We start from the raw sequence: 141,342 nt of genomic DNA on the forward strand, positions 1-141,342 counted from the left end.
GCACCACTTAAAAGTACCCTGAGAACCGGGCGGCTGCGATACATGGGACAGAGCTGGCCTCACCAACCCTCTCCACTGTTCTGTTTCAAACCAATGCTCTGGAAAGGGGTCTGGTAAAGTCTCTGTGGCTTATCAGGGTGGTTGGGCTTGTTTCTGATACAGGATTCTCCCTCCTCATTCCCTGCCAACAGCTCAGGGTCTGTGCCTTCACTTTCCTTCCTTCAGCCTCAGCAGCATCTTCAGATAATTGTCATGTCTACGAACTGGACCGCAGCTGCCACACTCCGAACAGACCCGCGTGTGCCTCGGCTTTGCTCATCCCTCCCCCTGTAGCCACAGCAACGACCAGTGACAGCCCAGCTGGACCAGCAGACCGTGCCCATAGCCCTGTGTGCAACTCTGTGATACACACCTTGTACCAGGAAATCTGCCAAAACCTTCTATTATTCTGGATCAGCTGGGAAAAAACCCTCAAACCAAGCTGTGAAATTTTTCAAAAAATACATTGTTCTTAACCTCAGTGCAGGTGTGTTTAAGGCCCGAGGCCCCTGCTCCAAGAGAAAGCTGCTCTTTGTGTAAAACATGCCCAGGAGATCTTGGCTGATGGAGCCGTGCAGCAGGGCACAGTGAGGCAGGAGACAGGTCTGTGCTAATTCAACAGGGGTGAAATTCCTTCTCAGCGGCAAATCTGAACACCAGTTCAAGCCTGGATACGTGCAGAAGAATCTTACAGCTCCTGTGCATTTTGACTTACAGAAGTAACTGTGTTATTTGTAAAAGTTAGTCTAACAACCTGACAACTTTGGATATTTTAAGGTTTACATACCCTCCACTCTAGCATACTACTTATTAATGGTTATGCTCTACAGAATTCAATGAAATGCTATGGAGACTTGGGTGCCTCATCTTTTCCTTTCTCATTCTCACACGGAAACAGCATGAGCCCAGAACAATTGCGGAGTGACCATTTATTCCCATCGATTCTGGATAATGCTTTTTCAGGAATATTTTGCGTTTATCTGCCTGGGTCCTTGTGGCCAATCTATGGTGTGTTGTAGTTTTATCACTGAATTCATCAAAGAGCTGTGTGAACGTTTGGGTCCTTGGTCTCCTCATATTTGCAAGGAAACTGTAATACGAACCAACCTAAGGAAGCCAGTACTGAGGAGCAAGGAGCAGCTCAGGCAGAATGGGAAAGATGAGACCGTCCTTGTTACATTTTGCGGAATGCCCCTAGTGCGCTAGCTGACCCTTGCATGGGGCTTTATTACATGAAACACCGGATTACACGTGTGAGAAGCCCAGGAAAGTAGAGGCACCCATGTTCAAAAAGACCCTTCCTCTCTGATTAAATGTGTAACTGCTGCAGGGACTTTGACAGAACAGTCAACCTGAATCACGCACCACCACGTCTTTCCCCACCAGACAGTACCCCAGCAAACACTAATGGTGTAAAACTTCTTACACTCTCAGCCAGCAGCACACTTGATTTTGCCTGTCTTTACCTCTGTTCCTGTTTTCTTCTAACTCTCATTTCCTTTCTGGTATTTCAGGTTAATGCCCTTTTCATCTGCTTCTCACTTCTGCCATGCTTCACGTCTGTTTTCTGCTGTCCTTTAGAAGACCTAAACCCTTTTGCTTTGCCACTCACTTTCCCTCCCTCCTGTTTCAGATCCCTTTCCAATCTTACTGATTTAACTCCTTTCTTTTTAATTTTATCAAACATCCCCTCTACCCTTTCACTCCAGGGTATTGCCCCACAATCTGTGGGACATAAATAGGTGTGACCCTGAACAGTTCTGTAAATTTACCCTGGATAACAAGTGTTATTTAACTCAAGAGTCAAAGCCTTACCTTGACAAAGCAAAGACGTGACTTTGGTCTTGTGTATGCATATGTGGTGAAAATTTATGAAATTGATTACTGCTTATGGAAAAGTCTTTGTCTTTAATTAGGGATTGCATAACTTGGACAGGGAGCTCAAGAACAACTTTAATAAGCAGGTGGTGTTTGTCCTGAGCCCCCTGAACAAGCAACGTATGAGCAGGACCATCCAGACAATAAATATTGTGCCGGTAACCCCACACTTGGGCATCTGGCCAACGTCCCTGGCGTGTGTGAACCTTACCAATCATGAGATAGCGCACGTCTGCACTTCGCCTAAACTTAAAAGTTTACTTACACTAGGTGTGTAAACTAGTTTTGTTTGTCATCGAGTATAAAGGCAGGCAAGCACTGGGACTGGGCCAGAAGCCTCACCTACAGGTGGGTGCACCGTGTAGGAATTTTCCCAGTTACTGAGAGACTCCTGGTACCAGCTGCAACGGGTCTTCCCAGCCGAAGCGTGGGCCTGGATGATATTTAAGTGGTGATTGGTGATGTATCTTTTTCTTAGTTTCTGTAATGTTTGCAGTAATAATTTGATGCTTCACTCCTATTGCTCTTTTATCATATTGTGCATAATAACAAGCACTGTTTCCTTTTATGATATTGCATGCTATTTTCCTTTATTATATTGTAATATAATAAACAGCATTTTTTATTATATTTGATTTGGAATTCATTTTTACTTAGCATCCAGTCACTCAGCAAAACAGCATATCCAGATGGGGCTGGGTACCACTAACAGCATAGCTGCAACAACATGAAATCCAGCGCGAACCAATTGCTTGAATGTCCATCAGTTGCTGGAATAACTTTTGAAGCCCAGTCTAAACTCCTCGCTACTGACACCACACTGTTATCGGCACCTGACCCACATTAAAATGAGCTCTGCTTTGCTGACTTGCACAACGGTGACAGTACGCAATTACCTCCAGAGCATATTTCCATAGATGTTATTGTGTGCCGCAGAATGTTTACTTAGTGTGTACTAGGACTGGGCTCCTCGTTTTGAAAGAGGGTGTAGCTGAGTAAGGCAGTAAAAACAGGAGCACAGAACTCTGGATTTAACACAGCTGTATTAACACTTGCAGAAAATACTAGTGTCATGGGGATCGTGAGTCACTGATGTCTAAACACCTGAGGCGGACCTCCATGTGGCCACACAGGCAGCAGTTGGATTTTGTGTGCAAAACACCACCTGGGAAGTCAAATCTCCCTTCTGACGGTTCCTCTGTATCACAGCTGCATGCAGGAAAGGGTCACTGCTGTTGCTCACCTCCTGAGGCCACACTGCATCAGGCAAACAGCTTTCATCCAAAAGATTTCTCAGGTAAAAGGGCTGTGGTTAAACTGTGAGACTGAAGAACAGAGATGAAGAGAAAGGCTGCTTTCACACTTGCTGCAGGGGAAGGCGTTCAATGTGGACTTTGTATCCACGTCCAAGAAAGCAGTGCTTCCAAACAGCTTCTGCAAGTCATGTTATGGAACAATTTTAGTTCAGATCACCAAAGTCCATGTGAATAGGAAACTAACCCACAGGGCTTTAAAACCTACTCCTGCTCAGCAAATAGTAACACTAACAGAAACAGACCTAAATGACCCATGTTCTGATTGCTCAGAAATTTTGCTATTTCTGTGGTGCTGCATTGAGGCAAAACTACATGCAGGATCACTTCATTGGTAATTTTTTAGTAGCACTAAGAACCTGCTGGTATGGATTTGATTTCTGAGGGAAACCGTTTATGCTGTGCTAAGGACACTGATGAAGCATCAGGTTTTCTGTCTGCAATCACACCCTCTTCCCAGACAGGGAAAAAAAAAAGTCTGTTCCTCACCTCAGCGTGCCATCTGTGCGTCCTCCAAACTCGAGATGTAGAATTCCACTGAAATACCTGCTACCAAGTTTACAGGTAATTATTTATTGGATGGCATTACTTCCATTCAAAGATTTCAAAAATACCATTTTACACTTTGAAAACCTTGAGTCACCGGGACAGTTGGGAAAACCTAGCTTCTACTACATTTGCATGTGGCGTGTGGCCCGATGATGCATGGCTCATATTCTGGGTAGCTTACGTTCAGTCCTTGCCATGTTCTACAGGTGAGATCAAAATCAACAGTGAAAGACCAGGATAACCTGAATTACTGAGGTAGGGGGAAATGTAAGGTTTTGTGTAATAAAAGATTAAAGACAGATCACTGAAGGAGACCTCAAACTCAGGACCCTTCTCAATACCAATACCGACTCCGTTCCCATGGGAGAGGGTTTTAGTTTTTGGAACAAACATAACATCTAGTCCAGAGGGAAGAAGCCTGTTTAAAGTAAGTTTGACAAATGTTAAACTTGCCAGATAAGAACACTTGTGGAAGAAAACACAGAGAAGAACTTGTATAAAAGCGTAGCCATAGAAGTGCTTATATCAGATTACCACAGCATTCCATGGGCTATAAATTGAATTAATTGCTGTTCTCAGCGTATTTATTTCCCACATCTCTCATGATGCCTTCACTGCAATAGCCCGTTTCCCACGCATCCTTTATACCTCTTTATGCAACACAGTATCCCTGACACCTCCAAGTCCACACAGCACTTGCAGATGCTCTGCACACCCCAATTTGCTTCTAGCATCTTCACACATACCTTTGGCCATCTCCTCTCCCCTTCCCTATCCTGCGAGACCCTCACCATAGTAGTTTTAGGTCTCATCGTTTGCTTACCTATCTTTGTTGGTCTGCAGACGAGTGAAAATGTGATTTGCTGTGTGTGATGGGATTTCAGATACACGCTGCTTAAATCGGTCATATGCATGTGGACTGACAAGCTGGATAATGCCAATACACTCTCCCTGGGTTGAATAATGACTAATGCTCTCTGTCACTCAGCAGAGTGTCTTCTTTATCTGTAACTGACTCTGACAGCATTATCAGAAAGTTACTATCATTGAGACCGATGCTGCTTTGGCAGATTTGGTTACAATCAGCAAGCAGCATCTGGATTTTACAATTACATAAGATTATAAAACCCAACTAAAACCATTAATAGGTGTGACTTATACCATTAGAAGAGGCACTACTCATACAGCTTTTACTGGACAACTGCTCATGTATCTTTTAATTTTGGATTATCAACATCCTTTACTATTTACAAACAGAAGGAATTTAACACTAGCCTTTCTCTCTCAGATCTGACAGTTTCAGTGGAGTTTATTTTGACTTGTAAAAGCATTTGCAACATTTTGCTTCATGCAATTTCCTACAATTTAAACATAAGTTTTCTCCTCTCTGGTTCTTTTAACGGAAGTAATTTCTCACCACAAAGGAAGATGAATTTTGTCTTTTTCTTAAAGGGCTTTCTTAGCGTTGACAGCCGATTTCTCTTGGGTGCAACTTCAAGGTCTGGGTGGTATATTCCAGCTCCTGGCAGGCACGTATGAAGGCTTACCCTAGAGCCAAGCGGACTCAGCAGGGCAGCACCGTGGTCACCCCTACTGCTCCCCTTTTCCTTTTCTTGATGTTGCCAGTGAAATAGGTTTGATATTTTGACGAAATAATTTAAAATAAATTGTTCCTTTTTGGCAGGTGGGGCCAGTTAGGCTGGAAAATTGTGCACAGAGGAACAAATGTTTTCATTATAACAACACAAACTTTGGTTAATCCATATGGTGATCTAATTTGTACCGCAGGTGAAAATACCTTTGATGTTGAGGCTTTTTCAAGTATGAAGATAAACAGATAAAACCTCTCAGCCACCTGCATGCGGGCACGTACGCTAGAAGGGGTTTTGCTTGCACCGTTCGGGGCCGACCCAGAAAGCCCTCTGATGATGAAGGAAGGGGAACACCTTCCTGAGCAAGGAGGTTCTGGAAGCAGGCATCTTACCTCCCGTTTTTTGAGATTCGAAGAACTCCTGCCCAGCCCCATCTGATGTAGCTGTAAAGAAGCGCTACACGCGGTGCGTTCTGAGGCGCGGCAGCAGCGCGCAGGCCGGCACGGCCCCCGGCCTCCAGCACGGCCGGGCCCGGCACAGCTCGGGCCCCCAGCCCAGCGCCCCCGGCCGTGCTGGCACAGCCACGCCACCCGAGCGGGCTCCGAAATCCTACAGCAAACGCGCGGGCAGGGCCCGCTGCCTCAGCCCCGCCGCCGAGCTGCCACGGCGGGCGGGGGGGACCGGCCGCCACCGCGGGGTCGCTCTATCCCCCCGCCGGGAGGGGATCTCTGTGGCGGGCGGCGGCCGCTCTGTCCCCGCCGCTCTATGGTTGGCGGTGGGCTGGCATCGGCGGCGGTGCGGAGCGCTACCGGCAGGTCAGCGCCGGCCGCGGCCCATCACCGCCGTTCCCTTCGGAAAGCGAAGACCCCCCGCCCCGCCCCCACCCCGCCCCGCGCCGTGTCCCCCGCCCTGGGCCTCCGGCAGCGGCGGGGCGGGGCGGGGCGGGGGCGCGCGGCAGGGCGCCTGCGCGCGTGGCGGCGTGGCCCTGGGGCGCCGGGAGGGCTGTGGCGGCCGCGCGGGGGGCGCGGGCTGGGGGCTCGTAAGTACGAGCGGCGGTGAAATAAGCGCCGTGAGGGGGTGCCCGGGGGTGCCCCGGCCCGTGAGGGGGTGCCCGGCCCGTGAGGGGGAGCCCCGGCCCGTGAGGGGGAGCCCGGCCGGCCTGCTCCCCCCTTCACCGCGGTCGGTCGGTGGGTGGGTGGGTGGGTGGGCGGGCTGCTGAGGAAGCGGGGCGTTGGGACTGGATAAAATTGTGAAGGGACGGGTTAAAAAAAAAAAAAAAGGTGGAAAATGAGTGGGGGGCATAACTGATATCCGGACGGTGTTTGGGTTTGAGATCCCTTAGCGAAGGGGGTTTGGCCGCCCTTATCCTGTGCGCGGGTGGTGCGGGGGGCACTGGCTCCCTCGCCCTGCTGCAGGGACCCCGCTGCGGCCGCCCCTGTCAGCATCAAAGGCAGGTCTCGGGGATGCGATCCTGCCGAAAAGTCTGCCCGTACGTAATTTCATCGTACAGTCGGAAGCAGTTACCTGTCTAAAAATTAAATACGAGGTGGAAGCACTTACTGTATTGGGATTGGAGATCATAAGTCCGGAGGATGGATGTAGTGTACCGGTGTTTTCATTTCAACTCAGGCTTTTGAATGGCTTTGTAGTAAAGTAAATTCAGTACTTGGTATTGTTTTCTCCATTTCGCTCATGGAGAAGCTGGAGCACAGGCACGTGTGCAACTGGGCTAGCTGTTTTTTGCTTCAGAGGCAGAGGTTTTTGTAGTGTGTTAAATGGGACATTGAAATATTGTAAAACAGTGAGAGAGAGCTTCCATTGTTTTCTCTCTTCATAGTTTTTAACATATTTAGGGGGTTTATAAGTATTGTGTTTCTGTGTTGGTTTTTTTTCTTCCTCTGTTGGAGTTGCTTTGGCATACCTCCAGCTAATATGCCTTGCAGCTATCAGTGTGTTATCTCGATGTATTTATTTTTATAGCATACATGCAGTGCTGCTGCTGCAAGCAGCAGCTGGGTAACATTTGTCAGGCAGCGAACTGTGAGATAAAGTTATCATGTGCTGTAACTCAGATAATCCTTTTAAACTGTTAGGATAATGCTACTAAATGTATGCAGTTCTAAGTAATAGCAAAATTTTTGGATCTCTTGCTGGTGGGGCATCTGCAGCACTAATCTTGTGTGCCCCTCAGTCTTCAGTCTTGTAGTTGACTTCTGAACTCTTGCAGCTAATTTTATTTATCAGTGAGTTGGGGAGTGGCAATACCTGCACAGTAAAGAGAAGTGAAGGGTTGGAAAGGAGCCTGTTTCCCCTACTCTGCTTCTGACTTAAGTATCATACCCCTCCACCTTCTCTCTTGCTCCCCAAAAGAGCTAAAGCCCTGCTGCTGCTTGAGGGAGGAGGGTTGTAGAGGGACAGGAGCTCTTTAACCCTGAGGGAGTAGGAGAGGAGGAGTCCACATCACATCTCACTTCTAGTTAGTTCTTCAGACTCCCCAGCAAGTTCTGGTGAGATGGGAAGGAAAGAGATTAGTAACTCAGTGTGAGAGTGAGTGGTACACTATCTCCCATTGCTTAAAATTTTACTGAGCTGCTTGTCCAAAAGGTTTTAATAGTATCCCAATTCTCAGGGATATGTTTTTAGAATTACTTCCACAAGTATTTGATTAAAATTGTTTGCTGCTATCTTGAACTAGAATTGTTGGAACAGTTTTGAATTCTGTCAGATCCTGTTCTAGGCCGTAACACTTTCAAAGGATGTGAGATAGAGCTCTTAAATTGTGTACTTGAAACTTTTCTCCTGAATAAAAATCTATCTGCAGATTGGTGGAAATTCAGCATAGATGTAAATTGTGTTCTAACACGGAAAAGGTCCTGTGCATTTAATAGCTTAACAAAAGTTGTGCTGTCTACATGGTTTCTTGATAGACATCTGCATTAGGCACTGGCAATTTGTAATCCTTATTGAGATAAGACTGCAAAAATAATAATAAAAAACCCCAACAGTAAAATCTGTTCATGCCTAAGGAAGCTTCACCTGGAACGTCTTTGGTACGCTTCCTATGTTGAAGTACTACTGCATGAGTGAAAATGAGAAACAATTAACGGGATTCTGTTCTTAGTTATGCTTTCATAATACATCTACAATTAGTTTGGTTTTTTTACAACTTTGTTCATAGATACTTGTAAACTGAAAAGTAGAAATGTGTTAAGTAGCCACAGGTCTATACTTACTACTTCAACTTCTGTCCTGTATGGCTTTAGCTATGTGGCTGACACTTTGGTTTAAAAAATGTACTGTGAAGTACTTAAAGCTGAAATAAGAATGTGCATTGCTTTAATATAGTGTTTTTCTCAGATGTTATTTTTTGTGCAGGAGAGAGGCGAGTGAGGAATTTTGGCTAGAAATGGCGTTTTATTTTTTTTTGTTGTTTTGTAAAGTGGCAAGGTGTCTGACATCTGACATCCATACTGACTGATGCCACTGCAGCAAGGCGGCAGCTGCCAGGAAAAGATAGGGCATTGCTGAGCTGAATCATGACCTTGGCTTCCCATTGTACATGAGATTCCTGTGTTCACAGAAATCTGGTTCACCATGTGCTTTTTCAGGATATTCCACTGACCTTGGAGGGGAAGGTATTTTTAAAATGTGCTGTATTTCTTTAAAAGATATTTCTGTGGTTAGCAGTTAGGTGCTTACAGGCTCTGCCAATACTCTTTGCTGTATGCCTTGCTCCATCTCTTTGTGCTCAGTCTTAACAGTGCTGTGTCAGTGAGGTCAGTGGCTCAGCTGTAGCAATGTAACAGGAAAGGCTGTTCATAAACGTGTTTCTTGGCCTGGAGACATTAGATTGCATTTCCTAGTGTAAAATCAGTTCGTTACATCTTGGGGAAGTGCAAACTGTACCTGGAGTATTGGAGTAGCACCTGCTCAATTGGCCTGTGCTTGTTAATGATGAAGTTGGATCATTTGAAGCAAAGTCTCTGTGCTTGCTTAGTAAAGAAGGCATAGGCTTTTCCTTTGGTAATCTCAGAAATCTTAATGTGATGTTTTAGGTGCTGAGTATTTGCCAAGAGCTGGGCCTCTGTTTTATAAGTGACTACATAAAAATGTCTGCAACTTGCTCACCAAGTTGCCTGGGAATGTTAAAAGTAGCTGTACATCCACTATATAATATTTGAGATCAGTGTAAAGCACTGAAACAGAATAATGCTAAAGCCAAGATTTCTCTAGAGCCCTGTATTAAGTGAAAATGTCAACTGAAATTTCTTCTGCATTGCTGAAACTGTGAGTTGGTCTACCAACTCAAGGTAGATTTGCTTAGCTGTGGTGGAATAGTTATGCCACACATGCCAGTGATGGTCTAGATGAACAGTCAAAAAGTGTCAGTTGGTTAATCTGAGGTGGTAGAAGTGTGTAGTAACTATTCTGGGAATCAGTAGAGGACATTGAAGCTCACAGGTGTAGCTCACAGGTGTGTGCTGTGGCTTGAGGTACAAGGTGCAGAGGGCTCTGTACTCACAGTCAGAAAATGGCATACATTCTGAGTAAATAGGTATGAGTGATCATTAAGAAGCCATGCATCTCAAGCAACGTGCTGGGTCTTTTAATCACTTTTAAGTCAGTATTTCGCTTCAGCTAATGAAAAGCTGTATTGGGTGTAGGTGGCAAGGTGTTGGCAGCAGGGGTAGTGGTGCAGGGGTGACCTCTCTTGGAGGAGGCCAGGGGCTGTACCTGTGCTAATACACAGTTCCAGCCAGCCCCAAAACAGACCCACCACAGGCCAAGGCTGAGCCCACCAGCAAAGCTGGGGAAAATGCATTTAATAAAGTGTGAAATGCTGTGCAGCAGCTGTGAGATGTGAGGAGAGGGAGAAAAGAAAGAACCACAAAAGTGAGGAACAGCTCTGTGAACACCAAGGTTGGAGAAGGAGGAGGCACTCTGGGGGCTGGGTAGGTACCCACCCTGCAGCCTGTGGAGGGGACTGTGCTGAAGTAGATGCCCACCCTGCAGTCCGTGGGACACTGTGCTGCAGCCGGTGCATGTGCCCTGAAGAAGGCTGCGGCCCGTGGAGAGCTTGTGCTGGAGCAGGCTCCTGGTGGGGACTGCAGCCTGTGGAGAGGAGCCCACGCAGGAGCAGATTTTCTGGCATGAACTCTGACCCGTGGAAGGCGCCCATGCTGGAGCAGCTGATGAAGGACTGTACTGCCTGGGAAGGACCCATGCCGAAGCAGGGGATCAGTGTGAGGAGGAAGGAGTGTCAGAGAGGAGCTGTTAGGGACTGACCCTATTCCCCATCTTCCTGCACTGTTGTGGGATGGGGAGTAGAGAAGGTGGGAATGAAGGAGTGAATTTGAGCCTGGGAAGAAGGGAGCAGAGCGAAAGTGTTGTCATTTTTGTCTCACAATCCTACTGTATTTTTAATTGGCGATAAATTAATTTTCCCCAAGTTGAGTCTGTCTTGCATAGGCATTTGCATTGTAATTGGTAACTGATCTCCCTGTCTTTATCTCAGCCCTCGAGCTTTTTCATCTTACTGTCTCCCTCTATCCTGTTGGGGAAGGGGGAAGTGAGAGAATGGCTGGGTGAGTGTCCAGCAGCCAGAAAATCAGTGGCACACGTTCAAAGGGTAATGGAGTTCGCTCATACCAACACTCGGGGGCTGTTTTTTGTCCAGCGTGTTCCCTGTGGAGCGAGCTGTTCAGCTCTTTTGTCATAAACCGAAGCAAATTGGAACTGAGGTGCTCATATTTTCTTCTCCATCCTGCATGCTGGAGCTACGGATGTATGGAGAGTTCTCTTTCAGTGCTTTTCTGCTATGATACTCCTTTTGTATGAAATGGATCTATTGTATTTGCCTGCCAGGCCTTTCCTCGCTTACGTTTGTTGCAATTGCTTCTTCCGTGATGCCCACGCACATGGAGATAATAAGTTATGTAAGCTAAATATCTAGGTTATTGTCCTGGTTTCAGCTGGGATAGAGTTAATTTTCTTCCTAGTAGCTGGTATAGTGTTGTGTTTTGTATTTAGTGTGAGAATAATCCAGATAGCAACAACTAAAAACCATCAGTGTGTTAAGTATGTTTATGCTAAGGTAAGGACTTTCAGCGTCTCGTGAGCTGCCAGTGAGAAGGCTGGAGGGGCACAAGGAGTTGGGAGGGGGTACAGCCAGGACAGCTGACCCAAAGGGGTATTCCATACCGTGGGACATCATGCTAGGTATGCAAACCTGGAGGATAGCTGGCTGGGCACTGCTGCTGGGGAGGTGGCTGGGCATCAGTCGGTGAGTGGTGAGAAATCACTTGTTTAGTATGTTCTAATTCTTTTATTATTGTTAGCAGTAGTATTTTCTTCCTTTTTCTGGCCCATTAAGCTGTCTTAATCTTAAGCTGTGATTTTTTTTTCACTTTTACACTTCCATTTCTTTCTTCTGTTGCACTGCGGGGGCGGAGTGAGCAAGTGGTTGTCTGGTGCTTAGTTGCTGGCTGGGGTTAAACCACAACAGTTATTTCCTGATATGTTATGTATTCTTTATCTTTTTTTAGTTTGTAATTCAGAGAGTTGGAGCTGTTAGTACTTTTCTTTTACATTGAGTATCAAACGGTTATCAAGTAATAAATAGCAAGAAAAGAGCGTGGAGCCAGCCATCTGTTAGTATTCTCCACACAACTGGAATGCTTTAGCTGGCAGTGGCTGTTATTCTAATCGGGCTCCACAAATGTACCTTGGTCTTTTTCTTTTTAACTCATATGTTTCACTTTAAAATTGTCTGGTTTGAGCAGTTTGTAGAGTGTTACCAGTTATTGCCTGGAAATGTGTATCATCATCCTCCTAAAATAACCGTTTCTATTTCACTGAAAGCTTCTCTGCATGTAGCTGTATCAGGTGTTCTGACCTTCGTCAGTGGGAAGGGTAGACCGAGGATCACAGAAGGCTGCTAGAAATGCTGCTTGCCTCCTGATCCAGCTAACCCTGTGTTTGCATGAGAGCTGATGCTGCAGAGAAAGTGTAGTTTGGGGACTGGAGTGGAAAGTGACACAGTGACAACTGAGATCCAGGCTGGTCTGGCTGATGTGGCTGAGCAGTTGAAACATGCAGTAGTCCCAAACTTTTTTCCTTTGAAGTATCTGCTTGCTTGGAATTTAATACCGCACAAAGTTCAAAGAGGTGTGAGTTACAGGAGATGAACACGTGTCATGAGGCTGTACCAATCCTTTCCCCACCTCTAACACAGTCAGTCTTAGCCGTGTATCCTGTGTGTACTCGGGTCTCCTCCTGTCTGTATGTTGACTGGAAGCATGAGAAAATCCCACCTCACCCCTGACACGGGTGTGCTTAAAAATACCTCAAATGTAGGTGGGACTCCACTGAAGGAAGTGTGTTTGTCAGCTTAATATATAGCAGCTAGGGAGGAGGCTCAGGTGGGTTGGCAAGAAAACTCTTCCTGGGAGCAGTGTGCCAGACCAGAGCTCAGCCAGCACGGCTAACGTGGTGGTGCTGCTGCCCTGGTAGCCTGGGAGGACCCCAGATGGGCAAGATGGCAGAGAGACACCTTCGTTGTTTCAATCCTGCTGATTCTGTGAGATTGCTAGAAGAGCATTGTGGGGCAGAGTGGTAGAAGAAGCACCACTGAGGGACAACCTTGTAGTACTAAGTTACCTTTGGTGAAAAGACTGGTCGGTAAGCCAGGCTGGTTGAAACACCCTTGCATAAAGTCCACGCTTCTGTCTGTGGTGGCACTGTCAGCAGCAGGTATGCCGGCTGATAACGGAGAGGAGCGCAGTGGTAGCACCTCGACTTCTCCACAGGTATGGACAAGAGGGTGAACAGCTTGATCTACGCAGAAGAACGGTGTCTCTAACATTAAAAATCTCCAACTGGAGCAGATGCCAAAAGGGCTCTCTAATAGAAGTTGTGGTTTGCTTTTAGCAGCAAAGGCTTGTGCCTTTTGTTTCTAATCGGATGGTTTATTCCAGTAATCATGTATGCAGGATTTCAGCTGGCACAGTGCTCTGTCAAAATGTGCCTGAGTGCCCCTGTGTTGGTTTCGCTGTGCGGGGAGGAAAGGAGAGAGGCTGTCTGCCGGCCTGGCTGCGAGGTGAGCCCAGGGAGGGATGTGTGGGATAGCACTAAGGGAGCCCCTCAGTGCTGGGGAAAAGCGGGACATGGTGGTTTTTTTCTTTCGTTCTTTTATTTATTTATTTATTTATTTATTTATTTTACATATCATCCTGCAAGTTTTCAGCGCTTTCCTGTAGCACGTGAGAGGTAACAGAGATCTCTTTATGGTGTGGGGTTTCCTGGATGAAAAGTGTCTGCCGCTTGCGTGGCGCTCTGCATACTTGGAGTGACTGCTCTGCAGGAAGGAGGGATGTGGCAGCAGCAGTGAGTGGTTTAATGTGCTTGCTTCATTTGGCTTGAAATCCGGAGAAGTGGAAAGCGTGTTTGTCTGAGGATTGGGTTTCTTTTGTTTTGTTTGTTGGGTTTTTTTAATAGCCGGTGACTTCACTATTTCTCAGCGCAGTTGGTGGTTTGTTTTTTTTTTAATAGGAAGAGGTGATAGGATTATAGAAGTGTTGTGTAAAAGAGGTGTTTAAAAACTGTTAGCTTAATGCCCCGCTAAAAAACTAATCTGTTTAAAAGAAGGAAATGCCTGTGAAAAAAGCAGGTTTAGCTTGTAAAATTTGAGGACTTGAACTGTCTTGCGTAGAGAAGCTGATGCTGTACAGTGATCTTTCTATCTTGTATGTTGTCAAGAATTTAATTCTTTCATGGATGATTTAATGAGGAAGACTGCTATACTTCTTGATACTCCCAGAGCTAGCCCATTGCTGCTTTTGATTTTGGCCTAGATAAAATACTCAATAATAGTCTGCATAGTACAGAGCTGATAAAAGCAGTCCCAAGGAACATTTTCATGCTTCATTTCCTGCTTGAATTTAGGAGGATTTTCAAAGTTAGGTGGAAGTGAATCCTTTTTGCTGCTAAACCTGTTCTGCTGTCTGTGGAATTTGTGTGTGAGCTTGAGGAAGTTGCAGGGGCTTCTGGAAAATTCTGCATGATAGGAGACCTGTCTTTACTGTGCAGTGCGAAACAGGTAGAGTCAGATAATTAGTTTGTGTAAATTAAAAATTAATTTTCCATGCATCAGATGGAAGTATCTCTCTGGAGCTGTCCTGCAGATGTTCCATTCAGTGTGAATTGTTAATAGATACAAACACATGAAAATAAAATTTGGGCAACGTGTTCTTACTGATCATTTATACTGTTGAATGCAACTTTTTTTGATAAGTAGTCATGTGAGTCTAGGCTTCAGCGTAGTTGTCATTACAACTTTTATCTAAAAATGTATCGGGGGAAAAGTAAATCTTTGGAAAATAATGAGTTTTTATCAACTCCAATTACATACCAAATCTTGTTTATAAGGTTACTTTCCTTCACTAATATCTAGATCAGGGCTACCAGCAACCAGTCTTCCTGCTGGTACTGTTTTCATCTATCTAGGAATTTTGCTTAGATGAAAAAGAACAGCCTTTAGTCTAGAATTTCTGGGTATCTCTAAGCTTTATAATGCTAGTGGCTTCGATCGGGGTGCTAGGCAAGTGGGTAGATTGACCCCTGCAGCCCTTACGTGGGGAGCCAGCTTGTATGTATGTTGCTCGCTTGCTCTGCTTGCACAGCATGTCAGACTCCAGCGCGTGTGTATTTCTCTGTTGGCAAGACCCTGAATGAAAATCGCTGGGGGTTCTGGTCTTCCTAGTTTCCTTTGGAAGAAGTCCTGTCCATGCAGGAACCTTGCTTACTGTTTTGGGCTTCCTGGATGGAGAGGGGCAAGTCAGGGCTTTGTGTTCATGCCAACAGGTTCAAAAACCAGAACTGACCCCCCCGTTCATGGAGGGGTCATACAGCACTGCGATTCTGATCGGTTCTACAGGTGGCCTGTTCTAAACAGTGCTAAGGAACCTTGGAGCAAGCAAGTAGGATTTGGCATATGCTTCAAAAAAACATAGCAGGCTACAGAACTGGAGTTGGCAGACAAGCTGCAGAGGACAGGGACAGTTACTGGTATGGATACAATGCTGGGGAACACAGATCATGCAGTATTTATGTGCCTCAGTGTGATCACGGATCTATTTAAAATAAGTTTGCAGTGTCTGTCTAGATATGAGTATGTCTACCTATAAATGGAGACCTTTCTCATTTTTCATAGATTTCGGAGTTCTGATTGATGTCATATTTGGATAACTAATGCTTTTTTTTCTGTTTTTTTTTTTCCCCATGGATTTTGAAATGGGTACTGAGGTGTTTTTAACCTTGTGGCCTGAAGTGCTATGCCCTTTTAGTCAGCTGTAAATTTCTAAACTAGGTTTGGTTATGCTTCATTGATAATTTATTTCACAAAAAGAGTTGCACTTTATGTTCCTGGGAAAGTTTCTTTGTACCTTTTGGAGGCCAGATCTAGCTAGAGTCAGGTTTGAGAGCTATGAGAAGAGTTTAGTTGCACCACAGACATTTTCTCACCCATGTTGAAAGGTTAGTTGCCCTGAAGTATAGACAAAGGACAAACCACATTTCCAGTATTGTTTGTAACAACATTTTTTTAGTGTCAAATTTCTGATTGAATTATTGTTTGCACATGTTTTAATGTCTAACTGGGTGATCATTTTTCATCCCCCGACCAGTATATCAGCCATGATTTAGGGATATCCGAGATGACAAGAACAGCCTGTATAAGTACATAGGTAACAAAAGGAAGACAAGTGAAAATGTGGGGCTGTTGCCCAATGAGACGGGGAACTTGGTTACGCAGGACATGGAAAAGGCTGAGCTATTGAATGGCTGCTTTGCCTCAGTCTTTATTAAAGGGATTCAGGATTCCCAGGTCCCAGAAACTAGGGCAAAAGGCTGGAGTAAGAAAGATGTATCCTCGGTGGAAGAGGATTACTTAAGAGGTCAGGGAACCTGGACATACGTAGGTCCATGGGCCACGATGGGATGCACCCATGAGTACCGAGGGAGCTGGCTGATGTCACTGCGGGGCTGGTCTTGGTAATGTTTGATCAATCATGGCAACTGGGAGAAGCACCTGAAGACTTGGGGAAAGCAAATGTCACCAATATCCTCAGGAAGGGCAAGAAGTACAACCCAGGGAACTATAGGCCACCTTGATTCCTTGGAGGGTGGTGAACCTTCTAGTCCTGGAAGCCATTTCCAGGCACTTAAAGGACAAAAAAGTCATTGGGAGTAATCAGCATGGATTTGCCGGGGGGGAAGTCATGCTTGACCAACTTGATAAACTTCTCTTGCCTACCAGGCCAGTCATTCCATTGCAGGAGAACAGTGGATATTGTGTACCTGGACTTCAGGAAGGCCTTTGATGCTCTCTCCTGTAAGGTTCTCATAGACAAGATGTTGGTGTATGAGCTGGATAAGCAGATAGTGTGGTGGACTGAAAACTGACTGAAAGGCTGGGCCCAGAAGGTGGTCACCAGCAGCATGAAGTCTAGTTGGAGGCCAGTAACTAGTGGTGTACCCCAGGGGTCAGTGCAGGGCCCAGTCCTGTTTAACATCATCATTAATGATCTGGGTGATGGGGCAGAGTGTGCCCTCAGCAAGTCTGCAGACTGCACCGAATTGTGAGGAGTGGCAGGTATGCCAGAGGGTCGTGCTGCTTTCCAGAGGGAGGAACAACCCCAAGTACCATTACGTGCTGGGAACTTTTTTGCTGGGAACCAAATTTGCCAGAAAAGGACTTTGCGGTGGTGGCACCAAGCTGAATGTGAGTGAGCAGTGTGCCCTTGTGACAAAGAAGGCACATGGTAACCACCTGGGCTACGTTAGGCAAAGTATTGCCAGCAGGTCAAGGGAGGTGATCCTTCCCTTCTACTCAGCATTGGTGAGGCCACACCTGGAGTCCTGTGTCCATTTCTGGGCTTCTTAGTACAAGAGGGGTGGACATGCTGAAGAGAGCCCAAGAACGGGCCATGAAGATGATGAAGGGACTAGAGCATCTCTCCTGTGAGGAAGGGCTGAGAGACTGGGACTGTTCAGCCTGGAGCAGAGAAGGCTCAGGGAGGAACTTCCCAATGTGTATAAATACCTGAAGGGACAGTGCAAAGAGGAGGGAGCCAGGCTCTTCTCAGCAGCACCCGGTGACAGGACCAGAAGCAATGGGCACAAGCTGAAACGCAGGAGGTTCTGTCTGAATATCAGGAAACACTTTACTGTGAGGATCACTGAGCCCTGGCACAGGTTGCCCAGGGAGGCTGTAGAGTCTTCATCTTTGGAGATAACCGTGCCCAGATGGCTTTTGGATATGGGCAGCTGGCTTTAGGTGACCCTGCTTGAGCAGGAGGGTTGGACCAGGTGACCTAGAGGTCCCTTCTAACCTCAGCCATTCTGTGACTGTGATTTGTGTATCCTCAACCTGTACTTAACTGGTAAGGGTTTAATTTTCTCTAATTGGAATTATGAAGTGCAGAGCACCTGCTCCGCTGTTTCATGTGAATTGTAGAATGACTGTTGGGCTTTATTAAGCTCGGGGTAGATTCTGCATGACTGCTCTAGTCTGTATTTTATTAAGGATGTTCCATTAATAATGATTTCATGGATGCATGTACTCTGGCTTTTGTACTGCTTGTCCAAGTGTGGCTTTTTAACAGCAGTCCCTAGGCCTAACTTTTTTTATTTTTTCTTCTTTAACAAGGCCCAGATCCTGGCATTTTTGACGCTGGGTTAGCTGCCTGACGTAGCAGCCTAGATATTTCAAGCTTGCTGGTGAAAGATAAGTTTTCCAAATTAAGAGCCCTTAGCATGAAATAGTAAAGCAACACCCTCCAGAGGAATGACGATGATCAGGTTTTCCTTCTGTTTCTCTGACAGGCAAGTTTTTACTGAGGCTTAACCTTTTGCTTGTCTTTTTATTTCCAGTTACTGTCATAAGTTCATTCACAAGTTCTCCATCTGTGGTGGTAGTCATAATAGTGCCAGCTCTTCACTGGGTTTTAGTTTCCTTCAGGAGGGTACAGTATTTCATCATTTGTTAGTAGAATCAGATGTGCCTTTCTGTGCACACGCCATTCTGGTGTCTCAGACCACCCACCACCACCACCCCCCGCCCCCCCCCCCCCCATCACTTTTTAACCTTTGAAGTAATAATGTAAGGTCAACTTATGGGTAAATTGAGTAATGTATATTTTTCAATTTAAAATACCCAAAATATCTTCATGCTTTCCACATTTTGAAATACGTACTGTAGTCTCCAAAACATCAAAATACCGAACTGCAAGTTTTTGAAACATGAATTAGGCCCTTCTGCGTGTGTGTTGTGATGAGTTGAAAGTGACTAATTATTGTGATCATGCATGCATATTTATGCTGCTCTGAAGTGCTCAAGTGTATTTTAAGTAAGAGCAACATTCTGTTGCTGCCATGGGACTCAGTGGAGAGGTGGTTTTAGTTAACATGGGAAATAATTCATGCTGACAGTAGTATGGTCTGAGTATTTGTCAGAGGCAAGTACTGTGAGCTTTCAGTAACATCTGCTTATAAAGAAATCCTGCAAAGCTGACAAAAGAAACTGGCATGTGTGATATTTTACCTAATTGAATAGGAGGGGAAGAGGGTAGAAATAAGGTTGGTGCCGGAAGTTCAGGGTTTATGTTCATAATTTGACATCCTTGTACCCTGGCAATTTCTTATGAATTCCTTATGGGGGACAGCCCGTTTGCACTAGCCTGTGCATCAGAGGTAAGCAGCTGTCTTAACTTTTTTAAGAATGCAGTCCACTTCTGATAAAATGGGAGGCTATGAATTTAATAAATTGGTTTTTAGCAACTGTCTGTTGATAATCATTCTTTGCACATTAAGGTAAGATACTGAACTTTGCCCATTTCAGCCCAGGTTAATCTGGAACACATTTGGATTGGGTGGTGAAGGAAGTTCCCTCCTCATGCACCCACCTGGTGCAGTGGATACTGTTGGTTTATTGTGAAGAGGTTACCCCCCTCGGGGGAAGTGCTTCACCTGCTGAATGCTGTGTGGTAACTGAGAGGTTATGAAAGGCAGCAATTTAAATTATTCTTTAGAAACCTGCAAGTAGAGTTTAGATAAGGAAATTATAAGGTCTTTGATTTAGTAATTACAGGCTAATATTACCCATGGGGTGCACAGTGTTTACTGTTCTCAGATTGTTCATACAGTTTATTACTGATTTCCTGTATGCAACCGTTGCAAAGGCGGGGGATGGTGGATATTTTCTCTTGTATTTGAATCCTTATTGTTTTGGTGATGATATCCAGTGAGATAATAGGGTGAAGAATTTTGGACCATTACTTCCTCGGTTTCTGCAGTTGTGAATCAGTCCTAATCACGTGAGCTGAAGTTTGGACAAAGCTGCGGTTCAGAATCACTTCTGTCCTACAGGTGTCTTTCCTTGGTATGACCGCTAACTGGGAAGTCATGCTGGGCTGAAAGGCATGCACTGATGTTTCAGCTAGCAATAGTTAAAATCAAATGTTACCTTGTTTACTGCTCGTTAATTGAGCTAAAACCTGCAACTATTTAACTCAAAGCATATCAATGAGATAGTTCTGCTGTCACCTCGTAGGGCACCATGGCTGATTTTATATTGTTATGGCATGTCTGCCAGCAAGAGTCAGCAGAACATAAGAAGTAAAATTCACTGCTGAAACAAATCATATTCATTGAGAATTTCAGCATTTTTGTCTTCTCTTTTCATGTAGTTTTCCCATTTAGTTTCCTTCTACTTACTTTTATTTTCCTGTTGAGGTCTTTTCTTCCACACCTGTTGCAGAGGCTGATTGAATTGAGATTCTTAGAAACACGGGGAGATTTTAAACTGGATTTAATCCTTTTTCTGCTTGAGTCCACTTAAAATTTCTTCATTAATTTTTCTTAACTGTAAAACGGTGATTGCTCTCATCTGTTTCCCTGGGTGAACTGGAATGTCCTGTTTGCTAAAAAGTGAATCCACCTGTCTTTGTGCTTTTATTCTCTGTCCTTAATTTAGTTTTTTTTTCTTCCCTGTTTTCCTGGTGCTTTTTCATATCTCAGTCCCCTTGCCCCCATCTGCCCACATTCTCAGTAGTGTGTTTTGTATATTGTTTCAGTACTTCAAGCTATAACCTGCAGCTGTTATGAAGAAAAGCAGAATAAAGACTGTCAGAATAAATAGCATTGGTTACTGACAGCAACTGCAGGAGTACTTCAGTTTCTTTTAACCACTTTCTTTTTTCAGTATTTGGGGCTTATGAAGATTCTGATCTTGCAGGACTCCAGAGATGATGATTGACTGTAGTCAGTCTTAGTACAGAGGAGAGTAGAGTGAAGGTTCCATTTCAACCTCTGGTTTTAAAATCCACGGGATCATCACAGGTTTTGAAAGGTAATGAAGCTTTTGTAGAACTGAGCTGTCAGATCTCCCCCTTGAGGAGAAGCTGGAGATTCCCCCTCCATTGCTGCCATCTCCCTCGTCTCTCTGGGTTGATGAATTCTGTTCTGAATGCCACCAAGGCTGTGTGGGGATGGTTGCTTACAAAACCCAGAACCTGTAGGAAGGTTGCTAGGTCAAAAGAAGGTTTGTGTGCCCTTATTAAGGGGGGGCAAATCCTTGCTGTTCTTGCATTGATCTCCAGGCTTTGGGATATCTATGTGACTATATTAATCACTGTTAATGTCTCCATCTGGTTGCATTCCAGTCCAGATTAATTTGTAATACTCAAGATAAAGTTGTTGAGCACTGCAGAAAGATCAGATGCTTGAGAATTGTTTTCACAGTGACATTGGTACCCTCTCCAGCACTCGGTCAGCATGTGTCGTACCCTGTGCTGTAAGTAACAGGTTGTGTGACAGGTACCAGAAAGAGAATTGGGCTGCCAGGTGGGCTGGTGCAGACGGGCTCACAGGCACGCTGCCCAGGAGTAGCAGCATCTGGCATCTGTAGCAGATTGTCAGAAAGCATGGCCTAAAATACATGGGGTGGGCTTCCTCTGGGGTGTGTGTGGTGGTTCTATGACCTTACTATTTCATATGTCTGTTTTTAATAGGAGGTTGTATTGTGCCCGCCCAAGTGGCGGTGGTACATAGCATGGTGTTGAATGTTGCTTGTGCCAGGGTTGTGGTGAGAGGAGTATTGAGTGTTTGCAGAAACATGGCTTGTTGGGGTAGCTGTCAGCAGCGAGGGCAGTGCCCTGGGTGTGTGAGAAGGCAGTATGTGGGACCTGCCAGCTAATCCTGGGGTAAAAATTCATTGAACAGCTCTGAACAGCGAAAGTTTCTAGTTTGCTCTTCTGTTGTCACTGTTGGTTTTATAGGAGAGAGAAATGATGGAGGTATGGTTTTACCCTGGTATGTAAGTAAATACACCAAGGAGGTATGCTAAGTGAGTGTGAAGATTTTTGTAACTGAGTCCTGACATTTGCTTGCATTTGGGTCTGAAGTCTACATTTGTTCTGTCGGGTAATGCAGATGCTGGATACTGTTTTACTCCTCTTAGCATTATAAAATAATTACCTTCGGAAACAAGTTGTTGAGCTTACTATATCTGTGAAATATGTTACTGACTACTCTTCAAAGTTGCTCTCCAGTTCGTTAGCACACACTACTTTCTACTCTCAGTTTGTAATATCAGCATGCAGCTTAGATTTGCAGATCCTCTTGGTTTTTATTTTTTTTAATTAGATGTATATAGCTGTCCTGAACTGTGTAGACTTCCTTGTTTTGTAGGTTTGTTGGATAAGCGTTGCTCTGTTGTGGATGTTTTCTTTCTTGTTCTGACAACAGAGCTAATCATACAACTGTTTTATTTGGAAAAGACTATAGAGCCCAACCAAAAACCTAGCACTGCCAAGCCCGCCATTAAGCCACGTCCCTAAGTGCCACATCTACATGTCTTTTGCATATTTCCAGGGATGGTAATTCAACCATATCCCTGGGCAGCCTGTTCCAATGCTTGACAACCCTTTTGGCGAAAAAAATTTTTCCTAATACTCAATCTAAACCTCCCTTGGTGTAATTTGAGACTGTTTCCTCTCATCCTATTGCTTGTTACTTGGGAATAAAGATTGATTCCCACCTTGCTACAGCCTCCTTTCAGGTGGTTGTAGAGAATGATCAGGTCTCCCCTGAGCCTCCTTTTGTCCAGGCTAAACACCCCCAGTTCCCTCAGCTGCTCCTCATAGGGCTTGTTCTCTGGACCCTTCACCAGCTTTGTTGCTCTTCTTTGGACGCGCTCCAGCACCTCAGTGGCTTAACGTTTAACCTCAAATAGGTATCAACAGAAGAAAAACTAGTTCTGTTCGTTCTTATGTTTCCTTTGGAGAGCAGCAGACCCATACTATCAATACCTTACAGGCTATTCTGATGGTTTCCTTTGTGGAGAATCAAGGGAAAGGGTGTAAATGAGGCACGAAGCTAATTTTGCTGTGCATTTTAAAGCAATGAGGCAGATATCCATGTGGTCTCCAGTGTAATTCATCTAAGAGCTGAAAGAATTCACTGGAAAATGCCTCCAGGGCCGGGAGCCATGGAGAGGACTGATAGGAGCTCAGGCTTCCTTTTGTGTTTGTTTTGGTGATTCTATCCTTGTGTTCTTGGAAGACAAGATGGGGTGAAAAAAAGCCCTAGCCAAACGCCTCAAAAACTGTGGTTATTAATATGACTGCATGGCTTTCCCCGCAAGAACCTCTTCCTCTCTTCCCCTGCCCTCCCCCCCATTTTCCCCCCTCCTTTCCATGTAATATTCTCTTCTCTGGTGTAGCCCCTCTTTTTTTTTTAATTCTTTTTTTTTTTTTCCTATTATCTGTCTCTGTGGTTGAAGTGGATGTGGAGATCCTTCCCTGTTAGTGGTAAGGTCACTGAAAACTGTGGCTTCCGTAGAGCAGCACTGTGCATTGCATGTGGATGGAGAGAGCAGGTCAGCCACTCCACATAGTGCTGCCGGCAGGGATAGCAGCTCTCATTCCCAACCAACCCTCAGGATCTCAGGCTGTATATTGACTAGTTCATTTTGTCAGTCCTAGGTCTGGTCCCGCATACATTGGCAAACTTTCCAGAAGGCACTTGGGCTGAACTAGTGGGAGTGTGGAGTTAAAGTATTCCTTCTGCCTGCAGTATCTCCCCAGGGTCTCATGTATGTTTTGAAAGCTGGTATAAAATAACCTTCTGTGTGTATGTTCTTTGATCCAGCCAGTTTCATGTGCATTGTCTTTATTCGCCTTCGCTTAGCCTCAGTCCTTGTTCTTCTCACAGACGGCAATTTTCTTGTGTGTTTTCCATATCAAAACTGTTATTAAAATTTCATTCTTTCTCTGCTATGAGATAATAATAACAGACAAAAGTATTCGCATGGCAACTATAGTATGATGGCAGTGAAAGGCTGTGTGAAAACGGAGCTCTTGAAAGAGGGCAGGAAAACAAAGTAGTGGATCCTCACAGACCTAACACTGAAAAACTGAACCTTTCCCTTGAAAAGCAGGAAGATTTGCCTCCTGCAGCAGCATTGAGAGGGGGATACTGGGCAAAGATCCGTAAGGTGGGACAGGCAGGCAGCAGGTACAGAGGAACAACTTCTGTTGCCAGTCAAGTATTGTGGGGTTCACACTGCGTTGTGCAGAGCAACGTAGCATCAGTAATACTCTTTCAGAAGAAAACAGATTAATTCTGTAGAGATTCATACGGTTTTCATTTTGGTGGGGGGAGCTAACTTTACTCATAGCCAGCAGAATCTCTTGCCTTGCAGCTGCTGTTAATTTTGGTATGAATAGCAGTAGTAAAGCCTGTGTATTGCCAGGCACTGTACACAGACATGACGTGGGGTAGTGGCTGTGCTTTCTGATCTGGGGGTGGGGGGTGGGGAAGTGGGAGCGGAGTACGAAGCAGGAAAGTGATTTGCCTAAAATCATGCAGCTGGTTTGTGGTTGAGCTAGGACCAAAGCTCAGTGTTGTACTTTGCAAGCAATAGTTCATACTTGCTGTTCCTTTCATGTTTTGTCATAGTCTGTTTTCACAATATCTCTGAAGGTACAGCAGCGGAGAGCAGTAGGAACTAACTTTTTTTTTTTTTTCAGGTTAAGTCACATTTTCTGACATTTGAAGAGCAAACAGCACCATGGCTCCATGAATTGTAAAGCTGCAGGAAGTGTGGCAGCCCTCCCTACCTCCAGCTTTCATTCCTTACTGTCACGTTCTTGGGACTTCTGGTTTCATCCCTGCTGGGTGTGCAGTGCTGTGCCTCTGCATCAGAGCCAAGGAAGCAGCTTACGGATCAGGGAGAGCCATGGCCTCAAGCTTGTATATCTTCCACCTCTTCTATAAGTTCAAAGTGTTGGTGCTTGTCACTTTGTGTTTGATGGTGCTATGGGCCACATTCAGTTACTTTGTGGACTCCAGACAGGAAATTTCTAAAGCTAAGAGCATGGTGGAGGATTTCAGAAAGGTAACTAGCCTGGAGGACGGTCAAAAGGAAGAGAAGATTGAATCAATTGTGGAAGTTTCCACGGTGAAGTCGTCTCAGGGTCACTGCCCAGCTGTGTCTCCGTATCTGCGTAAGTGATGGTGCTTTCCACTCCTTTCTAACAAGTTACATCTGCTTTGGTACTGCTGACTTGGTTTTCTTACTAGCCTTTTTACAGCTGGACACTTTTCCTGTGAAATAAATACTATGCAACCAGTTGCAGTAAGCACTTCTGGGTGAGGAAGCAACTTGCAGCACAGAGTGCCTGTGCTGGGTCAGACTGGGGTAGTCTGTATGGTGCTGTGCTTCTCATCTGTGGCTAAAACAGCGCTGGGAACACACCAGGGACTTGGCTACTGCTGAACGGTGTTTGTACACTGTTGAGGCTTTGTTTCTCTCTTTCCTGGCCCCCTAAAATCTGGTGGGCTGGGTGGTGTGGGTAAGAGGTTGGGAGTGGATGTAGGTGGGACAGCTGACCCCAACTAACTGAAGGGATATTCCATACCATATGACCATACCATTTGTCGTGCTCAGCAATAAAAGCTCAGGGAAAGGAGGAAGGGAGGGGTGTTCATGGTTACAGTGTTTGTCTTCCCAACAACTGCCATATGTGCTGAAACCCTGCTTCCCAGGATATGGCTAGGCATCTGCCTGTCAATGGGAAGTAAGGAATGAAATTCTCTTTTTGACTTGCTTGTGTGTGCAACTTTTTGCTTTTTTTTATTAAACTATCTTTATATCTACTCTTTTCATCCTTCCTCGGTTTTTTGCCTTTTCACTGTTAGATGTACTTTTGTCTCTCTGTCTTGACAACTGAAGGACTTCACAGCTGCATTGGGGTTAGCACTACTTATGATGGACATTCAAACAGGTGACTCTTTCCTTGGTTTGGCCATTTTTATTAGCCCACTGTTTGCATGTGGGGGTTTTGGCATGTTTTTTTAATTTTTTTTTTCTTGGTACTGCTAGCAGTACCAGACTTCTGCTTTGCATTATCATGTCATTGTTGTCTTCCTCTTCCTTTTTGTGAACCTGGTTAGGGATTTGGTTGGGAAGCTGGATTCTTCCCCGGTGTAATCCAAAAGGCTGCTGTCTAGGTGCGCATGCCAACCCCTGCCCCCAAGACTGACTTGCTTCATGCACTGTGGCTGTAGCCGTCACAGTTGCCAGCTTTGTTCTTTCATGGAATCTGGAGGGGCTGGAATGGTAGCTCAGTGCGGAAGTGATGAAAATTTCATTTAGCTACAGAAAGCCTTGGTACATTTTATCTTACAAATTTATAGCCTTAAGCCTGTGATGCTCTTGTTCATGCTTTGTAAAGATGACTTCTCATGACCACAGTCCTGTGTCTCTTTCTACTTCCCTCTCTTCTGCTTTGCCCTGGTAGCTGTTTCTAGCCAATCCTCCTGCAGGAGGGTGGAACTTCTGATTATTATTTTTTAATGTATTTTATCATCACTACTCTATAAGCAGTTTAAGCAACTGAATGCTCAATGCTCTCTTGTTCCACTACCTGCGTAATATCCTTGTAGCACTACTGGTTTTTTTCTTGGAAAGGCAAGGAAAGTGACTGGGGCTTGCACCTGGGTTTCTTACACTGGTTGCAGAGCACCTCGTTAGGTGACTGGAGTAGCCACAATCAGAAATGACTCGGGAAAGCTTCTTGTGCTTCTTCTACAGGAGGTGCCAGCAAACTCACCTTCAAAGCATCTCTCACGCTAGAAGAAGTGCAAAAGGAGAACCCTCAGGTAGCTGAGGGCCGGTATCACCCTACGGAGTGCTCAGCATTACAGCATGTGGCCATTCTCATCCCACACCGCAATCGAGAGAAGCATCTGCTGTACCTCCTGGAGCACCTCCACCCCTTCCTGCAACGGCAGCAGCTGGACTATGGCATCTACGTTATTCACCAGGTGAGGCAACTGTGCAGAGACGTGTTTAGGTGGGGATGCTGTCAGTGCTCTGCAGTCCAAGGAGAGGCATGATGCTCCCTCTGCTGTCTAACGTTGGCCCTCCAAGCCTGCTTTGAACACTTGTCGAGGTTTGCAGGGGTGCGTGCAGCCTTTGTTGGTAGCACTACAGGGTCTCAGCTGCTGTTAGCAGAGCTGGGAAGTGTTAACTGGTGTCTAAATAACTTACTGTTTCTGAGTTAGCATTCAAGGTAAGCGTCTTTTGCATTACTGATTCAACTCACTTCTCTTGTAGTATACACATGCTAACTAGGCTGACATGGTTTTGGTCTTTGAATTTGGAGTTGTTTGGATCAAAGGCCTCAGTTCCTATTTAGCTCTTCTCTCCCATCTGCTTGCTGCCTGTTGTGCTTAGTAAGCTGCGTGTATCATGCGGTTGTACTTCTGCTGTCTCAAACTAAACCTGGCAGCTATTGCTTATAGGTGCTTTACTTGCCAAGTAAGGGCTGTGGGAAGAAGTAGTCATGGCAGAGCACTTGGTTCCTGAAAGATTTATTTCTCTATTTGCATTCTTCCTAGCTCTGCTGAATAAGGGGGTAAAATTTGAGCGTACAGACTTGTGCCGTGTTGTCTTTCATCTATAGTGGTGCTTATGTTCTAGTCATAGTATCACAGAATGGGTTGGTTGGAAGGGACCTTAAAGATCCTCTAGCTGCAATACCCTTCCCATGTGCAGGGACACCTTCCACTAAACCAGGTTGCACAAAGTCTCGTCCAACCTGACCTGGAACACTTCCAGGACGGGGCATCCACAGCTGCTCTGGGCAACCTGTGCCAGTGCCTCACCACCCTCACAGTAAAGAATGTCTTCCTAACACCTGCTCTAAATCTACCCTCTTTCAGCTTAAAGCTGTTCCCCTTGTCCGATCACTACATGCCCCTGCAAGAAGCCCCTCTCCAGCTTTCTCGTTGGCTCCCGTTAGGCACTGGCAGGCTGCTGTGAGGTCTGCCCAGGACCTTCCCTTCTCCAGGCTGGACAACCCCAACTCTCTCAGCCTGTCTTCACAGGTGCTCCAGCCCTCTGATCACCTTTGTGGTCTCCTCTGGGCTCGCTCCAACAGGTCCATGTCCTTCTTATGTTGGGGGCCCCAGAGCCGAGCGCAGCACTGCAGGTGGGGTCTCACAAGAGTGGAATAGAGGGGGAGAATCACCTCCCTTGACCTGCTGGCCATGCTGCTTTTGATGCAGCCTGGGGTGCAGTTGGCCTTCTGGGCTCTGAGCGCACATTCTGGGCCATGTTGAGCTTTGCGTCCATGAACACCCCCAGGTCTTCCTCAGGGCTGCTTTCAGTCCGTTCTCCACACAGCCTGGATTTGCACCTGGGATTGACCTGACCCCGGTGCAGGACCTTGCACTTGGCCTTGCTGAACTTCACACAAGCTCACCTCTCAAGCCTATCAAGGTCCCTCTGTACATCATCCCTTCCCTCCAGCGTGTGACCGCGCTGCACAGCTTGGTATCATCAGCAGACTTGCTCAGAGTGCACTCAGTCCCACGGTCCGTGTCGTGACAAAGATGTTAAACAGCTCCGTTCCCAGTACTGATCCCTGAGGAGTGCCACTCATCACATCTGCCTAGCTGCATGACCTAAAAGCAGTATAGTTTGTGGTTTTTTGGTAATAGGTTATCTTTTCTTGATTTTTTTTTTTTTTTAATTGTTTCCTTTCTTCTACTGTTACTACGTTCTGCTTTGAATCTAAACAGGCTCTTCGGACAGCAGGAGAAAAAAGATGGTAAATTAATGTAGTTTTCCCTTCTCTAAAGAGGCTAGAGTCGATTAACGAGCGTGAGGCAGTGCATTCTAGGTGAAAGCTTATGCTTTTGTTCAGTGGCACAGAAGAGTAGCGAACTGTCATGGCAGGATATATACTTTCTGTTGGAATAGACTGTTCTTTCATTGTTTAGAGTCATCATGTGGCCTGTAGAGTGGAAAAAACTGAGGCTTTTCTTCTGCATTAGTATGTACTGTAATTGTACATCTAATGACTCACTCCAGCTAGCACGCAGTGGTTAGCACTAAATCATTGGGACATGGGCATGTGTTCTTTATTTAAATATGTGCGGTGGAGAATGGCCGTTGTCATGTTAGCAAAAAGTAATACAGAAGTATGAAAGTACTGCTCACATCAGGCAGAAGTGTCGAGTCTGGACTTGTTCTATCAGAGTTTTTACTTGGAGGATGGGAAGCTTCTGCTTAGCCTTTCCGTGTATATAAGCATATCCAAAGACTAGAAAGTGGGTCTAACAAAAACTCTTATGGAAAATCCATTTTCACTTTCTGTTTGTGATGTCATTAGTTGTTTTAAGTATCTTTTGAGGGAAGAAATAGGTAAAACCAGGACTTTAATATTAAAATACACAGACTTACTTTTGGAGGAAGATTAAGAAATGGGCCTTCTGTGGTGTGGTTTTTTTCTCTGTGAGCCATTGAAGGCCATACTCCTGTTCTCTTCTTTATGGGCTGCTTGTAACATCTTGAAAATCATGTTTCTCTGCACACAATTGTGTGCACATTCGTGCAGAGAAGAGTATAGTGCTGAAAAATGTGATTGAAATTCCGAAAGGGTAAATAATTTCTTTCCCAATGTAAGTTTGTTTTGCGGTCAGTGTCCTTCTACCATAGAAACAAGGATAATTCTGTCCTCAATAAAAGATGAGAGTAAACTTTGCTGTTTGTTCAGCATGGGGTTTGGCATTTAAAATGCCCCAGGCAATTGTAGCTGTTGCTTGGCTACCTTTGTGCCAGAAGTGGGCTGTAGTGGCTGACAATGGGGAGACAGAATTGCAGCAAATTGTGGATGCTGTTGCTGAACTAGGCTGTGTTTGGTACCCAATACAAGTGAAGTTTGCTGCATGTGCTTTACCGGTCATCTGAATCGTTCTGTTCAGTCAGTAATGTGTGTTTTCATCATCAGGAGAAGATTATCTGATGGATATACAGGACACTTAAAACCAAAACCACTAGCCAAACAAAGAAGAACCCACTCAGAAATTTGATGTCATAGATTTTGGGTGAATTGCACTTAAATTTTTCTTTGAAAATTCCTTCCCTGACTCAGAATGGAAGCAACTGATTTCTCAGAGTGGGCACTGGGCTGTATTTCCCTAACTGCAGGTATGGAGCCATAAATCATCTTTGTGCAGGAGCAGATGGCTCTTAGTGATGGTGAACAAATGGCTTTTTCAGTGCAAAGTGTTACTTTTTAGAACAGTAAAACATGTTTTGTGTACAACTGCTTTTCCCTGTGGATAGCTTGCTCTCAGTCTGGGGAGGCCAGCTTCTTTCTCATCTTCCATGAAGCCTCTTTCAGTCCAGGGGCCTTCTAGCAAATGACCCCTTTCTCTTGAAAATCGCTTTTTTATTCTTTCAAGTACATCAGGTTCCTTGCTCTGGAATGTGACTGTCCTGTCAGTTTCTGGGAGCGCAGGACTTGGTCCTTTGACTCCCAGGTGGGAACTTGAGGCAACCTGCCACCTTGTCCTCAGGAGCAGGAAGCCTTCTACAGGCTGGTGTGTCTGTACAGACCAGTAAAAAATAAACAGCAAGATACGCAGACCTGTTGCCCCAGAGTGGATGGTGACTTGGTAAGCTTGCAAAACTGCCAGGTGTGTGTATATATTACGTATACCTCAAAGGTAAAAAAAGGTATTTTTCAAAAGCAAAGATGCAATAACTTCCAGCAAAAGCAAACAATGAAGACTGGCAAAAGTCAAGCGAAGCCCTACGCTGGGGAAAGTCCCTCTGCAGCGTAATAATTAGGTTATAGATAGGAGTTAAAAATGGAGACCTGCTTTTTGTTTCCCGCTCTGCCACCTACTGTGTGACCTCGGGGAACGCAGTAAGCTCTTCCAGCAGTGCTGGCCTCTAACTGAGTGGGTAAGCATAAATCATCTGTGGCAGGTGCTCTGACACCCGTAAACTAATTAGTATGGCAGTAAGGGTGCTTGGTTTTTTTTGATTTTTGGCTTTTTAAAAAAACTTCTATAAGCCTTACTGACACAGGTGTATGGAGTGCCAGTTTCTAAACTGTTTACTGATACCTCTTTTGCTATGTAGCCTGATGGGAACTCCAGGACAGCATGCATACTCCTGGCCCTGGCTGCATTTGTTCAGGAAAGGGAGAGACCAAAGAAATACTTTGCATCACTGGCCAGTCTGATACTGTGTCCAGTGTTATGGGGCAGCTTTTAGCGTAGTTACTACTTAGTGTAGTTACTGTTACATACTTCTGTGACGCACAAATGCGGTGGCAAACTATGCGATCAGAACAAATGCCTGCGAGCGGTTCTGGTTCAAAAGGCTTGACACCTTCTTCAGAGGTTTTTTCCATTCTCTTCCACAGGCTGGCAGCACCAAATTTAATCGAGCTAAACTGCTGAATGTAGGATACCTAGAGGCCCTAAAAGAAGCAAACTGGGACTGTTTCATTTTCCATGATGTGGATCTGGTGCCAGAAAATGACTTTAACATTTACATGTGTGACAGACAACCAAAGCACCTTGTAGTTGGCAGGAACAATACTGGATACAGGTAGGAAACCAGGAATATGGAAAGAATACCAACTGGGAAATGCCGTGTTACTGATAATGTTCCTCTTATGATGGTGCTGTGTGCTGGTATCTGCATTCCTCCTCACACCAGGTTTCTGGTGGTAACATTTCACCTTTGCGGAGTGTGTTCTGTCAAAAGAGAACTGTACAGACCTCTCTGAAGTCAGCCTTGTGGTCACCTGTACAAATGATCATGGTCATCCTTCTGGTTTCTGGGGTGAGGCAAAGGGTGTTCTGAGAGGAAAGCAATGTGCCAGAGGTTGTGCAGAGACCTTCTGTCAAAGCTAGAAATGCATTTGCAGTTTCCCAGGGCTGTGATCTGAGGGTGCGATCTTACTATAATGAAACTTGCCACTTACCTTTTGCTGCTGAAGAGGTAACATCTGGTATTGAGAGCTCAAGTCTGAAAATTTGCCAAGGGATGGGGTTGTCCTTTAATTATTTGGCTGGGCTGTGTCTAACACAGGATCGTTATGATTTTTAAAAGGGTCCCCTTAGTGCCAGTGTGATATAAATAATTAAAAGTGAAAAGTCAGGTTCAGTCTACCTGAGAAAAAAGGCTCCTGAGCTTGGTAATTTCAATGACTAGAATCTCTTCATTGAACTTGTTTCTTTGAAGATTCACCTCTTATGTCATGTCACTCTAAATATTAATTAGAAGTGGGCTTTTCAAAAGCTGATCTCAGAGTACTTTGAAGTAAAGCTCTGCTTTGCTTCTGGGTTTTCTTTCCCAAATACAAGAAAGGGATGGGATGTGCAAATTCTTACATGGAATAATATTCACTTTCCAGTCATTTAGGGAAAACTGGAACAAACACATGTGAACTTGGCTTGTGACAGGCTTCTGGAACGCTGTGCCTTGAATAGCTTTTGTTAATTGACAGCCATGTAGAAACCAGGCTAGCAACATGGCACAAAGCTTGAGGTGCTTTACTTAACCGCCTGTGCCCGAGTTACCGCAGGTGTTTTGCTTAGTTAAGCATGCAGATGGATTTTTTGCTTACGCTAAGGGATCTTCTTACTATTAATTTCCTCAGGCTTTTTCTGCTTGTGGAAATTAGCTGTTAGTTACAGGTCAGCTTTAAGCTTTTGTTTAGAAGAGTATGGCCAAAGTGTTTCAGTTGTGAATTCTAGACGCAGGGTATTCGCTAGGGCAGTGGTCGTTTGAATTTGAGTCACGCTTTATCTTCTGTGTCAGTACCTCTGTTCACACATCCAAGAAGTGGAGACAGTACTGTTCCACTTCCAAGGGAATTCCTGGGCACATCTGAAGGAATTCAGATCCTGAGCTCAAGAACGATACCTAAGCTGAGCTGAGACCATAGGTTGAAATCCCAGTTGAGTGACCTCGGTGTTCTGCTTGCGCTGAGGTGGGCATCATGAGACACGTTGCTCAGATGAGGTTGAGAATGCTGAAGTCATATGTGTTCTGCATTAAACCAAAATATCCTGGGCAGTAATGTGGGGGTTTTGTGGGTTTCCTGGGTTTTTTTGTTTGTCTGTTTTTCTTCCAGGGGATGTCTTCTGTGGCGATACAGTGTGTGGTGTTCTTAGCAGCCGTGCTTCTTTAGAGAGCAAGTACCTTTAGGTTTAGTCACGTAAAGTGCAACTCAGTTTCAGATTAGGAAAAAAAAAAAAAGTTTATATATTAAAACTTTGAAGTTAAGGGTGGGAAAACTTTTTATCTTAGCTGTTTCCGTGACACCAGCACAACATCCTTGCCTAAAGACCATTTGTACTGTATAGTTTCTTCAGTCCGATTTTAAAAATCTCAAAGGAGCCGATACTGTCTTGTTCTCAGGGATGAGGTGGTTGAACCCTGTTGCAGGGTGGATTTTTGCAGGCGATGGCATCTAGGAGTGAGACGTGCCTGGGTCCTGCCAGTTCCGCTCTGCCCGAGGAGGGCTCAGTGGGCAGCTTTGTCTTAGTTACAGCTCTGGCTCCTTTGCTGTCTGCCTCTCCAGTGGTGCAGGAGAATTATGGGGTGCATAAGCAAGCAGTGGGGTGTGTACGTGGATGTGTGGGTGGCAGTATGTGGTACTGTCGGGGACTGGCAGTGCAGCCTGAAAGCACAGCTGGGGAAGGCTCTTCCCTGCTGTTGCTGTTTGTGGGACCTCCTGGCTGTCCGTTCCACCTGTTCGCTGCATTTCTCTAGAGCCCTCCTCGCAGAAATCTCAAGGCAGTAATGCATAATTAAAACTTGATAGTGCCTGCCCTACCTTATGGTTGGTCTCCTCTAGGAGAGGAGATAAACGGGACAGTGCAAGGGAGAGTTAAAAATTCCTGAGGTAGAAAAGAAATAAAATGCAGGTAGAGCATGAGAGACTGCATCTGCCTAGAACAATCCTTTTCTGTATGTTTATATAAATAACGCCATCTTTGGGGAAGTATCTCACAGTCCCAGCAGATGGTAGTTGAAGCCTTTTACAGAAAACTGGAAGAAGCCTCATGTATGCAGGCTGTGGTCCTCGTGGAAGACTTTAATCGTCCTGGTATCTGCTGGAAGGGCAACACATCAGAAGTCTCCTGGATTACTTGTGCCCTGAAGTGAATTGATGATAACTTCCTGACACAGGTGGCCGGAGCTGGTGAAGGGAGGTGTTCTGCTGAATTTTATACTTACAGACAAGGAAGAACTGGTCAGGGACGTGAAGGTTAGAAAACAGAAAAGAATGAGGCAAATAGCAGGATCATAACCCTGGACTTCCTATTCAGGGATCTGCTTGGCTGAATCACTTGGGAGACAATCCTGGTGAGAAGAGGGGTTCAGGAGAGCTGGTAGATCTTCAGCAGTTGCCTCCTTCATGCTCAACAATGGTCCATTCCCATGTGCAGGAAGTCAGGCGAAGTTGGATGGAGGCCTGCACATGCCTGAGAACTCTTAACAGAAAAAGGCAGCATGGAAGAGGTGGAAGCAGTCAGGTGACTTGTGAGGACACACGAGATGCTGTGTAAGCATGCAGGGATGGAGTTATGAAAACCAGACCCCCCCCTGAAATTCTTGAAAGCATGAAGGGCAATGTGAAGGGCTTCTACAGGTACATCAGCTGCTGGGAAGACTAGGAAAAATGTGTACCTGCTGTGTGGCAGGGGATTTGGTGACAAAAGACAAGAGAAAGGCCAAGATACTCAATGCCTTCCCTGCCTTGATCCTTACTGGCAAGATTTGCCTTCGTGAATCCCAGGCATCTGATGCCGGTGGAAGAGCCTGGACTTACCCTTGCTGGAGTGGGATCAGATTAAGGAATACTTAAACAAACTGGGCATACACCATAAAACTGTGTGACCTGGTGGGGTGTATCCATGGGTACTAAGGCAACTGGTTGCTGTCAGAGTGAGGCCATTCTGTTATCTTTGAAAGGCCATGATGGTTGGGGGAGGCTCCTGAGGACTGGAAGAAAGCAAATGTTGCTTCTACCTTCAGGAGAGGCAAGGAGGAGGCTTTCAGGAACTGTAGGCTGGTCAACCTCACCTTTTAATCCCTGGGAAGGTGAGGAAACAAATCTGCTCACAAGTCACGCCTGACAAACTTGATAGCCGCCTTTGACTAGCTGGGTGGACAGGGGAGGGATAGCGGATAGTGTTTGTCTTGACTTAGAAAGGCTTTTGACACTGTCTCCCATAACATCCCCGTTGACAAAGCGATGAAGTACAGACTAGTAAGTGGACAACGAGATGGACTGAGAACTACCAAACTGCTGGGCTCAAAGGGTTTTGATCAGCAGAGCAAAGTCCATCTGGAGGCCAGTCATTAGTGGTTGACTCCCGAGTTTGGTACTGGGGCTGGTACTAGTTAGTGTCTTCGTTGGTAACCTGGATGCTCGGGCAGATGGCACCCTCGGCAGGTTTTCAGAAGATAGAAATCTTGGAGGGGTGGTTGGTGTTCCAGGGACTTCATCAGTCTGGAGAATGTGGCCAGAAGGAATCAAGTTCAGCAAAGGGAAGTGCAGCGTCCTGCGCCTGGAGAGGAGTAGCCCTGTGCACCGGCAGGTGCTGGAGGCCAGCCGTCTGGCGGGCAGCTTTACGGAGCAGGATCTGGGCCAGCAACGTGCCCTCGTGAAAGGCCAGTAGCACCTTGGGCTGCGTCGGGAGGGTGTTGTCAGCAGGCTGAGGGAGGCGGTTGTTCCCTTCTACTCAGCACCACTGAGGCAGTACCTGGAGTGCTGGGTCTGGTTCTGGGTTGCCCAGCACGGTAACAGCACGGGCGTACTGGAGCGAGGCCGGCAAAGAGCCGTGGAGGTGATGTAAGGGAACGCGGTGTCTGGCGTGAGGAGAGGCTGGGAGTGCTGGGACTGGTCAGCCTGGGGCAGAGGCGGCAGAGGGGGATCTTGTCAGTGCGACGCCTGATGGAAGGGAGTAAAGGCGGTGGAGCCAGACCCTTCTCAACGAAAGGCGAGAGGCAGTGGGCACGTACTGAAATAGAGGAGATTCCATTTAAACGTAAGCTTTTTACTGTGAGGGTGGTCAAATACTGGAACAGGCTGCCCAGAGAGGTGGTGGAGTCTCTGTCCTTGGACATGCTCAGAGTCGGAATGGTCACGGTCCTCAGCAACTTGCTCTAGCGGACCCTGCTCTGAGCAGAGGGGTCGGGCTGCGTGATCTCCAGGGGCCCTTCAGCCTGTGCAGTTCTCCAGTGGCACTATGAAATCCAGGGACAGTATGAAATGAAAACCAGAAGCAGAAATCAGCCAGGAAAAATACTCTGGGGTAGGCTGTGTACGGTGTTTTTTGGGTGGTTTGTTGGTGTGTTTTGGGTGTGTTTAAATTGGGTTTGTGGTAAACTAGAAATGGTAATATGCTTTGTGCCTTTGCTTGTCTGCCATGTAAATTGCCGTAATAGATACTTCCTAGCCCTGGCCACTTGCTCATCTGTTTAGATTCACTTTAAATGAGAAAGAAAAACTCAATATGAAACCATGTGCACATCACCTCTGAAGCGTTGCAGTGTCACAGAGGCTGTGTTGTAATGCTTGCCTTAAGGGCCAAGGAGGAGTGTATCATGAAAAAGCAATTAGCAAAATGGTGTAAGAAGATAAATAAGCATGGTATCTAAATACCTTTTTTTAAGTAGGTGCAGCTTCCAGGACAAGGAAGGTAGAAATTAATCTCCTTTAGAGCCGAGCTTTATCACATTAGGTTACTTAGCAACTTGCACTGTACCTTCCTTGGAACGGTCCTGCGATATTCCATAGCATGTGCCCTGCTGCTGTGACCTGATTTCACTCCAGGTTTTTCAGATTCAGCTCTAACATAGTCGGTGGCTCGCTATTGTGATTGCCAAGCTGCTGCTACGTGAGTGTGTAGCTTTGTTCCTTTTCGGCTCATTGGAGGCCTTGAGGTGCAGTGCCTTTTTGGCTGGCAAGGGGAGTTATGTAAAGAGAGAGAGAAACGAAGTTGGAGAGTTAACTTTTTCTGGCCTGAAACAAATTACCATCTTTTGGTGAAAAGAGGAAGAGAACAAGAGCCACCTCATGGATTTGTGCATCCTTAGCTCTGTGAAAGACAGGTCTAGATCCAGAGTTTCAAGGTGGTATTTTCATTGTTGTTAGAATCTGACTTTTAATTCTTCATTCTCTCTTGTGTACTTCTAGGTTACGATACCAGGGATATTTTGGAGGTGTAACTGCTCTAACAAGAGATCAGTTTTCTAAGGTGAATGGATTCTCTAACAACTACTGGGGTTGGGGTGGAGAAGATGATGACCTTCGAATCAGGTAAAATATATATAAAAAAAAAAATGCTAGAGGGAAATGGATGTCAGAGGTGGAGGAATTGGTTTAAAAAAAAATAAATATCAGTGTGACTTCCTACCTAGCCCCCAGAGGTGGAACACTACAGGAGCCTCAGTGCAAACCAGTTTTGCAGTGGGGAGTTGGGCTGCACGGTGCAGTTTTGTGAACAGTTTCCTCGTTGCAAAAGTTCAGGTGCGCCTGAGATCTGGGCCTCCTCCCGCAGCGTTGTTGGTTGTGTGTGCCTTTTGTCAGGGGTTTGTTTGGGTTTTGGGGTTTTTTTTTGGGGGGGTGGGTTGGTTTGTTTTGTTTTTCTCAGCCACACAGTATTTGTACTCTCATGTGGAAATGGGTTGTAATGGAAATAAGGTTGAAGTCTGGAGTGTCGCTTGCCAGAGACACAAATGTGTGGAGTTCCGGTACTTTGCAAAAGTGTGGGAGTGTTTTGGTTTTGGTGGAATTGGGGTTTTTTGCATTCATTGACTGCCACGATTTACTCCAAGCAGGTCGTCGTTGGTATGTGGGTGGTGGTGATTATAGTTAAGGTGGTGAATAACTTGAATTCTAGAAAGCCTGCATACGTATCCGTACGCCCTTTGCTTGTGTTCAATCTAGTTTTGCAGATGTGCCTGTCAAATAAGGGAAACTTGTTAGCTGGAGAGGTTTAGTGGGACAAAAAAGTTAACAAAACTTTTATGTTGATCTTTTGCCCTTTGCCTAGAAGGAAACCTCTAATCTTGCATCACTGTTAGTGAGGGAAGGGGGGGGAGCGCGTGCACCCCCCCACACACCTCCCCCATAAAACCACAACCCTGCAAGCTCTGCTGGCGGAGCCTGTCAGTTTGTAACTTGGGTGCGCTCTGTCATTCTGAAGTGTTTATTCTTTTCAGTTGCTTAAATATGCAAACAAACATTTTGGGGACGTACAGTTTGTATCCCCGGTGATGTTAAACAATGCCACTGGTGAAACCGAGCATGCTGAAGTTAAGAACTTCCAAATGAAATTTTTTTTTCTCTGTGTCAGTTCAGCAGATCAGTCAGCTGTATCTCAAGAAATCTAAAAGGTCTACTGGAGACGTGGATTTCTGTCCCTTCTTAATCACAACTTTTTCTTTTCTTTTTTTCCCCTCCCTACCCCTGGCTAGTGACACCAGCTCCTCTGTGGTAGTGGTGGGGTAAGGCTTGGTACCATCTCAGTCCCCAGAACTGTCACAGTTAATGAGCAAACAAAGGTGACAGCAGTGTTCCTTCAAATGTTCCTGCGGGCAGCGGAGAACCAGCCGTGCAGCACATCAGCAGGATTGACTGAGGGTCTCCGCAACGTTTGCAAGCGGTTGGAATCGGAAAGGGCCGCTCGCTTGTGCGTGGCACCTCTGAACCTGGCAGCTGTTGAGATCTTGGTGTGGAAACCAAATCGTATGACCCAGAGTCACCCTGCCCCTGGGCTTGGCGCATGCCCTTCCCCTGGGTGGGACCTTGGACTGGGCTGGCTGCCTGCCGCTGCAGGCCCCGTGGGAAGCTGGCTGGGCGGTGGGTTGTCACCCAGAGCCGTGCAGGCTTCCTCAGCGGAGCCGGCGGATGGCAGCGTCCCCTGCGGTGGCAGGAGCCCGGGCCAGGGTGCTCCTGGGTCCCACTGTTTTGCCTCTGTGCTTGCGTGGCGCGTGCCATGAAGATTTTTCAGGTCACTTGTTGTTATGTGGTAACCGACTGCGACAGTCAGTCATTGGGAAGCTGTGAGGGGCTCGGGTTTTCCTCAGCTCTTGGGTTTCCTATTGCTCTTTCAGCTGCTGCTGTGACTAGCAAAGACCTGGGCTATTCCCTTCATTCCACTGTCACGAAGTTAACCCTTTCTGCCGACAGAGCAAATGTCAGCAGAGTGGTTAAGCGGTTTAAATGTAGGCACCCGTGTTTAAGGCCGAAAGCTCCAATCAGGTGCCTGACGTCAGGCACTTACATCCACGCATGGGGCTTAGTGCTTGGCACTGTTCTGGGAAAGGAATTTTTCCTTCTTAATAACAAAAATTTTGCAGCTGTCTGCCAACTACTAAAAAAAACCCCAAACTATTTTTTAAGTGGAGAACAATCAAGTGTAGGGGCTTTATTCAGGAGCTGAGATGAGCTTGTGGAAATACACACGTGGAAATATACATGCGTGGAAATATACACGTGGCAAAATACAGCCCTCCTAGGTAACGCGGGGCAGTGCTGACGAGACCAGACAACGCTGGTTTAAGTGTGCTCTGTGATAACGTGTGCTTAAAGCTCTGCCTGCCTCTGCTGCAGTAGCTACCTGCTTCTCTTCAAAAGAAGGGGGCACCCGTCACCCGACTGGACCTGTTCTGCAGAAATGCAACTCTGCGCCGCATTGCTGTGGCAAAATGGCTTGTGGAAGAGATGCAGATGAGTTTCCTACAGTTCCCTGTGCTTGCTTCCGTGGCATCTAGAGGAGATCAGGTCTCCAGATGTTGTGGGGTTTTGTTTTCCTCCTTAAGCACTTGTTTATAGGTGACATCTTGTTCAGGGCACTATTGCTTCTTCCAGGGTTGAGATGCAGAAGATGAAAGTGGTGAGGCCGTCTGCTGATGTGGCCAGGTACACGATGATATTCCACAAACGAGACCACGGTAACGAGGAGAATGGAGAGAGGTGAGTCAAGAACAGCGTTCCACCTTGAATGGTCCTCGGTTTGTGGCTCGGAGCTGGGCACCTGGGCACCCAGTTCCTTGCTCTAGGCGTTTGTGGTACCCAAGGCTCTGGGGGACACCCCTGTGACACCCCTGTCCCCAGCTGGCAGCTGTTCTGTACATCCGACAGGGTGTTCCTTGGAAACCACCTAAGTTGTAGTAACGTGGATATGATTTCAGAGATAAAACCAAAGGACTTTCTTTCCATCCCCCATCTGATTGTCCACGCTGAGGACAGGGAAGGCATAACTCTACACGCCCAGTAGATACAGAACAGCAGTAGCTCTGCTGCCAAGTTTACTAGTAGTAGGAAAGAGCTCAAAACTCCTCTCTTATGCATGTCACTGAAGATTTTTTTTTTTTTTTTTCTCCCCTTTTTCCTCAGAATGAAGCTTCTACGTCAGGTGTCTAGAACGTGGAAAACGGATGGGCTGAACTCTTGTTCCTATAAACTGCTCTCGGTGGAACATAACCCTTTGTATGTCAACATCACGGTGGATTTCAGCACGCAGCCCAAGGTCTCGTAAGGGCGAGCACCACACGGGTTACAGGAAACAGCAACGGATTGTGTTTGTGGCTGCTGTTACAGCCGGTGCCTCCCAGTGCGCTCCTTGAAAGAGTACTGCAGTAGCACAGAAGAAAGTTTTTCTTCACAGCATCTACTTGGTTGGTTGAGTTTCCTTTTGTGAGGACTGGAGGTGGGGACTGCCCCGAGGGACAGGTCCTCCTGCTCTGGGCACTTGCTGCTGGGACTTTTGCAAAAGTGTCCTTGTTTGGGCTGGGCCAGTGGAAGGGACTTAGTTAAGTCCCGCAAAAAAATTTGCTTATTAAAAGCACAAGGACTCTTCACCAACTACACGCTGCCTGAGAAAAGCTAGGGTTTTTTCCAGCCTGAGAAAAAAACTGCTTATGTGTAAGGGAAGGGCAATAATGGTAATGGGTGAGATGTTACAAATCTCTCAATAAATGCATTCCATTGAACTCAAAAGGCTTCTCTTGCCCTTCCTTCGCGAGCCCAGCTCCCGCTGCTGTGGGACTGCTGAAGTGTCTTAGGGCAAAAGGAGAGGCTCAGTTCTGCAGGGGCTGGCTGTGTCAGATGGAGAGAAATTCCTGTCCCCCTCCTTCAGTGGTTTGGGCCATGCTGTTAGAGCGTGTCTGTGTACGTGCCCAGGCTGCTGCTGTCTGCAATTCTTGTTCTATAAGGCTGGTACCGGCCTGGGGATAGCTAACTGCCCCACTAAGCAGAAATCTTGAGTAAAGCATCTCCATACCCCATTATACCTAACTGTCCTTACATCTGCTTGTTGGCTACAAGGCCCTTGTGGGTAGATGCAAAACAGGCTTGGGAGAGTTTCTCTTGGGTATAACATATAAAAAGCAACTTTGGTTTACTATAATCTTGAAGAGTGACTCTTGGCTAGCAGGCATGTTATTCCAACTGCAGGGAAGGCTGAAGCTTTAAATGAGTTCTCGGGTCTTGGTGGGATAGATGTGTACACGGAATTTTAACATCTCCAAGTGACAACAGCCCATGTCGTGCCTGCAAAGTAACTGGAGCTGGTCAGCGCTGCTGACTGACGGTGAAGACAGACTCCAGCAAGGGCACGGCCTGGGGCAGTCAGCATCAGTCCCAGTCAGGGAAGTACAAGTGCAGCCCTGCCAGGGGCAGAGCTCCACTGCTGACAGGTTTGACTTCAGTTTTCCTCTAGTATTTCAACATAAAATACTTCTGAGAAGTGAAGACAGATCCTTGAAAGATAATTAATGTTTGAGCAAAAGCTGAAATACTGTTTCCATGCTCTGAGCAGGAGGTTAGACTAGGTGACAGCCTCTGCTCCCATTCAGCCTGCCTCCCTTAGAGCCACCATAAAAACATTTAAACACTTACGGATCAGGCCAGAAAAAAAGATGGAAGCTCTAGTTTTGTCTGGTTTTGGGGCAACTTCCTCCTTTATTACATTCTTCTGAAATATTCTAGAAAGTCTTAACCCAAACACATAACTCCATTTATTTTAGTGAATTCACAACAGATATTTACAGAACTGTAACTGGCTTCACCCCTCAGGGGCCCAGACAGAACAGCTTGCGTCCCGATCAATACTTCAATAGAAAGCAGGACAGAGCGATCCAGCTGTGGAACACAGGGTCCAGAAACCCGGGGTCAGCTCACTGTCACGGAGACCTCGATCCCCCCGGCCCAGGAGGCGGGTCTGGCTCAGTTTGACAGTGCTTTTGACAACTTTTCGGGTAAGTCAGAGCCTGTTTATTAGCTCTCGTACCCCGTTCCTGAAGCCTTTTCTTCTAAATCTTAAACAGAACAGTGAAATGTATGAAAGAGGAGCAGCCGCCTCAGGTGGTGAAGGCTCCACAGGACAAGAGGAGGTCGTGGCAGAGCACCTGTATGCATGCTGCCAGGCCGAGCCCAAACTCTGCTTTTGTTTTCATTCTCTTAGGAAAACGGGGGAACATATCCAATGTCCACGGTGATGTTGGTATAAAGACGATGCTTTGTCCTGGAAAGGAGCTTGAACTCCAATGAATTCATTCCGTCATCTTTCCACGTTTTTTGGGTGTTGTGTCGGGAAGCAGGCCTGAAGAAGGAAGAATACCTGCAGTTAGAAGAACAAAGGCAATGCTTGCAACTGACACTGCGGAAGAAACCAGCCTCCCTGAGGCAGCAAGGGCTTAGCAGATGAAAGCTGCTAGCAGAAAAGCCCCAAACAATTCTCACAGAGTACAGAGAGAAGGCACTGTGTGAGACTAAACAGACCAGAGGAAGTTCATGCCGAGTGCTCTAAGCAGGGAGGGCAAGTGGGACTGGAACCTCACTGGACAGGGAGACCAGAGAGGTGCCAACTACAGCCTGTAAGACCCAGGGAACTGGGAGAGCCCAGAGGCTGGCAGCAACGGTGGCCATAGCCTGCGGGAGGTGGGGGTTAAGCCAGGGTTCTTACGGAAACCTGAGGTTTGAGATGATAGAGGGAAACCTGCACTGTTGGTGTGGTATGAGAAGCCTCCACCGCACCTGACCCAATACCCTCCTCCAGCTCTTAAATAAAACTAAGCCTTTGCTAAGCTCTTGCATGTCTCCAAGCCTGCATCCTGCTTTCTGCTACTGTAATGGCACATCGTAAACTCCCCCAGACCGAAGAGCAACTTTTTGTGACAGGGAAGTTGTAACAAAGTGCCTCTTCAAACTGAACTCCCCCTATTTACAAAACAGGCAGCATTTTTTTTTAAGTCTTATTCCCAGAATAATTTGACGCTTAAATCTGATATCTGTTGGCTTCCTACCTAGCGTGCGTCCTTAACAATGGGAAGAAAGTCAGAAACGAGGAGAAATCCTTCAACTGCAGAGATGAGCAGAATGGTTCAGTTAAAACTGCCTGGCACCCTTCTTTAAAGAGCCACATTAAGGTGGAAAAACAAGCAGTGGCATCAGGACACTTACTGCCTCTTCTGAGGAAGATGACGGTAAGAATCAACCTGCCGCAAGGCAAAGAGCAGCCTCCCAGCCACCGCCCCCCGAACAGTTACCTTCTCCACAGCTCCTGTCTCTCTGCCTCATCATCGTAGTCCATCACTTTGTAGCGCCCAAGGTGAGGTGATGTCCGGACTATTTTCATTCCCGCCAAACGAATCCTTTAAAACAAACAAAAATGTTTGCTTAGGCATAAAGATGCCATTTCTAGGCTCAGTTAGAGGAAAGTTCAGTCGGAGATGATTTTCAGTGTTAATGCAATAAAAGCAAAATGCGGAAGATTAAGGGAGTGACTTTAAGCCCACAGTGCCACGTTATCTTCTCTAGCAGGTTCTAACCAGGCTTGGCCTGGAAAGCTCCCAGCCCCAGCGCGCTTCGACAGGGTACAAAGAGGATTATAGCAAGCAGGGAATGAACAACAGCATGCAGAGCATTCAAGAGCAATTCCCACAAATCTGACAATTAAGCATTATTTTCACTTCCTTGTAAGAGCGGAGCTTTTACTGCCTCGAGGTCCCTCACCTAAATCTAAGAAAAACCAAAACAACCCAAACTTGCGGTTGCTGAAAGGAAGCCAGTCCTGAGTTTCAGATCCAGCTTAAGCCTCCCTCTGTTCTTTGAGAGGTGCCATTCATTCAGATGCCCCGATTAGAGTGCTGGCTTCGTAAAAGATTAGCGATAAATACAGGCACCAGACAAACCAATGCGAGCTGCTCAGCTGCAGGACAGTTAGATAAGAAAAAAGTGAACCAAAGGCTGAGAATTCCAGAACAGAGCTCTTAAAACCAGCATTTTGGGTGACTTTCAAGCAACCCACTGCTAATGGAATCTGTGTTAGTTCACCAATAAAAAGCGCCTGTAATAGTGCTAGGGCAGGCAAACCTCCGTTATCATGGGGCAGCTCTTAGACAGAGAAAATTCCTGGGGAGGTTAAAACGAATGTTTGCTCAATTGAGGTTATCTAACTGGCATGTTTGCAACGTTTGATTGCCTTCTGTTGAGATCTGGTACAGCAGCAAGCTGCACTGAGGCAGGAATGTTATAAAGCTGAAAGAGGCAACAGAACTGGAAATATTTGTTAGTCTAGAGCCATCAAATGATTAGAACACTTCACTGACAGTATGACAGTCTGACTGAGTTTTAGACAAGGTTTCTTGTTTTCTGAACGAAAGGTTATTGTGCATTCAGTGAAAAAGACAAGAAAAAGCAAGAATGCTAAACTGTCTTTGCTGTATCAGGTTTTGCATTGCAAGATTAAACCAAAACTATAATATGAAACAGTTAATGTATTCACTTACTGTTAAGAACCCAACAGGCTTTCCTGTAGCTGATAATGTTAACACAGAAGTGGTTAGAGTAGTGTTTTCTTCTAATAAAAGGGAGATCCCGGTGTCTGCTAGGACTAATGCTATAGAGCACTGCAGTCTGCCAACAATAAGTAGCAGCCAGTATGTTTTTGCACTAACTGCTTTAATAAGCAGTATCCCAGCTAAAAAAAAACACCTTTACACAGGACTTTTTTTTTTTTTTTGACATTTCAGTGTCCAATTTCAAATACTAATTAATTGTGTTGCTACATGGTTAGAAGTGCTTGAGCACCTACTAAAAATCCAAATCCCAGTAGATGCATCAAGCTGGCCATTAAAAATAGCCAGCTCATTCCTAACTTCTGCAGGTTGGGACTTCAGTATGTGAATAAATCATTAACAGGCACTGTCCATGGCCCCCGTGTACCTACGGGCCAGAACAATGCTCATCATAGTAGAAGTTCTCATGAGAAACAACACAATTTCCTTCCCTTCAAGAAAGGGCTATTTTGGGATCCACATAACCAACCTACCTGCCTTAAGAGATTCCTGTGAGGAAGTGCACTCCTACGTATAACTGGCATGTCTCTTTACCCTCAGCACTGAAACCCACATTACTAAATGCCTAAGCTGTACTAAGAACAGCTGAACAGAACGAGCATTGTAGTGTTTGATGTAAAGATCTATTTTCCTGGCATTCTATTCCTTTAATAAATGCTGTTCAGTAAATCTCTAAACAATCATACACCCTTTTAGTTAGCTTTTTCTGAAAGGAAAAGGAGGAATTCTATGTTAGCAAATCTGTCAATTCCCAGAAGAATACTGCTTTGTAAAAACTCCTACAGTCCTCGAACAGAACATTCCACCAAAACTGTGTACCTTGTCACACTGTGCAAGACCAAAAAACACACAAAGCTTTTATTGTCAGTTTAGTTCTATAAACTCCCCAGGAGCTTGCCTCAGTGCAGGATGATAAAGGTGCACAGTGCAACTACAAAGCTCAATAAAGCAGCTACAGTCATGATTTTGCACTTGAAGAAATCACATTAGGCAGAGTACCCGGAATTAAACTCATTGTATTCACTTCTATAGCATGTGCTGCCATGGCAACTAAAGTACAAAACCCCCCATCAGATCTTGCTGTCAGTGACTCACAGTAGTACACTCGGGCTTCTCCATCACCCAGCACTGCAGACAGCAGTTAGAATTCCTTGTGCTCCTTAATTCCAACTATCGGTCATTAGGTAATACTTGGAGCAGTCTAGATGCACTTAACATAACTTAAATTCCCAACTGTCTGAGAATTAATAGGTACCTTCTTGGCTGTCTTATTCATCAAGCTTGCAGATTCCTTCCCTCCCTTGGGGCTGTTAGATGTCAACGGAGTCACTTGTCAACTACTGGTAGTTACAATCCCTCGGATGCACTCCAGAGCGACTGAAGGCACAAGGATGTGAAGTAACATTCTGCCCTCGAAAGTCTGAGAAAAGCTTTGTCTTCCCAGCACACAAGGATTGGATTCATAGATACTGAGCATCTTCTGACATGAACCATTCCCAGCGCCAACAGCATTTTGGATTAGAATGATACCACAAGCACATTAAGGAACAATATCTTAGTTCCTTTCTTAAGGTAATGCCACATGTTTCACTAGCCAGCCTGGTTCTATTTTAAGCCTGTCCTGTACATTATTAGTACCTTGTAGCAATGTCATCATTTTCACCACCACTGCCCCAGTATGTGTTTGGAAACCCATTCATCTTCATGTAATGTTCTGGAGTCAGAGCAGATACACCCCCAAAAAAGGACTTGTATGGTAGGCTACAAAAGAAAGAAAAAAAAAAAAAAAGCATCAGCATTGAAGGCTAATACAGTCCTCCACAAACTAACGTGATCCAAGTCCCCCATATATTACTCGTACACCTTACAGACAACTGTCATTACAGCGCCAAAACCCAAAACAGCAAAATCAGTGTAATTCCTACCACTTTCCACCCCACCCTCCCCCTCAAAGACCACACTAAAACTGGTTTTGAAATTCACAGCTTGGGTCAGTTCAAAATACCTGCATCCTATCACACATCTTCCACATGATCCAGTAATTCCCACCCCTATACTTTTATTCCGGAAGGGAAAGCAGACAGAAATCTGCCGGCCGTGTGCCAAGCTGAGCTGACAGCGCAACAGGGAACTGCAGGCAAGGAACTGCTCAAGGTTGCACGCTTCCGTCAAGGATACTATTTTCTGGGGAAGTCACTACTGCAAAACTAACAGACAATGTCCTAAAGGCTGCAGCTCTCACTGTCCTCGTTCATACCTCCTATCAGGAAGCGAACAGATTAGCATACATGCATCCAAAGCAACTAGAGGCACTTACGTGTACTGAAACTTGTCCATGGCACTAGCCATGTGCTTGGGATAGTATTCATCGCAAACATAGAGATTATAATCATTCTCAGGTACAAGGTCGACATCGTGCAGGAGGAGGCAGTCCCAGTCTTCATCCTTCAGGGCTTCCCTGACACCAACGTTAAGCAGCTTTGCTCGGTTAAATGTACCATTCCCCACCTGGAAAAGAAAACCTGCGTTTCTTCACCAAAACAACAAAGACAAAAACTCAATTAAAATTTACATTAGTAAAAAAAAAAAAAAAGTCTTATTCAATTGGAATGAATCAAAACTGGCTGCAAATTTCATGCCCCAGACTCTGAAAATTTCAACCATTCTCTTCACGATATTCTTAACAATTGTAAGCTTTTTGGTGTCAGGGGCTACATACTGTGGGCACCCGAAGCAGCTGACTTTTAAGAGACCAGCGAGTCAATCCTCAGGTGTACACCTGCACATCGACACTTCTTCTGTGACTGCTGCTGCTTATTAAAGCTTAGAAGGAGGGGGGTGGGGGTGGCATGGGGACCAAACAACCTTGGTCAAACAAAAAAGCTTCTTCTTCACCCCAATCAACAATGAATTTTAATTAATGATTCCAAAACTTGGTCTCTTGCCACTGATCTGTTGCAACACCAGTCCATATCGGTTAAAAATGGCCGTTTGACTTGCACAGGCTGCTCCACAGCAGGGTCAAGCCAGATATTTTTATTTGATAGAAAATAAAAATATCCAACTTCACTTTAGCATTCCATCTGAACTGCTTGGCTCAGTAGCCACATTGCCAAGATAGGGGCAAACCACATTCAACTCCTGAACAGCTGATAGTGCAGATTACCACTTAATGACAACTTTAATCCTCTAGAAGTAGGGGGGGGGGGGGGGAATAGCAGAACCCATCAATAGCAGAATGATGATGTCGACAAGTGGGATGACATTTCAGTCACTAGCAGCCACAGAGATGGGACAGCACATAACTGACCTGCTCTCAATCCAGGCATAAAACGGTACTTCCACATTTCTTGTTCAGAACCTAGCCCTTAACCGGGAAGCTCAGCTACGCCACCAGGCACTTTTGATTTACATTTACCTGCTGAATCAAGTAGATACTGTAACTGAGCTGCTGGCGCTGCAAGAATGGATGAATATAGTAGAGAAGATGGTGAAGGTACTTCTCCTGGTTCCTGTAGGCTATGAGGATGGCTGACTTGTAGCGGGCCAAGCAGTGAGGTGGCCTGTAGCGGCCACCAGGTTGAACAAAAGGATTTTTTTTGATGATCATTCTTTCAGTAGGGAGCACCCTGAAGGTGATGGTTAACGGACCAACTGTAAGGAGAGACAGGAGGGGGGGTAAAAAAGTAAGATCAGTGGTGTTTCTCAACCTTCATTCAAACCTATCAGATTAGCTATGTATGTTTACTACTCCAGGCACCAGCCCCACCACAGAGGAGGTAGTGCCACACAGATGTGCCCCCATGATGAACTCCACCACAGCCTGCTGGCCACCTCCCCAGGGCTCCCCAGGGAGGGGTGCTGGGCTCAGCACCAGGACAGCAAGGCGACCTGCCCAACGCACCCCAAATCCCAGCACAGCCAGCAAGTCCCACCAGGCTCCTGCACAGCTTGCTTTTTCCTGGTGTGGGCTCACTGCTACACAAAGCAACTCTCTTGCCTTGTGTTGCTTAGATGAAATTCATGAATAAATGTATTCACTGTAAGAATAGCGCTGGAAATGAACCCAGATGAACAGACATACCTGCTTTTGCTACCCATAAGGAAAACGTCCCTAAGCTTCTTCAAGGACAAATATGTTCATAAGGATATTCAGCAGGTTGGGGTAGAAATAGTTTAAAGCTTGGGTGAATACAGCTGCTTCAGGAAATGTTAGCTTTATCTTTAAAAAGAAGTTTCAAGTTCAATTTTATGTTCTAATCACATGCCACAAGGGCTGTATTTGCTGTATTATTGAATTTTATACACTGTGACAAACAGGCAGTACTTCAAAATTTTGGGAGAAGCAGATGACAGAACTGAGAAGGAAGAAGAGAGATGGTACATTTTCAGGAACAGGCACAGAGTAGCAAAAGAAACTACATATAATAGTTATTCTACCCAGCACCTCAATTTTGAATACAAAACACACCAGATGTGTTCAACAGTTTTTACCTAATTAAAAAAGTAATCTGCATTTTTATATGAATTCTTCAATTCATCACATGGAAAAAGCTTGACAAGTCATAAGTAAGAAAGAATCAACATAAGGTGTCAATCGCCATTTCAACATAAGCCTCATATTGTTACAATATGAATAAACAAATTCTAGTTATTTAAATGCCTGTCCTTCTGGGTAGTGAGAAAAGATTCCAGAACTAGCAGAAGAGTTATATTTATACACAAGTCTGCATGTCTTAATGGTTTCTAACCACCATCAACTTTAAGAAAATAAAGCACACTCGCCGAACCAGATTAAAATCTGTTACTTAAATGAACTAGGAAGAAACCTTTACCTATATCACAATTAAAAGCAGACAATTTGACAATTTCAAATGAGTTTTAAGTAGGACCAACAATTCTCTACAGGCCATGATACACAAAGACAATTTTTTTTTGCATCAGAAGCCCGTGACGCAAAATAGCTATAAATAAAATTCTTTTCCTTCCAAGCTCATAGTTAATGCCGTGGCTGTCTTAAAGCAAGTTTTTACTACCTTGTAAGTCAAGACTCCCTCTTAAACCACTGAAATAAAATATAATGTCAAAAAACTTCTATAATAAAGCATGAGAGAAAAAGAGCAAATATTTAGGTCTGGTGCTTAGTACCTTTCATTTAAGCAGGGAAAGGTACACGTGTCTTCAGTCTAAGCACTTCAGCAGGTGAGTCCAGAAGATATTTCTTACAACCCATTCCATACTCGAGCCTGTGCTATAATTTTAATGAAAAAAAAAAAAATGAAGCCTGCACTCACCCACATCCTGTTTAACTGACACAGAAACAACATCCCTCCACTGGGTTTTGGGGTTGGGTTGTTTTTTGTTTGGGTTTTTTTTTTTTTTTTTGAGCACTAACAAGGCTCAGGGACTAAATTTGGTGTAAGATTCAGAACTGGGAAACATTTTGCTAGTATGTAGAAGTTGGTACACCTCACATTTCCGAGGTATCACTTTCCAGTCCTTCCCTCAGTATCTAAAATGCAGGGGGAATTTGATTTTGACTGAATTACCCTCAAGTACGAATCTAGAAAACATTGCCATAGCTTTGTACCCAAAATATTAGTGTAGTTCTTCAGAGAATCATGCTGTGGGTCCACAAATCTAGGTCACATTTACAGTTAAGGTTTTATGATGTTATTACCTACTTCTATGCAGACAATTTCCTATTCTGTCTTTAAAACTACCACATTTCAGTCCAAGGTTGTTTTTAACCTGTAGTTTATGTTGCTTTTTAGATATATGAACTCCCAGATTATCAGCTCTTTTAACTAAAGCACCATTAACCGCTGATTTGATGACAACTGGAGCTTGCTAAAGAAATGTTATATTCAGGCTGGATTTCAACTAAAGATCATTGTTCCAAGGAAAACACAAGAAAGGGAATTAATCCCTTTTGTTCTCCCACAAAGGCAGAGTTTTGTTTTCTGTAATGGAATTTGGGCTCTTTGTATTGCAGAGTAATATTCTGTAGCAATAATCCTTAAATTCCAAAGAATCAAATCTAAATTTGGACATAAGGGTATGATTAAGATAATGTGCAACAGTTTCACTCCTGTCGTCTCCTTCCATACCCAATGGATTCATGGGCCCATATGATCCATTAGGGTAACATCTGCATTCTTCAGGTTTTTCAAGATGTCACGTTGTCCCAAGCTGCCTGGCTCCGTACCTCAGATGACTCAGCTCAAACTCAGAAACTATATGCCAAGGAAAAGGGGAAAAAAAGAAGTTAGCCTGTGACGTATATCACCAAAACCTCTGACTGCCCTACATTCCTTGGCTACAAGCTAAATTCTGGCTCTCAGGTCTCCTTCCTACCCAATTAACAAAAGGCTAATGCACTGTAATCCAATTCAAACCCAGATGCGAACAGAGCAGTTGCAGGCTGGATCAAATAGGGAAAAATAAAACTGCTAAACCACAGCTTTGAGAAAGGACAAAAAAAATCACCTTACACATACTAGAAAGCACAGGATCCCAATGCAGACAAGGTACAGACAGAATCAACATCCCGAAGCATCGAAGCAATTTCTCTGTACTCTGGCCCCTAAGATCCTTCTGTGCCTGCACCATCATACAGAGGGTGTTTAATTAATATGAAAATTTAGTGTGTAGGGTTAAAACTCACAATTCCCTGTCTGTATTCTTAGCTGCTGCCAGTGACAGCATACTCCCTGCTTGCTTTGCTTTCTAGGTAACACATTTAACTATCAGGGGGATCTATTGATTTTGACCAGATCTATCCTAAGAAAGAAAGTAGGTAACTCCTAAGCATCTTGCTGCACATTTAGAGTTAGCAGCTATAATTACTGAGTTCAACCAGAATAAGTAGGAACTTACGCAAGGTAAGCAAATGGGAACAGCAGCATGGATGAATACCTCACTGAGAAAGTACAGCACCACACACCACATTAACAGAGTTGTATTTGTATAATTCTACCACTGTTTGAATGGAAGGGGAAAACAAAAAGCAGACCAACAGTCTTAATGTAAGCACCATTTTCTAATGGCAGAATACAAGGCTGCCTCAACTTCACCTGAAAATAAATCTCAGCATCACAACCTTTCAACTTATTTTTAAATCCAAGAGAAGAGACTCCAGTGGGAGAGCATCCATTAGAAAATGTAGCAGGAGCTACTCATTACCACAACAGATGGTCACACTTATGAAAAGGTTATGACAGATGGGTGCGAAAGGGAGTAACTACTACGAGAAGGGCTTGGAAAAAAGTAAATCTTCTGTAGCAAGAGCAAATCATAAACAGCAGAGTTACAAACAGAACTTTCAACTATTAAAGTCCTCAAGGGCCAAACCAACCTGTTCAGCACATACTATGCATGAAGTAAGGTACCTCTTTAAAAAAAAATAATAAAAAAACCCAACCCTGAGTCTTCTAGCATAACTTCTTCCTGGTAAGAAGAAAAGATGAACCGAAGCGACACATCTTGTGTACAATGTAAGAAAGTCAGATTTTTAATTTAAATGCTACTTCGTTAAGTTTGAGTAAGCACAACGGTAGCATGTAAACATTTTGCTTTCCCCTAAAACAAAAGGTGGTGGAAACAGTCAACTGGTTACTTCTGTAGAAACTTTAACCTTTAAGGAAATTGAGTAATTTATTCACAATATTAATGAAGACACTGAGTATCTAGTACAATGCTTTACAAGTTGTCGGTCACAAAAGATTGAACGGAAACCACTATGTGTTAAAAAAGTAACATTAGTCAGCAACTCCCTAGTTCTTCCAAGGCAGAGGTGTTTAGCAATTATACTTTAATTCTCACTCCACAGCCCCAGAAGAACCAAGATGCTGTAGCTTCAGGAGGTAGGAAAAAGACAGATGAGCTGCAAGCTGATCTTACATTCAAAGTTATCAAAATGATCTACTATATACATAAGTGGAAAAAGTGCTGCGCTTCATAAAAGCCCTGATGCAGAAACCATTTAAGCCATTTGGCATTCTTCCAGTTACTTTAACACGCTTTGCAGTAGACACAGTGACTTATTACCAGCTCTGAATTGGAGACTGGAGCCCTCAAGAATTGATTTGAAATCTCATTTAATGGAGTTTATGAAATTAATATTAAAAGGCATCATTCTCTCTGATGTAATGCTTCCATGAGAGATCAGTCCCACAAGAGAAGATGGTAACAACCAATCAAGACATTTATAAAGTATTTATATGTCTACTCATATGCACCCATCATACACAAAACAAAGGGCAGCTACCTAGCAGAGTAGTATGCATTTCTTGGGTGAAAAAACCCCCACCAAAACACACAAACCACCCAGAAAAGGCTGGCACATAGTCATACCAGAAGGAATAATTTACTTTTTATATTTAAAAGGAAATATCACCAAGCAGAAATTAAGAAATCCAAGTGCTCTGCTGCAACTTCAGCTGAATCCATATCAATGCTCCAAATAATGTTTTACAGCAACGCTTCATATGCTCAACTTTAATTTTTTGTGCAGCAAAACTCCCACAATTACTTTGCCTCCTATTTTTTTTGCTCCCAGTCAACCTACCGTTTGTTTCTGTCTATATCTAACATGATGTTTTCATTTTAACTCTGAAGTACCACATGCAGGCCAATCCCCTCAAGACTCTCAGGGATGAGCAGAAGGAGTCTTAGAAAGATTTCATAGCTTTGAGAACACCGATTAGTGTAATTTTACTCTGTGTCTGCCTCCTCCATATACGTCACTACTCTTGCTTATCTGATGGTTTGCAGTGAAGCTGCTCAGAATTGCATCTCATTTTGTTAGGGTTTTTTTTGTTGTTGTGGTGTTGGGTTTTTTTGAGACCAAAGCTTTCTCATTTGACATTTTTCAGGACAGTGGATTCTCCCCGTAGTGGAGACAAGCAGGGTGCAGGCATGTTTCTGCCATGCTTTTTCAAAGAAAGCAATTAAGTCTGAAACATGGAATTGTAGCTTCCCTAAAGAACTGATGGGCTGTAGACAGTGATGAACAGAGACTGCACCAAGACCATTACAACTGGTACCTGGGCAAAAAGGCTCTGTACTATTTGTATTTCAGCATTTACTTAGTAGAGCCGTTTCTAAGGGAAATGCTGAAGCATATACCCAAAAGTTGTCATACAATTTCATCCTACATACTGCATGTATTTCATTTAACTTCAGCAACGGATGAAGGAAGAAAATTTCCCTAAAGAACAAGCATCATTCCAAAGACTGCAGTCTAAAAAGGCTCATCCAAAACGTCCCAGCAGTAAGCAACTCGACAGAAGACTAACCACAGCGCTGGCTTCCCATAATACTTTCACCTGTGAACCAAGGTCAGCCATTTGCTCTTACTGTGCTCCACGTGCAGTGATCAGCTTTCCTAGAACAGCAGGCCAACTATTAAGTAGTGCTCCAAGAATAAGTATATGCAAGACTCAGATATGCAGCAACCTGTGCAGTATGGAAAACCAGACAAAGAGTACCTTATACACAGAACTCTAAGAAGTAGGTGTCCCCAAACCAGCTGTAAGTGCATCTTACAGAGCTCATCCATTCTTGGCTGGCAGAGTTGAATTGATTCATTATTATCAGACACGTACCGCTTTACTGACAACAAACTTGCATTATGGGTTTAACTTTGTGTTCACTTAAAAGTTTCTCAACTGTTTTAGTTGTGCAGCAGCTGGATGAATGCTGCCTCTAGTACCAGCTCCAATTTGGTCCTCATGTAAACACAAATTAACCTGTGACCAGGGGAGAAGTTTCTAAGTCTGAAGGATGCACAACAATCCTAGGCCAAAAAGACGACCATGAAGAGCGAGGTACCAAGCTACATTCTCATACAGGCAGTATTTAAAGCCAATGCAACCAACTTACGTTGAACTACAGGTTTGATGTAGGGCTGAGACAAAGGACCCAGGAGTTACATTGAGTCAGAAGCCTCAATGCAGTTACTCAAGTACAATTGTCGGCAAATTTTATACAGGAGTGCCAAGAAAAAAAAAGGGTTAGTAACTTGGTATTAACACCATGCACTGTGCTCGCTCATGTTCTGCAATCTCTGTGTAGCCAAATCCTTAAAATCAGATTCTTTTAACTAATTACTTTTTCTCGCATAACCAATAAAACCGAGTTAATTAACACACGAAAACGTTGTCAATGTATTACATCTGTATACCACTTTTAAAGTGGAAAAGTTTGAAAAATACAGAACTTGGATTTACAAAGTGCCCAGCGTCCCCACGTACCAAAGCAGTGCCACCAGACACCGTGGGTTCATACCTACCGAATATCGGTGACTGCGCCGAGCAGTACGGCATAGCTTCTTCGTCGGGGGCCGGGGTAAACAAGCTGAGGTTTGTGTACACGTCGTGAGTTTTGGAGTAATCCAGCACCTGAGACGAGTCTAAAAACCCACGGAACACATTTGAAGGTCCACCTCGGTAGAGTATCAGGATAAATATCGCTTGGAAGACGAACAGAAAGAGCAGAAAGCAAGGGTTTTCGACGCGCGAGAGGGACATCGTTCCCAGCCCATGCTCCGGGGCCAGGCGGGTGAGGATGTAACCGCCTCCGGCGGCCGCCTTCAGGGGCCGCGCCCCGGGGACCCTCCTGGCCACACTTCCCGAGGCGAAGCGGCAGCCCGCTCCTCCAGCGCGGCCTCCTCAGGGCGCTGGGCGCCGAGCCGCCCCGTCCCGCTCCGGCGAGCTGAGGGAGGGAAAAAGCCGTCCAAGGCCGCCCGGAGGAAAGAGAGCGACGGGGGCAGCGGCCGCCCTCATACGCCCTCACGCCTACCCCCGCGGGACAGGCTCGCCCGTACCGCCCCGTACCACCGCCTCCCGGAGGCTCCCGGCTGCCCAGCCTCGCCCCGCCTCAGCCCGGAGTGCGGCGGGGAGTTCCCCCCCGGCCGCCTCACAGCCGGCAGCGCGTCCCTTCCCGCCCCGCCGCCGCGCACCCGCCCCCGCCCGCCTTCAGGCGAGACTACAGCTCCCAGCATGCACAGCGGGGCAGGGCGGCCCCCGCCGGGCGGCATGCCGCAGGGCATGCTGGGAGATGTAGTTCCCGCCGTCAGCCGGGGTGGCCGCCGGGTAGCGGCGCTGTGGGGCTGAGGGGAGAGGGGCCGGGGCTGCTGTACCCTGGGCCTCTGTCAACCCGCGGCCGCCGGCCCGGCTTTAAATTAGTGATCGAACTGCGCAGAGAGGTGAACTGAAATGAATACACGAGTCGCTGCCTACCCCTGAAGGGACGCGCGTAGCCTCCACAGCGGGGGCCTCCTGTCATGGTCTGGCTGCACATACAAATCTGGGCTTTTACACCCATCTCATTCCTGACTGATTTTTTAACGAGATGGGGCTTACAAGCTGAACTGTCAGCCTGTCTGCCTGCTCTCATAATGGGTTCGCAACATGCTCCCCCTGCTCACTTAAATTTGGCAGAGGAAAAGGTCTGTGCAGGTGCTGCATCCCTACAAGGCTTCAGCGAAATTCGGCAGCTGGGTTTGCACTGAGGAGAGCAGCACAGAGGAAATTTGTGCCTGGGAGAGCACCCTCAGCTCAGCCTTTCACCCTGCTTTCCAAGGCCCAGCCTGTGCTGGCTCCCCTGCCACTGCCCTGGCCCCAAGCCAGGGCTGTTTGCCCTCCGAACAGGGTGGCATGGGGAACAGATGGGAGAGGGTGACAGCATTTATGTGGGGAGCTGGGAGTACTCCTGCTTCAGAGCTGGACCAAGACTTAGGGGCCATGTCTACAGGAAATTTGACCTCAGTCACTCTGCTGCACAGAACATTCAGTTTCAGTGAGTTGCTTGAGGCCTGGATGCAAATTGTCATAATCTCACATTTAATTTTAGCTTAATAGGTTTTTAAAATAAAAAAAATATATATGTGTTTAACATTTTTTTTTGCCTGGGCAAAGCTTTGCTTTATTGAGACCCACCCAACGCTGCTGCTGCAAAGATTGCTTTGCTTGCACACTGCTGTGAGCCTCTACCATTTACATTCTCCCTGTGCTGTTCCCACCATGACCACAGCAAACCCACCCTGCTTGTCTTCCCCCCGTAAAACAAAGCAACACTCGCTGTTCTGCTGAAAGCTCCAGCGAGTACAATGCCACAGACAGGAAAGAATTAATCTCTGCGTCAACTGTGAAACAAACAAAGGAACCAAGATTTTCATGGTATGACCTGGGGTTGCAGATAGCAATTGTTTTAGGACCTGGTGCTGTTTTACGCTTTATCCTTTGCTTGCAATCCTTCCTTGGCTTACAGTAGGAAATCACGATGTAGGAACAACTTGGGCAAGGCCTGCCTGCTTCCATCCATCTCAGAAGTAGGGAGATGCCGGACCCACTGGAATTGTCCTGCGCTGGTGGCTCTGCTGACTTCCTTGCAGTCAGGGTTTAGCTGTAAAAATTGTCACCATGTGTCAGTCCCTGGGCAGAAGCAGCAGGTTGGCTGGAAAGACAACAGCCTACCCCAGTCGGTGGGTTTACCTATGTGCATATGTGCTCTCAAGACTGGAAAACACAACTAGCCAGATCAGCTGCAGAGGAGCCGAACAGCACATGCTTCTGGGCGGGCTGGGAGAGCTAAATCTCCAGGAACATCTCCCTCAGGAGCCTTCCAAAACCAAATGCAGTTCCTCTTCTTCCCCTTCAGCCACTGTCACTGAAATGGGTGGATCAGAAACCACCACGAGCCTTTTTCTCACAAGGTGGCAAGCTGGGATGGACTGGAGAGCAGAGTACAGATCAGAACTTCATGGTGCCTGCAGGTCTGAGCCTTTTCAAGGTCACAGTGCTCCTGTTTTAAACAGAGCCATGGAAAGCTGGGGTGTGTTTTGAATTAAAAATGAATTGGATTGCTTAAATGCAAAAAAAAAAAAAATTAACTGCCTGCACCAAAGCGTGGAAGGGAAGCGGCGGGCATTTTAGCAACCCCTGTGCACAGATTTATTGAGGGCAGTGATGGAGGAAAACAATGTGAGCCTGGATCTGTAAGAAGCAGGCACTGGGCTGTCTTCACAGTCAAAGGTCTGCCTTTCTCATTTTCACATGTCTGCCTGAGAAATTAAATTGAATGCATACCAAAAAAAAAAAAAAAAAGAAGACAAACACCATCTTCAACAGAGCTTGAAATTAAGTTTGTGTGAGAGCCTCTGGATTGTCCCAGGGGAGGGGGCTTCCCCTCCCTCCAAGTGCAATTTCACCTCCAATCGGCCCTGAACGTGATGAGAGACTGAGAGAAGTACCTCACTCTGTTTAATAAGATTCTTGCTCTTGCTCTTTCCCCTTCTCTGCCATGCCTTGTCTCCTAGGGCCTGCACCAGATGCCTGTTGAAAATGCAGCAGAGTGTCTGGGAAGCTTGGCCCTGAAAATGCCGAGCAAAGAGGGAAGAAACGATGCGCGAGTGATACCAAGCAGGGTGCTCATGCAGTGTCAGTTGATGTGTCTTATCCACTGCCCTCCCAGTCCCCAGGGTTTCTATCAAAGGAAGTGGAAGGGAGTACTGGTGGACGAGAAGCTCAGCATGACCCAGCAATGTGTGCTCAGAGCCCAGAAAGCCAACTGTACCCCAGGCTGCATCATGAGAAGCACAGACAGCAGGTTGAAGGAGGGGATTGTCCCCCTCTACTCCACTCTCATGAGACCCCACCTGCAGTATTGTGTTTGGCTCTGGGGCCCCCAACATAAGAAGAACACGGACCTGTTGGAGCGAATGCAGAGGAGACAACGAAGGTGATCAGAGGGTTGGAGCACCTCCTCTGTGAAAACAGGCTGAGAGAGTTGGGGTTGTCCAGCCTGAGGAAGGGAAGGCTCCAGGGAGACCTTAAGCAGCCTGCCAGTACTTAACAGGGCTGACAAGAAAGCAGGAGGGGACTTTTTACAAAGGCATGTAGTGATAGGACAAGGGGGAACAGCTTGAACAAGGGGGAAGCTGAAAGAGGGTAGATTTAGAGTAGGTGTTAGGAAGACATTCTTTACTGTGAGGGTGGTGAGGCACTGGCACAGGTTGCCCTGAGAAGCTGTGGATCCCTGGAATTGTTCCAGGCCAGGTTGGACGGGGCTTTGTGCAACCTGCTCTAGTGGAAGGTGTCCCTGCCCAGGGCAGGGGGGTTGGAACAGAGGCTAGAATCATTTAGGTTGGAAAAGACCTTTAAGATCATCAAGTCCAACTGTAACTTACCATACTGCTGCTGGGAGAGCTTGTCCTGGCTCTTCTCAGAGGGGAGGACAGTGAGCAGGAGCTGCCTGGCCCAACAGAGCTCAACTGGATACGGAGCACCTGCAGAGCAGACCTCTGCAGAGGTCAGGCAGCCTGCTCACTGCCAGCAGCAGCCTTCTTTAGGTGTGACCGTGCAACGCCGCTTGCTTGCTGTTTCACTAAGAGAGCTTGTGGCACCTTTCCCCTCTCCTTGTGATGGAGAACTGACTGCCTGCTCTGTGTTTTGACCACCACTCACTTCTGAGTAGTGGTCAGCACCTTTGCAAAGCATTATCAGCGATGGTCACCATGTCACCAAAACGGCAGCTAGAGATGCTATGAGCCTACTGAGCTTAGGCTATATTCTCCTGTCTCCTTCTGTCTCTTTCCCTTACCTCCGTATATCGCAGCAGTCTCAGGGACTGAAATATTTTTGCTTGAATTTCTTTTGTAGCATCTGGGTCAGATGAAGACTCAAGCGCGTACCCTTGAAACGAGAACAGCTAAAACGGATACATTCTCCATTACAGTCTGCTGTGTTTTCCTAGAAAAGGAGTAAGCACTTACACTGCAAGACAAGACAATGGTGCAATATCGTACTATTCACATCATATTTAATAACGCGCTAGTACCATTCAATATAAATAAATAACCATTAAAAAGTACTTTCTTGACATTCTCTTTCCTTTGTCAATAGTATTTTCTGCAACAGGAAATGTTAGTAATATTCACTGGTTGGTGAATTGGATGAATCTCAGGGAACATGAATATCAGGTACTAATATGCTAGTAAAAATCAGGCGCTGGGATGCCTTCTCTTCTTTGAATACTTCAGGCTTGATCTGCAGCTTCCTTCCTTATTGCATTCACTTTCCCTGAAGCCTGTAACTCTGACCGCTGCTCCACGCCTGGGTTCTCCCACCCAGCTCTGCTAACAGCCATCGTGTGGCGTCTGTTACTCACCCACCCTTAGCTGATACACCTCAGCCAGCAGCAGCAGCCCTTGCTGTCCTTAGGCTGCTCTACAGGGAAAAGAGTGTTTGTGCTGAACAGGTCCAAATGTCTGCTAGCCTGGAATATCAGCTGTTGTACATCCATGCTGTCCATACAAGGTCTTGGTCCTGCACAATTCAGTGACTGACAGAATTTCTTGATTCACAGAAACTCTCCTCCACAGGGCCACACTGGGGCAACAACAGAGATGGTGCGATAGGCCTGGCCTTGAGAGCAGACTCTGACCATCACTGAACTGACAGTGTAACACATACCACTGGGATCCAGGTCCCCAGTGGGAAAAATGGGAATAATAATTTTGCTTTCTTACAGGGATGCAGAGAGAACAACTCTCTAAAAACGTGTGTGGGTATCCTTTGCAATTGGAGTAGAACCTTGCTACAAACACCCACTGTCAGTGCCAAAACCCTATGTAGGACCCGTGTGAGACCAAAAGCCAGGGAATTAATCACCATATTCCCTCCTGTTCATACGGGCAGAAACTCTGCCCATCTCAGAGGAGAAAACGGAGGTTCATAAATCAGCTCCTTTATTCCCTTGCTCTTGCTCGTTCACCGAAACCTCAAAGAGGACTTAATCTTGGTTTCACACTGGGTGGAAGCATTGAGCCCACCTGCCTGGAGCAGGATGGGTTGGCAAAGCCCACTGGACTGCAAGGCCTGTTACCTCCTGTAGAGGACAGGACACAAAGCTCTGACAAATGGAGAACGAAAAGTGTTTTGTGGATGCTGGGCTTCCTTCATGCTACCCAGTGTCAGCACGTCAGACCCTTGCTCTGTGAGGACCTTTCTAGGGCACAGAGAAGACAATGCTTTCATGGCCCATTTGGTATTTCTTCGTGCTGAGATGGCTGGCAGGGTGGCCTTGTCGTGCTGGGCGTGTTCATCCAGAAAGACCCTGGCCTAAGCCTCACTAAACACTGTCTCCATTACTCTATTTGTTGCCTATTCTTTGATTTCTCCTGCCCCGCTCTCTGTTAGGAGGCATCTCATCCTCTTGCCCCTTCCTGCACTTCAGCGTCCCTCCTATAGCAGGGTATGTGGCTGCTCGTTTCCCTTTTGAGGGAACATTGACCAACTCCCTCTCCCAGATACCTTTCAAAAAGCCCCCATCACGGAGGCTTCCTGAGATCCCATGGGGACTATCTGCTGAGCCAGGCACTCCTTTGCACAAGGTTTTACCTCACTATGATTGCTCAGGAGTCAGAAACTTAGTGCCACCCACGTCTCTTGCATAAAGGAACTGTAATTCCCTTCGCTGTGCTCCCCTCCTTGCTGTGTTTCTGATTATTTTGTCACTTTAAGACACCATTGTAAAGAAACCCCAGGGAGCGCAGAACATATGACATTCATCAGTGAACGCTAAGCTCTACTGTTCCAGGGCGAGGGGGAAACATTCTTTCTTCATGAACGCATCAGGTGATCTAAGCTAAAAAACAAAACTAAACGAGGAATAGGCAGAGAAGAACTCTAGTATAAATAAATCAACAAATAAATAAGTTTCCTGCCAGCCCAGAACTTCTTGGGCAGGAGATGATTCAATTGCTCATAACTTTCCCCCAGCTGTGAAAACCTCAATGTGTTTTGAATGCCTAAAGCCTTGGTTCTCATGGCCTGAGTGAAGATGGTTTTCAAGATATGTTCAGAGGGGTTTCTGGGTCATTTGAGGAATCTTCCTGGAAAAGTCACAGCGACATCACTCCCCACGCACACACATGGTACCAACACTTGTGCTTTTAATCCAGTGCATGCTTCCTTCAGCCCTCATTTGCCACCTCCTCCTTTGTGGGCTGCCTTCCACCTGGCTGTCTTCCTGTTTTATCAAGGGAAAGGGAAACCCTTCCACGTGACACCGTCTCCTCTCTCTTCACAGCGCCACACATGCTTTTCAAAATTCACTTGGAAGAGCTTGTCACATTTGCTATTTCAGTTGTCATCTATGTGCCCAAGAGCTGTTTCCCAATGATGTCTCTCTGCATTTCTTGATGTTCTCACAGGAGATGAGTGCAGGCTGAGGGTTCCTCTCCTACAAGCACTTCTCACCCACCTTCACCTCAGAGAGGTGTTTCCCTCTCTGGAGCTCTAGGAAGCAAGTCTGTATACACAATTTACGGCTACCGAAGCACCTGATGGTGCAGCAGCAGGCTTCCAGGCTAGGAACAACACTTTCAAGTCCACCCATCTTTGCCCCTGCTTTCTGGTCTCTGCAGCAAGACATGGAGGGATGGCCTTTGAGGTGCAGTATCTGCCGGGTCTCCCTGAGTGGGAGAGAAACTTTATCCAGAGGCCTTTGGGCCTGGGGATCTGGGGCAGCATTTTCCAAAACCACTTCAAGCGAGGGCAGTTCAGGGTGTCAGCCAAGGCGTAAGCACCAGATCCCTTCCGAACTCCCAAACCCCAAATGAGGCGCTTCAGCACAGCTCCCTCTCCAACACTGAAGGCTGATCCATGTAGGTATCTGAGTGCATCCTTCAGTGGGAAAGTCTCTCTCAGGCTAGCTTTGTTTGAAAGCTGTTTTGAGAGCATAACAGCCTCAGGCTGACATGTCTGTGTTTGTGCTCTTGCGACAACTCCTGTCCTTGAACCACCGCAGCTCGCAGCTGCTGTACTGAAGCTCAGGTTTTACAGTATGCCAGGAGAGACCTTCAGAGGCACCCGCACCCATCCTGGATTTCAGCCTGTATGCTGACACAGCCGAGAATGGAGGTCACGTCTAATAAATTTTAACGAATGGTTAAAAACACAGAGCCTGCAGGGGAAGGGAAGCACTCCTCTCCCAGGTGGGGAACGGGAGCCAGCGCACAAAGTCAAAGGTGAAGAGCTGTAAGATTGCAGGGCACCACATCAGCTCTGTCCCTGCTGGTTACCACCATTGGGGCAGTGGGAGCTGATCGGCGTGGTGACGTTTGGGGGTGTTTATCATCCTCCAGCAGTGGAGCAGAGCGCTGGGCAGAACAGGCAGGGTGCACAGCTGCTCTGGTTGCTGACAGACTTTGGGAACAATCACTGCCCACTGCCTCTGTCAAAAGAAACACAAGACGGGGTAAGAAGGAGATAGAGGTGTTGATACCACATCCAGTGCAACAGGGCAGGAGACGTTTTTCCAACAAGGCTGTCCCCTGGCTCAGGTAGATGCCAGGCAGGCATCAGTAAACAGGTTCCTCAACCACACTATGCACAGCTTTGGGCTGGGACGTGGCTGAAGAGCTGCTTGTTCTATCCGCACTACAAAGTCCTAGCTGGGAGATTTTATTTATAAATTAGAAAAAGGTTTTGAAGGATTATTTTTCCCCTCCCCATAAAAATCATTATTTTAACCTTTCTGATAATTTTGTAAAGAAACAACAGGAGGATGAGGTCTGAGGATTCTTGTTCAGTCTGTTTGGAAGCTCTGAAATGCAGATGAACTTCTTTCCCCCTTTCCAAATATCAGAAGGAAGGAGGAATTCTATGCTAACCTAAGCAAACTCTTCTCTCAGTTGCCTGTAAATAGATGTTAGTAATAAGAATGGGAGGGTTTTATAACATCAGTCTTAAAGTGATAGTTTTCAGGGCTTTGAAAAAGGAAAATATGAAGAGAAATTAATGTCTGTCTCCTACTCTCAGAAGACAAACCTGTGTTTCGAGGGGGTTTCAATACAGTCAGCAGGGACGTGTCTGTCACAGCTTTCGGTTGCTCTGTGGCCCCTGTTGCAATCCAGACAATCCCAAGGATTTTCCTCATCCGCCACATCCCCCTTCATACTCTACGTGACCCCAGTGTTTCTCAGAGGCCAGGCTTACGACCAGCTTCCACATCTCCACAGTGAAAGCCTTTGTCCAGCCGAAGATGGGCTCAGAGACCCCCTTTTTGTCCCTCCTGCTTCTCCACTTTGCATAAAGAGGCTGGGGAAGTAGCTGAGGCTCTCAGCCCTGATCCGCAATCCCAGCATATCTCAGATCCTGCCTGATGGTTCTCAGGGCAGCAAAAAAAGCAGAATTTCTAGTGCAGAAAAGAAAAATGCTTTCCTTTTTCTAAATGTTGAGTTATTATTTTTTTTTTTCTTGTGAAAAACAAAACCCTGATGTGTTTTATTGCTCCCCCTGTGCAGATCTGCCCTGATCTGGCGCAAAGAGTTTTTTCCCCCCAGACTCAGCTGGGTGGTGGGAATGTGGAGAAGGGTGGACTCCAGTTGGGACAAAATATCTGCTATTTATTCAGCACCTGTTGGAGCCCGATCTTCACATAATCAGCAGGTCCCTTGACACTGTGTCTGTGGCAACCCACCAACTAGGCACATGTGCCAAGCAGCCATGCAAGCGGTCAAAGCAGAGGTTAACAGAGCACCAGACAGTGTCTGCCTGGCTCATATCTGCAGGTGTGAAAGGGGAAGGAGGCCTCTGGGAGGTCTGGGACTCATCTGATCCTCCACGAGGACTAACTGCCATGAGGGAAAGACAGAAATAGTCTCCCTATTCTGTCTAAGAACAAAATATCCTCAGGGGAGCAATTTTACCTCTTTTTTTTTTTTTTTTTTTTATTCCTCAGGGATGGCTTATCTAGATCATGTCTGTCAGGGTTCTGAAGCTCAGTGGCCTTGATAGTAAGGACCCAGTCAAGCAATTTACCTTGCAGGTGTCTCCTGAAGTGGTGTCACCTGCCCACTTAGGTCAGAGCAGCTGCCCCACATAGCAGACCATGGTGTGGAAGGGACTGTGGTCGAATTTGCTGTTAATGCATGTGAAAGCTCCTTCAAAAGCTACAGAGCTGGCCCAGCCAGCACTCTGGCCTGAATGCACCAGGGGGGGCCGGCGCTAGGTAAGGGTGCTGGTGCATGAGTGGCAGTGGCTTGATCTCTCAGACTGATTGCTTCCCTTTCCCACAACAAATGACATATGAGGAACCATTCCCATGAAAATCCATAGTGGGTGTGTGGCATTGCTCATAGAGGATGGCAGAGTTGTTGGCCAGGGAGAGAGGGTGAGGATGAAAGCACCGATACATACACGGCACATTTATGAAAACGTCCCATCCACGCTCTGCGTCTGTAGGGGTGCAGTCAACCCCTCCTCTGACAAGTAGGCAAGGCAGGTCTAATCTGTCTGAGGTTTTATAAGCCTGCTCATCCTTTACAAATTAAGTGGTACCTCCAGATCAGTTAACTGGATTCTAAGTCATTATGAGCTGAGTTTAGGCAGTCATAGCTTTAGCTACTGCAAACCCAGCATGGATGGGTATGTGAAATGAGCCTGGTACTGCTAGTGGATTTCACAGAAGCACAGGTTAAAAGAAGGGCTGCTGCCTAAGCCTAGGTGTCTAGCATCATCTATGGGTTGCTAGGATATCTGATGTATTAATGAAAAGCTGGCAGAGGCAGTAAAGAGTCTGTGCCCCACAGGAGGGCCAGGTAGGCCACCCCAGGGTCCCTGCGGCAGCACCACGTGCCTGGTTTCGGCAGCTGACTCCTGTCCCGCCTGTCTGCTGCTGGGTGTGCAGGCGCTGGGATTGCTTTGCACTCTTTGTACAGCTGTCATTCAGAGATGATGAGATGACGTGGAAATGCTGTATGCAGCTACTAGTAATGCACACAGCAGGTCAGTGCAGAAGTTAAAATACTCATGACTGCCTATACAAAAGCTATCGGTTTTATTTCCACTGGTAGAGCTGAGATGAGATGTACATTGGGGTCAGGACTGAAAGCAGCCCTGGAATATCTTCCAAAGTAGGAGTAAATCATTCAGCATCCTGTAGTCTGCCACAGATTCCGGGAAGAGCTGGGCACTCCTAAACTGGATACCTTTATTCTTTTGGGACATTTGGGCTAGGAATCTGCCAAGAGCAAATATTGGGATCAGATGGCATGGCAGCTGGCAGAGGAGGTCACAGCTCCTCTGAAGCCTGTTCTTCATCAGTCTCTAAGAACATATCATCACTATGTTCTAAGAACATATCACTGATCACCTCTAATATGTTCTTGCCCTCAGCTATGGTCGTTGCCATAGTTCCCCATCCTGCCACTAAACCTGGCTCTGTGGACTACAGAGGCACTCCGAGTGCCTTCATTATTTCTCCTCAACAACAGATGTATTCCTGGCTGTGGTAATGTTGGTAGCAAGCCCCTCAAACTCTGAAAGTCTGTATAGGTTGTGCTTTGCTGGTTCCTGTTTTGAGGTGGTGTAAGTGTCCCATCAGCCTTTCCCTGCTGCGCTCCCACCACGGCTGTTAATGCAGGATGAAAACTGAAGGTGGATGCCACCTACAGAGGTGGTAGGGCTGCTGGGGGAAAAGCTCGTCTGCAGGAGTGTGATGTCTTGCCACACGCTGTAGGACAACTCCCACACTAAAGGGAGTTTGGACCTGGCAGAAATAGGAGAGCAAGGAATTTGGCTTGTCATTATTAGTCAGTGAAACCATGGGATTCTTCTGCCACTTTTCTCTCTGTCTGTATGCAGGCAAAGCTTCCATGTGGACTGCAGGGAGGCTTGAATGAGTATGAAATGCAGACCACAAGTGGGTAAAGATGAGGTTCTACTTCTTATGCAAAGGGTGGCATGGTAAGGGAGTTACTGGGACAATTATATACGGAGCCTTTAAGGAAATAATAGCATAAATAAGGAAACCGCTACAGATCATTTGCCTTGCCAAAACCAATAAGGACAAGAGTACTCACACCCTGGAGCTGGCTCTCTGCTTACACCTCTACTCTGGGGTCTGTAAATCCACGCTTGCCTTCGTTAACCAGAGTGGGCCTCTCAGTTCTTGTGTGCCAGACCAACACCTAGAAGGAATCATGGAGAGTTCAGGGGCTCTGGATGCCATGGAAATGCTGAGAGCAGCACACATCCCTCGGGTGGGATCCTCAGCAACCTGGGGCTCACAGCTATTTGAAGCATGCGATGATTCAACCGGATTGAGCCTGGGAGAGACTTTACATGCTCATGAAACAGTGTCAAGGAGGAGGGGTTGTTCTGGAGCACAAACCCAGACTCAACCTTCTGCCAACCCTCCTCTTCAAAGAAAGTAGCCTGGACACGAATTTTATGCCTGAGGCTGTTTATTAACACAGAGTGCATAGCACAGACTGTTCCTCAGCACTCCCTGAGCTTCACATCTGTGAAGAATTTGGCAGGCTCTGCCCATCTGTCCCAGCACCATTCGGCACTGACACGTGCCAGCAGAGGGCAGGCATAGTGGAGGGTGGAGGAGCATGGCAGGAGGCTGTAAAAGCAGCCAGGACACGGCGAGGAGAACGTATCTTTCAAAGTCCCTTGTCCTACTCACCTTCGTGCAGTTGGCTGCTTTGGGCTCCAGCCCATCCATAGTCACTAGATCCTTCAGCAAACTAGTTTCCTGGTAGCCTCCTTTAACACCCTCCAGCTTGAAACTGGCCTGAGGCTTCTCCAGGATCAGCTTGATGCTGATAGCAAATCCAGCCATGTCAATAGCAAAGGGTCGGTTAGGATCAAAGACGGTTTTCCAGCCCACCACCTTCCCTGCTGGGCTCACTTTTGGGGATTCGTACCGCAGCCCCCCAACAAAAGCCACCGGCCAGACGGACACCCGCCTCGTGTAGCGCATCTGTGTGCCAGAAAGAAACAGTGCTGTGAGAATTCAACCCCGCATTGTCTGTCCCGACCCATTCGTGTACCATCTCCTGCACCTGTCCTCCCCCGCGGAGCTCCCACACAATCACACAGCTCCAGGCAGCACAAGCTCCTGTTCGCCTGTGCTACTGCCTGAAGCTACAGCTTGCAGAGACACGAGGCTGTTACAGCACGGACTTCTCTGACCACCAAACTCACTGCTTTTCTGTGCTCGCGTTCAGTCCCTCAGAAGAAGGAAAACCTTTGGTTTTCTGCTCTCATCTGAACTTCTATCATCTTTTTAAAATGCTATCATTTTGGTAAATGCCAAACACAACTTCTACCAAGCCTCTAGCTCTGTATTATCAACTCCACTCACACCAGCTTCACCCTCATGCAAGTAATCTCCCTCCCTGACTGATGCTTCTTTGCCCTCATTTATTGTGAATTCCCTCCACCCTTGTTCTTCCATCCATGGCTACTAACCTAAAAGAGTGGGGTTTTACTGAAATGATCAGAAAGGATCAGGAAAGAAGTAAGAAAAGATGAGCGTAACAGAGATTTCAAAAATTCTGAAAACTGGAAACGTGTTCTGATGCATAACTCTGTATTGCAAGTGGCATAGTACAGTTTGGCTTAAATTGGCAACGAGGGACTTTACTGGATTTTTGCAAGTTTACAATAGACTTGGCATCTCAAAAAATCCAGGTTTCCAGCAGAAGTCTGGGCAAGGTTCTGTGATCCCAGGGGCACAGCCCTGTTGTGGTGGCTGGAACTCACAGTACAGAAGGGCAGCCAGGGAGAAAAGGTGGATTAAAAAGTCAGTCAACATTTCTAACATCTCCTACCCATCGCACCCCTTCAACAGTGCAGATTTGTGCTTTGCCAGGAGTTTGTCTTTGATGCTTATTTAAATCAGGTCAGTGCTCCCTGAGGAGAGGTATAAATTCTGGAGTATATATCCTCTGGTCCCTGGCAAAAGGGGCTCTGGCTAGTGCAGTGCTGTGTGAGCCGCATCTGCAGCCTATACCATGGCAGATGTGCTCTTTGCTCTTTCAGCCCTTTGCAGCACGGCTGCTGGGTTTGCATAGCTATAGGTTTGCATCTGCCCTAGACCCAGCTCCCGCTGAGTGCAGAGCAGGTGAGGAAGGCTCCAGGCAGCGTGCCAGAGCCCTTGCCTCCCGGCTGATGCTGAGTCCGATGGTAGCCCTTTCTTAAAGGTCTTTGCAAGTGCGCCTGGCCTTAAGAGGCTTTGTAGCTGTGTGCTGCTTTTCTGTCCCAAGTAATTTTACAGTTCTTACCTCTTCAAAGAGCTCCAGGCTGTAGGTGTTATCATCATCAGCAAAATACACTACCCCTTCTGGAGGCGCTGTGTTGCTGAAGCTGTCCCTCAGCCAGTGCAGCCCCAGGTTCCTCTGTAGTGTCCCCCTTGGGGTGTGGGATGGGATCCAGGACAGCCCCAGCTTCAGACTCTTGGGTGTTTCCACATTGAGGTGGGTGAAGTTGAGCCCTGCCTTCTCCAGCAGGTTGGATACCAGGTTGGTCCTCCGGGGCGAGTCCTCCACCACCACCCAGTGGAGGTTCTGTACGTGTAGGAAGGTGTTGGCCAGACGGGTCAGCTCAGCTTTTTGCACTGGCCGGGTGTAGGTAGGGGTGATAACGAAGATGGTTGGCAGGGTGTCTGACCATGGTGGAGGCCTGGAGTACACATAATTCTGGATGACTTTAGGCGTTGCCCCTATGCTTTGCTGCTGCCGAATGCATGACGGGAGGCCTTCTTCTCTCAGTGCAGATGTACCATTGAGGAGAGCTTTAGAGGTCACGTTCTCATCTGTTTCTTCTGGGGCAGAAGGAAGGAAGGAAGGAAGAAGAAGAAAGATGTTAGAGAACTAATCGCTGCTGGGCTGCCTCCTCTCCAGGGAGTGCTGGGGACACATCTGCTTGGAGCCAGTGCTCAGCACATCAGCATCCTCTCCCCAAAGCCAGCCTAAGGTGCATGTTTAACGCACTCTTAAAAACAGTTTGTGTGCCTGCTATAGGCAAACCCTGAGGGGGCCTGCAGGCAAGTTTGTCTTTGTTTAACCCATCCCTCAAGAGAGCATCTCCTATAGAGGGTTCGCACCAGCAATCATCACAACCACCAGCACACTGACAGCAGAACTCTTGCACTTACTTCTCAGCAGGCTGAGGTAGTGGGTGGTTGGGTACTGGTGCCACAAGGTTAGGAGAAGAGCCCATGGCAAGGCAATCAGGAGCGTGGTAAGAAGGTTACGTCTCCTCAGCATGCTGCAGAGAGCTTCCAATGCCCAGGCATCTCTCTAACTTTCAGAGCAGAAAAAAAAGTGTAAGGGCCCTGAAATATCAGTCACCGCAAACATTAGGGCAGTAAGTCTAGAGGCCAAATTAATGGATTGTGTTTGACTTGCTTGGAGGGAAGGCACGATAAATGTTGGGCCCCGATCCAGCGAAGCGTTTGTCTAAGTATAAGTTTACAAGGAGCCCCATTAATGTGGCAGGCCTGAACCATTATCCAGCTGCCCTGGCCAATTCCTGTGCTATTGAACAGAAGTTTTTATCTATTTATGTTGCTATAAAGAACCTCCTGCTGCCCCGTGATGAACCCACTGTCCTTGACTTAGGGTTGATCATGTTGCTGATTCTGAAGCCAGAGAGGACTGTTACTTGCCCCCTCTCTGGAGTTGGTATTCAATCCCGAGCTTTGTGATGACCGCTTAATTTGCTTCCTTTGTCGAATTTTTTAAAACTGTGTGCAAGATTTGTGTTCCTGCATATGCAAGTGGACAAACCAGAAAATGTCAGGTATCTTCAAGACAGCAAGCATCTCATTCACTCCTGCAGTTTTAATTCATTCTCCTTATGCATATACATTGAGGCAATCAGGGATGTACACTATCACCTACTGAGTTTTCCACAAAATCCCTGCCTCGGTCATTCCACAGTGCTGGTGATGCCTGCTAAAAATTTAATTATTCTATGTCCCTTTCTACTCCTGGCTTGCAGTGTTTGGCCACAGCAGCATTAGTTTAAATCACAGACTTCAGAATACTTTAATGCCTTTCTTAGCATTTCTGTGATGTACATAGTCGTGAGATCTGAGGGATCGCAATATTTATTTTCAAAACTCTTTCTCTAAGATGAGAGGAACTAAAAGAAAATAAAGAGAAATAAAGGACAGAAGTATCAGGAACAGTCAGCTACAGGGGGTGGCTTATTTACAGATGGTCCAAGATACAGTGATCCTAATCCTGTGCTTGATTTTTCGCAATTGTTGAGCACCTTCAGCTCCCACTAGTTAATATGATTAGTAAGCGGTCTGTCTGCCTGGAGGTCAGATCCTTGGCTTCTCAAGGTAGCCGTGCCTTCAACAAAATATCCAACATTAATGAACCATTTGGAAAGTACAGACTGAAGTTTTAGGATGTCTACTGCAGACCACTTACTTGTTCAGGGACATAACTCAGCCCTGTGTAAAGCCATAGCGGGATGAGATCCCAGTCCTGGCTCACCTGTCTGAAAGACCCTTGTGTGCAGTAAATCGCAGACGCATGAGAACCCAGAGATGACTTCTGGAAATCCAACATCAGATGGGCTTGCCTAGTGCATGTGCTGCCTTCTGTAGGCTCTGGCCATACGGTCAGGAACATTTTCTTCTAGCTTCTGCTTTAGTCCCTCTCAGGGTATAAAATCTCCCAGTGCTGTTATTACACACCAGCAACAAAAGCAGTGCTCCAGAAAGAGGGATCCACTTCTGCTGCTGCACAACAGCAGCCTGTGGAAACATAGAAGGATGCAGAGCAGAGCGACTTGTTACCACCTGAGGCCTTTCTGCTATCACTCCAAGCAGGCTGCCTGACGTTTGATAGTTGGGTTTTATTCCCCCCTCTCTCCTTCCCCTCTCTTTCCTGGTAACGTCTGTAATCTGTTTCTTCTGGGATTACCTTTCTGATGCCAAATACTTCTCCTGGTGGACTTCCTCACTACCACAGCGATGCTCACTAGGAGGCAAAGGGAGCATAAAACTTTCATTAGCCTCCTGCAGAGAGATTTCTGTCGGGAAACTACAGTCACATGCCCTGGGAACTGGAGAGCTGCTGAACAGCACAGCCCCACCGAGCCCTCTTGCTCTCCTAGGCTGAAGGCAGTTTGAGGGAAGACAGCGACAGCATCACACTGGTACAAAGGATGGAAAGGAGGTTCAAACCAGTTGGCTCTAAATTCCTGCTCTGCCAGGGGTTTCCTAGGTGTACAGAAGGCCAGTCATCTAAAACCAGGGTCCTCAAAGGGATGTGGGCACATTTTGTGCAAAGGAAACTCCTTGCTGGGATCGGGGCTCAGCAGCTCCTCATCTGTCTGAAGGGGAAGGGTTGCCTTGCTTCAGCCTCAGAGAACCGTGTGAGAGGAAACGTGATGACTGGTCCAACAGGGCTCTGCTTTGCAGTGACAGCAGCCACATGGTGCACCTGGAAGATGTCAGGGGATGCTATTCTAAATTGATCCTCTGGGACCTTCTTAGGGCCTGTCTTTGTTTTTTTCCCTGACATTTTACCTTGGTATCCTAAAAACCCAAGGATTATGCAATTGCAGGGCTCATCAGTGCCCGACTCCCAGTAACCATCAAACCCATTTCAGCCAAATCTGACAGAAGACTAGCATGTCTCAGCAAGTCTTCTGGCAGGCAAGTAGATACTCACTAGCCCTATCAAGGAAATTGCTGTAACATGAGCTTGTTCCTTGTCAGACACCAACGGTACAACGTTGGAACAAACCCTCAAGGAAACCTGTCTTCACTGTTACCCAAACCAACTGTTTGTGGTGATAATCTCTAACGCTTCTTACTCCTCACTCAGGAAACACCTTGGTGCCCATTCCTCTACTATCAAGTGATGGAAAACTGATGAAGAAGTGGGCCAAGGAACCTGTGTGGCCAGGGGCACATAGGAGTGCTTTGGTGATGCCAGCAGCAGCCTTGTGCAGCAAACATGCTGGCTCGCATAACTCCATTGCTTTCTGACAGCTGGGTCCAGGGCAAGTACAAATGTCTCCTTCAAGCTTTAGTGCCAAAGGTGTACGTGTTTGGTAAGGTAGAGATCTAGGCTGGATGCGGGGGGGTGCGGTGTTACCCACACCAGGGGTTGCCTTCCTTCCAGGAAATCCCTTCCCTTACCAGTGTACCAGTACAGAGCAAAGCTTCCCATCACTCAGGGCCATGAGAACAGACAAAGCCACCAAAGAAATACAAGGAGGGTTCTGCACTGCCTCGTAATGGCAGCAGACACCTAGGTCCACCCTGGGCCCTGGCTTGGGGTCATTGTAGCTCTTTGCTTCCTCTAGTATGCTTACAATTACAAATGTCCCTGCACTAAAGTGAGGCAGCCAGGGTTTTTTCCCTTTGATAAAATGCCTTGATAATACAGGCACAGTTTCTATGCAGCAGGCCTGCCACTGCTGCAAACTCAGGTCGCTTCTGGAGTGAGGAGAGGAGGAGGTGGTGGTGGCAGCTGTGTTACCAAGAGAGCACAGAGGAGAGTGGATCAGAGTTAGAAGAGCTTTAACAAATTCCCTTTCTAGTTCTTTCTCCTCCTCCTCACAGCCAGCCCTGTTCATGCTTCCCAGACACTGCAAACAAGTGGAGATGCTGTCTGTGTGTGCAAGTCCCCTGGTGCTCCTGGCTCATTTATTTCTACACACATCTTCTCTCTATTGCTTTTCCAAAGCATGCAATGCTGAACAAGTTAAACCCCACACAAAGCACCAGGTTGCTTGCGAACCTCACAGAGGAGCTGACTTTAACCCCATTTTCAGACAATCTGTCTTGGAATATTTTATTTTTTCGTTAAAACATTACATTCTCTCTCCCACTGCCATCCCCTGCATCCATCATGCTTGTGCTCTTTGGTTCGTTTACATCTTTCACCTGCTTTTTCTCAGTCGCTGAGAGTGTCTCTTTCCCCCTGTTTCCAGGACTAGAGGAATCCCCTGGCCTACTAATAATTTTAGCCTTTGTCTTTTCGCCTTCCTTCCCCACACAAAGACCCTTTGCATTTTCTTCATGTCCATCCCACATGGAATATTTCCCACTAAGTGGTCCATTAAAGCATCAGCCCATCCTTTTGTAAACACAGCATCAAAACCCAGTCACACATCAATGCCTCTGGGTAGCCTGCTGATGGCCCCAGTGGGGCTTGCAGAGGTTTACAGCACGTATTTCTACCTACCTTTTTATAATTAAAACCCAAGTCTCCTAAGTGGCTCAGATGAATTGCGTGCCTGGCTGGCAGGCATTGCTGTGTGTATTCTTGGCACAACCAGCTACCTTCCCTCTGCCTTTAAACCCATTCAGAGCAGGTCCTATTAAATGAGAGTCAAGATCCGAAGAAAATTTTGTGATGATCTAGGCCCACCTCCAGCGATCATCCCGTAATTCCTGGGTTTAAACTGTAGAGGGCAGGGACTGTCTCTTAATGTGCTTGTACGGTCCCGAACTGATCCCAACAGGAGCCTTTGGATGCGTTTGCAATACAAATATTATTGATTGCACTCTCTTGCTGGCTCTTTTCCTCCCTTGCTGTTTCCCCTGTCCTGCCTATTCCCCTTTCTCTTCCCTTCCGTTTTCTTTTCTTTTTTTCCCCTAGTGTCTCCTGCAGCCCTTGTTTGTGTTACACACACCCTTAACAACATTAGCTGGATGTTTGATGGATGCCTTCAATATGCTGCCTGTAGCCTTCTTGAGCTGTTTTCCAATTACACATCCCTCTTCTTAATTTCATCCATCAATCTTCCGTTCTCCATTAAAAAATAAACAAAAACACATTCACAGAGTACAAAGCTGAGTATGATAGGGACAAAATGTTTCTCGTACTACTCTCGCTTCACGCTGCTTTGACAGTCTTCTCAATTCCCAGGACACAACACCAGCCAGTCTCTTTTTAAGCTCATGTGCTGATGCAGGGGGCATTAACCTGAAAGGATTCAGGAGAAGAGAATGAAAGAAGCACATGCAGGGGAGAAAAGCCCAGCCCCAGCCTGGATGCCCCAGATTGGTGCTGAAGAGAAGCAAGATCTGGCTGAGGTTCAGAGCATCGCATGTGACTGATCTCTTCAACTGCTGTTGACTAATTACCAACAGGGTACAATTTGTTACAGGCAGGGCAGCTCAGATGTTGGGAGAGGGATAAGGATTCCCAGGCTGGAGAACAACTCAGGCAGCTTCACTGTTCAGATACAACTTTAAGAGTTCACATATGTGACTTTTTCCCTGAGTTGCAGAGTAGTTTGGAAGGACACGTAGGGTGAATGGTAGAGAAAGGTGGAAGTCAGGAAGAGGCCCAGCTAACTGGGAATTGTAAAGCTGACATGGGAGTTCAGGTTCCTGCGATTCTCCCAGAACCCTGCCAAAAAGCCGCTCAATTTACATCCTCTTTGATAACTCAGAAATGGTGAGGATCATACGGCCTTTGGTAGTTCTGCTCTGAGGTTTCAGTTCTGCCCTCCACCTGCCTGATTCGCATGAGAACCATACCTTTCAAAAAGTTTGCTCTGCAAGAAAGGTGCTTTTGCAGCCTCTGGTTCAGGGCAGCCAGCCTGTCTGAGCTGGGCTTAGAAGACCCTGAACACTGGACCGACCCCAGCCCCAGGGCTGTCTGTCTGTAGCCTGAGATGCAGATTCTAAAGATCATTATCTTCCCAGAGGGACAAATTTCACAGTTCAAACTGTCCCCCGGGAACACCCTGCCATCCAGTGTAGAGATTTTCTAGGCAATCACCCAAAGCAAACTAGTCTCAGCTAACGGAGCCAAAAGCTTCCAGAAACACCCCGTAATCTTGGTTTGTACCATGTCTGTGAAGCTACTGTTCTGTGTGTACCCTGGGAGGAGAGATGTGCGGGGAGGGGAGAGGGGCAGGAGGGGCAGAACTGGAGCAGAGCTGCTGGCAGGTGCAGATGACTCTCAATTTCACCCACTGAAACTGTCAGCAGGGTTTTGGGTTTGTTTTGCCTGCGTTGTGCTGCCTCTCCCCACAGCCACCTTGAGGAAGTCCATGCAGATTTCATGAGTTCCCTAACTCCCGGTGTGGGAGATGCGATGTTGAAGGCAGAGCAGGGAGCTTTCAATTATTGATGAGAGCGACCTCTCTTTAAACAAGGAATGCATAATTCATGGCGGTGCCGGTATTTGTGGTGATCAGCAACGGCTCTGTCTCTGCTTTGCTGAGATCCACAGGAAGCTGCTGTCCCTTCTCCCCCCATTCCCTCGGGCCCGTCAGAGCCTTCAGCCGAAACTTCAATACTGTTTAAAATTGAGACACGCCAAGATGCCGCAGCGCTTCCCCTCGCCGGGCAGCCTCCTGCCTGTTCGAGATGTGCACAATCAAGTGGGAGGACGGATTCAAGGAACCACAGAAGTGGGTGGAACGGGTTATTGCTCTGGGATAAGCAGGGGTAATTACTGTGCAAACACAGCCGCAACAGGATATTTCTCAGCAGCAGGACTCCTCTGACCCTCAGACAGGTCCGCAGGAACGACAGCGATGTAGGACAGAAAGGGCAGGCTAGACCTAAAGGACAGAGCCTGAGGGTTCAAGTCCAGCTGTACTTCTCGTGGGGGTAGGAAGCAGAAAGGGGAACGGAAGATTAGGTTTTCTGCTCAAGAAGCAGGAATTTCTCCCTTAAACTCTGCTGGAACCGGGGGGTGGAAAAGCGGAGGGGAAAAAAAGAAGGAAAAGTATTTTTTTCTAGGAAAGGAAATGTTAATGATGGAACAGGGAAGGGAAAGGCTCCTTGCTAAACCCGCCACTGGGATCTTATCCTCCCAGTAGCACAGACAATGAGGACCACTGTGGTCCTGGTGGAAGGTAGAAGGGTGCTCTTCTGCTGGGGGTTGTAATCACCCCTCTGCTGCCGACCTTGGGAATGGCTCGGGGTGAGCAATGCTGCCATCTGAACGGGGTGAGCACCTCCTTACCGCTTGTGGGGACAGAGGGCAAGGCAAAATTAACTGAGCCCCCTGGAAAGACAAACCCCAGAGAACTTCAAATAATAAAACAATACGGGGAAGGATGGCCAGGTCCTTCCCCAGGGCAGGAAGAGCAGAACTACCAGCAGCTGTGGGGTTTCAAGGCTCAGCCCCATCTACGCTCTGTCACTCAGTGCACAGGCTCCTGCAGGGACAACTTCCCCGGGATGTGAGTCACTCCCAGCCGAACAGCCGCCCTTCCCAAGCCCCCGCGCTTCTTCCTCAGATGCAAAGAAAAGCTTCATCCTCTCCCTGCCAGCTCCAATCTCTTCGCCATATGGGAGTGCGGTTACTTCAGCCCAGAAACCAGGCTTGTCCTTGGGGAATGCGCCATGCACCCCCCCCATCCCGCCACCACCTGTGCAAGCCCAAGTCAAGCATCTTCCTCCAAGCTTGGTCCATAAACAGCTCAGCACGGCACCTTTCCCAAGAGCATCCTTATCCCAGACGTGTGGCTAGTGCCTGAGCAGCACGGAGTGGGGGAGGGTGATGCTTTTTACAGGGCTTTGTTCTGAAGTTGTTTTTTTTTAAAAAAAAAAAAAAAGGCAAAAAAACACCCAACAGAAAACAAAAAAGAAATGTTGACGAAGCTAATTAAATCTGCTGGCTAGGTCCCGCGGGAGCCAATACTTTCGAGACAGCACGTGGCTCAGCCTGCTATCCCCAGGTAGATCAAGGGTATCCAGGTCCTATCTGGGCTATCAGCAGGGACAGAGATAACCCATTTCAGATACAGGCTAGACCTTGAACTTGGCTGCAAAGCCCAGCTATGCAGGGAGCCTTCCAGAGCCTGCAAAGGAGGTCTAAACCAGGCTATTTTTAATTAGCCCAGACCCAAATGTCCTTCATGATTGACCCATGCGACCTGCCATTGCCTTCCTGTCCCCCTGAGCTTTTGTGAGGGTGGGCTGTGACTCAGAGGGACGCAGCCCTCTGCCCTGTCCCAATTTCCCTGTGCTGCAAAGTCATAATCCAGCGATGCCAGAAATACCTGGGAAATGATTGGCAGCTCCGGCCCAAACAGAAGCAGGAGGTACCAGATGTCTCCTGAGAAAGCCAGCTCTCTCCTGACAGAGCTCTCTGCCTGCAGTTATCCTCTCCTGACAGGGAAGTTTGGGGCTTATTCAAACATCGGCTTCTCTCTCCTGCTGCCGAGCTCTGGCAGAACAGAGATCCTTTTTAGACACTGATGACTATTACAGAATAATCATTCCAAATGTATCAGCATGAATCAGCCCAATAGCTGCATTATCAGAAAAAAAAAAAAGGGGGGAAAAAAAAAAAGGGGGCTTGCTTTTTTCTGAGAAAGCAAAATAATTCTAAGGAAGCAAAAACAATACCGGATTGTTCCAAAGTATCTGTACATTTTATCCAGAGCTTTCCCTAGTGAGTTAACAGCTGATGCCTGTTCAGCAGGAGTGGGAGCTGTCATTTTACAGGTTTCTTACAAAAGCAGAAAGGAAAAACCCATAGTATTTGCTTCCAGAACATTTTCAAAGACGGAGAGGAATTACTTTTTCAGAGAAAAAAGGTATTAGTTGATGGATAATTACATTTCACAGGTGCTTGTTTGAGGGGAAAAAAATAAAATATCACGTTGATCACAAGCTCTTTGTAAAGATATGGGGCCCAAAGGCCAGTGCTATTCCTCTGGTAGCAGCCAGGATGCAGAGATGGGCTTTGATCTTAGCTATGTGTCAATATGACATCAAATGCAGACCTCCAGAGGAAAACACTATCACTAATGCACACTCTTGATTGATTTAGACAGCTTGTTTTCCTCCTGCTTTCAAAGGCAATGTTAAAATGCTCTTCCCTGCTGGACTTCCTGGTTACTCCTAGGGAGGGCAAAAGAAACCGAAGGAGAAGCTGCTGTGGCTGAAATCACACTGCAAATGAGCGGAACAGTAATTATGTCATTTAAAACACAGATGTACCTAAAGATGTCTACTGTCTTCCCGAAACCTGTGGAAATACTGACATTTTAAAGCCTACACATGTGTGCTCGCACCCTGAAGAATCAGGGTCCAGACCCCTTATTTCACGGAAACAGCTGTGGGCAGAGGATGCGTGCAGGGTATGGGCAACAATCCCCCGGAGTTTTTATTTAGGAATGCTGACTGAATTAAGTGATCAATAAAAGCATCACGCAAAGAGCAAATCTGGGAGAATGTTTTTGTGGGTGGATGCTCCATAGATTAGCAGAGAGCAGACGCTGGCCATCACCAATGTGTTGCCACCGCATCACGCAGGTGCTGGTTAAGTGAGAAGTGGAAAGAGGAGAAACACCACTTTGGTCTCCTTGATGGACATTTTTGCTGTTGCAGCTCTCTGAGCTGTGTGAAATACGCTCGCTTTGTAACTAGCTGAGATGGTCCAAAATGCTAATTTTGATTTCTTCCTCTGAATAAATCATCAGCACTCATTAGATTTGCCATTTGCTGTGTGGCATCCAAGTGTCGTGCAGACACTTTTAAAAACGAACATAGAACGGAGAAATAAAGTGTCACCTAGAGAATTGTCTTTTGCAATAGATATATGTTATGGTCCGCTGCTTGATTTGTACCTTAAATGCCACAGCTGATTGGTATAGCTTGAGCTCGATTAAAAGAAACACCAGAATGAAAATGAGAGAGTCAGAAGATGACAATGTTTATTCTCCTGCCCTCTGTGTGTGAAATGAAGAGGGAGGAAGGGAGCACAGGAAAAAAGGGGCAGGAAGGCGACAGCCAGTGTCCTGCCGGGGCTGTCCTGCTGTCCTCCCCTGTCCTAACAGGGAAGCTGTTCCCTCCGGACCACAGGCAGGCCACAGCCAAACTAGATGCCAGGGCATCTGACATCAAGAGACTCGTACTCAATTCCCACCTTCTGGGAATGCCAGGAGAGCAGTCAGTGCAACAGTAGAAATATCTAACTTAGGCACCAGCAGCAGCTGCCAGAAGATAAGCCTACCTCATGAACGTTGAGTTTTTCTTTGTAGAAAAAGTACACAGTGGATGCATTTGGGCAAAGAAAGGTAGAGCTGAGGAGCAGCAAGAGCTAAATGCCCCTTTCTGACAGCAATCCAGTCCTACCAGAAAGAAAAGGTGTAGGTTATGGTTTCTGGTTTTCCATGTCTTGCACTGTTAAAATGGAAGAGTCTGTTGGGAAGGCAAGGAAAGCTGCGAGGGAACTGAGGGCAGACACGCTCACAGCATGAGAACCAGCCTCTGCTTTCCCTCTTAGAGTGCATAGGGCTCGCTTGTGTAGGGCTTGCTCTCTGCTGTGCTCCATAACTGCACATGGGCTGAAAGTGGTCTTTGCAGGTGGTGTGTACAAACCTGCCCTTGGGAGGGAGGCCGGCCCACGCTGTACTGTACTTGTGGGCTTACCTGTGAATTTGTGTGCTTCGGGGCAGCTTGAGATCTGGACGCAAGGAGGGGTTGGATGCTACCCTCCAAGCTGGTAAGTTGTCTGGTCCATCTGTCCCTTGAGCTTGGAGTGTTGTCTTTGCACAAATAAGAGCAAGAAAATAGCTCCTCTGCCCAACTCTTACATTTCTGCACTCGGGTCTGCTGGGGAGTGCTGTCCTCCTTGCCTCCCTTCCACATGCCCGGGCTGCCAGTTAGCCTTGGACAGAGCAACTGAGAAGCAGATACAACTGCTTGGAGGGTAAAGATGGACTGGGCTTTGCTTTTTGAACCCTTCTCGGCACTTTAAGAGCCCTTTGAGCTCACTTCAAAGGCAGATCAGGTTGGCCTGAAACATCAAGGCAGACAAAAAGCAGGCTCTCGTTGAAACAAGAAATGGGCTGCTGCTGTAAATCTTAGAGGTGGATATGATTCTCTCCTGATTCTGGGGGTGAATCTGGCTCTTTCCTTGTGCTGGGGGGAGGAAAGCACCTTTCAATTAATTAAAAGTTTTCTGAGCACTGGGGTAAGTCTCCCCACTGATAGTGAAGCTGGTAAAAGTGGCAGCTGCAGAACTAGAAACTGGATCTCTGGAAACTCAGGAACACCTTAAAACAGAGGTCCGATTTGTCCTTGCTGGACAACGAACCCCTGCCCTGGAGCACACTTCTGGTTGCTTCTCACAGCCTTTGTCTTTAACCAGATTCTGTACATTATGTGACTGGTGAACAGTCTTTTCTCTCTGCAGCAAAGTCTCCCTCAACTTATTAACTGTCTCCCAGCAGAGGGATGACCCAAACGGGACTGGCCTCAGGGTGATGTTACTAAGGTTGCTCCCATCCACTTCCCCCTCCCAACCCCTGCAAGCGTGCACACACCCTCCATCTCTGGCTGGTGCCTGGCGTGCCAGTCTTCTGTCAACAGTTGTCTTGTAAGTGTGTTCTCAGCATGACAGACACCTCGGTGTTTCTGAGCTACAGCAGGACGAGGCCAAAAGCAGTTCTCTAAGAGGACATTTGTGGAAGTCAACAAGCCAGATGAGGCATTCCCAGCTTCCCACATGCATGCGTGAACTACCATTCCTCGCCAGCTCTGCAAAAAATACCCCTGAAGGGCCAGCAACAGTTCCTAGGCAGAGGAAACATCCCAAAACCTCTTGAAGAAGAAGAAGGAAGAAACTAGCTTCGTGGTCCTGCTGTTGTAACTAATTTCTAGGCTATTTGTTTGTTCTGATGCTCAGGGCAGGACCCATGTTGGGGTTAGGAGAGAAACACCTAGTATCAGATTTTATCTGTCTGGTAAGTGCAATGCAGAAGGGAGCACGGAATTCATACCTAGTGACTGTTTTGCACCAGTGTTAACAGCTACAGGACTTGGTTTGACTTCCAGGGAGCTACAGTCCAAGCATGGCTTGTCTTGAGGTACTATGAACAGAGCTTGCTGATGGCAGCTTATCTGCCGATGAATGGGAGCAAGCATTGACAGAAGAGCCACGAGCATCCCTTGCAGCACCTCTGGAAAAGCCTGCTAGGTGGGATGAAGTGTGCAGAGTTTGTCTAGTGGGCTAATGTTACTGGGAGTGCAAGCAAGGAGTCTGCTCATGATACATGAACAGTACTGGGTTTGTTCTCAAGAGGGTGACAAGAGAAGGGAGCACCATGCACGAAGGCTCTTGGAGGTGGCAAGAGGAATTTTTATTTATCCTTTCCCAAAGATTCTTTTGGGGTAAACTACATTCACCCTCAAAAGTCTTTGGTGCATAGTGGTCAGCAATGATGACTGGATCTTAGCAAAGTGCTTAGCAGTGTCCTGTGCCTTCCCTTGTAATGGAGCTGCTGATGCATATCAAGTCATAAGAGATTTGTTGTGTTTTCCTTAATGCTCCAGGAGTCCTGTTCTAACACAGAAGTTAGAAACATCACTTCTGCTGTAAAGAAAGCTCCTTTTATAATTTGATAATGTGCTGCCAGGCGCTGTAGGTTTGAGGGAAACAGAAAACAACACAAAAGAGCTGCTAACCAGAATGGGAAACACACTGGGGTTTACTGGAGGAGCTATGGAGAAGCCTACGGGCTGCTACAGTGCAAAAGGAGCCGATACACCAAGGTGGAGGGGGGATGTGTGAGTGAAGGCCGAGCAGGGGGCTGGATTGGAAAGAACACCTGGAATATCTAGTTGTTGACAAAACAGAGACTGCAAGGAGTTGATGGGAATAGGATGGAGGAGGTGGTTCCAAGGGGGAGGAAAAAACCAACGGGGTGGGGGAGAAACGCTGGCCAGGCTGAGATCTACCACTTGATAGCGCTTGCCAAAATGCAAATAATTTGTCCTTTCTAAAGATATGCCAAAGGATATTTCAGCTGCCTGGAGCCCTTACTGCCTTTCCTATTGCCCCACAGGCACAAGGAGCTGGCACGCATGTCTGAGGGAGGAAAGAAACTTGGTTCGGACCTTGGAGCAGTAGGATTTGCCAGCTTGCCTCCGAGTACCCAGCCCAGCCCTGAGAGAGAGCTCCGCCAGGCTCGTGTTGGACTTTAGCAGATGCTGCCTGTGGGCTTTGTAGAGGTGCACAGGGATAATCAGGATTTGGTTTCTGTTTGCTTGCTAATTTGAGCCCCTGCTGTGAGATTTGGATGTTTCTGAGGATTCTATATTAGCTTTAATGATTAAAAAATTATTTCAGTGCTTAGTGAAGAAGATGCGTGATCTATCATTGAAGCCACTTAGCAACAGGACTCATTAAGACACATATTAGTACAGAAAGATACCCTTGCCCCAGCATCCTCTCGGAATGACTATCCACTCATCTAAACAAGATAAAGGTCTTTGCTGGCCTCCTCTGAGGCCAGAGGATAAAGCACTCAACTGTGAAACAAGATTTCTTGGTTCTTTTTCTGGCTTCAACTATGTGTAAGTATGTGGAACTGGGCAAATCATTTCACCTGCTTCAGTGCCTCAGTTCCCCCACAGGTAAGATAAGCACAACAATGTATAAGCACTCTGGGGAAATGACTTTCAAGTGCCTAAGCTCATTAGAGAAAAAACAACCCTTGCAGTGAATAAAAATGCCTCAGCCCCTTGAGAGTAGCTTATACGAACCACACGGTCCGCATTGCCCTCTTGAAGCCTGATGTACAGTTTGCTAATTATAGGGAGGGGAAAAAAGGTCTTCCCCTAACCCCTTACCACCTGGTGGTAGCCAAGTAGAGATGGTAAAAACCTGTTATCTGGCTCAAAAGAATTAATTTTAGGCAAAGCATGGCGAAGTATTTCTGGTTACCCTTCGAGGAGAAAGAGGGCCTGCCAGTTCTGGGGCAGGACCTAATTTTGCTCACAGGCACGTGCCCGAGAGAAGAGTAACGCTTCATGTGCTTTATTCCCAGAGTCATTCACTGACTCTCTCAGGCAGCACCATTCTCCTTGTGAGGAGAAACTGAGGCAGGGTGGAGGAAGGAGGTATAAAAGGAGGGATTTCGGTCCACAGTGTCAAAGCTGCCGTGCTCCTGGCTCCTGGGCTCGCGTGCAGGACATTGAACATCCTACCTGAATGCACAAGCCTCGGGTAGGTTGTGTGGGGTGGGGGTGAGGGAAGCATAGGTGAAAGGAAGGTGGCGGAAGAAGAATAGGTGTAGGTGAGATACTAAGGTGTGACTTGGAAGTGGTTCCTGAGGGAAGGAGAGGGAACAGGAAAAGAGATGAGGTTAATGGGAATGAGAGAGTGGGGGAAAGTAGGAGGAGGAATGAACAAGGGTGAGGGAGCAGGAGACCAAGTGGGACAGCAAGCAGGAGGCACAGTCAAAGCATCTGAGCTCTCCCTGAAGAGATTGCCTATTTTACTTCTGCCTTTTTTTGTGTGTGATCTTGCCTTAAAATTGCAGGAATGTGGCAGCACAGCACTGGCGCTCTGATTTATTAATTCCATCCCGTCCCACCAGCCCATAAAACAAAAGCATCTGTGTTTGCTCAAGAGGAGCACATGAAGGGCCTCATTCACATCAGAGGTGGAGAGAGAAGCTGGCAGATACAGGGAAGTCATCTGCGCCTCCTTCCTTTTCACCTTTGTGTGGATCTGGGCTGGGGGAAGGGCTGCGGGAGGGAAGGATCCAGGGGATGGGGGGACAGGAGGGAGAAAGCTAAGATGGCCCTGGCATCTGTGCAGGAGAAAGTGGAGGGAGGACCCAAGGAGCACACCAGGCTGGACCAGCTCCAGTGAGGAAGGCACCCCAGCACTGCAGGGACGACGAGACCCCTTGCTGCCACCCAGGCTGTCCCAGCGTGGCCTCCGAGGTGGCGCTTTGTGCCGTTTTGCCTCGGTGAACGGCAGTCCTATTGCTGTGGTCACAGCCAGGGCTTTCACGGAGCCCAGCACTGTTGCCTGACCTGTGGCTATGGACATAGCCATAATGATAAATTAAACCTGCCACTCGTAGGAGAAGTATCCCCTTACAGCTGTTTTTTAGCATGCTCTCAGAATGAGGAAGGCTGAGGGAGAGATGATTATTAATTATCCTGCCTTAATGACTGGGGCATGAAAGGGGAGAGGAGCCAGCAACCCCTGCTCCTGCCAGGCAAGGATCAACCATGCTGCTTCTAGCAAGAGGTACCGGGAGATTTTTGTCGGACACAGAGGACCTTGCTAAAACCACATCTCTACCCCTGCCCTTACGGAAGTGTCTTTAGGAGCCAGGCTGCCTTGTAAAGCCACACGGAGCGTCACCTCAGGGTCTGCAAGCTACTGCTGCCTGCCTGGTCCTTGGCTTTTCCTCCAAGTTCTCCCACACAGGGACTGCTGAGGAGCAATCCTGCTTTCCTAGCAAAACGCAGTTCCCATGTGCCCTGTACTCCCACACACAAACCCACCGTGAACTTAGAGAATGAGACAATATTGCCGCTCTAAAATGTTTTATCCAGAGCTGAGATTGTCTGACTGCTAACCCTGTTCAGCTTCGGGTAATCCCAGCACTTTGCTTGGCCAGAGGCTGGCTGTACTGGGAATAAATGCCCTTGCTCTCATTGCCAGGGGTAACATCCAAAGAATAGGACCATACCATTCTCTTTTATAATGCAGCATATTCATAAACCGGCACCACACAAAGTTGCCAGGATGCTGGCAGTCTGTTAAAATCAACAGCACAGGCAGGGGAAGCAGCAGCATAAGCAACACTGGATCAGCGCAAATCTCATCAGAACTTAACCTGAACCCGCTCCAGCTGACAAGAACCAAACTGATGAGAGCTAAGTGTCAGCACACAGGCTGGAGAACACATATTTTTTGCTTCTGTGTGGAAATGAAAATATGCCCCAGTGATCTCCACTCAAACATGTCTGCCTCCTTTTGTCCTTTGTCTCTTACATTGATCAATGTTGTGCGTTTTGGAAAGTACAAGAAATCCTATGCTAGACAATTGTGGGAGGTTGAAGCCTGAAGATTTAGATCTGTTTCAAATGGACTGTCCTGTCCAGTGATGAATATCTGCTATCCATCAAAATGTCTCCTCTTTTCCTGAATCCTACACTCAGCACCAGCAGCATCTTGTAGCAGCGAGTTCCGTATGTCACTATGCACAGCATGGGAAAATACTTACTTTTATCATCAAATTGCTACCTTTCACATTTTCCTGAATGCAATCCAGATCCTCTACTCAGAAGAGCTGTGTAGAGACAAATTCATTCTCCCTCTTCTATGCTGTTGATGGCTTTGTTTCTCACCCGAATGTCCCTCCTCATTTGTCTCCCTGAGCTAACTAGCCCCATCTTAACGAGTCTCTCTATGTGCATCAGGCATTAGTGCGATTACCTGCTCAGAGGAGGGATGAACGGCAAACAAAATCTAAAGGTCCCTGTGCCAGAGCTGTGTATCCCAGCTCTGTGTCACAGCCCTGGGAAGTCGTGTTTCCTGAGGAAACTCAGCTCACATTTTATAAATCTGAGGCATTTGCAAAGGGCAATGTTTTTGTCTCAGGGAGAAGGATCTCAGACATCTCCCTGCACCGCGCGGCAGAGGAAGCCAACAAGGCAGTTGATTGAACACTTGGGAACATTGGCAAAGTAGATAAATTTGAGCTCTTAAGGAAAGTCCTTCGAGAGCACTAATGTCACATGAGAGTGAGCTAGAAGAGACTTCAAGCTCTTAATTATGAGCCTGCACAGCTTAAAAGAGCACGGAAGGATAATGGACCAAGATATTATAAGTGTGCTGACCACAGCTCAGGGTGCAGTTTGGAGATACTCCCCAACCTGGAGGAATCAGTGGGGTCTGACCAGTGTCCCCTCCGAAGAGCAGGCTTCAGGCAGTCACGCCTGCACCCAAGAGGAGGGTGCCGACAGCCACGGCTCTCATCTGCACGCCGTATTTACTAGTCTCCGATGGTACTGGTAGGTTTTAAATTGCAGTCTGGTTTGGCTGAGCTGCTTCCCAGCAAGTGCTTCTCAGAGATACAGGGGCCTTGCCTGGGAGACAGACGATCTGGGGCTGTCTCAGCTCTGACGCTGTCAGCTGCAGTGTCTCCCTTGTAAAGTGGGGGTAGTCATCCTGACAAACAGCTCTGTATGTGGGCAGGGAATACTCTTAATCACATATGCGGAGTACTTTGAGATCTCGGGATGGGAAGCAGTGCAGACAAGCATAATGCTTATTATTAGACAGAAAGGCCAGGAGGAAAAAGAGCACAGCGATTCTGGACTTCTCCGGACCCCTGCAGGTGTGTGGGACCTGGCTTCCAGTCTGGTTTATTATCACCTTCTTAAGCTTCTTCTTTTATTAGGAACAATTAAATACAAGGAGGAAGGGGACAGATATCATCTTTCCTGTGTACATCCTGCAGAATAATTGCAGAGCTTTCCAGAGCAATTTTGCATGCTTAGTAAAGGGCATCTTCGGAGCCTATCAAATATCTCATCCCTCGTAGGCATAACATGAAGGCTTGCAGCATAATTCAGGAGATCTCTTTATTGCTCCCAAATACTGGGAATAAGAAAGACAACTGAGAGTGCTGAAAAGGAGGAAGAAGAGGCCTTGGAAGAAGCTCTGGGAGGTGATGGGATCGTGGGGTGGCTCCTCATGGCTGGGACAGCAACATTGCCTACTGGGGCATCGGTGAGAAGCTGGAGGTGACTGTGCCTGCAGCACCAGCACCCCGAGGCAGGGGGGCAGGGGGGGCTAGAGCCATGGAGACACTGACAAACAGGGGGGGTGCAGGGCAGTGCCGCTGGCAGGTGAAGAGGGGAGGAAGGCCATCCAGGGGTATGGCTGGAGCGAAGCCACTCCAGGCTCCTGCCGGCAAGCTGCCTGCTAGGTACCACTTTGCTCTCAAACACGGACATCTCCTGGTCTGTCGCTGAGGCAGAGGGAAGTTCCCTGCCAGAAAGCACCTCTACAGATGCCTCACAGGCAAGAGGAAAGGATGCTGGGTATGCGGGAGACAGCCTTGAGCTGTCCAGTACCACCTCAGACACTCTGCAGGGAAGATGCCATTAGAGGACACAAGCACTTGTCACAAAGATGTTCCCAAACCATGGAAAGAATGTGAATTTAAGGGCTGTACTCTGGAAGTTTATTCTCTCTTGCATACATTTAGCTGCTCTATAGCTCTGTACAGCTCCCTAGGCAACAGTCTTCCTTCCCAAATGACACCAGAACAAAGCTCAGAGGTGCAGGAGCCTCGCTCATTAGAAATCCTTGCCGTGGGAGCAAGTGTCCTCAGCCCAACTGCTTACCTTCTATCTGGTGGCTGCTAAACATCTTGCGAGTCAGGCTGAGGCCCTTGCACTGTAAAGGTGGCTGCATCTCAGCTGTGCTCCGTATCAGCTTGCTGAATTGCTTTGGGATTGCAAGGTTGCCTAAATGGTTTATCAATTATTGTAATTATTATTACTACACTGAAAATGTCAAAGAAGCCAAGAGCTTTAATTTGATCTCATCCGATTCCCGAAATACCCGATGATACTACGTGTTATCTGCTCAGTGCATCTACCTCCGTGTATTAACTGCCCTCTGGAGCCTTAATTCAGCGCAGACTGAAGTGCCCTGAAAGCGATACTGAAGTAGCTCCCGGGAGGGAGGGAGGGGAGGAATCACAGCCCCCGGGCTCCTGGCCTCGTGCAGGGCCAGCACACCGTGTGCTCGGCCGCCGGCACTCACGTATGGTCTGTGTCCCAGGCGTGCCCGCTAACGGATAGCTTCTAGGAAATCATGGAGCAGGCACCGACCGAAAGCGGTCCCGGCCCCTACATCCTGCTCCAAGGCACAGAGAGAAGGGTATTAATGGCATGCGCAGCTGCAAACAGATGTGACACAGGCTGTCACACGCAGCTCTGCTGGTGGCCCCCTCCGGCCCTGTAACCCTCTCTCTGACATGGGTCTGATCTCCCCATGATCTCCTACCAAGGTATCTCATTTTGGAGCAACAACAGGCTCCTTTCCGTGAGGGTTCCATCCTGCCGTCTCCGTGCACCCATCTCCCAACTAGCTATCGGGCCCCTGTTCCCAGCCCTGCCTGAGGCCGTTTGGTGGTCCAGGGATGCAAGGCACGAACCTCGCCATCCATTTTTGCCTTTTTGCACCAGACAAGGTTTAAGTCTGAGCAAAGGTGGGTGATCACACTTGTGTGTAAAGCCACTGTACCCTGCTATACATTCCACATACGCGTGCTTTGCACAAAGAGGCCTCCTCTGGGTCCAGGGAAAGAGCTGAAAGCACCTGCAGAGGCTGCATCGTTCATGTTCTCCCACTCCCTCGCGGAGCTGTGCAGACTACAACTTACCAGATGGATATTTATCACTTATCGTTACTGCTCTGCTACGGTGCTGCCCTGCTGATCCCAACACCCCTTCTCCCAAGTGCACACAGGAATTGCCCCTTGGCAGGTTTCCCTAAGGAGTTCCTGAGGAACCAGCTGCTTCTCTCCAGATTTGCAGCACCTGGGGGGTTTCTCCCTCTCATTCACTAGCTGCTGAGCCTACCACTCCTCTCCCCTGACCGCAGGCTGGCTGGGTGAGTGGCAGGAGGGTGAAAAAAAAAAAGCCACCACCAGAAGTACTTTTCAACTCATCTAGGAATAGCCACCCCCAAACTCTGCTCCAGAAAACCAGCAAGCACATCCCTGGGCAGACACCCGTATGCCAGGCAAGGATGAGAAGGGCCGGGACCTTCCTCAGCCCTCCGGCTTTTCCCCTCTCCCAGTCCCCCCCCTCTAGGGCTCCTGGTGGGGATGGACGCCCACTCGGGGTCGGCTCCCACGGGGGCTGCACATAACCCCCGTCGCCCCCCTGTACTTCCACGGTGTTTGTCACAAAGAAGCATAATAAAACCTGGGGGGGAGGCGGGGGGCGGGAAGTGGGGTGGCCGGGACCCGCGCTGAGGTGACCCGGTGGGGGACCCCGGCGGCATCGGCTCACCGGCTGCTGCAGCCACGCGTGGACAGACACCAGGACCGGGGGCATCACCCCACAGCTGGAAAATTCCAGTCTGGGAATGGGATGTTGCTCCTCTGGAAGGTGCCCGGGCCGGGGCGGGGGGAGTGATGGTGCAAGGATAGGGGGTCCTCGTAAAAAGCGGCGCCGGTTTGGGCACCGAGCACGGATGAAGTTTGGGGACCCGGCTGCTGGTGACGGGGCAGGGTACCCCTCCCGGTGCCAAGCACTGAGCGCCCGGGGGGACCGCAAGGTCACCCCTGCATCCCGAGCGCTCCCCACCCCCAAACACCCAGCGTCCGAACGCGGGGGGCTCCCGCTTACCTGGCGAGATGCTCCGGGTCACGGCGGAGATGCCGGGGCGCCGAGCGCGGGGCGGCACCGAGCCGGGGGCTGCCGGGGGCGCATCGCCCGCCGCCGGGCGAAGGTGCGTCCTCCGGGACCGGGACAGGGACAGGGACCGGGACCGGCCCGTCGGCGCTGCCGGTGGATGGCGGCGAACGCCTTCAGACGGCGCCGGCGATGCGGCTACGCGCGGCGCGGAGCCGATTTAAGGCCACCCTGTGCCGGGGGTGGGGGAGCGCCGAGGGCCGCCCGCAGCCGGCTCCTGCGCGCCGCGCATCCCGCGGGGCCACCTTAAGCGGGGAAGGGGCGAGAGCGGCGACCCGAGGGGGGGTGGGGGGGGGCGAGCGGGGCCGGGCACCACCGCAGCGCTGCCCCCGCAGCCGGGCCCTGCCCTTCCCCTCCCCGCGGCGGGGGCGGGCTCCCCCCCGGGCCGGGCCGTGCTCTCCGCGGGAAGGACGAGCGGGTGCGATGGTTTTTATCCGTCCCGGGGGGCTTGTTCTGCTGCTGACCGGGCGCTGGGTTGAATTCTCGCTCCCCACCGAGGCTCAGGCTGCTCCAAGGAGGAGCCACCGGCCACGGCTAACTGAGCGGGAGGGATGGCTAACGATAAGGCAACCAACTGGGCACAGCCCGAAGCCGGGGGCCACAATGCTTCAGCACTGTGGTCACCCCCACTCGCTGCCTGGTGGCTGACATCGCTGCTGCGTGCCTCAGTTTCCCTTCTAGCTCTGAGGTGGGCAAGGAAGGTTAGTGCAACGTGTCAGTGCAACCACTTCCCGCTGCGGCGGCCGTGGAGTGGTGTCTTGTTTTGGCCACACGAGCAGCTGCAGCCCAGGTTTGTCCGGCAGGTTCTGTGGGAGCAGAAGATGGGCCCGCTTCGGTTGTGCCCTGCCAGCCTTGCTTAGAGCTGCGTCTCCCAGCCGTGAAGTCACTGTGCTGCTTGAAGGGGTGCGTGAAGCGACTCTTCAGCTTCTCAGCTGGGGCCGAATGCAGAAGGCAGGAGAAGTGAGGGTTGTCACAGCCCAGCCCAGGTCAGAGACTTCTCTCCATCCAGCCTTCTCACCTAGGGCTGGGCAGCACACATCTGCCCCCTGCTTACTCTCCTGAGGGCTGTGACTGCCACATCCCAGGAGTTTCTCCTGAAGAGGTTGCCGCAGCTTTCACCAGAGCAGGAGGCACAGAAGGTAGCCCAGTCCCAGGCTCAGGCAGGGACTTGTTGGTCAAGTTTGGCTTCAGGTAACAAAGCTCCTGCTGGGGGATGCACTAAGCAGCTAAGCAGGGCAAAATGTTTTGAGATCCTTGGCTGGAAAGTGCTCTTGGAGAAGAACAAGAGAAGTCTGTCTGCCTAGGTTAGCTGGCAGGTCTCCGCCACGTTTCTGGAGCAGGTTGTTGCTGCAAACACCTCAGAAGGAAAGATATCAAGTGACATTTTACAGCCCAAATGACATTTACAAAGTGCAACACAGAGGCGAACCCAACACGGGCAGAGCAGCAGGCGCGTGTGTGCCGGTGCCTTCGCTCACCCACTTCTCCCCTTGCCAGAGAGATGCTCTGAGGACCTCCTGCCCCGCTCCCTGCTGCCGTGCCCCTGCCCCTGACTGTGCCCACCCGCTGCCTGTATCCTCACGCACCGCTCCCTCGGAGCAGGCAGGAATCGCCGCTCTCCTTCACCGAGGGCGCTGAGGGCTGGCACTATCCTGCCCTGGCATCCCAGGCTGCTGCCCCCGGGAGCAAGCTCCCCACCCCACCAGCCACCCAGCTGCCCTCAGCGCGGGAGGCAGAGCCCCCAGGTTTGTACGTTGGGCCCAGAAGAGTCCTGTGCGCCCAGGGCTGAGAGCCAGCATGTGGGTGTCAGGAAATGGCGAGACGCTTCCCCGCAGATGGCTCAGCAGAAGCCTGAATTACTCCTGCACTACTGGCAGAAGCATTACCCTGCTCCAGGAATTAGCTAGCTGGGGTGCTCCAGCTCCGCAGCGCCTTGCTTTTAGGCAAACCTGCACCGATTGATTGCCCACCCCCCCTGCAAGGCGCTGAGTCTCTCAGCATCCCCCTGTACAGGACAGAGACTTCATCCTCCTGTGGCTGGGGAAGGGACTGGTGGAGGAGATAAATGACTGATTATTAGCCACAGATACCTTGCGTGGTCATCGAGTTGGAGACAATCCTTGGGTGAACATGCTAACCCTGGGGCCTCGCCAGGAGAGGCTGGTTAAGAAGGACTTTGACTCCCGGTGTAACTTTGGAGTGCAACGGCAGGAGGAAGAGATCAGATCCAAGGCTTCTGGCAACTCTGGAAGCTCAAACCACTCAGGCTTTGTTTACTCATGATCCAGGCTCTCCATTTTTATGTCCATAAACTTTGACATGACTGTTTCACCGCTACACACAGAGACATAGTTTAGGCAGTGCCCCCCATGGTTGCACTGGAGAGGCTGAGGGTCAGCTCTGCAGGAATATGCTTTCCCCACCTGGTCAGAGCTGGCTCCTGGCAAAAGCTGCACATGTCCGAACTGAGACTCAGCTCTGGGGAAGGTGGGTCTGTACAGAGCCATTTCTCTTGGCTAGAGCAGCCAGAGTGGATTTATTGGAGAGGACAGTGGGGTATCCAGTGTGCCATATCCTTCCGTATCCATCCTGAAAGCACCGCCTGGGGCAGCCTGTGCTCCCAACCACATGGCAGTGGAGTTGCTGCACTGGTAAGGCCTTCCTCCTTCCACCACGACTGTGTCCAGCCCAGAGAAATGCAGCAATCCCCATTCCAGTGCTCTGGGTGGCAGCTTTCACCTGGCATTCGGTGCCTTCCTAGGCCACCTGCCACTCTATCTGCCCAGACATCCCCCACTGAAAGTACAACGTGAGGTGAAAAGCTCCATGAAATGTCCATCCTGAGGTCACCACAAAGCTGAACTCCTTCCCAAATGGTAAGTGCTTCAAGATCCTGGAAGAGATGCTGCTGAAGAAGGTAGCTTACTGTTGCCATCTGTGTACAATTTATTCCTGCAACCTGCTTTTCTTGCTTTTTCACTGCCATACCCTAAGGGGCCTGATGCTGTGCCAGCCTCGAGGCAGACCCAGAGACCACATCCCTAAGCCTTGCAGCAGCATAGGAGAGGAAACACTGTGGAAAACGTTCCCTGACTCGTGCTGCAAAGGAGTAAGCTGTACCTCGGTGCTGCGAGCCTCCTGAGGTCTTACACCATCTGGGCTGAGTGGCTGCAGCTGCTCCCTGCTCAGGCAGCTCACCCCTCCTGCTGCTGCTCCTACGAGCAGTGCATGGCATCGTGTCTGAGGCACCTTATAGGACTGAGGGAGTGGATCTTCATGCTTCCCACTGTCTCTTTTGGGAACGAATTTGGCTACAGGGCATGAGGGACCTTGGTGGCGTCCTCTGCTGCAGGCAGGTGTGTGATGCTGGGCTGTGGGTACCCACGGGTTAACAGCTGTACTGAGAACTTGCCTCTTTATTGCACTCAAAGTGGGCGAAAAGCAAGCAGAGCTGTTGCTGGTTCCCAGCTGGCGTAGTGTATTGCACAAACAAAAGGTGAGCGACAGCCACCAGCAGCCCTGGAGGGGGGCAGAGAGGGGATGGGGGGGCAGGAGGGAAACCTAGTGTCAAAGTCAGCTGAGCGTCATGCCCACAGCTGACATGGCCTGTAAAGCATTGCTAGGGACTGGCATCACACTGTCTCTATAAATACAAATCTCAGAACACCACATGTACTAAAGTGAGTGAAACCTTCCCTGTGAGCTGAGGGGGTGGCACCTACCTTTCTGCTGAGGATGAGCCCTGGAGAAGGCAAGTGGTTCCCTCAAAGTTACCCCTGAAACCTGTATCTGAGGGATATGATAAGATGCCCACGGTCTTGCCTGCCAAGCCCCTGGTCAGGCTATAGCCTTATCATATTTTCAGAGAGCTTGCTGAGCTATCTTCTGCCTAGCCACTCCTCTGTCCCCAAGGCAGACCCCCTTCCCGACTCCTTTTCTTCCCAGCCTTGGTGAAGGGGTGATGGCAGGAGGTGGGGGGGGGTCAGGTGCATCTCTCCCAAGGTCCAAAGCTGTGGCAGTGCCCCTCTCCTGGTTGTAAATCTGCCTTAGAAGATGTGTGACAGAACGAGCAGTCCTTGATCTAAAACCTGCCGTCCTTTGAAGAGCCTGTGCTTCAACGAACCAGCCGGCAGTTGCTGCCTGAAGAAAGCTGAAAAGCCGCTCTGCAAGCTCTGCAGTTTCATTTCTCTCCCCCTTGAAGCACCAGAACTGTACACTAATCAAGCTATTTCTGCTGCGAACTGGGGAGGAAAGAAAGGGAGATTGTTAGTGTTAATGCTATTTTTAAATACTTTGCAGGCTCTTGAATAGGATGATGATGGGGGCCCTGTAAGGACCCAGACAGACAGATTGATGTGTGGTAAACGCATCTGTTATTCTTCAGTTGGGGGGGCAGCTCTTTCGGCAGCGCAACTCCAAAGGTGCAGCAAGGAGCTGCTGTGAGGAGGGCTCGGCTCGCAGCCTCCTCCAGCCCCCTCTGCCTCTTAGCCATCCGCCAGGCGCCCTGACTGCCAAGGGGCTCCGAGCTTTGCCAAAGAATCCCCTGGGAATCAGCTTAGAGTTACACAGCATGTGTGAGGGTCGCTGCGTGTGTGCCAGAGCCTTTATGCACCTTCTGCGTGGGTTAAGATATTGCCTGCCTCTGCGTGTACCTTGTGCCCCAGGGATGGGGTGTCTCAGTGAACAGCGAGAGAGAGCCTGAGTGACTGCCTTTCCCCAGATCCCGCAAAATGAAATCATTCCTGCCCACCAGCTAAAGAAATGCACAGCAAAAGGAAGTCTCAGGCTTTGGTCTCACCCCAGCAGCAGGGAATATTCCCCCATGAGGACGGGAGCACAGGAGGGGAGAGGAGAGGTGAGAAGGAGCGTTGTACTGATGGAGAAGTTTAAAGAAACCCAAGCTCAGGAGACAAATTCAGATTGAATTTTCCCTAAGCCCCAGCAGCAGGTGAAAAACTTGAAAATACATAGCCGTCACCTGAAGGCAGCCAGCCCTTCTGGTCTCCCTGAACTATTGAACTGTTTGGGCAGGGGCTCCATGTGCACCCACAGGATGGCACTTCAGCATCCTGCCCCTCTGGAAAAGTTTTGCAGAGGGAAAATATGTATTTACCTTCCAATTGATTTATAAGCCATCACTTAATGTTGAGCAGAGTTATATCCTGTGGGTTGATTTCTGTAGGATGGCTTAAAAAACAAACAAACAAACAAAAAGACATTCTCTATTAAAATGTCAGCTTTAAGAAAAACTTCTGTGCCATTCTCTCAGTCTCATCTCTGTTAAATTCAATAAGGCTTTTCCATGAAGGTATGGAACTGCTTTTATAAGGAACTACTTCTTAAGTGAGCTATCTGTTGAAAGCACAGGCCAGATCCTCTGTGCCATTACATCCAGCTGATGCAGGAGCAGCTTTTGAAAGCACTGCCATAGAGACCCCGGTCTCTCCAAGGAGACGCTGCCACTCAGCACACGCCGACCACGGCAGATCTCCCTGCACCGCCACTCCTAACAGCCAGCATTAATCTCACGCCCAGAAGGATGCGAAGGGCCGTGCTTTCCACAACCGCTCTACTGACAGCGATGTCAAGTCCTCCTTTTTCCAAAAGCAGATCACGACACATCCTTTGTCCGTTCCCTTTGGGAGGCGGAGGGAGGCTGGGGGTGGAGAACAGAGGGCAGTTGTCACCCAGCTCCTCGGCTATATGAGAAAGTGGCTTCTGTTTCCGAGCTTCGCTCCGCTCCACGGCTTTCATCGACATCGAATTAAACAAGACTTTCTTTTGTACGAGGGGAATGAATGGTCCGCGTAAGGGTCAAATAGCATTGCCTGCACAGGCTGGAACCTGCCTCACACAGTATGGGCTTGTCCTGGAGACACACAATGGCCGTCAGTTGTGTGCCCCCCAGGCCGGCTCCCCTCCTGGCGCTGGACACATGGGGGCAGAGTCCATACATCCAGGCAGGGAAGGAGGCAAATGCCAGGGCAGTGCTGCCCTCTGCACCATCCAGTGCTGCATCTGCGCAACATCTAGCGGCGGCACAGGGCCCCCGCCACGGGCTGGGTGAGGGCTGGGGTGTGCATCTGGGTTTGGTGGAGCCGCAGCTGTAAAGTCCTGCACGAGAGACCTATGCTTGGAGGTCAGATGGGAAATGTCTCTTGATGTCCTAATCCAGGTAACGGCTCTAGTCGTGATTTTTGGTCTTTCAATGAGAGGTGGCCATGAATCCCTATGGATTCGGAGTCAGCCACGTGCCTCCCTCCTCCAACACAAGCTCGTGAAGAGATCTCACAAATGCGACAGAAGCTTTTGATCATCCTCTGCTAGAACAGGATCTGCCTCCTGCTGTCAGTTATGGACACACTGAAAGGTGCATGCTGGTCTTTGTTGGTATGCACTCAGATGTTTGTTCCTCCAGTCTTCTGGTGTGTATGGGTCCCTCTGACTGTATCACCCACTGACACCAGCCTTCTGACGCTGGGCAGAGCCTTTCTCTATGTGAGGTCTGAATCTGTTGATGCCAGAGCAGAATTTGTCAAGGCAGAGAAGTCCATGGTGTGCAGTTTGCTTTGCAACGTGGTTTCCCCTAAGCTTGCCATCTCTCCCTCAGCATGGACAGCTTCCACCACTCCAGTGCAGTCCTGCTTAGGTTTCTGCTTGGAAAGATAGTTCGGATATTACTGATTCACTGCATTTAACAGTCCTCACTTGCTTACTGGAAATCTCTTGAGCTCTGTTCAGGCCAAGGTGATTACAGCTGTGCTGAGCAGCATGGCAAAATAAAAGAACTGAATGCCAGGACGTGCTGTTTCCGTGTCAATCAGCAGTGAAGAATTATGTGTCCATGGGCTTGAACAGGACGGCTGGCTCCAAATGTAAGGGTCTGTAGAAGAACCAAGGACTCTTGGTGACTGCTGTATTGTGCTATGCTAGCAAATGGAAAGGCCACTGTGCGAGGCTTTTTGATAAAGGCATCTCAACCTTCAAGCCACCACTTTTGCCTGCTTGTAATGCATGGCTAGGTAAGTAGTTTTTGCAACATGAAGCTCTCTTTCCAGCCTGAAATACTGTGTCGCAAAGTGGTGCTGGGACGGTGTGATGTGGTAATGCCATAAGAGGACTCAGAAAGCCTTCAGAGCCCTGGATGATCCTCTGCATGGGTTATACTCATGCTGATGGGCTGCCTTTAAGAACAAGAGGCAGTCCCACCCAACCTGAAACAGGTGGAAATACTCTCTGTGCAAGGAAATGGGATGAGCTCATGAGCACTGATATGGAATTCCCTTTCTCTCCATCCTCCTCCATCTGTTGACCTCATCTCAGCGCTGAAGAGGCCACTCTGTGTGGGAGACTCGAACGGCAATTCAGACTTTGGGCTTGTTTGGCTCTCAGCACCTCGCCCACACAAATCCTGCCAATAGTCATTATTGTGATATCTTCAGAGCTACTTCCAGTGAGAAATATTGGGAGAAAAATGATGGGTGGGTGTAACGTAATATGCCGACACCACACGCACCTCATATCCCCTCCTTATTTCAGCCTCATCTGTGATGAAAGGCCTTCATTTTATTTCTGTGTTTCCCATCCCAGAATCAGCCAGGGATCAAGCCAGGGACATGAAATAAGCATTAATGTACAAAGGCTCCATGTATGTGGGCGCTGATGTGTGTCCATATGGGGACATACGTGCACACCAATACTGCACACCGGGGCTGCTCAATAAATAAAGTCAATATTAACTCCTCAAACAAGTCATGGTTCATCTTTCACCTGCCTTTGCAGGTCTAATTTCATCAAGCAAGACTAATGTTTTCAATAGGGTGTCTATATGCAACTTTGACCCAAGGAGAGCTATATACTCTCAAGAAGAAAAAGAGTACACATGTACTTTTGCATCCTTTAAGACTTGAATATACTGGGAATTTGAGTAGTGTGGCAATAGAATAACAGTTATTTCTCTAGCTATGTTATTTTAACTCCCTCATGTGCATAATCTATTCTGGAATAAGGGTAATTACTCCAAAGTAAGAAAAAGCTTTTATTCTAGAACAGCAGTTCCCTGAGGGTGAATTATACTAAGAGCAGGGAGTGAACTAGTTTTTCCTGCCTTACCAAACTTCAGGATGCAAAAATTATTTTCTGATCTGCACCAGAATGAAATTCAGATTCTTTTGAGATTTTTCAAAGAGCGTAAATCAGAGAGGTCAGGAAGAGCTCCTTAGCAGCCTGCCGATGAGCGTCTGTTATGGGTGGAGGATCCACAGTTTTCGGTCCTTTGACTGTCTGATTCATGGATGGGTATTTACTTGGAAATCCTGCTTAGAGAGAAATGTCCCGAAAACAGTTCACTGTAATAAGTGTGGGTTCTGACTCCTATTATCTTTCTTTTTTTTTCTTTTTTTTTTTTTTTTTTTGAGTTGAACTGTGCTTGTCCTTGAGAAAAGTTACATCTTTGATAAAATCAGTTGGTATTTTCCAATGAAACACTGGTTTGTTAAAAAATTCATGACGAGCCTTAGTAGTATTAGCATAGATTTATTGGTATAATTATCTAACTATAGTTATGCTGGTCAGTTCCCTGAGGTACCAAAGCTCTAAGCTCATTTTTTCGCGTGCATGTGAGCTCAAATGATAATGCAACTCAAATAATCTTCTCTCCTGAACATCAGCATCTCATATCTTCCCTGAAACTACCCTTGCAAGCAGTGCTCAATAGTACCTATGTGATCCTGCCCGTCCCCCATCCCGCCCTGCAGCCCCCTGCCCTGCCCTTGCCGGGCTTCCCACACATATGCTAACATCTGCTGTAACGTGGGATGCTCCTGAGGTTTCAGAAGCACCTCGCTTTTCTAATGTACAAAATCCCCACCTGCTGCAGGGCCTTAACGCCCTTGCTCTCCCCTATTGCAGCACTGCTTGCACCCAGGACTGCTCTCAGGCTGGTGACCTTGAAGCGGCAAGCTCTGTTATCACATCACCAGCCTGCCTGCCCGCCAGCTTGCCTTCTCCTTCCCGCTGCATCCTCCCCCTCCGCAGGCACACTTTGAGCTGCTTGTAGCATCTGCTGCCCTCTCATTTGGAGTCTCACGGTGAACGCTGCTGCCCTCAGCTAACTGTCAGTATCTATCATGACATCCCATTAGCACAATCCACACTAATGACTGTGAAAGATGCATCCATTTCCATTTTCTAAAGGGCTTCCGCTGGCTGAAATCCAGCTGCAGGGTGAGGCTGGGGAGGGTAGCAGGGGGACAAATCTTCGTGCTGACAGAGCAAAGCGTACACATCATTACCGAGCGCTCTTCTGTCTAACGGCTCGGCTCAGCAGCTGTCAGGGGCGAGTGAGGGATTCCTCTCTTGGCAGCTCAGTGCTCAGTCAGGGCACCGCAAGGTGTGAGCCGGCCGGGGGAGATGGGGAAATCGCCTGCCTTCTGCCGTCTGCACGGACAGGGCAGCCTTCCAGTGGACCAGGCTGCAATCACCCCAAGCTGCCGCTTCCCTCCAAAGCATGTGTTAAGAGTTAAATCTGCAGTTGCAGGTCCAGTGTGGAAGAGCCAGGAGATAGGATGCCAAAAGTTAATAGGCAGCCCCTTGGGAAGGGGGTGTATGTGGTGGGGAGAGGGGGCAGGATTGGGGAACCACGATACAGCCTCTCCCAGCCCTACAGAGCACTCAGGTCACCCCAGATGTGCAAGTCTTATCTCCTGGGGTCTATGTCTGTATGGCCCCACTTTGATTTTTCCTCCTCAGATAACTTCTGGTGAGGAAGGATTCACTTCTCCCAGATGTCCAGTACCCTTCCCCCGCTCCTTTCCAACACTTCCTTAATCCGAACCCTGTTTGTGCCCCTGAATGGGACTTTACTACAAAGGAACTGAGTGACTTGACTAACACTCTTGTCTGGAGAGAGGCAATGGGTCCACAGGAGATGCTTGTAGCTCCTGCTGTGCTGTGTCTTTCTGGGTAAAGATGAGTCTGTTCTGTTACAATGAGATGGAAAAATAAGGGTTATGAGAAATCAAGTTCGTATTCTGAGCCAAACCCCGATCCCTTGCAGCAATCCCTGGTACATGTTTTCGTTCAGGTGGAAGTGGAAGAGCATATGGCAGGCAGAAACCCAGGCCAATCAGTTGATGTGGCACTGGTCCCCTCTTAGGCTCTGACACCATTTTCTCCTTGCCCCTCTCATGTCCTGACTCCAAAAACTCCCACCGGCTGCTGGCACGGGTCACTCCGTGTTACCCAGCACAGAGGCCACGGCACAAGTGAAACGAAGCAGAATGTGCTTCGATTTCTGCCCACAGGAAAGTTTTCCATGAGCAGCTTCGGCCACCTAACTTTCTTGACACCAAATTGGAAATACCCTCTTTTGCTCCTGCTTATGCCAGCTTGTCACCCTGCCTCCTTAGCAGCCTTGCTCTTTGGCTATTGAGGAATATCTGTGTTCACTTTTGGTCATCTATTATCCCACAGATATAGATTTAACTTCTGTAATACTTGCTGTAAATTTGACCTTCTAACCCTCTGACTGGTCTCATCATTTTTCTCTGATCTCCAGTTTCAGAAATTGCCAGAAGTGCTACAAGTAAACAGCTGATGTAAACTCTTGCCAGAGTCAGATTTTTCCCCATCTTTGTCAGGCGCCCAAAGCAACAAGGACCATTTTCAGCACATTTTTATATTAAAACCTTCTGTTCAGTTGGTGCTTCCCCTCCCTAGGACCTATGCTGTTACCAGAAACATTTCACATATCTTCTATTTGCTGAGTATGTGCTAGTAATATTTTAGCCTTGAATTTTTAAAATGAATCCCATCTGGACGTTTATTGCTGAGGTTTCCAATCTCTCTCGCTCTGTTCCTTGTTTGCTTTGGTCTTCATTATTTCATCCCCAAGGATCCAAGAAATGGTTCTGTAGTCCTCCTTTGATGTCTATCCTTGTCTCCACTGCCTGTGTGCTCTCCTTTTGCATTTTAATTCATTGAGAAGCTCCTTGCTTATCCAAACGGGCCTTATGCTGAAATACCCAGTCTTCCTGCCCAGTAAGGTTGTTTGCTCCTAAGCTCTCAATAATTTTGCTTTAAGAATCAGTCAGCCCTCCTGGGTATCTTAACTCCTCACGACAGCTTCTCAAGTGATTCTACCTAGAAAGGCTCTAAAAAAAGGCAAAGTTTGCTCTGTGAAATCCAGAGCATTAACTGCTGTTTACCTTCCCAGACATCCTCTAGATCTTGAACTCAATTGTTGTACCATTACTGTGGTCTCAACTACTCTCTGTGGCCACATTCACCACCATTTCCCCCCATTTGTGAGCAGGAGGAAGAGCATCGCTTTGTCCCTGCAGCATTTTGAGCTTCCCGTGAAATTCCTGGGTTTCCTGTTGCCCTCCCAGCAGATGTCTGGATGGTTGATATCCCCCGTGAAGATCAGGGCCTGCAGTAAGGAGACTTCTGTTAGCTGTTTTTAGAAAGCCTGATTCGCTTCCTCCTCTCGGGCAGGTGGTTTGTGGTAGAACCCCAATACAACATCCTCACGTTTCTTTCTCTGCTGGCCTCGATTCACAGACTGACCAGGTCATTGTGGTTCTGTGCAGCCGACGAGCTCCTTTACGTAGGGTTGAACTCCCCATCCTCTTCTCCCTGGCCTGTTCTCCCTAAACAACCTGCAACTCACCCATGACCATAGTTTCAATTGCGACATCCCACCACGTCTCTGTGATTCCACATGATCCTCCCGTGCTCACTGCAGTCTGCAAGATGGAAAGGAAGCTGGATGCAGGTTCACCCTGTCCCTCCATGTGGCTTCCCTTGGGGCAAGAAACCTCTTGCAGTCTGCATTGGCTCCTGGCCACGTTCCCTTACCTTGTGATCCTCCGTACTGTGGCACACTGGTTCCTCCCCTGCTACTGTCTGAAAAACTCTTGTTTGGTGTTACTGAGCAGAAGGAAGTGTTTTCTGAGGCATGATGGTGAAAAAAGCCTAAAACAAACACAGAGACATAGATATTGAGATGTCCAGATTCGGAATAAGGAAAAAAAGAATAAATAGGCCTTAGCAATGAATCATTTTACAGCTATAGCTTGATTTTCACTGCTGCCCTGTGAGATGGGTACTATACATTATATGCTGTGACAGGGTGGTCTTGCTGAAAGCAAAATGCTGTGTAATGTGAGTGAGAGATTCATGGTGCATTGGAGACTGTCTTGTCTTGCTTGTCTGGCTGAGCCTTGTGTGAAACTGATAAGCTCTGATTATCTGTGATAATATGACCTGATGGCCAGAGGGAGCTCCATTACACAGCACTACAGCAGAAAGAGCTCTGCAAGACTTGGTTAAACATTTCTGAGTAGGCTAAGAAACTCTGATGGAGTAGAGGACTAGTTCCAGGCTTTCTTCCCCCAGGAAAAGCCGTTGGATGTCTTTTGATCATCACTGGGTGAACAAATTAGTAGAGAGGATGAATCAGGCCCTAAGAAGAAACATAAGCAGGTGAATGCAGCTCAGGTGATTTTTGTCCTACATTTCGTTTGTCCAGCGGGAGGTTGCACAGGATTCAGCAGGACCTTCTCTGCTTGATGAATTGAATGGCTGACAGCCTAAAGCCTCCTGGACCTCAGTCCAAAGCTAAACCCCAAACACTTCCACCACAGTTTAGAGATAACAGAGAGAAGCTTGTAGGGGAAAATCTCAGACAAAAGCAGCAAGGCAGGCTGGCTGATAAAACTAATCAGGCTGGCAATGAGGAAGAGATTTGTTGTTACTACCTGCAGCTGAAGATAAACTACTGGCAAAAATGGCCAGAGCTGTTTGGGCTGAGCAGGGAAGGGGGATGTGATGTTTATGGGATGGAGCGGTCCGAGGAGAATCTTTGAAGTTGATTTACTATGACTCTGGCCTGAATGAAATCCCAGGAAGCTCTGAACTGTACTTCAAAGGTGGAAAAAAAATATTCCCTCCCTTCTTGCATTTTAATAGGGGGGAGCACCCAGTCGTCGTGGGAATGGGGGCGGGGGGGGGGGGGTATGCAGCCAAGGGGTCAGCTAGTGGAAGAGCTCACAGCCTTAACAAGTTTGGCAAAGTGTTCGTTTGTAGGCAAAGGCAGATCAATGCCGAGCAAGGCATGATATCAAAAAGACATGCTTTTCCCCCAAAACAGTCCTCCAGACCCTGGCTGAAGAAAGGAAGCAGCACAGGCAGTGGTGTCTGCAGCTGACAAGCACTGCCTGTGCTGTCTCTTCATAGCACTCTGCTTCCTGAGAGCTGGCTTCTGCTTTGAAACACCAGTTAGTTACCCTCTGCTTCGCCCAGGTGATCTGCTTCACCTAGGTGATCCGCTAGATCTGCAGAACAAAGCCGGGTACATCACCACACTAGACCCTTGCCGGTGGGTACGGCTGATTGCCCCGGGGTAGGGGTGCACGGGTAAATCTGCTTTGCCATCTCTAAAAGTCTACACTGGGGCCACAGACAGCCCTCCTGCAGCTCGTGGATTTGTTGCTGCAGCTCCAAGTGGAGGATATGGCAGCCTAGTTAGAGGACATGTTCTCTTACAGGTCTGATTGAAGCAGTGTTCAACCCCAGAGAAATTAGTTCAAAACCTAAGTAGTCAAAGTGGGGATGCCTATCAGCTGCCCCCTTCGTTACCTTCCCTGCTAAACATACACTGGCTGGTTCAGAGTGCTGATACTTGAAGTATCTGATGGGCACTGGAAAAATCAAACCCAAGTAGTTTCTAAAGTGGGAGTTGTAGGGGAAGTGCTGAATTCCTAGCTTCAAAATGCAAGACAATTTTAGGGGTAGAAGGTTATTACCAGAGATCTATTTTTGGATTTTTGCTTATTACCATGTCCCTCTGACCAGTTTGCTGAAAAAAAGCCAAAAAGAAGAGAAGTAAATTAGATGGAAGAATGTCAATGCACCTTTGATGCAATAAAAGAAGAAGCCCCAAGCCCAGAGCCAATGTTGATAAGCTGTGATTTTAGGAGACCATTTATAGCACAAATGTATATGACCAAAATAGGACTGGGAGCAGTAGCCAAGAGAAGGACATGAAGAACAGTGTATTTTATATCAGGAAGAAAATGTGCCCTTGGGAGCCACGGTGCAGGACTGTAGAGAGGCTGTCTGGCAGTAACACAGTTCTGCAGAGCCTCCAGGTCTGTGCTTGTTGTAGGGAGAGGCCAGCACCCTCCAGCTTGCTTAAATACACAGAGAGGCAAGGACGTGCCTATAACAGGGTGCCGCTTGGTTTTGCAGTCCCGAGTTGAAAAAAACAACAAGAACCCAGGGAAAATAATGGTTAATCATGGGGAGGATGTAATTCATGCCTATGGGGAGCAACCGTGTGTGTGCACTGCGCGGAGCGAGGGCGGCAGTGCTGTCTGGCCGTGGTGGCAGTGGTTTTTTTGCTCCTCCAAAAGTGTAATGGTTCCGCTGGGGAACTGGTAGGTTAACAGCGCTGGCAGGCAGCCTGATAAAAGCAAGCTAATTGCCCACCAGCTCCTGTGTAGCCGGCCGGCAGTGAGTGAATGAGAGAGAGCAGGAAGCGCTAGCTCTGGGGTGGGAAAATATTTGTGTTGCTTCCATGAGGATATTAGAACTGGAAAGTTATTTGGATTTATTCTTCTGATAAAGCTGATGGCTATTCCTCAGGAAAAAAAACCCAACCACCACCAACAAACCGATTGTATGAAGCCAGATCTAGCACTGAACTCTGCTAAATGCTACACGCAAGCACACGCCTAATTGCTCAGCATCAACAGTGATTTTTTGCTTCCCGTAGTATGTTTAGACCCCCCCGTGTTGTGCTGAGCTCTGTCACTGCCATCAGCCCTAACTCACAGGCAGGAAAACAAGCTCAGCAAAGGGAGGTGGTTTGCCTGCAAGGGTCGTGCAGTGAGTCAGCCTCAGAGTTGAACAAGAGAACGTGTGACTTCTCCGATTCGTGCCCAGACCTCTGGCTATTCCTCCCCCCGAAACCTGCTCCAGGCCCCGGCTGGGATTTCTCTGCTCAGCCCAGGCAATGTGCTGTGTATTAGCAGAGAGGGGCCTCAGCCAGTCAGTCATTTTATTGACAGGACACCGCTTCACCTGAAAGACACCAGGATTTCCCCTTCCCTGCATTGATCTTCCCCTAAATGACTCGGGGAAGAAATGGCCATGCAGGAAATGTCGACTACCAGGCTGGCAGCCTTGATGCAAATGTCCAAAGCAGCCAGGTCTGGATGACATTAATCCTTTCAATGAAAGACTGCGGCAATAAATCGGCATAAGGGGCGGCAAGGTCTGATGTATGAAGACAGTTTAAAACAACTAAATATGTGTACTGTAGCTTGCCTGAACGATTCACACCTGCCAAGTGACACCCACACATTTCATTGTGCCTGTCAGTCTGCCCAAGCCCAGAAGGAGGAAAAAAAAAAAAAAAAAAAGTGGTGGTTTTTTTTCCTTGCTACTCCTGATACTGCCCTTCTGGGTTTTTGTGAGGCAGGTAACGTCCTTTCTCCTGCTGCCCCATTTGCTGAGGTGGCTTTCATGCTGAGCTACTGCATCCCGAAGAAAGGAACCCAGTCAGGTATGGAATCCTTGGGAAGTGCCTAGATGAAGGGTAGCAGCCACGTCGTGAGGAGCCGTTGTGCTAGGGCTTCTCTGGGATAGAGCAGATGGGAACGGTAGCTTCAAGAAGTGGTACTCCATGACCATAGATTCTTATAGCTCTGACCTCTTGAGATCAAAACTCCAGGGAGAAATAATTTCCTCCCAAGTCTCATGGTTCCTGTCTGACTACAAGCCCTGCAGCACCGATGGCTGGCTGAACACAAGCCACGCTCGTGGCACAAAGGACTGATCTTCCCCAATCTTGCCTGTCTCCTGGGCTGAAAAGCGATGAGGGCTCCAGCGAGAGGCTGCTTCTGCCTCTGCCCCCTGTTCCTTACTCTCTCCCATCCCATTGCCTTCTCTCAGGAAGGAAGGAGATACTTTTCAGGGTTGGGCTTGGGAAGGTGAAGCGGTTATGGCTAGTGCTGCCTCGAGATGGAGGGTTTCAGGTGGGGAAGAAAGAGCTCAGCCAGGAGCTGCAGGAGCACATCTGGAAGAACAAGGTTGCTGTGGAGCTGAAGGTCTCCATCTGCAGGAAAGGCCAGGGTGCACATACAAGTTTTGGGGGGTGACATGAGGGAAGGTACAGGCATTACTTTCATGAACCTTTGAGGGAAAAGCTGGGAACTCTTCAACAGGGGCCAAATCATTTGGTTTTATGTATTTTGAGACAGCGAGCGATAGTGTTTTTTTCATTCCCCCTGCCACATATATGTGGTTGCAGAGAGGGGGCAGAGTCCCTCTGCATATTTATGTGTGTGTGAGAGAGAAAGAGAGAGTAAAAAATGCACAATCATCTTCTTTGCTTGATCTAAGGTATGTGGGAAGGGATCTGACTCAGCATTTGGGGTTAGACACTGCACCAGAGAAAGAAATAACTCCAGACAAAAGTTGGAGGACAACATAGTTGCAGGGAATTTTAACCTAAGCAATATAGGGTCTTCATAAATACTCTTCCCCTGGTTCTCAGATTGACAGGAGGCTGTGCTCCGTCTAAAACCAAGGCGTCTCAGAGAGGTCTTTCTGGAAGACAAGAGGGGGTGGTCCAGCAGCCTGGCTTAGCACTATATCATTTAAATAGAATTCTGCCTTCAACTCTTCCCATGAGATTTCATGCACCTGATTTAGCATCCTAAATAAGATATCAAATATTAATACAAAATATTGCCTCCACCTCAGGGACTCACAAGCTGTTCTTGCCATATACTCAGGGCTTTCATTAAACAGGCTGGGGCTGCAGCTGTATTATCCTTCCAGGAACAGATCACTTTTTCTGTGTCGGAGCACTGCTGTTGTACAGCTATGAGAGAGGCAATATGAGAGAAAACAGTATGGAGCAAAAGAGATGATGGAAGAGAGGGAGATATAGGGAGCAGAAACTGGAAAACAGTAGCCTGGGAAAGAAGGATCAGAGAAAGGAATGAAGGTGTATGATGATGGGAAGGGGAAAAGAGGCAAAAGAAAGGAAAAAGATGTGGCAAAAGGGAGAGAAGGAGAAAAGCTTGTTTCTGATTCATAAGACTAAGGCATAGTCCTCAGGGGATGAAGGAACTACTCTGGAAAAGCTGGGAAACTGCAGATGACTAATAATTAGCTACAAGATAAAGCTGAGGTTTTTTTCCCTTTGGCTTTTCCTTTTTTTCCCTTTGCTCAGATTGCAGGGAGAGGTTACCCAGTGGCACCCACTGGCAGGCAAACAGCACACACACGTTCGTGCCTCACATGGGAAGTGAGGTGCAGTGTCCTCTGGCTGGTGGACACCAGTACATGGTCTGTCAGTGGTGGAGATCCCCCACAAATCGAGGCAATTCTTCCCCTCCTATGGTCTGTGCTGTGCAGCCAGTCTGACTCAATGACTAAACCAGCCCCGAACTGTTTTGGAAGTATTATCTTGGACTGCAATGCTGTTTTGTCCTGGGAATTAAAGCTCTTCTGTGGCTCTGCGGCTGCCTGCAGCTGGTCCTGCGTTGTACAAATTCTTTCCCTGCTGCACTAGAGCACAACACATTACTGAGTAATACCGAAGGGGTTTGGTTAAAGACAGTCCTCCAGGTGGGAGACATGAGATCAACACTCTCCACAGCGCTGTGACACAGAGGCTTTTGTGCTCACGTTTTGCTGATGTTTAGGGATTGCTACTCAAACCTCTAAAGGCAACGAAAAGGAAGACAGATGAAGGAGCGTGTTAGTTTTGATTCTCCAAGCTCCCCGTCCGCTTTCACGGTGGATGGTCGGTAGAGGGGAATAACAGGTTCACAGGCGGCGGGAGCAGACCCTCTCTTTATTTCTCAGATTTTTACAACATGGCTCATTTGGCCAAGTGAACGCAAATGCAATTCCTGGGTCTGCCGAGTTTCAGGCTAAAAGGAATCACAGTTTGATCAAGCAGTCTGACCTTTTGTGCACTGCTGGTCTTGCGTATTCTTATTCCATTGCCATCTTAATGACAGGAAGAACTTGCATTTGATGAAAGCATCTTTTTTTCAGGTGAGTATTTAGTCTTGATTTAAGAACAGCAGGGGATGGGATGTCAGTATCTTATGCCAGTGGCTGTTTCCTGGTTAACCACCCCCTCGTTGAACTTCACGCTTCATCTTCAGCACAAATTTCTTCAGCTTCCAGTCAGTGACTCCTGCTCTGTTTTTTTTCTGCTAGATTAGAGATCCCTTTAGCGGCTGGCATTTTCTCCCCATGGAGGTACTTGTATGTTGTAATCAAGTCACTTCTTAGCCTTCTTTTTGATAAGCTAAACAAACTAGATGCTGAGATTCCCATTGTAAGGTACTTTCACCAGCCCTCTGAACGTTTTAGTGGCTATTTTTTTTTTCTCTTTGATTTTTCAGCATCCTTTAAGGGATGAACGCCAGGACCAAATGTATTATTCTAGACTTGGTCTCACGAATAGTTATACAAACATAAAATAATCTCTCTACATCAGAGAAGAAACATTTTTTCCCTCTGCACTGAAGACTCTTATTAGCCCCCTTTATCTCCTGATGGTACAAGATGATCATTGCTCGTCTGGCACAGCCACTGCATCCTCTTCAGAGTCAATGTGCACGGAGGCACTCGTGGTAGGAGTAGGAATGGCTGGTACTTCTTAGCTTTGCACTGAACCACATCAAAATGCATTTTGTCTGTAAGCACCCACTTGCTATTGAACACAATTCAGGGTCCCTGACTGCCTTTTTTCTTATATTTACTACTCTGCCAAACTTTATGTCTCTATAAACTCTACTGGCCGTGATTTTTTATTTACTTCCAGATCATTAGGCATCAGGCCCAGTTCTGATTGTGGAGCTGTGTGAGACATCGTCCCCGTTCGAAGAGTTGTTCTTCCTGACAGCTCTTTTTAGGGGTCTAACAGCTGTTTATTCCTAATCCACTTTTGATGTGCTTTACGGATGCTGTAAAACCAACACAGGTCTATTTTTTTATCAGAATTTCATGCACCACTAAGTGAAGAAATCTATGTGGCTATTTTCATCAGCTAATCTTTGCAAATCCAAGAAAATCACAGCAGGTTTCACATGTTCTCTTTTAGTAAGAACATGTTGATTGGCATTAATTGTATTTCTGCTCATTACTTTGTCAGCAGCCGATGTCTGGCTATCTGACCTACCATTACTTGGAACGAGCTGCTTGCATCTTTTGCTGCATTAACACAGCATTAGTGTTCTCCCAGTCTTCAGAGATTTTCCCTCCGTACCCAGGTCTGTTTACTGTAGATTACTGTCTCTAATCAATAGGTGACACAGCGAACTCTTTAGGACTCTTGGGTACAAGTTATTCAGGTCTGGAAACATTAAAATATCTAACCTTAGCAGGTGATGGTTAATATCTTCAGACACTAATGGAATACAAAGTACTTCTTCATCCTCTTACGGTGGGGATTTTTTTAATACAGACCAGAAGAAGTACTTAAGTCAGTCTCCCTTTTCCCAACATATAATAAAATATGATCTCCATTAGTCACGAACCCATGCAATTGATAGAATTTATTTAGCTCTTAACACACTTAAACTTCTCCTTATTTTCCTTAGCTCTACCAGTCACTTGTTTTCAACTTGCTTTAGTTTCCTTTATCAATTTTCTGTATTCACAACTTCTAATTTATATTGACTGCCGTCTATTTCTTGATACAGTAAGTATAACCCATTTATCATACATTTTTTCCAGTTTCTGATTGCTGCTTTGACTTTGCAGCTGAATAAGGATGATGAGCTCTCAGCCAAAGCATGCCTTTTGTTGATTGCAAAGCCATACTTTTTTCTAACAAACTCTTCTGTAAGACCTGCCAATTTTCATTCATCTTTCATGCCTAATTTTTTCCCCATCAATTTTGCTTGTATTTTTCTTCTACTGCTGAGAAATTAGTCCTTTGCAACTGCCCTCTGTTTGCCCACATTTAATGTAATCATCTCGCAGTCATTATCATCTGTAATTTTAGAAACCTTTAAACTCTTTCAGCTCCAGCATATATCCTTACAATCAAAGCTCCTTAAAAGAGTGCTTTCATTTTTTCCTTCTGCAGTAGGTATGAAGAAGAGACAGGTGCTTAAAGAATAACTCACCTTATTTTCCTGTTTGATTTAGCAGTCTGGAACATGCCTGCACCAGCATGCCTCCAGGGTTTTATTAGGTAACACATTAATCCGTATGCATTCAACATTCTTTGGTTGTGGATTATCAATAACTCTAAATCAAGTAATGATGTCTTTAATGCAGACTGCCACCTCCACTTCTTTTATCTGCTCACTTATTCCTAAACTGATTAAACCCGTGGATTTTAACATTCTAGTCATGCGAATTGTCCCACCAGGTTTCAGCAATGCCAATTATATCAATGAGAATCTCTAATTTCTTTTGCTTGTTACGGAGTCTCTTTGCACTGCAACATGAGCAGCTGAAACATTTCTTGCCATATATACTGCCACATCAGTGCAGTTTATCTGTGATGAGCCGAGTTCAATGCCAGTTTTTAACTCCTGCACTTTACAGCTTGGCTCTCAGGGTGTGGGGTGTGTGATCTGGTATCAGGATTGCATCAGCACCCTTGTTTTCTAACAGTGCTAGAGGCTGGTGTTGGGGATGGCTTGCTCTTTTGCCTACAAGAACGGTGAAAGCTACTGCATTAGAACTTGGCACCTGTCAAGTCCGTCTGTCCTCAGTAAGCTCATGATAGGATATTTAATGCCAAATCATATTAAATAAAGAAAGGGAAAATGGTCTTTGCGTCTCCTATTTACAGCTGCAGGGAGTTCTGTGGGGAGTTTGTAGAAAAGGTACCTCTTGTACTTTGGTCCAAAGCTGATGAGATAAAGAGTCCAGGACACAGATGAATCTGGGTAACTGCTTGGGAGGGCAGGGAGTCCCTTAACTAGTGGCCGTAAGGCAAGTCAGAATATATCCCTCTATGCTTCAGCTAAATGTCTTTCTTGCCCGAGTTGCTCTCCCTCCAGTTAAATATCACAGGGTTCATTGAAACTGGGCCAGTGGTGCTGGCTGTGTCACATGCTGAGTTGTTTAGCAGCAGCCCAGGAGTCAGTGACATCTCTCCATCTTCCCAAGGGATTTCAGGGGTAGCGTTTTAAGTCAGGCAGGCAGGAGCTTCCGAGGCAGATGAGCAACTATCCATCATAACAGGATGCCTCCTCGGTAGCCTCCCCGGGGCCTGGGTTACAAGGACAGTTGGCTGAGCAGGGGATAGACAGTTAGATGGGAGAAAAATATTTGCAGCAGAAATACATCAAATACCAAACAATAAATCCGAGACAGGAGATTTTGCAACACTGATAGTTGTATACTATAGATAGAGTGATAATACAGATTAAAATTTCAGTATTGTCGCTTAAAAAATTTCTTGTTCTTTTAAGGAGCAAATCCCACAGATGTTGTGATCTCACACATTGGTTTTGAATCCTTGGGATTGCCAGGAAAGAGAAGTTGACTCAATTAACCAGTGGTTTCCCAACCCATAACAGTCTTGTTGGGCTCCACTGGAGCAGGCTGCAGGGAGAGAGCCAGCACTGGTTCTTCTGGGAGCAAGACAAGCATCTACCCAGGCAGTGTCCTCACCTCCTGGGTGAGGGAAAGACTCATTGGTTACACTGCTTGGTGTTCCTCCAGCAGTGGCTAATTAAGGAACAAACCAAAGCAAGAAAAAACAGATCTCCCTAGGACAAGACATACCTTTATCAGAAACTTGCTCTTGGTCCATGCTTACTGTTAGTTTAGACTCTCAGGCACAATCTCTGACACTTTTATCACTAAGTGCAACACCAGACAGAGATCTTATTTGCTCATATGCTTCAGCTTGCTTTTGTACAGCATAAACAAACAGTAAACACCCAAGAGGCCAATGAGCGGTTTATCTGGGAAATGCAGTGTGTAAAATGGCAATTAGTCCAAAATCTCATTCCAATGTATGTTCACGACACAGTCTTTATGCAAAAACATGCGGGATATTGTTTTCCAGCTTGCTGGCAGCCATAGTTTCCATTGCTATTGAATGTGGGTCAGGATAGACACCCTATTCCTTTGCCTCAGGTTGCAACCACTTTCCCTGCCTGCCTGTGATTCAGCTCTTCCCCTGTCACATTCCACACATCGTGAGCATCAAGTCACCAAGTACCAGCACTTGTGTCACTCTGGGCTGAGGAAAAGCTCAGGTGCCTGCTCCAGTGCAAATCATTCAGGAGATGCTTGGTCACCTCTCAGCTGAGTCAAGCATTTAAGAGAGAATACACCAGAGAAAGGGGCACATCAGCTGTTTCCTCAGCCTTTCATACCGCTGCCTGCATGATAAAATAGAAGAGGAGCTCAGCTCCGTCTGAACAGTATTAATCATGGCTGGATAATCAGCAGTGCTACAGGCAAAAGGGTTTAACAGTAGTGTCACGGAAGAGAAACAGATTTGTCACAAAAGCTGAGGGCTCCCTGATGGTGGCAGAGGGTACTGGAGTGAAACCCTGGGCTGATGGGGGTTTGGTTTCAGGTGGCTCTTACCTTTCCTGGCTCTCAGAGTTGTGGTGTTCCGATCTCCCAGTAAAGGCTACAGACAAAACAAAAATAATCACAGTATTGCATTGCAGCATGCCTTGGTGGGGCTTAAAGAGCGCTCTTGCAGGGAGCCACCTCGGGACACGCGCACCACAGTTCGTACTGCCTACGCTCTGAGCAAGGCATGATTTACACCCCAAGCTTCCCTGTGCAAATGTGCTCGGTGCCTTCAGGACTGAAATGTCAGGATTTATTCTACCAGACTGAGATAATATGACAAATTTGCATTTTCAACTAGCTCTCACAAATTCCACCACTTCCCCCAGCATATAGCTGTACCCCACTCCATCACTAGCAGCTCTCTTTATTTCAGCAGGACAGCTGGGGGAATAAGATATTATTCATTGTGAATAAAAGAAATAGCAGATAACACTTAAGGAAACTACAATGAGTAAACTGTCCTACGGGTCAGATGTTCAGCCTGGAGCAGTGAGAACCAGGAGTATGACCAGCAGTTTAGCTTGCAGTGGGGCAAAATGCTGCAGGCTTTCACATTGGACGCTCTTTACTAATTAGCTGGAAAATTCTTCAGCTAGATGCGCAATTATCGAGGAACATATGAATGCAAGAGTTCTCCAAGGTGATTTAATCTAGCTCCTGCTAACAAAAGCGGCTGTACCACAATACTTCTTATAAACTGACCAAGTCCCAAGTAGCTATGGAGCTTGATTCCTCTCTCCCTTGGACCCCACAACATAGAAGACCAAAGACTACGAAAGGCTTTGAAGCGTCTGGACAGAGAGAGGCAAAAACTGCCATAGTGGCAGAGAAAGTTCAGCTGCTGAACGCTGACACATTCAAAGAAAACATCTCACTAAGCCCTAAATGTTACAGGACCTAAATTAGCTGTCTCTAATGATCACGGTATTGAAAACTTATGCTTTATTGCAGTGTTAGTCAAATCCGAACAGAGGGAGGAAGGAAGAAGGTTACAGCACATCTGTACATGTTGGTAGAAATATTTATTGAACCTTCTGTTTGTGATCGCAGAATTTTCATTCTGTGGTGGCTTGTGCTGACCAGAGTGGTTACAACTGTCTGCAGCACGGCGGGTCTGAACGCTGAGTGGGTGCTTCTTGTCTTCAAGTCTGTCTGTAAAGCACACAATTTTAAATGATGCTGTGTTAAACCGTAGTTATTATAATAATATAGAATAAATCACTTGCAAAAATCATCTAGGCTAGGAATTTTTACAGCGTTTGTCTTAATGGAAAGAGTTCCAAGAAATGCTAACTCTGCTCTTTATGTTCCATTTACTGTTACATATTCCCTTAACCTAACTATTCTTATTTGTCTCTTCTTAAAACTAAAGGATTGCATCCTTCTCAATCTTTCTTTAACAGCAGCCTCCCAAGCAGATAATCATTCATGCCACCCGTCTCTGAACTTCTTTCATTTCTACTGCAGCCACTTGATGGCTGGTGACCAGGACTGAACACAATATTCCAAGTGAAAGCACACTATTGATTTATTGAATGGCTTTATATTTTCTGTAATCTCTTTAACGCACACTTTCTTGCTACTGATGCTAGAAGAGTAAATGGATAAAAAATGTCCCTTAAATGCACTAAAATGGAAAATCTTGAGTAGAATCTTTTCCTTCCCCCTGGAAAAGTAACACATCTGACACCCTGTGTGTTGCAGAATGTGCACATCCATCTTGGCTTTTCAGAGAGGCGAACTTTTGACTTTCAGTGTGACTTTCAAGAAAGTTGATATTTATTGTGTTACTGACATTTTCAAAGTACCTGTCTCTTATTTACAGAGGTGGGATTCAGTTAGCTGAAAATGTGAATATCTTTTATTAGGCTGAGTTACGTTAAAGAAGGGGATGCTAAAGGACTTTCCTTTGCCAGTAACCATTTCTGTAGGTGAATTTTAGCATTAGGCATCTGTAACTGTTTTAACAAAGGATTCTTTTTTCATATAAAATATCTGGGTCATCCATAACACAATGTCTTATAATATGGTGGCATGAGAATATATAACAGAGTTGAATTCCTGAAATCTGGCCCCGAATATGTACAGAGACACTCAGGTTAGGCATTAGAAACCTCTTTTTCTTTAAAGCCCTTGTTTTGAAATTTCTGTCTGTGTAGGAATCACCCCTATGAATATATCAGCCCTTGGAACCACACAAGCACAGAACGATTTGGGTTGAAGGGGACCTTTCAAGATTATCTAGTCCCCCTTCCCCCCCCCCCCCTCCCCCCCATGGGCAGGAACATCTTTCACTAGATCAGGCTCCTTAAAGCACTCACCAATCTGACCTTGAACACTTCCAGCCATGGGGCATCCACAGCTTCTCAGGGCAACCTGGTCCCGTGTCTCACCACCCTTATTGTAGAGAATTTCTTCCTTATGTCAAATCTAAGTCTACCCTCTTGCAGTTTAAGACCATTGTGCCTTGTCCTGTCACCGCAGGCCTTGGTAAAAAGCCTCTCTCCATCTTTCTTATAAGCCTCCTTTAAGTATTGAAAGGTTGCAATACGAAACACATTAGCAGTCTGAAAGTTTGTTATACCCTAAAAAAAAAAAAAAAGAACCATTTTAAGGGAGGGAGAACCCCCCCTCTCTATATCCTGTGGAAAATAAAAATCAAGAACTTTTAGGAAGTTGAGAGTCACTGATTCCTTCTGGCCACCTCTTGGCACGCTCTTCACCATCTCCTGGACCCCTGGAAGGTGCAGTTGGACTTTAAGAGGAGGGGGAGCAGGCTCCTCGTGTCCCTAAAGCAGCAGTGCAGGCACACTGGCAGGCAGCTTCGGACTGAGCGCTGGCAGCCTTCCTGCTGACTCTGAGATTTTTCTGCTCCTGTAAGGACTTAAGGATGAAGCTTCTAGACATACAGGCACTTAGACTCTATCTATCTTGGCATATGCCAGCGTAGATAAAAGAGTATATGTCTATGTGCTGAAGCTGTCTGCTAGAGCCAATTGACGAGAAATAAATGAAAAATTTAACGGTTGTCATTATCACCGGGTGTCTTCTAGACAACATGGATCACCCTCACGGGCCAGGAGGCCAGGCTCACGAGTGCCTAATGAAACAAGCAGTAAGGTGACTGCGCATCCACCTTTCCATCTCTTGTCCTCTCCAACCTCCAGCACTAGTGTTGCTCAGCGTACAGCCATACTGCATGGTCCACTAATCTTTTCAGGAGTTAATCCTAATAAAAATAGGCAACTGTGTGAATAATGACACACCTAATTTTACTTTTTTTTTGGCTATTGAAAGCCACCTGGAGTTATTGGTATTGCTGTAGAACCAATCCGGGCCTGGAGAGTAACCCCAGCCTCCGTTGTAGCCATGACTACAGAAATGAACATTAGGCATCTGCAGAACTTTATTATTCACTTGTGACTCCACGCGTGTTAGACAGGTCTCCTATACTCAGTGATGTTCCCCGGGTGCTTATAAGAAGCATTAAGCTGTTATAATGGAATTGCAAGTATGAAATATGAGTCTTTGAGTGTATCTTTGGGATTAAGAACAGTTGTGCCTCTGAATTCTACAAAGCACGTATTTGTTGTCAGTGTACCTATCAGCAAGCAGCGCAGGTGATTAACAGACGTGGATCTAAAAAAATAATGTCTAAGGAGGCTAGGACTCCGTGCAAATACCTGTGGATTAAACAGCATCTTAGAGAGTCTGCTAGATGTGATGCATTTAAAAGTGATATGGAGAGCTGCTCAGTCTGTTATTTGATCTTGCTCATGCTTATCACCAAAGAATCTGAATATTTAATAGCCAATGCATACAAATCCTGCAGTGAAACAGCAGGGACGTGGTGGTCAGTCAGCAGGGCAGTTATCTGCTAGAGAGTTCCTCTCTGAACAGCTCTTTTCGCATCACATTCTCCTGCTATGATCAGATACATTGCTGTGGTGGGAAGAGGAGGAGATAAACAGATGCATAAAATGGATTATATGGTTCAGGATTATATGGTTCAGATCACTAACCGTTAGTCTGATGGGTCAAGTACAGTCTCCGTTCTTGGACATTTTCAAGATCAGACTGGAGAAAGCCCTGAGCAACTCAGTCTGACCTCACAGCTGACCCTGCTTTGAGCAGGGGATTAGACTAGATGACCTCCTGAGGTCCCTTTCAACCTGAATTAAATTACCCTATGATCCTTTTGTGTGTGTGTGGACACACACACACGACACAATGACACAGTAATCTGCATTATCTAAGAACCTACAAGTCAGTAAGAGCTATCTGACAGGTCCTGTTGTGACAGTCCCAAATCAGTGCTCTGATGCCAGGACACCTCCCCAGTCTGGCATGCTTTCTTAGCTGACTGCAATCTTGCTCTTAGCTTCACTCGTTGCAGTGTACACTTTGAAAGCATTCTGCATTCCGTGAAGCCAAAGGTCTAGAAAAAGAATATCAACAGGGAGCTGTGGCTGTGAAATGCACAGCCAGAGTCTGACTAAAATTGATGAACAGTAACTATGAACTCCCATCACTTTACCCAAACACATTTATCTTTCATTAAGGGTAGAAAAATATGGTGGCTGGTTCCCACACAGGATGCCCGCGCCCCAGATATACAGCTTTCCTTTTTTTCCCAAGGTTTCACCCACTCCCAAGTTGGTTTCATTTAGGAATGAACACTAAATCATAACTTCTGTTTCATTTAATGTGGACCATCTTTCTTTGGTCATATCCAGCAATTTCATCCTATTTGAGTTCTAATAGAAAAACATTTGTTTGTTTGAATACCCCTTCCCCAGCCTAAACAAACAAAAATTTGGAAAACAACCAAGTGCTTTTTTTTATTCTGAAGAATTAAAATCTCCAAAAGAACAAATGTTTCTCATGAGCATCTGTTCTTTTGAGAACTCAGGTTTTTTCCAGAAAAAAAAAAAAAAAAAAAAAGAAGAAGAAAAGCAAGCCTTTGATGAACATATTAGCAGCTCACTCTAACCACAATAATTAATGAAACCCTCTAGAACCAAGAAGAGCCAAATAGCCTCTTAAAACAGATAGCTGCCTGTGATGGCTTTTTATGGACTGATGATCTTGGCACAGCAAGCTCCTACACAGCTTCTACAAGACGCTCTCCCGCCTCCAGCTCAGGGCTACTGTGCCATAGAAATCCTTATACCATAGGAGGAATCTCTCTGCGAACGGCTGCAATGCATATAGGGGCTATATATAGTCTGAAATCAGGTTAATTGTCTATAATAGTGCCCTTCACTCTCTTTGCCAAGTTTATTGTTGCTGAAAGATGTCAGCCTGACAGCTGCTGAGACTGAAATCCCCCACCTTCCACAGGAGAGTGGCATACTCTGAATGTAGGACAGGTTCCAGCAACTTGTCATCCCTTCTGATGAGACTGGGGATAAGGGGGACAACTGCAGTGACAGTTTTGTGACCTGGACAGTTCCTCAAGACCAGCAGGACAGGATCATCGACAAGAGATAGCCATTATGAGGTGGTAGTCACTCATGGTTACTTTTGAATGGAAGAGATCTGAGGTGGTCATATTATTTTAAAGCCATAGGCTTCACATGTGTTGGTGTATATGCAGGTTTCTGTATCTTTTCAGCTCCGTGAACTCCTGGGGCAACACCGAGAGTAAATGACAACCCCTTGGAGTATGCTGTTCATGCCATAAATTAACCAGGAGGATAATGGAAGGGAGGACAAGAGGGTTGGCAAGGGTGATTGCAGCATAGGTGGTACCCTCACCGGCCAGGCACAGTCCCAAAGCACCAGGCAGGGTGCTGATAGACACACAGTCCACTGACAGCCCCAGGCAAGGCAAAGTGATGAGTCAAGTCCAAGGTCCTTCCAGGGAAGAAGACAAGGCTTTCTACAAGGTGGATCCAGCATCTCTCTGGGAAAACCATTCAGTAAGCCAAGATAGAGCTGAGCATAGGTACAAAGGCAACGTAGCCCAGGAGCTTTACTTAAGCTCAGGTCTGCAGTAACGGGCAGAGGGTGGATGGATGGAGGGCCCAGGTAAGTCAGCCAGGGTAGTTATGGTCTGGTAGTGCCTTCAAGGCATGGCAGATAAAAGGTTGTAAATAAGGGGGAGCACCATTGAACAGAGAATGTGAACACAGAATCACAGGGAGCTGGCTCATAGCATCTTGTGAACAATTGCCTTAGGGCTAAGTGTCAATTGATTATGCCAAGGTTTTTTTTGGGGTTTTTTTTTGTGGTTTTGTTTGTTTGTTTGTTTGTAAAGGGCAGAAAGCATTTTCTTTTTGCATTGGCCTACAGGCAGTAATACCCAGGCACAAAGGAGACCTCGCTCAGGAGAACAGCTGTGGATTCAACACAGAACAGCAAGGTGTATTAGAGAGAGATCAAGGGCAGGGGGAGAAGAAGAGGTTAGCCCATGGAAAAGAGTAGAATTTGCAGAGCTACCCAGCAGGTGAAAACAACCATGGCAGCCAATTGTCATGTGTCAAGGCTGAAGTGGGTCACCATCAGGAAGGCATTTCTTTACAAAATATACACAAAACCATGAGATGTGTCATCAGCTATTTTCCTACGTCTTAGAACACATCTGTCTGGTCGTTTTTCAGGAGAGGATACTATGATAGATGATGAACAGAGCTGCTCTAGCATGAAAACTTCTGCTATTCCTCTGGCTCCTTTGGATATGCTGAGCGGCATGCCCCAGGGAGATGGGGCTGGTGGAGCCTAAAACATCAGGTGTGAAGATGAGGCAGCAATGGGCATTGCAATAATCAGAAAAAATCTTTGTTCCTGTCTGGAAACATTATTAGGACTTGTTAACTTTTGTGGGCCAGCCCCTAGAAAAATGTGGCATACCACTGCCTCCTAGTACCCCTGCACACGCTTCGTGTGTTATTTGCACATGAGAAGGAGACTTAGACAGCAGATGCTGCAGAAAAGGCTGTCAGTGAATATTTACTCAGATTCTGCACAGCTGCTCATCTCCACTCCTCCCCCACTCTCTTTTGTTTCTTATTCATGAGGACTGCTGTGAATGGGGTTCTGCCTGGCATGTAACGTTTGGGACACAGCTGCGGCAGGGGTATTTTCTGCATGAGAAAGGAGAAATCTTGTAATTGAAAGTATTCTGACATGCAGTTCAAGAGCATCAGTGAGGGAGCCACTTACACTGCCTGAGCAGGGGAGGGGAGCAAGCTGCAGACACCTCCCACAGACTGAAATTTATTTGCATGAACCATTCATGAAATAATTACCAAGAGCAACAAAAAGCAAAGTCTGTTTGCTAATGATTCATGAGCTGGATAAAGGGTTGAATTAGTCGGATAATTTATTTGTAAAAATAATCTAGCCAGCTGTAATTAGAAGGATAGAGTGATCTAGAAAGAGAAGAGAAACATTCCCAACAGCACCCGACCTTCCAGAGGGTATTGTTGTTTTCCCAAGTGCCTGTGAATTTCCCTGGGTGCAGGGTGGATGTGGTGGAGGCCTAGGAACCAGGATGCTTTTTTTTTTTTTTTTTTTTTAATGTAGGGATCCTTTCCTTTCTTGGCTTTGGCCTATTTGAGCAGTTGGTGCAATTCCCGGTGGCTTTTGGGTGTAGATCAAAGTGTTGCTGAAATCACTTTCAAGTCAAGCAGGGAGCGTTTGGAATTAGATCAGCAAGTAGCTTGATTTTAAAAGAGTTAGAGATTTTCTGTTGAGAAGAAAAGTTTGTTTTGAAACACAGTAGGGCATTAACTTTCCTGAAAGTCTCTCGATACAGTTCAAGTTTTCTCCCCAACTCCAGCTCTTTAACTACGGAGTTGAGACAGGGATGCCCCTGGTGTGAAGCACCATCCTCTGGGAACGGTGCATTTAGCCTGGATGAATATCTATGGGTCTGTGAGTGATCGATCCCAGCACCGCTCATTTAGCTTGCCAAAGGGTTGAGCTCAAATGATTCCTTGTCTGCCAGCTGGCCTGACCCTGACACCAGCAGTGGGGGCTGACAATCCGGCGTTGTCCTCAGCCTTGCTGCAGGGCTGTTTTCTTCTCAGCTGAGCAGGGGGCACAGAGGACAAAGAACTCGGCTCAGCAACAGGCAGAGGGATAGAGGGCCATAGGCAGGTAGGAAGCTCTTGGTGCTGTCATGATAGTGTGGAGATGAGGAGTAACCCACCTACTGCTTTGTGCAGAGCATTGCTGCGTCCTTTTCACACAGCCATCAAGCCAGCATTTGCCATGGACCTTACCCTGAGCGCTCACCTCCAGCCATGTACGCACACTAAGAGCTGTGGAAATGGTGGAGCAGTGCCTTTGGAGGTGACCTGCCTCTCCACGGCCACTGAGGAGTTCCCCTCTGAGCACTGCCTCCCTGTTTCAGCCTAGCAAGCTGTGTGACTGGAGGCAGGACCCTCATCTGTCAAAGGGAAAATCCTCTGGACAGAAGACAAGCGCTGGCTGACCCAAACATCAGCAGTTGTGTCAAGCTCACCTCAGCTGGTCTGTAGTTTAATCATCCCTGCCTGTTTTTGTTGGCTTGCTCTGCAGCCCTTGGAACAACACTCCAAGGGGCCTTTCCTTGAAGCTGGAGTGAGATGTTAAAGGCACTGTTGCAGCTCTCCATTGCACCATGAAGCAACGAGAGAAGATAATACACTAACTGTGCCGCTGGTTTGCTGACAAAGGGCTCTCATAAGTGTTCTCCCTCTAAACTATGCCGAGTCCTCGCTTCCAGCGTGACAGGCAACAAAACTCTCTTTCATACTCATGGGATGCTGCCGCTCAAGCCAAGCCCTTCCTGACCTGCCCCTTGCTGGAAGGAGCTCTGTCCTGCTGCCAGGGAGGGCCAAGGCCCAGCTGGTGCCAGCCAACACAGGGTGAAAGCTTCAGACAGGGGTTAAAAGGACCTCACATGGAGAAGCCTATTTTTGAACAGCTATGCAAATCAGTGTAATCATTTTAAGGATCTTGGAGATTGCTCTTCTAAGGTATATCCTCTAGCCATGGGGGATTTTTCATGTCTCCAGGGGGAAAGTCAGTAACATTCCATGAAAAGCAAGTCCCTCAGATGCTGAAAAGCAACTGTTTGTTGCCATCTATGTAACAGACCTGTAGAGAAGGACTTGAGAAAAGGGTGGGTGGGAAGGGTTTCCACCAGATCAAAATAAGGCTGTGAATCATCAATGTCACACTGCTGTAAAAATGTGTAAGACCATACTAAGAAGTATGGCTGGACTCCTGTTAAGACTTGGGAAGCAATCCTTCAGCACTAGTGTTGGTATGAAAAGGCTTGTGGATCAACTGGGCAAAGCCCAGGAGGAGGGTGCCAGCAGGGGTCCAAGGAGCAAGAAAACAAGATCTGTGAGAAAAGACCGAAAGTGCTGGGCTGGCTTTAATCTTGCAAAGATGACATTGCTAGAGGAAGAGGATGTGATGCAGTCTTCAACACATCAAAGGCTGCTGCAAAAAGTATGGGAATAATCCTTTTTTCATATCTGTGCTGGGGGAAGGACATGTAATGAACTGCAGCAAAAGGAATTCAAGCTGGACATCAAAGTTTCAGGGGTAGGGCTACAGACACGCTGAAGGAGATTGTCTGGGATGGGTGAGTTTCCACCATGGCAAACTTAGATAAATACCTGCCAGGAATGGCTCAGATAGAAGTAATTCTCTTTTGGGCAGGAGATGGATAAAATTAATGTTTGAGGTCCCTTCTAATGCATATTTATTATTTTACAATCAAAACGACAAAGCCTTACACTAGCCACACACAGGGGATAGGATTTTGGCACTGGAATACGGGGAGAAGGAATGGACATTTGTTACAAAGGTCGCTGAGCCTTGAGAAGGGAATCAGAGAGTTTCCAAGTCAGAATATGCAGTCAGAAAGGATTCCTTTAATGCATTAGTATGCCAAGCAGAACGCCGTCCACACATCATTAGAAGTCAAGGCCTTTAAAGTCTGCTGTACACTGGCACAGAAAACAGAGTTTACCCCAGTAGCCAGTGTAAAAACAAATAATAATAATAAAAAAATTCTCCTTCATGCCCATCTGTAATGCACTGGCTACTGAACGCAATTTGTTTGTCACCCTCCAGCCCGGCGATGGTTGCCTTCCAGCAGCGCAGCAAGAACAGCAGAAAGGTGCGCAGAATGCTTCAGGATGGAAGTTTCTCCCTACAGAGCCATATGGCCACGAGCAGATAACGCTGTGAGCAGCATTCATTAACAATTTCCAAATCTGCAGCAGCTGGAGCGTGGGATCATTTAAAACATGACTGATTTACTTCCTGCAGCCTTGAAAAGGAGGGATCGGTTGGAACCCAAATGCACAACACATTTCTCCGGACTTATCAAATGAAGCCACATGCCTCTCATTACCATCACACACACTCACCAAAGTTACCTCTTGGGGAGGGTACTGGAGAGGCACGCAGGACAGATGCTCTGTGGAGCACTGGCGGGGGACCAGGTATCCCAGTTGTGGGGATAGCTCCAGAAACTGAGCAGAATAGAGCAAGAGGAAAGAATATCTATAATAATCCTGATGAAAGCAAAGTGTTGGGCTACTATTTTATTTTAACCACAGCAAGTACAACAATAAAAGCTGTCAGAGGCAAGGACCGTTCTTTCAGCAAAATTGTTCTGTGAAGGCTTGTAATGAGCTGTGCTCACTGAAAAATAGTGTTCAGGTTAACACAGCGTACCTTAATTTGTGGGACAGTGATCCATCTTTGCACCTACCAGATGTTTCTTCATTAATTATTGACAATAACATGGCATTTCTATAGCACTTCATGGTGTTAAAAGTTTTATAAATAGATAGATAAAAAATTAATCAATCAATTTTGTTAGACAATTAACTACCATCTACTGTTTTAGACTGAGATGATGCCAAGATGATTTTTTATTTCTTTAAAGCATGCAAGAAGGGAGAGACTGAGCTTGCCAGAAAAAAAGAGAAATGCTTCCAACCTAAAAAATGTGGAATAATTTCTGAATGTTGAGCAATGGGGTAAGCATTTAGAGCCTCCAAAAATGTTGGGCACCGGCACGGAATTCATCTCCTTCAGCTTGATTGAATGCAGACGTTTGCAGCTAGGCTCATCATCGTGGACTCCCTTTATAGTCAGCAAAAAGAAATGAACCATGCCCTTCAAGTGCCTGTTCCTTTCGGTTGATGATAAAAAGAGATATTGTAGATGACAAGCTGTGACGTCGGCCTCGCACAGCTGGGGGAGAAGAATCCTCCCCTGACAGCTCCTTTGAAAATCTGTTGGGAAAAACATTTTGAGCTCCAGCCCTGGAGCTGCTGCAATTTCGTTCTTTAAAGATGAGGTGAGATGGGACCTCAGGGGAAGAACTGCCTGGCACATGGCGGGCACAGGTCCCGGCCAGCACAAAAACTTCTTCTGCAAAGGCGTCGTGTAAGGAGGGCACCAGCCAGGGGGCATGGAAAGCTCTGCTCCTCCGGTGCTTCAGCGTGGGCACTGCCCGTGAGCTGCACTGCTGCAGAGAGTAAGTCTCCGAGGTCTGGGTGATGAAGGCAACTGTTACCCAGAAGCAGTGGGCAGGTTTAACCTGGCTGGTGGGTTCGTGTTTAAATTGTGGTGATGCTGGGGCTCTTGCTGGGATGGCCGTGGGGGATGCTGGAAGCACAGTGGGTGGCGATCACTGGCCGCAATGTACCCTGCCAGCCCGGCTCTGTGCTTTGCGCTGGCTGTGTGGGCTCAAGGGGCTGAGGCAGACAAAGAAGCCAGCCCAGCTATGGGCTGAAGGGGCATTACTGATAAATAGGAACAATATCCAGAAATGGATTGCTAAAGCCCTTGCTCTCTTGTGCCTGCAAGAGGCATCAGAGCTGCTGATGCACTGTGATACATGGCTTCTTTCAGCCATTTCTCCATAGCAAATAAACCGGTGTTTGTTTTATTATGCTTTTTAGGTTGTAAGAGGTCAGCTGAGGAACAAAAGCGTGGAGAGCTGATATTGTGCAGGCAATACAGCCTGCCCATAAGGCAGAGGGATGTCCTGGTTTCGGCTGGGATAGAGTTAATTTTCTTCTTAGTAGCTGGTGCAGTGCTGTGCGTTGGATTTGGTGGGAGAACAATGTTGATAGCACACTGATGGTTTAGTTGTTGCTAGGTAATGTTTGTACTAAGTCAAGGACTTTTCAGTTTCTCGGGCCTTGCCAGCGAGAAGGCTGGACAGGCACAAGAAATGGGGAGGGGACACAGGCAGGACAGCTGACCTGCACTAGCCAAAGGGATATTCCATACCATGGGATGTCATGCTCAGGATATAAAGTAGGGGGAGGTGGCCCATGCCTGCTGGTCATGGTTTGGGGACCAGCTGGACATCGGTCAGCGGTGGGTGAGCAGTTGTACTGTGCATCGCTTGGGTTCTTTCCTCCCTTCCCTTTGGATTTCATTCCTCTCCCCTTCTCCCTCGTTTTCATTGTAACTGTTGCTACTATTATTATTGTTGGTTTTGTCTTATTTTATTTCAGTTATTAAATGGCTCTTACCTCAACCCTCGAGTTTTATATTTCTTTCCCATTCTCCTCCCCATCCCTCTGGGTGAGGGGGGAGCGAGCGAGCAGCTGCATGGTGCTCTGTCGCCAGTCAGGATTAAACCACGATAGAGACTTGCAGTGTAAAACACCAGGACTGAGATCCCCTCTCTGCACAGCAGAAGCCAGCACTCACCTGATTATTCAGAATTTCACCTTCCCAGCTGGAAAGGACTGTAGGATTTGCTGTTAGAGGAGATGTGATGGGAGAAGAAAGGGAGAGGGAGAACTTCTATAAGGGGGGGATGAAAACCTTATTTCTTCCTCCTGTTTTGAAGGCCAAGATCAGAACAGTTCTTAGCTTGGGGACAGCAGCAGCCAGCCCCACCTGTGCTTTATAAATGTCACTAAAATCTTTCCTTGTCATTTTGTTTGAACACAATGTACAGTCACAGCACAATGCAACAGGTGTTTAAGGGAACAATATTGCACAAAGCAAGATCAGCACTGGTTATCATTATCAAAATAATACTAACAAGACAAGAACATTTTGTTCTTCTGTGTTGGAAGACAGAAGACATGGCCATTACCTTGTAAAGGACTAACCTTTACAGCCTTTTCCTACACAGCCTTTGTTGGGTCAATCTGAGGTGCCAATCTCCAAAATATTCCAGTGTTATTCAAAAAAATATATCCATGGAAACTTGTTAAGAGTACTTATGATGAGTTCCCATAGATTTATACACTTTCTTAATAATGCTTAAACATTTTAGAATTCTGCATTTGTGCTTCTGTGCAGTAGTCCTCAGTGGGGATTTCACTGGCTGTCCCCAGGCTTGGAGGTGGACATGCAGCAGCACAGGCTGATTGCAAAGATGGGACATGTAGGAGAAGGCTACAAGGTCTTTTAGAAGAGTGTGGCCATTTTTTTTCCTGTTTTCAGCCCTCCACCCTGAAAGAACCTTATATACTTTCACCTTGATAGTAATATCTTGATTATGAATGATGTTTCATTGTTGTTGTCGGATCTTCTTCCTTTACACCTCTATCACATTATACATGCATAAGCATATCCACTACACATTTTTCTTTCAAGATCCCCACCAGCTAGGAAACACTAGAGCTGCCACTGGCCAGGATGCTGATTTTTTTGCCTTGGATCTCCTGTTACTGTGAGATTTTCTCCTCTTTCTGTAGTCGTGCCTGGTTTCTAGTGGCAACTTTATTACGGTGTTTGTGTTGTGCCACAAATGTTTGTGGCATCTTCCTGGCAGATAGACAGAGGAGCTCTCAACTACAGCTAGGTTAAAAAAAAAAGGGGGGGGGGGGAAGAAAAGAAGGATAGAAATGTGATGATAGAAGGAAGAGAGTGAAATGCAAGGCTTTTAGGGAATTACTTGTGCAGATTTCCCCTGCTCCACACCAGGAAGGGATGCTCTGTATCTCTCCTCAGAATTAAGGATCTCATTGGGAAACCACACCAGCTCCTCTGAGTGTCTGAGGAAGCATGGAGCTGCGAAGTGTGTAACAGGGCTGTGAATAGTCTGAGACTGGGATACTCAGACCTTGTGGCTATTTACGGTGTGCGAATGGGCCGTGGGCCAGAGCAAGAACAGGGCCAACAGGAGATTTCCCTTACCACAGGCCAGTGCTCACTGATGCTTCTTCTTTCCACCTCTTGCACCTGGAGACTTCTGCAACCCAGAGACTTACTCAGAGGAAAAGCCGGGTTCCCATCCACCTGCTAGGGGAAGCCAACCCATCCTGCCTCTTCAGCCAGCCAGGCCCTTTGCCTGATGTCCTAAACAGATGAGTACTTCCAAGCAGGCAGGCTCGTAAGGTGGGCCAAAGCTTTTGACTTTTCAGTTGAACATCCCCATATGTATCTGTTGGACGCTCACAAATCTCAGGTTTGTTTCTGCCAGGAAAAGGCTGAAAAGGCAATTTTCAGGTGACCAGCTGAGCTACATGCTGAGGAGTGATAAATCTGCACACTTCAACACACTCCAGAGACTAAGAAATTGCTCCCCAGGGAGCAAACATCATTTTATTGCACCAGAGAGTGGACTTCAAACGTGGTTTGCACTGTAGCACATAGGCTTCACATAATGATACTGGAGAGGCTGGGCGCTACCCCTGCCTTAACACCACAGAAACAGGGTTTGCTCCCCAGGGAGGGAGGGGGAATGGAGTCTTTCTACTCTGTTATATCTGGAGGACAAGGTATGTGATTTCATCAGCTCTAACCCATAACTGCTATTCTGATTTAAGCGTTATTTTAATTTTTTCCCTCTCTAAAAATAATTAGAAAGAAAACAATTGCCCTAAATGCTCCAGGACTCTTCATATAATTTCTAATTACCATTTATTCTTTTCATTTTGGCAGCTGTACACAGTGGGCCAAATTCATCCCTGGTGAATTATTACTAACTCTTGTACACATAATCTAAAGTTTCCAGGCAGATGAAGAAACTGCCTGACCGCTGCCAGTTGATTTTTAGTGCTAAGGAGCAAATCTTGCAAGTTCGGAGGGGCTGCTCAACCTTGCAGTCCACGCTGAGTTTCTTAGAGCTAGAAGCCAACCAAACATTCTGAAAGCATGTGATTTCCCTCTGAGATTTTGAGTGATTTTGGACTAAAATCATGATTCTGAAGGGATAATGATAGTTTCCCATTCTGATTGTAGGAAATGTGGAGAAGTATAAAAATAAGGAAGGTTTCAATCTCTTTGTAACCCTCTAAAAGTCTGAGCTTGGGCTGCTGTTCATATCACCTGAATAATTTTTCTCTTCCCAACATTTTCGTTTAATAAAGATGGCTTTATCTGTGCATTCATTATTCAGTTCCTAGCAGCAGTTCGGCTTCACAAGACTCTCCTGGTTGCAATCATAAATGGCACCAATCAAACCTGAAGCTGAAATAACCCAAATTTCTTCAAACTCAGCCTCCTAGCAGACTTCAGAATTAACTATTTAGACATCTTCTGTTGCTTTGCTTGGGTTAAGACCCTACCGCTCTTGCTTCATTAGCATGGTAAAAGCATGCACAATGATCTAAGAGATCACAAGCAAAGAGATCAAAACAAAAATCTTAAAAGATGCTGCTTTTCTGGATAAAATATGACCTGGGCCTACCTCTTAGCTGATTTTCTCCCACAATCAGATGTCACTGCAGGATGAGAAGGTGCGTAATACCAAGGTGTGTACATGCGGCACCCAAGGGTGTAGCTGATGGATGGAGGGACCCTCCCGCAGCTTGCCTGATGTGGGACCAGCGGGAGCTCTGGGATGATACCACACAGTACCACTAGATGTCAAACTGTGTCCCCAGTCCCCCCAGTCCCTCTAGTGTCCAGTGGGGAGGCCCCTACATGCTGTTCCTGCCGCAGCCATCTCAGCAACAGTGTCAGGGTAGATTTTAATTTTTCCTCAGAGGAAAGTGATTGACGTGTTTAAAGGGCTTTAGCTACTGCAGACACAGGGATTTCCAAATTTGCCCAGAGAGGCAGGCTGAGGTGTTACTAACAGCTAGTAACCATGATTTAGTTAAAAAATTAAATCTACCTGCTTGCACCATTAATGAAACAAGCAATTAATACAGGTCTGTAGAGAAAAAGTTAACTTATCAACAACAGAACCTTTGCTCCTTCTTGGCCAGTTTGAATTTCTTTAAAACAAAATAAGTAAGAGAAAAAAACGAGGAGCCTTTAGATTAGGAGTGCAGCTCAGAGTGAAGCACAGAAGTCGTGATCAGCATTTGGATCAGGGATCCCCCTGCACACAACAAAACCTGCAAGAGCAACGGATTCATTGGCGTGCCCCAGTTTGGGAGCAGTGGAGGTGCTCCCTTTCAGATGAGCTGAACACTGAAGCCTCTAACGAAGGGTGTTTATTCAAAGTCCCATGTTTCCTTCCTCAGGAAAGGTCTATGGCACCGTTACTCTGGCCAGGTTTGAACCCATCACTTTCCACATGTTTGAATTCTCAGATGTGTGCTTCTTTTTATCATCTTTGTGGTTAAATGACAGCTTTGCTACCATTTAGGTAGGGTTGCTTCTCAGCAGGAGGTGAAGAAATTCCCTTCTAACTAAATGCCCTTTCCATGAAAGCTAGTACGTAAAGGATGAGATCTTGCCTTCAGCATGTGTAGGCTTCTGAAAGGACACTGCTGGGGCTCTTTTTAGCCTCACCAGCATCCTTCCTGTTTCTACCAAAAATAAACACACCAAGGTTTTTCTTTAGCACATTTAATCTTTCTTGGCATTGTCACACGTTGTGTCACAGGATATCCCACATGACCACAACATACCACATCACCACAGCATGACATGCGCTGAGATCAGCTCAGCCCTTTCTTGCGTGGTGCAGTGGCTGGGCCTCTCCTGCAGTTCCTCCTCCTCATCTCCCAGTGGATCAAGGGTGACCAGGTACAACACAGGTGTGTGCTCCCTCCACAGCTTAGTCGGGAGGGTTTCATCACTTCATTTTTACCTTCTTGGTTAGCAATGGTGCCTTACACCTCTGAAAGCTGTAAGGTACCCAAGCTCCCTCCCTGATACAGCCACAATCTTTTCCCTGTCATCCTCTACACAAGTTTAGTATGCAAACAACATTTAGTCATTTAAAGCATCCCTGAGGAGAAGGACTTGGGGGTGCTGGTGGACGAGGAGCTCAGCATGGCCCAGCAACGCGTGCTCACAGCCCAGAAAGCCAGCTGTGCCCTGGGCTGCATCAAAAGCAGCGTGGGCAGTGGGCTGAGGGGGGTGACTCTCACCCTCTGCTCTGCTCTCGTGAGACCCCACCTGCAGTGCTGCTCTCGGCTCTGGGGCCCCCAACATAAGAAGGACATGGACCTGTTGGAGTGAGTCCAAAGGAGGCCATGAAGGTGATCAGAGGGCTGGAGCACCTGTGAAGACAGGCTGAGAGAGCTGGGGTTGTCCAGCCTGGAGAAGGGAAGGTCCTGGGCAGACCTCACAGCAGCCTGCCAGTGCCTAACGGGAGCCAACGAGAAAGCTGGAGAGGGGCTTCTTGCAGGGGCACGTAGTGATCGGACAAGGGGAACAGCTTTAAGCTGAAAGAGGGTAGATTTAGAGCAGGTGTTAGGAAGACATTCTTTACTGTGAGGGTGGTGAGGCACTGGTGCAGGTTGCTCCGAGAAGCTGTGGATGCCCCGTCCTGGAAGTGTTCCAGGTCAGGTTGGATGGGGCTTTGCGCTTCCAACCAACCCATCCTATGATTCTATGATTCTATGGCTTGTATCCCTCATTTGTTTCTCCTCAGTTCCCTCCTCCTGTGTCTTCCATGACCAGCAAGGCAGTAAGGGGCCCTGAGGCACAGATGTGTAAGGCCGACAGGTCTGTCAAACATGGCATGGTGGCCATCCACGTCCTGCATGGGGAATGGAGGCTCTGGCTGTAGCTGAGAGCCAAAGAGCTGTGTGGGAAGGAAAGCCTGTCTTGGCCTCAAGTCCTTCAGTCACACCTGTGACATTATCTGAAGGCCCACACCAGGTCGTCTTTGGCTGTCCTGTTCCTGTGCGCAGGGCAGCAGGTCTGAGAGGAGGGTCTCCTTGACCAAACAGGCTGCAGAACAAGCGTGGTTAGAAAAGCTGCTGGTTCTGGTTACTTGTCCCCAGAGCTATCTCGTCAGCCAGAAAATTTCATCTCGACACATGAGGAGGGCCTCCTCAGTGAGTGTGATCTATCAAAACCAGGGAAGAAAGGGCCTTGTGCCAACAAAACCAGGCCAAAACTATGAAACCAGACCTCCAGCAAGTTTAAAAATATCTCTGGGTCCCTCTACATCCCACTTCTCCTGGCTCCCTTTCCCTCAATGCGGGGAAGGACTCTAGCTAGCTGGGGTTTGGGATGTGGCTGAGACGTTTCTGTGGTAAAAGGGTGGAGTTCCCTTGTTTTCTTCTTTTTCCCCAGACTACTCTGGCTCTCGGGCAGTGCCTGTTCAAAGCAATCATTGCTATTCCCCTCAGCTCCCTTCTCTCACTGGGAAGGTGAATGAAGGAGCTCAGTGGGGACAGGCGCCTGCGGCAGACCCACCTCTCATTCCACCAGCCCTCCCGCTGCAGCGCGGTCAGCCATGACAAGTACTGTCCTTCAAGCACCCTCCTTCATGCTGTACCCACATCAGGACACCCCTTCGTGGGATTTCTTTCCTATGGCAACCCACACGGTGCTTAGAGGAAGGATCATTTTGGTTTTTAGCTGTGTGACTACCTGCTCCACTTGCCTTCGGAGCCACCTCCTGCAACCGAAGGACAAATTGGCAAGGGCTGGGATGGGGACATGGGAACACTGGGTGCCCCAGGATAGCAATGAAATGAAGTGGCTGTTGGCAGCTTGGCAATATAATTTCTTAGTCGCTGTTTCTCTCATTTACAGCCTTTTATATGTGAGGCTATATCCTGTTCTGAATATAAGGAAAAAGTTATTCCCCTTTGATGGCATGCAGTCCTATATTTAAGTGACTCTCCCTTCAACATCCTTCTTTCAGATGCACTTTCCTTAAGTGAAAGATGCAGATATAAAAGTTAACAGCAACTTAAAGTAATGCCGATGATCTTTTTGCAGTCAAACATGGGCACGTGACTATGCTCTCGATTTTTTTCAAGCCGTGCTGTCTCACTCGTCACAACTGGCCCATATGCCTGAAACTGCCACTAGCCAAATACCTCCCTCAAAGTTCGCAGTCGATCCATGGATGAGAGGAAGAAACTGCAGAAAACTTGCCAGATAACATAAGATAGTAAAGAACCTGAGGAAATGGCAATCTGCTCTAGGATACTCCAAAAATGGAAAAAGAAGCGAGATTTGCTGAATAAACAGTTCATTGCAAAATTATTCGCTGAGCTCTAGGATCCAAACAAAAGGAGGGAGAAGGATCCAGAATATGTTACAGTAATAGAAGGTATGGTGGTATTGGCACAGAGGGAATGTACTTCCTAGGAGCAATGACAAAGGGGATCTGTCTCCTTATTGGCATTTTTCAGAGGCAGAACAAGAGGTAAGTCTCTAGAAGAAAAATAGAAGCAGTTTTTATCCACAACCCATAGATCCTGGGGCCCCAGAGCTGAGCTGTCACTTCTTATTTTTATATCCTACTCCCAGTGTGTGAGTGTTTTACCAAGATGTTTTCTTTTCTCCCATTTCATATTTTCAGCAATCGCTATTGTTCTGCAGCCTACAAACGGGCTCTGGGAACCCAAGGACAGCCTGAAAAGCTGAAGTATGGGAAGCGTTGTGCCAGGAAAGGGCAGAGCCAGAGGACTGATAGGGGTGACAGAGACTCCAAGGGCTTCTGGAAATGCGGCGCCTGACTATCCCTGATGCAAGAGCTGGGCTCGGATGCAGTGGCCCTTCCAAGCTTAGGCAGCAAGTTAAAAATTTTTTTGTAACCCTCAGGTATTGAGTGACTGTGGTTTCACATGCCTGTGATAAATAGTAGGTAGACTACGGTGAACAGAAAAAAAGCATTCTTTTGTTATTTTTTCTTTTGTTTGGAGGTTGCTAAGCACATACTAAGTGTTGAGGGTCTCCACTGCTATTCAGTTCTGCGCTGGCTATAAAGGATGAGTAAAGACAGCAAACACATGAGAAACTGCGGTACTTATGGCAAAGGTTAACCTGGAAAGAATTGATCCAGCTCAAATTCATTTGTGGGTAGCCTAGATAGTTTAAAAGGAAGACAACTGTGAGTTGGCACGCACTGAGGTATCTTAGAAAAGCGTTTGTAAAATTTCCACATGACTGATGTGTGATAATGTCTGTTCAAGATGGTGAGATTTAAAAATACCAAATAGCAAAAAAGGATGATTGGAGCAATCTATTTAAATTATGCTTCATATTTGTAGTTACTTCCAAAGTCCCAGAAAAATTACCAGAAAACAAAACAGAACTAAACTAAAAAGGTTGCTTCCTGTTAGCTGGTAATTAAACATCCTGACTTGAAACTAAATATAGCCCTTCCACTAAATTTGGTAATTTTTTGCTAGCCTGGGCTCTCTGCACATGTAAATAGAACAATCTAATTGCTCACATTTATTCAAATCCATAATTTGCATTTAGTTATGTTAGAAAATAGTGAATGGCTTTGCTTATTTACATGATAATTATTTTTTTACTTTGATTTGTGTCAAGCTATTTTTGGACGAGAATTGGAATTCAATTAAGATGCAGAAAGCCACTATTTTAATTTTGCTTTTTATTAGATAATGAAGCTACACAGTAGCTGTGCAGGATATAGAAGACAGGTTGATCAAAACTGATTAAGCAAGGAAAGGACATATTATCTGTAGGTAGCGAACTGAATTTTTTCTTTTTGGTCAGTATGTCTTACAAGGTTTTAGAGCTAATATATCTCAGCCTTTCCAGCCTCATTTATGGTGAGACCAAAAAACGAAGATCCAGACCTCCTTTGTTTTCCAGCTTGCTATGAGCTATGTAGTGCTGATCAGAATTAGTTACTGAATCACAACAATAATAATAATGAATAAATTTAAGAAAACCACCTAGAACTTTCAGAAAAGGCTGCAAATTGTAGGGAAAGGAACTCCTGGACTTCAGCAAACTTCTCCCAGACTGTGCACTGGCGGCTTACCTCACTTTGCTTGGTGTGAGATTAGGACTTTATTACACTGTGTAAAAATTTCACATTCATTTTTCAAACAGCTTCACTTTCTAAAAGGAAGGTGCATTTCATTTAAAGGCTAAAAATGCCATTAAAAAACCCCCACAATGATTCCTCCCCCAGTACTCCTTCCATTGCTCCTACTCCATTTCATGTCTAAACAAAAGTTTCAAGAGGCTCCTCCCAGAACAGAGTCCACCATGCAACCACCAAACACAGGTTTTTGCCGCAGGTTCCACAGAAAATTAGCACCATTTCAGCAGCCATTTCCTTGCCATCTCTGAGCTTCTTATTAATCCACCTTCTTCTTCTGATCCTCCCCACTGGTAAGTTTTTCTTTCTCCTGTTCAGCTGGAATTCAGGACTCCCTCCACCTGGCCATGCTGCCACATCAGGTCACAAGAGGAGCCCAAGTGTAACATCTCCGTGGCCATTCAAGGAGCTTCCCAGTGGCTTTCTCATAGGTAAGGGGCTGCAGCGCTGTCTCGTAGAGAGTCGGAGGGGGGAAGTGGCTGCAGGCCAATCCCTCTCACATCTCCTAAGCAACCACTAAAATAGATGAACGGCCTTTTCATAATGGCATCATGACAAAGTGATTTGACGAAATGAGAATATAATATCCTGTTGACTGTTAAAGCTCCACAAATGATCTGTGGTCACTGAGCACAGTGGCTCTGTGTTCTGCAATAAACAGCAAGAATGGAATAACCCCATTTATTATTGCAACATGAACCAAGAGGATCCCAGATTTCTCAGCTGCCCTTTGCGCACCGCATCAGAAGCTGCTATAGAGACAGGCTTTGGTTTTTTAGCCTGCCAACAAAAAATTTCCAAGGTTTTATGATTTGCATCTTTAAAATTTCCCTGTACACTAGTAAAAGCTGTAACTTTTCTGGTACTGGTTTCTACTGAAAGCTGAGAGCCTTGCAAGAAATTCCCTGAATCCAGGAGCTGGGACTTACTAGTTACTAGTTGGCGAGTTGCTAGGTATGACAATATTACAACCCAGAAAACCCAATGCATATGAAACTGCCTTAATTCCTATGACAAGGGCCATCTCCAATTGACTCCTTCAGTTTTATTAGTGACCTTTGAGTTATTCAAGATGCCTTCTGTGATATGTTGAGGTGTAACAGTGCAGAGTCCTGTTTACTGTATCCTATAGACCCTGTCTGCTAGGGGTCAGTCTGAAATGCAGCCTTTCCTTGTGGCATTAATTTCTCCCTTTTACCTGATTTACCTGCTGTAACACTCGAATTACTCACTGTACCCTCCACTCATCCATGCAGTTTCTACCTAAGACTGCTGTCCTACAATGCCTGTGAATCGGTGCCGTGTGCCCACGGTGTCAAAATATTATTATGTACTTATTTCTTCCCCAGCTGCATTTTTCCTGCCAGCATGCATTCTCCTAAACTGTTCTTAAAAGTTGGTTCCATTTTCAAGTTGCAAATACTTGGTGTTGTTACAAAAAAGATGCTACGTCACTATAACTCAAACTGTTGGAGTCATCCCAGCATCTCTTAAATTTGCCAGAGAACAGGGTGTACGTGGTGGTTGGTGTAATGAAAGTGTGATACTCTGGCACTGGGGGCACACGCACTCCCCCTGTTCCCCACAGGAGATTTACACCCCTCTTCTCAGGCAGGACCAGCAGATGCCTGTGGGTTTGGGCAGATACCTTTTTAAGTGGTCTTTCTCTTGGCCTAAATTTTGCTATGGTTCTGGTACTCAGCACCTTTCTTCCCCTGCTGGAAATGTTTGCATCTATTATTTTTTTTTTATTATTATTATTTTTTTTGCAAGCTCTGACCTCTCTAATGCTTCTAGGCCTAAAGGAAAACCCAAAACAGATCCAGCTGAAGGATGTTCCTGGAATCTCCCTCCGGGATACACATGTCCTTTTCTAACTGGAGAGTGTTTGGCTCAGGAGGCCAAAAGAAGCAACAAAGTTGGAACCAAAGGTAATGGAACAAAATTTGCTTTGGATGCAAATCTGCGATTTCCAGGCTCTCACCATTCAGACTGCTGTGGATCAGGCAGACGCCTCACCTTAAAGAAACCTCTGTTTGTTCTCTCTTCTCCCTGTCTGGCTTTTTGTTGTTGTTGTTGGTTTGGGTTTTTTGGGGTTTTTGTTTGTTTGTTTGTTTGTTTGTTTGTTTGTTTTCCCCCCTTGTCCTTTGGGTTTTTCTTTGGCTCCATGTTTTAAAAGAAGCAAAAGTAATCTTAATGTGCCTGTTGCTCTTCATGCCAGTAGGGCTGGGGCTGCATTTCTTTCCCCCTACAGTGCTGATGTTGTAGAAAATGGTGGCCAAGCACCACAAGAGCACAGAAAAGAAACACGGGGTGAGTGAGAAGGGCATGTGACCGCACGTGTAACCCTATATGTACATGAGCAGCCACCTCTACAATCAGAGAAGATAGCAAAGGCTTTCCTGGAACAACCTGCTGCTGAACCATACTCTGGAAGGAATACAGGAGTAGGGGTGAGGGAGAAGAAAGCGCAGATCTTACATTGCTCCTTGCCATACGGATCTGTCGCTGCTTGGCATTCCCCGCCATGTCTTCTGACATCTCCTCAAGGACAGTCCTTGGGGCAAGGCCACACCACAGAGCTCTTAGCACAGGGAAAAAGCCCGTGCTAGAGGTTGAAGCAAGCGGGACAATTGCTTTCCATTTCCCAGTACAGTATGTTAAAAAGGGCCGTTGCAAAGCTTGGCCGCCTGACAGTTTTCATGTGCAAGAGCGCTGGCCCATTTCCAAGCAATTCTTTCAGGTCTCATTGTTTGGTAGGAAACAAACAAGGGGAACAGCGCTGGGTGGGCACACCAGAAGAGGGTCTAAATATAGCAGGGCAGCATCAGGGAGCCAGGCTTCTCAGCCAAAGCATACTCTAAAGGTAACAACCCCCTTCTGCTAGTCTACAGAAGAGACACCGGTTCAACTACAGGCACCCCAGTGACACAGGAGAGGGCTCCCTAGATGGCCCAATCATACTGGCCAGCTACAGCAATGCTACACTAGCCATAAAAGTTGAAAGCAGCCTGTTAAGCTGTGTAAGTAATTGCAAAGCACAGAGAGAATATTATTGGTTACAGCCTGAAGTCTTCCGAGTACTTTCTGCTATAATTCACACCCAGTATAACTTCAGCATGAGTCAGGAAATAATCTGAACTAGAGATTTAGACAATGAGGTGTCAGAGTGAAAGCAAGCCAAGCCCTTTTGGCCTGTGATGGAAAGAAGATAACTTTGTGCCACCTTTGCCTGGAGGTGTTGAGGCTCAGTAGGATTCAAGCTAAATCATGTTGCTGACAGCACTGCAGGGCTGGTGACATTTCTGAAAACAGAGGAAAAGAGAAAGTGAGTGTGCCAAAGAAGTTTAAAAACATCCTCCACAACCTGGCGTATCCCTACAGAAAACAATTCCTGCTAGAACAGCCAGGGCACAGGTAAGGATATGTTAATGCTAAGGAAATGTGGCTTTCCCTGAGGGAGCATGCGGAGACCTTTAATATTATATGTCCTGAGAAAGGGGGCACTTGAATCTGAGGCAGAAGGAATCTCCCCATGTAGGTGATTTCTCAGCTCGGTACCCTCAGCATCTGAGAGCACAGTAGAAAAGCAAGTACGTTTTTCCGCTTAGCCTAGGCACCCATCTGACTGTGAAGAGGGATGTGGTGCAAGGCAGGAAGAGAAAGCCTAGAAGGGAGAGGGGATATGGTCAGCCTGGCCGAGAAGACAATAGGAGATCATTTGTGCAGACCCACCCGTGCTTTCCCTACAGGGACTTAGCTCAGCGAGTAGAAATAAGAAACAACACATGTGCTGGAGCCTGCCACTTGCAACAACACCTGGCCTTGCCTGCCACAGCTGCTAGCACTCTACCCATCACAGCTGACGGCCCTTTTGTAGAGGTGTTTGCAAAGGGGACATGTGGCTTTTGCAAACTCGTATTTCCTCTCTTCCCCCTTCCTGCCACCAAATCATACTTTGCCTTGCTAGAGACAGAGAAAAGGGGTGAAGTAGCGGTCTGTCCTAGCTGAAGACCATCATCCTAGCTGGTGATTCTTCATAGGAGCTCTTCCTTGTGGTACTGGACATTCAGACACAATAAAAGGAGTTTTAGTTGAAAGCTTGTGCTAAAACAAGGCATAACTCTCTCATAGGGAAGATGATTCTCACAAGTGATCGAGAGAAAACTCCAGAATAAAAGAAGTCAGGTTTTAAGTGACTTCTAAAAATAACATGTAACAGGCTAGCTTTTATCCCTAAAATAGTGAGCATCCCCCGAGCTATTTTTTATTATTTTTTGTTATTTTTTTTTTTAACAAATAAAGAGTATTACAAAATAGCCCTTATCTTCTACAGGAAGTGATCAAAATAGATTATTGCTTGAGTGAACCCCTAAACTCATTTCTTTCCTCCCTTCCAGCTTAGTTCTTATAATAGAGATTCATTCTCAGTCCTTAGCCTTGCATGACCATTAAAATAATCCAAGTGCAATGGATTGCTGTTTTTATGCAGTCAGGTTAACCCACAACTTCCTTCTGTCATGGCAATATGATTAGCAGGACGGATAATTAAGAGAGGGACAAATGAAGGTGGAAATACAGGCAGTGAAGTGAGTGTTGGTGCCAGGGTCCTGTGAGTGGTGGTGAGCTGGGCTAATCAGAAATTATATGTGTGGGATCCTTTATAACATACTACCCATGCTGCTGTGGGCAGGAGTGAGAGGAGGAGACACCAAATAGTTTCTCTTCTTGCATTATAGGCCTCTGGCTCAACAGATTTCTTATTTCTGCTAGAACTTATAGGATAAAGGGTGGGCAAAATCCTGTGAAACTAGTGCGGTGCAAATGTGGAGGAACAGATACTGAAAGTTGCCTGCTCTCCCTTAGGCTGTGGTAGTATAGCAAGCAACAGGTGTCTGAAGTGACAGATGGAACTCCTCAGGATTTTCTTCCTCAATTAAGTTTTCTCAGCTCCTAGAGATCCTGGCTGTGCTTGAGAATCCTGGTTATCACTTGTATTCACAGGCTGGCAAGACATGAGAAGCAATGGGCTTATGGTTAAGGCATTTCCCATGTTCATAGGTGCTGTTGATCTGCCTTTTGCTTTGCTATTGCGTCACAGCATAGTTTAAAGTGTGTTGTTTAATTTCGGAAAGCTTCTTTGGTTACCTGATCAGGGGGGAGAAAGGAGGAGAAACATTTGCTGGTTTGGTGGGAATCCTCACTGTTGTTATTTGCAGTGAGGCAAAGTGTTGAAGAAAACATGTCTCTCTCTCTCTGACACACTATCTTGTACACAGCACAGGGCTGCCAGCTGCCTCTGCCATGTAATCCAAAAGGCTGCTGGCAGGATGCTCGTGAAAATGTCTGTGTGAGTTTGGAATGGCTCCACGGTGCGAGGTTTGTGGCCTTCCTGCCTCACCAAATGGGTCGTCTTGTTGAGAAGATGCTTGGAGAAGGTTCAGAACATGCCTCTGAGATGAAGGAAGGTTTTGCTAGCTGCATGGCTTGTCTGGTAGAGTTTTTCTCTGAATGTTTGTTTCGTAATACTATCATATATTATTATGCTATCAATAGAGTTTTACACTGGGAGGCATAAAGCCTTTCTATAATGGTCGTTATGTTGTTTAAATAAAGAACAATCAGAGTCCCCAGTCAAGAATTAGAGCTCCTCTGTGCTAGATGCTGTACAAACACACATTTTTTTAGGTTGCCTATAAATGGTTTTAGGTTGCAATTAGGTTGCCTAATTTTAGGATTAGGCAACCGTCACTCTTCAGACAAGTTTGCGCTCTGGGTAAGGGAAGGCAAATACTTTCCTCACCTGTTTTTCTGCACGCAAGACACCTCTGAAATGACTGTGAATGGTGGGAGAAGGCAGCCTGGCTGAAAACATAGCTGTGTGTTTTATAGTTGTGGTGTGTGCAGTCAGTAACAGAATATCATGCTGTATTAGGTCATTTATGTACCTCAGACTTCACTGCACCTGGGACGATACTCAAGGTACTCAAGGAGGTGGAATGGGCAGGTGTATATGCCTGCTCCTACAGTGACTACACCTGGTCCTCTGGCTGTAGATCCTTGCTCTGTGCCCTAACCAAGTGGTTTATGCCACTAACAAAGTGGGAGAAAAGTACCTTCCTGGCAGAAGGGGTGTTCTTTTTGTTCTCTTCTTGTTGCCTTCTATGACATTACTGTGATAACATCACATCATCACGCAGCCTCATAACCAGAGCCTCCTGGGCATAGGTCTGTTGTACGTCCTGGTTACACCGCTGTGTTGTGGGTAGGCAGCCAGCAGTAAGTAGACTCGGTAGCATGCGAGAATGAAGTGCACTCCTTCACTTGTAGCCAAAGTGCCGGGATCTGCAAAATAGCTAACAGAATGTTTGCATGGGGCTGGCAGACGCACAGAAGATGTGTCGTGATGTGGGGAGAGAGGGTCCTCTGGAAGGAGGGAGGGGAGGTGAGAGCTGGGGGAACAAGGGTTGTGGCTGGGAATGAGGGAAATTAGGAACGGAGAGCGATGGATGCCCTTGTGACAAGGGAAGCTGAAGGGTAGCCCCATAGTTTGGGGTCCAGCGTGTACTCAGAGAAACAAAAGCCTCCACGCCAGGCTTTAGGCTGCACAGTATGCTCCAGCTTTGGCCATGGAGATGGGAGTAGGCAGGAAACTGGGCTGGAGAGGGGCAGGAGAGGAAAGAGAGTATGTCAAGGGGTGGGGAGGGAGGGTGAACTGGCGTGTCAGGGTCTAACAATGAACTGTCTGTGTCAGGAAAACAATTGCATTTGGCAGGGCTATTTTTAGGGGTTCAGATCCCACCCACCCCCGCCTCCCTGGGTCTTCCCCTCCCCAGCCCCCTCCGCTCTTTTGTGCTGAGTGGCGCCTGGCAGCTTGGTGGAGATTTTAAAGCCACGGATAGGAAAGAGCTCAAACATAATGAAGGAAACGCAGCAGGGAGGGGAGAGATGGGTGCCCAGAAATAGCCTGCGTGATGTCTCTGCTGCAGGCCCCCGCTCTTAGAAAGGGAAGGAGTACTTAGGCCTGATGGCCAAAGCTGTTCCCCAGGCTCTCTGATTCTGGGGTCACTGATACTTTGGCTGTGAGAGTGGAGAGAACTGTAACGTCATTCTCCATCCTACATTCATTCACAGGCAAAGGCTGGCTTGCCATGTCCGTTCTCAAGGTGGAGGGCGAGGCGTTGCAGATAGGCAGCGGAGCGGGATGGGAAGGTCCCCACCTTCCTGCATCAGCCCACATCCCTCTCTGACAGGGAGGCTTTTGTGACTAACTTCAGATCCTGACCTATTTTTACAGGTTCAAAGGGAAGGAATTAAAGTAAGTGTTGTGGACCATGACTTCCTGACTTGGGCTGTGGCACCACGGGGCAGCTGGCCATCACACCGTTTGTGTGGTGGTGGGGTCTAGGAAGTAATCTCTACAGAGAGATTCCTTCTGTGAGAGCTCCACTTGGCTTGGTGCTGCTCTTACTCTACAGACTCACTTTTTTCCTTTCCTTTTTTTTTTTTCTCTTTGGAGGGAAGGAAATTCCCCCTTCTTTTCCAGCTAGTTTAGTTTTGAACTCCTTTTTTGCTTTCCATATTTCTGGCCCAAGCTTTTTTCCTCTCTGGCTTTGCCTGTTCTGGTCTGTGAAAGCTTTTCCAGGAGGGACACTGGCTTTACTCCTTAGCCCTGTTTCTCACTCTGTTGCAGAGACCTGCCCTGCCTCCTGGGCTGCACAAATCCAGACTTATTTTTTCCTCTGTGGAGGAGAACATCGCCCCTTTCCCTCAGAAAAATCCCCTGGCTCAGCACTAATTTCAGGCTCCAATATGAAGCGCTTTGTTTGTAAAGCCTCCCTTGTTTGGTTCCCACTCACCTTGCCTGACCTCCTCCTCCTCCCAGGCTCTCCGGGCAATCCCACAGCGACCTCCCCTCTGTCCTCTCACTGAACCTCATCCTGGCAT

The 141,342-nt window shown here is 47.0% G+C and overlaps 3 protein-coding genes and 1 long non-coding RNA gene across 11 annotated transcripts; 1 reads left to right on the top strand and 3 right to left on the bottom strand.

The window, feature by feature from the left end:
• Positions 1 to 2,941: 2,941 nt before the first annotated feature.
• Positions 2,942 to 6,185, bottom strand: LOC129736162 (uncharacterized). 2 transcript variants are annotated; one of them, XR_008732422.1, is made up of 2 exons: positions 5,764 to 6,185; positions 2,942 to 3,351 (listed from the first exon to the last, which is right to left on the bottom strand). It is a non-coding gene; the product is annotated as an uncharacterized LOC129736162 (long non-coding RNA). The 2 variants fall into 2 exon arrangements; XR_008732421.1 differs by lacking the exon at positions 5,764 to 6,185 and adding an exon at positions 3,720 to 5,757.
• Positions 6,186 to 6,271: 86 nt separating this feature from the next.
• Positions 6,272 to 40,767, top strand: B4GALT4 (beta-1,4-galactosyltransferase 4). 2 transcript variants are annotated; one of them, XM_055711698.1, is made up of 7 exons: positions 6,272 to 6,410; positions 24,460 to 24,936; positions 26,526 to 26,758; positions 31,159 to 31,346; positions 36,958 to 37,080; positions 39,637 to 39,741; positions 40,165 to 40,767. In XM_055711698.1, the coding sequence occupies exons 2-7, from the start codon at positions 24,669 to 24,671 to the stop codon at positions 40,304 to 40,306; spliced, it is 1,059 nt and encodes a 352-aa protein (XP_055567673.1). In that variant the 5' UTR covers positions 6,272 to 6,410; positions 24,460 to 24,668; the 3' UTR covers positions 40,307 to 40,767. The 2 variants fall into 2 exon arrangements, with proteins under 2 accessions (XP_055567673.1, XP_055567674.1); XM_055711699.1 differs by lacking the exon at positions 6,272 to 6,410 and adding an exon at positions 23,389 to 23,539.
• A 996-nt stretch (positions 40,768 to 41,763) lies between these two features.
• LOC102051290 (beta-1,4-galactosyltransferase 3-like) lies at positions 41,764 to 55,577 on the bottom strand. Of its 4 annotated transcripts, none has more exons than XM_055711701.1 (7): positions 55,466 to 55,577; positions 54,922 to 55,343; positions 48,046 to 48,281; positions 46,945 to 47,135; positions 46,266 to 46,388; positions 43,317 to 43,421; positions 41,764 to 42,370 (listed from the first exon to the last, which is right to left on the bottom strand). In XM_055711701.1, the coding sequence occupies exons 2-7, from the start codon at positions 55,157 to 55,159 to the stop codon at positions 42,229 to 42,231; spliced, it is 1,035 nt and encodes a 344-aa protein (XP_055567676.1). In that variant the 5' UTR covers positions 55,160 to 55,343; positions 55,466 to 55,577; the 3' UTR covers positions 41,764 to 42,228. The 4 variants fall into 4 exon arrangements, with proteins under 4 accessions (XP_055567676.1, XP_055567677.1, XP_055567678.1 ...); XM_055711702.1 differs by lacking the exon at positions 55,466 to 55,577 and adding an exon at positions 49,776 to 50,863 and having other exon boundaries at positions 54,922 to 55,050; XM_055711703.1 differs by lacking the exons at positions 54,922 to 55,343; positions 55,466 to 55,577 and adding exons at positions 49,776 to 49,878; positions 50,738 to 50,864.
• A 3,856-nt stretch (positions 55,578 to 59,433) lies between these two features.
• Positions 59,434 to 90,682, bottom strand: LOC102051462 (galactosylgalactosylxylosylprotein 3-beta-glucuronosyltransferase 1-like). Of its 3 annotated transcripts, none has more exons than XM_027816956.2 (6): positions 89,568 to 90,682; positions 69,585 to 69,733; positions 68,713 to 69,248; positions 67,110 to 67,406; positions 66,499 to 66,606; positions 59,434 to 62,867 (listed from the first exon to the last, which is right to left on the bottom strand). In XM_027816956.2, the coding sequence occupies exons 2-5, from the start codon at positions 69,694 to 69,696 to the stop codon at positions 66,520 to 66,522; spliced, it is 1,032 nt and encodes a 343-aa protein (XP_027672757.1). In that variant the 5' UTR covers positions 69,697 to 69,733; positions 89,568 to 90,682; the 3' UTR covers positions 59,434 to 62,867; positions 66,499 to 66,519. The 3 variants fall into 3 exon arrangements, with proteins under 3 accessions (XP_027672757.1, XP_027672756.1, XP_027672753.1); XM_027816955.2 differs by having other exon boundaries at positions 68,713 to 69,251; positions 69,585 to 69,729; positions 89,568 to 90,680; XM_027816952.2 differs by having other exon boundaries at positions 68,713 to 69,251; positions 89,568 to 90,680.
• Positions 90,683 to 141,342: the final 50,660 nt, after the last annotated feature.

Source organism: Falco cherrug, chromosome 5 (genome assembly GCF_023634085.1).
Source record: "Falco cherrug isolate bFalChe1 chromosome 5, bFalChe1.pri, whole genome shotgun sequence".
In the NCBI taxonomy this organism is placed as follows: Eukaryota; Metazoa; Chordata; class Aves; order Falconiformes; family Falconidae; genus Falco; species Falco cherrug.

Coding starts and splice junctions, on each gene's coding strand:
- B4GALT4 (XM_055711698.1), top strand. CDS start 24,669: ATGGCCTCAAGCTTGTATATCTTCCACCTCTTCTATAAGTTCAAAGTG. Junction 24,937..26,525: donor AGCTGTGTCTCCGTATCTGC/GTAAGTGATGGT, acceptor CTTCTTCTACAG/GAGGTGCCAGCAAACTCACC. Junction 26,759..31,158: donor GCATCTACGTTATTCACCAG/GTGAGGCAACTG, acceptor TCTCTTCCACAG/GCTGGCAGCACCAAATTTAA.
- LOC102051290 (XM_055711701.1), bottom strand. CDS start 55,159: ATGTCCCTCTCGCGCGTCGAAAACCCTTGCTTTCTGCTCTTTCTGTTC. Junction 48,282..54,921: donor GGCGCAGTCACCGATATTCG/GTAGGTATGAAC, acceptor CTCTCCTTACAG/TTGGTCCGTTAACCATCACC. Junction 42,371..43,316: donor AGACAGGAGCTGTGGAGAAG/GTAACTGTTCGG, acceptor TTCCTTCTTCAG/GCCTGCTTCCCGACACAACA.
- LOC102051462 (XM_027816955.2), bottom strand. CDS start 69,696: ATGCTGAGGAGACGTAACCTTCTTACCACGCTCCTGATTGCCTTGCCA. Junction 69,252..69,584: donor CTACCTCAGCCTGCTGAGAA/GTAAGTGCAAGA, acceptor CTTCTGCCCCAG/AAGAAACAGATGAGAACGTG. Junction 67,407..68,712: donor GCCTGGAGCTCTTTGAAGAG/GTAAGAACTGTA, acceptor TCTGGCACACAG/ATGCGCTACACGAGGCGGGT.